The 124,444-nt window shown below is 35.1% G+C and overlaps 4 protein-coding genes across 5 annotated transcripts; 2 read left to right on the forward strand and 2 right to left on the reverse strand.

Moving 5' to 3' along the window:
* The first annotated feature begins 5,953 nt into the window (after positions 1-5,953).
* On the forward strand, positions 5,954-71,659 carry LOC137397542 (WD repeat and HMG-box DNA-binding protein 1-like). The gene is made up of 26 exons (XM_068083834.1): positions 5,954-6,039; positions 7,584-7,701; positions 10,283-10,358; positions 16,094-17,499; positions 18,904-19,007; positions 27,069-27,189; positions 27,828-27,976; positions 31,268-31,471; positions 32,465-32,603; positions 33,690-33,875; positions 35,756-35,824; positions 37,136-37,313; positions 42,511-42,668; positions 44,702-44,886; positions 45,582-45,829; positions 46,969-47,086; positions 47,762-47,864; positions 50,538-50,714; positions 53,535-53,654; positions 53,897-54,114; positions 55,780-55,961; positions 56,565-56,656; positions 60,039-60,161; positions 64,665-64,759; positions 69,312-69,408; positions 70,994-71,659. Exons 1-26 carry the CDS (start codon positions 5,954-5,956, stop codon positions 71,195-71,197), a joined length of 4,956 nt encoding a protein of 1,651 aa, XP_067939935.1. The 3' UTR covers positions 71,198-71,659.
* A 782-nt stretch (positions 71,660-72,441) lies between these two features.
* LOC137396584 (uncharacterized) lies at positions 72,442-76,242 on the reverse strand. Its single transcript, XM_068082895.1, has 3 exons — positions 76,107-76,242; positions 74,499-74,612; positions 72,442-72,539 (listed from the first exon to the last, which is right to left on the reverse strand). The coding sequence occupies exons 1-3, from the start codon at positions 76,216-76,218 to the stop codon at positions 72,457-72,459; spliced, it is 309 nt and encodes a 102-aa protein (XP_067938996.1). The 5' UTR covers positions 76,219-76,242; the 3' UTR covers positions 72,442-72,456.
* A 4,253-nt stretch (positions 76,243-80,495) lies between these two features.
* On the forward strand, positions 80,496-101,140 carry LOC137396411 (uncharacterized). 2 transcript variants are annotated; one of them, XM_068082674.1, is made up of 8 exons: positions 80,496-80,623; positions 83,870-84,037; positions 93,251-93,441; positions 95,447-95,591; positions 96,489-96,589; positions 97,213-97,446; positions 98,018-98,143; positions 100,711-101,140. In XM_068082674.1, the coding sequence occupies exons 2-8, from the start codon at positions 83,884-83,886 to the stop codon at positions 100,825-100,827; spliced, it is 1,068 nt and encodes a 355-aa protein (XP_067938775.1). In that variant the 5' UTR covers positions 80,496-80,623; positions 83,870-83,883; the 3' UTR covers positions 100,828-101,140. The 2 variants fall into 2 exon arrangements, with proteins under 2 accessions (XP_067938775.1, XP_067938776.1); XM_068082675.1 differs by having other exon boundaries at positions 93,254-93,441.
* Positions 101,141-101,264: 124 nt separating this feature from the next.
* LOC137396409 (uncharacterized) lies at positions 101,265-121,107 on the reverse strand. The gene is made up of 14 exons (XM_068082673.1): positions 120,990-121,107; positions 119,995-120,105; positions 119,622-119,747; positions 118,030-118,169; positions 115,859-115,961; positions 115,376-115,536; positions 112,521-112,679; positions 110,791-110,911; positions 110,494-110,672; positions 109,450-109,632; positions 108,221-108,457; positions 106,754-106,945; positions 105,100-105,196; positions 101,265-101,460 (listed from the first exon to the last, which is right to left on the reverse strand). Exons 1-14 carry the CDS (start codon positions 121,075-121,077, stop codon positions 101,315-101,317), a joined length of 2,043 nt encoding a protein of 680 aa, XP_067938774.1. The 5' UTR covers positions 121,078-121,107; the 3' UTR covers positions 101,265-101,314.
* Positions 121,108-124,444: the final 3,337 nt, after the last annotated feature.

Here is a 124,444-nt window from a genome sequence, read left to right on the forward strand (position 1 = left end):
GTACGTTTTAAAAGTTTTCTATTTGACAACCAGGATGGTTTCAATACCAATTACTTGATGTCAATACCATCCTAGTTTTTATTGCAACTTATTACAACTTTTTTAAAATGGACAAAATGCTTGTTTTTGCCAAGCGTGCCCACTAACAAGCTATTAAGGGAAAGCATAAGTTTTCAATTTTATGAATAATACATATGATAAACTTTAGATCAAAGCACACACAGATGTGCCTGCAAATCGGTTTTCTTAGGATCTGTTGGCAAAATCCCTGAAACCCAAACTAGTTTGCCTTTTTAACCAATTGATAGCAAATTAAATGATGCAATAAAGGTTCATTACAACTAAAAAGAACCAAACTAAATATCATAATTAGCTAAATTTATATAAAAAGAAAATAAGTAGAGCTTGGAACTAGGACTATTTAATTCAAGATATAAAAACATAATAGGAGGCCCTGAAATTAATGAGAAGATAACTTCTCTTGAAAAAGAGAAGACAACTCAGAATTTTGTATAAAAAATTTCAAATTTTACGCTAATGGGAGGTCCTGCATTTCAAACTACAGAGCCTCCTAACCTGCAAAAATTTCCAAAATGTTGAACTCTCCGCCAAAATTTATGCAAAATGCAAAATAGATACGTATGCGATCAGCGCGACGAGTAGAGTTGTTTAAGCATGTTTTTAGCGAAGCCTCCTATCAGAAGCCTCCTATTATCCGAAAGCCCTATATCGTGGATATATTTTCCAAAGTGGCCTCCTATTCAATCTAATTTGACTATATATATATATATATATATATATATATATATATATATATATATATATATATATATATATATATATATATATATATATATATTGCTATGCAACACGTTACAATATAAAAAAGTTCTATATAATTTAATGTAACATTATTATCTATTAATAATATTACCAAAATTTATTAATAAATATATATTATTTATATTGTATATTAATAATACTAATACTATATTGCACTGCAATGCAATTTAATGCTATGTTATAATATAACTTGATATAATTAAATGCATTAAAATAAAATATATCGAAAGGCAATGTAATATATTATGAAGTAATATATTATTGTTTAATGTAATATAATACAATACAACATACCATTTTTTGCTATTGTTGTATGGCATAACTTGAGAAACATTTCTATTTAAAAAAAAATTATTGCCAATAAAGGAATATATTTATACCATAATATAATGCATTGCATTATAAGATTATATATTAGATTGGGTTATAATATCATATAACCTAATATTATATGATATACATGTAATATGATACATGTATATCATAATGTACATGTAATATGGTACATGTATATCATATTGTACATGCAATATGGTGCATTATACCATATTGTACATGTAATATGGTACATGTATATCATATTGTACATGTAATATTGTACATGTATATCATAATATGGTAATGTAATATGGTACATGTATATCATATTGTACATGTATATCATATTGTACATGTAATATTGTACATGTATGTCATAATATTGTAATGTAATATGGTACATGTATAATATGATATGCACAGAGATGTTTAGTCACTTATTAATCAGCTAAATAATTACATAATATTTTATTGTTATGTACATGTATATCGAGCTGCTGGCAGTGCTCACTACTTTTCACTTCCTTTATTGGACTCCCATTATTTTTACTGTATCTACTAGGGTTTGAGTGTCAAAACATGTTTCAAATATGTAATTTTTATACTATGTATTGAATTTTAATACTCTGTATTAAATTCTAATACTTTGTTTTAAAATAGTTAAAAAAAGAGGTGACCAAACTGGATAAGTTGGACTAGAGTTACATGTAGTGTACATATACACTAACTTAATACATGTATTTTAAATCATTATTACATTATTATATACACTAACTGATTTTTATTAAGACGGAGTGGGAAATTTTCCCTTTTATTTTTATTCTATACTATCAACTATTAGAACATATTTAACAATTTCTCAGCAAGATTGTCATTAAATCCTTTTATGTGCTAAAAGCTAAATGGTCTCAGCATTATATAAAAAGTGATGGTTTTTATTCAATCTAAGACAATAAACAATTTTATTCTAGAAGAACATATACAAATGGGACATTCTCCAATTTCATCTTACAGAACAGTTTCCTGACGATTGTTGTGTGCGCTGTCAGATATGAAATACCGCATCTCATGCAAAGCCTTTAATTGATTGGGATTTATATTATATAATAAAACAAAAGTTTTGTGAAGTATTTAAACAGAAGGATAAACTATAGCAAATCGTCTACTATAAATTTTAAAACCTTGTAAAGTTTCCTTCAATTTTTTGATTTCTCTGCTGCGCTGTCGATTATTGTTTCTATAAGTAAACTGGATCCCTCTGTAGAGTTACTCTTTGTGATCAGGAACAGGAAGACTTACCAAACCAATTGACTTTAACACAACCTTTTAAACTTTCAATGCCTAAATTAAATTTGGAGAAGTTCCAATTTGAAAGAATTCCTAGAAGCATTCTTATCAGCTGCTTCAAATTTAACCAAAAACCTTTTGTGTTTACTAAAAAGATACACGTTATTTGAATTCCAGATGTCATAGATAATGAAAGCGTTCCACAAACAAAAAAAATCGAATACATCATTGATGATGGACACCTAAAATTGTGAGAAAGAGATAAGTAGAATACAATGCTCTAGATAGCACAGGAAGGGGAGTGGTGTAATAGTTCTTTTGTCCTACTTTCCAGGGCTTTGCTTATCTACCTTTTTACCCTTTTGTGTACATAATCTGTTGGAGTTGGCCTTGAGCATTGGAAGCAGTTATGGCTAGAGGTGTAGGTCTGCAGAAACCAAATGATTGCTTACATATCAAAACACTCACTGACTAAAGCCAATAATAGAGACCCAGCTTCAATGCATTGCAACGCTATCCAACATTTGGATTTGCTTCCTTTGGTATATTACTTACCTGATTATTTCCTGTAAATTAGGTGTAGGAGACTGTACAATATGTTTAGGCAAATGGACTATGTACATATACTGTGATATAATATTTTATGCATTTTGCTGAGTATATTATATGTTACCTTATTATATTATGGGGCCCTTACAATTCTGGCATTCCAACAAATACAGAATACTTTCAGGATGTTTTCTTACTATGGCAAACATCTTTCCCTTTGGTAAGTCGTTGTTAACATGTTGCAGCAGGTATTTAAAAATGTGATCGTATCAAATTGAACATCACATCGATTATCATAACATCTGGTATGGTCAGCTATACAGATATTTTTGCTATAGATAAAAACCCATGAAAATTGCAGTCACATCTATTTCATGTGAGCTGATCCTGGCTTTTTAGTATTCACCAAAAGTGTAAGCATATGTAATTTATGTGAGCTGGCCTTGACTTCATTATGCCTGCCAATAACCTAGGCCCGTGTATTACGTATGAACTGTTTACTGAAACTCTCTACAGCTCTTGTCCTAAAGGTTTACATATGCAACCAATAATAATAATTGGCATTACTGAAGTTGTTTGGAATCAAAGATTATCTGTCCCTAGAAACGATTGTATTTTGTTACTAGTAATTATGGTTAAGTTCCTATTATAATATTTTTGATGATTTGATTGCCATGACTGGCGGCTATCATTCTTCCAACACTTTACAACTGTGACAGTTTCAGAATTAGAAATTTCGAAACCAATAATCGAATTCTGTACACTGATTGGTTGTTAAAAAGATGTATTTACATGAAAGTTCTGTACCAAAGCATTATCTGCACTTATATTTTATTATTTTCAAATCCGACTGGTCAGAGTGAGTCATAGAAAGCTAAATAATAAATAGTGAGAAGAAAATCAATCGACTGCCATCTTTTCTAAACTAATGACACTTTTATCACTAGCATGGATAATGTAATTTAATACACTACAATATTGTATAGAGCAATGTAATACATTACAATATTGTAATGTAATATAGTGTAAACTATTGTACTACAATATACTAATATTATATATATAATAATATAACAATAATATATAATTAAATAATAATATGCTACATGTAATGTGGTACATGTATAATATGCAGACAGATCTTCAGTCACTTATTAATGACAAAGTATTTTTGATAATAGATAATTATATAGAATGTTATTGTAATATTATGTATGACGAGATACTTGCAGTTTTTACTACTTTTCCTTTACAGGCTACCTGTTTTGTACTGTCATTATTTATACTGTGTCTATCAGGGCTTGAGTGTCAAAATACGTATTTAGGTATGAAATGTATTAAAATTGCTAAAAAGAGGAGTGATTAACCTGGATCAGACTAGAGTTGATGTATATATACACAACCATAGCAGCGTTGATTTTTATTAAGACGGAGTCTGAAAGTTTCCCTTCCTCTGATTGCATCTCATTCAACTGTTACCTGGCAAATAAGGTGTGTGCAATGTCAGATTAAATATACCAAATCTATCTTATGCGAAGTTTTAATCAACGAGGATTTTTCTTACCTTATCAAATAGGGATTTGGTAAAGTATATAAAACTAAGGACAAATTGTATTAAAAAGCTATAATGAATTGAATTAGTAAAAGCTATAGTAATGAATTGTAAAAGCTTGTAAAAGTTTTCCTGAATTTTTTTACTTCACCGCTGTTCTGTCGATTTCATTGCTGTGCTGTCAATTTTGCTGCTGTGGTGTTGATTTCATTGCTGCGCTATAAATTTGATCACGTTAAAACGCTCAAAAGAAAAATATGCGTAAAATGACTTCACTAGTTGCTATTGTTGCCATAATTGATATCGGCTATTGCATTCAAGTTGTAGCGTTACATGTCTCTATTCTGTCAGTCTCTTTGCAGCTATAAACATCATAATCACACTTTTACTTGAGCTGAGCATTTTAACAACGATCAAGTATTGTCAATTTTAATGTTGAAACATCCTTGCAATCAGATCTCTTCAAGCATCAAAAACAATCACAAATGATAAAAAACTGCCGATACTTTCTGATTAAATCTACTAAAATTTTTTGCAAGTTTATCTTTAAATTGAATTTAGAGTTGTTTTAATTAGGGCTCTTATCAAGTACTCAAAGCGCTACTCAAAATTATTTGAAGGAGTTTGCAAAAAAGATATGCACAATTCGCATTCTAAATGTCATGGATGCAAAGGATACTATGCAAACAAGAACCTGACACTAACACACTAGGATAAAAGTCATCCTTGATGAAGTACGCCTGATCCAGGCACTTTAAAATATACCACAAAGGTATAAGTAGAGTATTATGATTCTAAGATATCAGAACAACAAATCTGCTCAGTATATACCTTTATGCTAAATTCTCCTTGTGTATGTAAACTGTTGGAGTTGACCTTGAACTCCTGAAGTGTGCGTAGTTAAGAGTGTAGGCCTGCTGCAGCCATCCAACCATACTAACTATATAAAATTATTGAGAAACAGCTTCAAAGCATTGCAACCATTCAAAGTATTTAGATTCATTTCCCCTGTTATATTACTTTCCTTATTAATTTCTGCAGTTCAGATGTACAAGACTGTGCAATACCCTTTGTCAAATAAACTGTGTATATATATAATATGCTATATTATTTGATTTTTTAAGTAAATTAGATAATTTGTTATTATATTATGTACCTGGTGAACTATTATTAATAGGACATTTTGTATTACTTGCTCGACTCAAATGTTAGTTGTTATTAATTTGTCAAAGGCCAAATGGTTGATAGAGCACATGGTCTATTAGAGAACCCATGGAAACTGAGTAAGACCCTTGCCTGAAACCAGATAGCCTCGCCAGGGCATCTGATGGCTACACTGTCGAGAAGTAAGAATAATCAGGTCGTGGTACCGGTGGCCTTTCACACCAGCAGAACATGGTTATCATGGCACAAACAATGCAGCTTTACAAAAAGGAACAAGGAACGCTTCCCACATCTGTACCCGAGAGTTACCCCATGAGCAAAGCTAGGTATTGTACAATGATATCAAGCAAATGTGGAAAAACAAGCAGCCTAAGATCTTGACCAGTGTTCTAGAAAATTCTAGAAAGCTGCTCTAGATAGCGCAATGCTAAAAACTCACAACTGCTATTCTTCATTACTGTAATTATTACTATAATTTTACAAAAGCAAAACCTCAGTTCTATTCTTTAGTTAGTACTTCTATAGACAGCTTGTTTTGTGCGTAGCGCAAACTCCTTAGGCATGCTTTAACACAATGCTTATTCTCTCACTTAATTTTGTGTGTTTTCACAATGTTGTGGAAGTCTAATCTTTATATAATGTTATATATGAATATCGAAACTTCTTTTTCTTTATGCTACCTGCTCATAGAAATCTACTTATTATGCATGCTCTAATTTTTCTATAAAACTTATTTACCTGCAGGCAGCACGCAACACTATACTACCTTCACACTATACTATACTACCTGCAGTCTACACTATACTACCTGCACACTACACTATACTACTTGCACACTACACTATACTACCTGCATACTATACTATACTATACTATACTACCTGCACACTACGCTATACAACCTACACTCTACACTATACTACCTGCACTATACACTATACTACTTGCACACTACACAATGCTACTTGCACACTACACTATGCTACCTGCACTCTACACTATACTACCTACAAACTACACTATACTACCTGCATTCTACACTATACTACCTACACACTACACTATACTACCTGCACTCAACACTATACTACTTGCACTCTACACTATACTACCTACAGATTACACTATACTACCTGCACTCTACACTATACTACCTACACACTACACTATACTACTTGCACACTACACTATACTACCTGCACACTACACTATACTACCTGCATACTACACTATACTACACACACTACACTATATTACCTGCATTCTACACTATACTACCTGCACACTACACTATACTACCTACACACTACACTATACTACTTGCACACTACACTATGCTACCTGCACACTACACTATACTACCTGCATACTACACTATACTACACACACTACACTATAATACCTGCATTCTACACTATACTACCTGCACACTGCACTATACTACCTCCACACTACATTATACTACCTGCATACTACACTATACTACCTGTACACTACACTTTACTACCTGCACACTCCACTATATTACCTGCACTCTACATTATACTACCTGCATACTACACTATCCTACCTGCACACTACACTATACTACCTACACACTACACTATACTACTTGCACACTACACTATACTACCTGCACACTACACTATACTACCTGCACTCTACACTATACTACCTGCACACTACACTATAATACTTGCACTCTACACTATACTACCTGCACTCTACAGCAGCTAAGGGCTTCTTCTTGACATATTATGGTCTTTTTGTAATATTATATAAGGTTATCAGTACTCTTGTCCTTATAATATTTTCCTTCTTTTTTATTTTACTTCATGTTTCATAACCATACCATTCCTTATACATGTAGATGTGACCACAGCTATATTGTTACTATTATTACGAAGTTTTTTTGGACGTTAGAAACAAGAAAGGCACTTCTTACCGAAGACTGTCTTGATATATTTGAGGATCTCAACGACATGAGTGTTCGCACTCGTAGGTTATTTCTGTACTTGCAGCAGCAAAGATCTTGACAAACATATTTAGTCTTGGCAGAAAGGCAGCTTGCAGATCATGATTAAACGCTCAAAAGAAAATTACGTGTAAAATGATTTCACTAGTTGCTATTGTTGCCATAATTGATATTGACTGCTACATTCAAGTTGTAGCGTTTACTCGTCTCTATTCTGTCGGTCTTTTTGCAACTAAAGATGTCATAATCACATTTTCATTTCATCTGAGCATTTTGACGGCAATAAAATTTTGTCAATTCTAATTTTGAAACATATTTGCAATCAGATCTCTTTAAAAATCAAAAACAATTGCAAATGATAAAAAACTGCCGATACTTTCTGATTAAATCTACTAAAATTTTTTGCAAGTTTATCTTTAAATTGAATTTAGAGATGTTTTAATTAGGGCTCTTATCAAGTACTCAAAGCGCTACTCAAAATTATTTGAAGGAGTTTGCAAAAAAGATATGCACAATTCGCATTCTAAATGTCATGGATGCAAAGGATACTATGCAAACAAGAACCTGACACTAACACAACTAGGATAAAAGTCATCCTTGATGAAGTACGTCTGATCCAGGCACTTTAAAATATACCACAAAGGTATAAGTAGAGTATTATGATTTTAAGATATGAGAGCATTTAACACTACAACAAATTGGCTCTGTATATTTACCTTTATGCTAAGTTCTCCTTCTTGTGTGTGTAATCTGTTGGAGTTGACCTTGAACTTCTGAAGTGTGTACAGTAAAGAGTGTAGGCCTGCTGCAGCCATCCAATCATACTAACTATACACACTGAGAAGCAGCTTCAAAGCAACCAATAAGTAAACTTAGATTTATCTCCCCTGTCATATTACTTTCTTTATTATTTTCTGTAGTTCAGCTGAACGAAACTGTGCAATACATTTTGCCAAGCAGGCTATGTATGTTTACGTTATGCTATATTATTTTATTTATTAAGTAAATTAGATTATTTGTTATTATATCATGTACCTGGTGGAATATTATTAATAGTACATTTTGTATTACTTGCTCGACTCAAATGTTAGATATGTTACTAATTTGGCAAACACCAAATGGTTGATAGAGCACATGGTCTACTAGAGAACCTATGGAAACTGAGTAAACCCCTCGCCTGAAACCAGATAGCCTCGCCAGAGCATCTGATGGCTACATTCTCCAGAAATAAGAATAATCAGGTCATGGTACCGGTGGTCTTTCACACCAGCAGAACTTGGTCATCATGGCACAAACAATGCAGCTTTACAAAAAGGAACAAGGAACACTTCCCACATCTGTACCTGAAAGTTACCCCACGAACAATGCTAAGTAATGCACAATGCTATCATGTAGATGTGAAAAACAAGCAGCCTAAGATCTTGACCAGTGTTCTAGAAAATTCTAGAACACTGTGCAAGATAGCGCAATGCAAAAAACTCACAACTGCTAATCTTCATTACTGTAATTATTACTATAATGTTACAAAAGCGAAGCCTCAGTTCTATTCTTTAGTTAGTATTTCTATAGACAGCTTGTTTAGACGTAGTGCAAACTCCTTAGGCATGCTTTAACACAATGCTTATTTTCTCACTCAATTTTGTGTGATTTCACAATGTTGTAGAAGTCTAATATTTATATAATGTTATATAAGAATATCGAAACTTCCTTTTCTTTATGCTACCTGCTCATAGAAATCTACTTATTATGCATGCTATTATTTTTCTATAAAACTTCTTTACCTGCACTCTACACTATACTACCTGCACTCTACACTATACTACCTGCACACTACACTATACTACCTGCACACTACCCCATACTACCTGCAGTCTACACTATACTACCTGCACTCTACACTATAGTACCTGCACACTACCCCATACTACCTGCAGTCTACACTATACCATACTACCTGCACACTACACTATACTACCTGCACACTACCCCATACTACCTGCAGTCTACACTATACTATACTACCTGCACACTACACTATACTACCTGCACACTACACTATACTATACTACCTGCACACTACACTATACTACCTACACACTACACTATACTACCTGCACTCTACACTATACTACCTGCACTCTACCCCATACTACCTGCAATCTACACTATACTACCTGCACTTTACACTATACTACCTGCACACTACACTATACTACCTGCACTCTACCCCATACTACCTGCAGTCTACACTATACTACCTGCACTCTACACTATACTACCTGCACACTACACTATACTACCTGCACTCTACACTATGCTACCTGCACACTATACTACCTGTACTCTACACTATACTACCTGCACTCTACACTATTCAACCTGTACTCTACAGCAGCTAAGGGCTTCTTCTTGACATATTTTGTTCTTTTTGTAATTTTATATAAGGTTATCAATGCTCTTGTCCTTATAATCTCTTCCTACTTTATAGAGTTCACTTCATATTTCATAACCATACCACTCCTTGTGCACATAGATGTGACCACAGCTATATATTGTTATTATTATTATTATTACCAAGTTCTTTTGGACTTTAGAAGACGAGAAAAGCACTTCCTACAGAAGACTTTCTAAATATAGTTGAGGACCTCAAAGATATGAGAGTTCTCACTGGTAAGTTATTTCTCTACTTGCAGCAATAACGATTTTGACAAACCTATTTAGTCTTGGCAGAAATACAGCTTGCAGATAACAAGCACCAGATGGTACTGAGGAAAATAACATATTTTAATTCGACTGAATTAAACATACTCTATGTTTTCATGAGATGATTAATCCACAAGTTTGCATCACCCGCAAGATAAAAAAGGTCGAGTGAGTTTTGTTACTCGCAACTTTTTATTGAGTATTTCGTGCTTACAAGAAATGCAAGAAAATGCCGTGCAGGCTAATCCATTTTAAATATTTCCACACTTTAGGCATTCCTATTTTGAACGCATGCTGTTAAGCAAGACAGGAATGCACCGCTATGTCTTCTGTGGTAGAATTCCTTATGTTAATCCACAACATACAAATGCCCATTGAAACGCATATTGCATGGTAACTCCAGGTGCACATAATTCCAAATCGGCAGCATCCGCACAATGAAAACATAGTGATTGAGAGTTAATGTAGGTATGTCAGAATTGGCATGGTCAACCAGAAATTTGATAAGAATCTATATTTGTTAGTAGAGCTCATGCGCACTGATACATATGTGGACATAACCTTACCTGCACAGGTATAATTGAGAGAATTCAACCTTCGAGTACATTCGTAAGTGTATTTAGTTAAAACTGCTGGAGCATACTTTTTGAGGGCTGGGAAACCCAATGCAGGTAAATTTATATATTTAGTGAAGATACAATGACAACTTAGGCATAGCTTTTTGAGCATATCTTTCTAGGTCTTGGAAGCCATAGAAACAACATGCTGCGAGTGAAACCACCAATGTGCATCAGTAAAGCAGATCTATGGTGAGCTATGGTGAATATGCTGTCGCCTTCAAGAAAGCCTTTCAAAATCACTTTGACAGAAAAGCTTCAAAGAAATAATAGGAAGAAACGGCCGAATTGCATGAACATAAAAAATAAGAATAATGTAACCAAACAAATAACCTTTTAATTTTTGAAAAAGGATAACTATTGTTTTAAAGATGAACTTTGTTATTAAGTTGATTTCAAGGTTGTGATATGGTTTACCTAATTAAACAGTCTATCTGTATGTTAGTCTTTGTCATGTTAGGTAAGTATGTATTGCTTTACTATGCATTGGTGTTATACCATTTAAAGTATATACATCAATTAAAAATATATTATCATTACACACACTTTTACTTACTTTTCGTCACATATCCAGTTATAAAACATTCTGTAAAGTATGTTATAATTTAGTATTATAAACCATAATTTTAACATCTTCAGCACCGTTATATATTATAACCTGCTGTTTTGTATGACACTGCTGCCGTGGCTGTAGTTTGACATTGCTGCTTTGGCTGTAGTTTGACATTGCTGTCTCGGCTGTAGTTTGACATTGCTGCCTCGGTTGTAGTTTGACACCGCTGCCTTGGCTGTAGTTTGACATTGCTGTCTCAGCAGTAGTTTGACACTGCTGCCTTAGCTGTAGTATGACACTGCTGTTTTAGCTGTAGTAGGACACTGCTGCCTTGGCCATAGTAGGATCGTGAAATCATTTTTAGGTGTTACAAACACATGAAATGAGCAACAATGGCCTACTAGTTTAGAGTACCTGTCAGTGTCTGTCTGGGCAGTCCTGTGGACAACACGCTGTAGTTTAATTCTTAGAAAATGCCACTGATCGTAACAGGGAGGTATGCAACCTTAAATTGTTTTCCACCACTGGACAAGTCTTTGGTTTTCTATGTTTTCTACCATTGGACCCGAGATGTCCAGCTAATATCACAATTTTTTGTGCAATAATGCTCTTAAACAAACACACAGCCTTTGCTTGAAGCAAGCAAATCAAATGTACTCGATCTTTAAAAGATTGATCACATAAGTAAGATGCACACACATAAGTACATACACACTCACACCAACGCACGCACGTATGCCCGCACGTATGCACGGAGCCCTCACAGACATGTAGTTGTAGACCTATTCAGGAGCGCACCACGAATTGTGGAGTGCCTTCTTTGTTCAAAGTTACATCAAACTGTCATTGCAATTAGATGTTGAGGCTGTGAGATAAATACTGCACCTCTGATGAGATATTTTACAGTAACCAGAGTAATTATTTATGCAATTTATTCTTAACATCCTAGCAATCATGAATAATGCAGTCACGTCTATTTCATGTTAGCCGATTCTAACTATTCTAACAAGTGAGCTGGCCCTGACTTTCTAATGACTGCCAATAATTTAGGCATGCCTATTTCACGTCAATTGTTTATAGAAACTCTCTAGAGCTCTTGTGATAAAGGTTTATGTATGCAACTAATAATAATTGGCATTACTTTAATCGAATATTTTGCCTCTGATGAGCTATATGGCAGTTACTAGAGATGATTCATGCAATCTATTCCTAACATCGTAGCACTCATGAATAATGCAGTCACATCTATTTCATGTGAGCCAATTCTGACTTTTTAGTATTCACCAAAAGTGTAAGCATATGGAATTCATGTGAGCTGGGCTTGACTTCCTTATGCCCGCCAATAACCTAAGCACGGGTATTACATGTGAACTGTCTACAGAAACTCTCTAGAACTCATGACCTCTAGGTTTACATATGCAACCAATAATAATAATAGGCATTACTGAAGTTGCTTGGAGTAGAAAATTATCTGTCCCTAAAAACGACTATTTTGTTACTAGTAATTATGGTTAAGTCCCTATTATAATATTTTCTGTTTTTTGGTTGCCACGAGTGGCGGCTATCATCCTTCTAACACTTTCCAACTGCGACAGTTTCAGAATTAGAAATTCTCCAACCAATAATCGAATTCTGCACACTGATTGGTTGTTAAAAAGAAGTATTTACATGAATTTTCTGTACCAAAGCATTATCTACATTTATATTTAATTATTTTAAAATCCGACTGGTCAGAGTGAGTCATAAGCGGCTAATATTAAAACATGAGAAAACAATCAATCAACTGTCATATTTATTAACTAATGACACTCTATCACTAGCATGGATAGTATAATTTAATACTCTACAATATAGTATAGAGCAATGTAACACATTACAATATAGTGTAAAATATTATACTACAATATAATAATATTATATATATGCAATGATATAATAATATATAATTAAATTAACTAATGACAATTCATCACTAGCATGGATAATATAACTTAATATTCTACAATATATTACAATATATTGTTATGGGACACATTACGATATAAAATAGTTTCATTTCATATAATGTAATACTATATTTTATTGATAATATTAATAAAATATATTAGTAATATATATTAATTACATTATATATTAATAATACTAACATTATATTGTCCTGCAATGCAATTTAATATGTTATATTATAAAATAATATGACTTGATATAATTTAATGCATTACAATATAATATATCAAAACTCAATGTACTATATTATACCATAATATATTATTATTTAATGTAGTATAATACAATAGAACATACCATGTTTTTGCTATTGTTGTATGGCATAATTTAAAAAACATTTCTATTTAAAATGAAATTATTGCCAATGAAGTAATATATATATACCATAATATAATGCACTGCATTGTAAAATTATGTATTAGAATAAGCTATAATATAATATAGCATAGTCTAATATTATATTATACACATGTAATATACATGTATTATGATGCATGTATATCATATTGTACATGTAATATGGTACATGTATATCATATTGTACATGTAATATGGCACATGTATATCACATTGTACAGGAAATATGGTACATGTATATCATATTGTACATGTAATTTGGTGCATGTATATCACATTGTACATGGAATATGGTACATGTATATCATATTATACATGTATAATATGACATGCACAGAGACGTTTAGTCACTTATTAATTAGCTAAATAATTACATAATATTTTAATGTTATATTATGTATATTGAGCTGCTGGCAGTGTTCACTACTGTTCACTTCCTGGTTTGGGCTCCCATTATTTTTATTATATCTACCAGGGTTTGAGTGTCAAAACATGTTTTAAGTATGTATTTTTTATACTTTGTATTAAATTTTAATACTTTGTATTAAAAATATTAAAAAAGAGGTGACCAAACTAAATAAGTTGGACTAGAGTTAGTGTGCATATACACTAACTTAATACATGTATTTTAAATCATTATTTTATTATTATATACACTGACTGATTTTTATTAAGACGGAGTATGAAAGTTTACCTTTTATTTTTATTCTATACTATTGACTATTAGAACATATTTAACACTTTCTCAGCAAGATTGTCATTAGATCTCTTGATGTGCTAAATGGTCTCAGCATTATATAAAAAAGTGATGGTTTTTAATCAATTCAATTTAATGTAGTTAATTTTAGTGATTAGGAACATGAAGACTCACCAAACCAACTGACTTCAACACAACCTTTTAAACTGTCAATTCCTAAATTAAATTTGGAAGAATATGGAATTTGGATTGAATATGGAGGACTTCCAATTTGAAAGAGTTTAGCTAGTTAGTTATTAGCTTTCTTATCAACTGCGGGAAAGTTTAACCAAAAACATGTGGTGTTTACCAAAATGATACACATTATTTGAATTCCAGATGTCATAGATAATAATAGCATTATACAAGCACGGTCTAGATAACGACTAAACAAGAAAGATGGAATACATCATTGATGAAGGACAACTGAAATTATGAGAAAGAGATGAGTAGAGTACAACGCTCTAGATAGTGCAGAAAGGGGGCGAATGGGAGTGGCGTAATAGTTCTTTAGCCTACTCACCAGGGCTTTGCTTATCTACCTTTTTACCCTTGTGTGTACATAATCTGTGGAAGCTGGCTTTGAGCTTCTGAAGTAGTTATGGCTAAAAGTGTGGGGTTGCAGAAACCAAATGATTGCTTACATATCAAACTGTAGGAAACTGTACAATATCTTTAGGCAAATGGACTATGTACATATATTGTGGTATTTCATTTATTTTGTTGAGTATTATATATGTTATTTTATTACATTATGTTTACACTTAAAATTTTGGCATTTCGGCAAATACAGAATATTTTCAGGATGTTTAATTAAAATTACCAACATAAGTCTCTTTGATAAGTTGTTGTTAACGTAGTGCATGAGGAGTCTAAAGTTGTGACCAAATCAAATTGAACATCATATCAGTGATCACATCTGGTATAGTCAGCTATAAGGATATTATTGCTATAAATATCATCTGAGATCCGGTTTGTAATTTAAGCTGATCGGATTGCCAGGATGTTTCAAAATTAAAATCAACATAGCTTGATCACAGTTAACATATCTAGAAGTAAAATATGTGCCAAGACTTCTCTCAATACGGCATCAATAGGCCTAGTCACATTTCGTGTTTATAATTATGCTCTATGGAGCATTTATAAATACGTTTCATGTTCATGAATGCTAAATGCACTTATTAACAAAGTGCTGAATGCACAGCATAAGTGCTTCATAGAGCACTTATGCTGTGCATTTAGACACTTTTTTAAACCTTTTTAAGGTTGCATTAAGTGCACCAATCAAGTTGCACTTAGTGAAACCTGATTGGTGATCAAGGTATGTTGTTAGCCATTCACCTTCCCTTTTGTAACAATTCGGATATTATAAACACATGAGGTTTACAAAATTTAGAACGTTCTTAGTTTAGTATCAATACGTTCGCTTTAGGTTATCTGGCGAGGATGATGGCATCACTCACATTTCTGTGTCTCGTTGCTGTACTATCTTCTCAGCTCGTAAACGCTGGCACCTGCGCTTCTAAAAAGAGTTGTTCAAGCTGTGTGAAAACGAAAACGTTTAATCCTTTTGCCAAGTGTCGTTGGTGTGCTTTGGACAATAAATGTCACACATTTGGGTCACTTGTAAACTCTTGTACCATAAGTATGAATTTGAAACGCCAATCTGACTGTGACAGACTTGAAGAAATCAGCACCGACTACAAGAAAGAACTGGCATTTGAGCAGGTGTTTCTCGCAGCTGCCGCCTATAGCGACGAGCCAAAAGTTTGCATTGAAAAACTCAAAGCTGGTCATAGCACTTTACCAAATGACATCGACATAGTCGAAGTTATAGCAAGACAATGTGATGACACTATTTTCAAATATAAGGAATGTGCAGCAATTATTGGACTGTCAGTGAGTCAGAAGTCGATATACGTGTCTTTCAGAGGAACCACTTCATTTATTCCTCAGTTTATCGTTCAGACGTTTAGCATCCTGTTTGAATCCAAGCTGGCATATGGAAAAGGACATGTGCAGAAATATTTTCTCATAGCCTATCAGAAGTTAAGCTGTCTTGAACCACGAGTTATGAAGTTGTTGGAGCAGTATCCTGACTTTACAGTACATTTCAGTGGCCACTCTCTGGGTGGTGCTTTGGCTTCGATTGCAGCATTTACGTTTTCTCAAAAAGGGCTGTTAGACAGAAAAGGCATGAAGTTATATACCTATGGCATGCCTCGAGTTGGTGACAAACTCTATGCTACAGATTTTCGTAAAAAGGTATTCGAAAGCTTCAGGGTCGTCAACTACAAAGATTGTGTAACCCATTTTCCCACGTGCCTTATATCCTGTATAGCTGAGGGAGCCACTGGTCCTTACCATCATCACACCGAAGTGTTCTATGACACCTCTAACATGCATCCATACTCTTTCTCCAGGGTCTGTAATGGCAATGAAGATGCCGCATGCAGCCACAAATATCAAGGACCTATCGCGACAGTTGCAAATTCACTTGTCTGTACAGATTATCACACAAAGTATTTTGGGATTACTGTAGGCAAACAATGTGATGAAATTATGAACAAAAGACGCAAACACTCGGATGTTTCTGATATGTCACATCTTTTAAGCAACGAATATTGTTTAGTTCTACAGAAAGGAAATGACGGTTGGTTTGTCGTTTCTAATGTACTAACTAATATTACCCAGAATAGTAACACAAGTACAAGTAACATATTAACTAAGATTACCAAAGCTAGTAACATAAGTACAAATGATACTAGCAGCGTTACTGACTCTCTGACAACTGTTATCAGAGATCACTCTAGGCGTACGACCAGCCTGGCCTACCGGGTAGCGCCGCATATGCTCCTAATGTTCACAACAATCACGTGTATCCACATGTAAGGTAATGTTGTTCAACCTCTGATATATTCATATGTAATGTAATGTTGTTCAACCTCTGATATATCCACATGTAAGGTAATGCTGTTCAACATCTGATATAGCAAAAATTTTGTGAGAATGATTAGAAACATAACTTTTGTGTCACCAGATATTTTGGTGAGTTTGGTTACATCATAGACTTATTACCTATACAAGTATAGTCAATAGGTCTATGGGTTATATCATAGACCTATTACCTATATAAGTATAGTCAATAGGTCTATGGGTTACATCATGGACCTATTAACTATATAAGTATAGTCAATAGGTCTATGGGTTACATCATAGACCTATTACCTATATAAGTATAGTCAATAGGTCTATGGGTTACATCATAGACCTATTACCTATATAAGTATAGTCAATAGGTCTATGGGTTACATCATAGACCTATTACCTATATAAGTATAGTCAATAGGTCTATGGGTTACATCATAGACCTATTACCTATATAAGTATAGTCAATAGGTCTATGGGGTACATGCACAACTCTATGTGATATTATGATATAACTCATATATAAGTCTATAGCATATAACTCCACTCTATGATAGTATTTTTATATGATTATCTACCGTAGTTTCATCAAAGCTTCCTCTCAGCTTGCGGAGCCATTTAACTGATTTTACCATTTTCTTTCAATTTTTATAATATTGTTCTTTTAGAAAGTTTGAGTAACAACGCTAATACACCATAAATGGGTTACTGTTTTGTTCTCATCTTAAAAGAGTCATTTCACTGATTTTATCTTTTTTTTTTAATTTTCACAATATTGTTTTTTCAGAAAGTTTGAGTAACAATGCTGATGCACCATTAATTTATCCTTTGCTTTTTTCATCTTGCAAGATCCATTTCACTGATTAAATTATTTTAAAAAATCTTTTAAATTTCAATATATATTGAACCATCTTCTACCCCTTGTTGTTCATCTTACTTAAGTTGGTCAACCGTTGCATTATTTTCAAGCTATATAAATTCAGAAGATGCCGCTATATGCACCCAACTTGTTATGATTGCTCATAGAAAGCTTGTTAATCGATTTCTCTATTTAGAACAAAAAGATTTTCCATCAATTTTTGCACTATTGGTCAAATCTTTTATAGATGTAGCCCACTCAGTATGGCTATAAATAGCTTATTAACACTGACTTTCTATGAATTTTGCCAATTATTTACAGTTCTATGGTGCCGCAATAACACTTTTCTGACAAAAATTTCAGCACCAAAGTAATTGCTAAGGTACCAAACAGTGATACTGCAGCGACACATCCTCATGCACATAGGCCTTGCTTTTCCTTTGCTTTATATGCAGACATGCCTTGACATAATGTGTCACACAACCATCCCTCCACGATATTGCCCTATGAAGCATAGTGCTTCAGCATTGGCGCAACTGGGTGCCGCTACACTATTTCTGTATGGAAACTTAGTATTTGATCATAAAAATAGGCCGACATGTCTAAAACTTTAAACTAGTTTACTAACAGTACATTATCATAAACTCACTACAAGCAACGCCAACTCATATCTAGCTTGATTTCAGATTCACAGATAAGGCATGGCAGCAGTTTTCATCTATGAAAATGAAACAATCATATCTATAGGTGCAAGACTTATTTAGCAGATTGCTGTTTTCCTAGTAAGCCATAACGACTTGTGGTCATCGAGGTGAGCTGATTTTGATAACAGCGGTAACTTTCAATATAGAGCAACTGCACTTCCACTTGCACTTTTGCTTCTGTCTTTGGACGCTGTTAAGAAGAGCTCATAGCTGCTGTAGTGTGCATGCAGACTTTAAGTTCACTAGAAGTACAAGGGCATACGTACTAGCTAGACATTTAAGAGCAAGGTGGTATAAGGAAAACAGGCACAATAGTCTTATATAATCCCATGAACAAACGAGCAGAGCGAATGTTTGAGAGTTTTTATGATAAATGCATGTGCACACAACTTACGAAAATTATTCATCAATAACGTCGAAACCCTTGCATCGAAATCTCATCAACAAATTTAACCATTTTTTTGTAGACTCGTTAAAGTATAATAATGATACAAAACACATGCAACCCTATTTGAACATGTTACCAAGTCTTTGAAAGGTTACCGCAATATCTTAAAACTAACCTATCTGATCGGATTATACATAAATAGACAGATTAATTTGGCCGAAAATCGTTATTAAAACTGGCCAAGCCTTACTTTTATCAACATTAAGACCGGCAAACGAATCGCCGAGTGACAGAAAAGAGAACAATCAATTCATGCGCATTTCACGAAAAAATAACGTGCACATTTCACCAGTCTCTAGCATTGTCGAATTGCCAAAGGTTTCTGTAATTAACGTAGAAGTACAGAAATCATTTCTTTTTTGCCAATTTCAAAGTAACTGACATTTTGAAAACTTTTGAGTACTTTGGTATACTAACTGATGTCCAAAGCAGTGAAAGTAAAGGAAATGACGATGATACTTTTTTCTAATGATTCTAATGAGATTATTATGATATTTAATTATAAGTTTGGATATTCTTCTTGATACTTCTTGATATTGTTAGCTATGACGTTTTGAAATGTAAACAAAATTGTTCATCGGTTTTTTATTATTACTGTATTAATAATATTGGTTATTCTAATATCAGTGCATTTTACTTCTAATATTGCATTTTTCCTATTGCAGGGGGAGAGATATAAACATATAATCTTTGCATTTCATTATTGCTGTTTGTCATGACCAAACACTTTTTTAAATAGATTTTCTAAAAATCTATATAAATCTCACAACTGCTTGATATTGTTAGCTATGACGTTTTGAAATGTAAACAAAATTGTGCATTGGTTTTATATTATTACTATATTAATAATATTGGTTATTCTAATAATATCAGTGCATTTTACTTCTAATATTGGCCAATATTACGTTTCTCCTATTGCAGAGGGAGAGATATAAACATATAATCTTTTCCTTTCATTATTGCTGTTTGTTGTATATAATAACGCCCACACCCAGTACATTACAGCTACCATTGCAGTTATCCTATTGCACTGCAGTGCCATTTGACTGCTGATATTGCATTTCTCAACCATCAGAACCCTTTCTTTTTTTCAATATCACTTTGGTCGTGGGCTGTATGACAGTGGAATTTCTAGTATTATATAAATATTAGACTCTCATAGCATTGTGAAAGCACACAATATTGAGGGAAAGAATAAACATTTTTCTAAACTCCTTAAAGGTTGACTTGCAAAAAAATTCACATTACAGTTATTTGGTATCAAAAGATTCACCATGTCTTACTCTGTTGTGTTGTAAGTGCCAATTATGTGGAAATGTGATTACAAGCTCTCGAAAGTTCAAAAACGAAAAGCCTCCGTAAATTGGAATCTGTTTATTTTTCTGACGTAGTCATGACAGTTTGGTTATTGTCTTGTCACGTGAAGTTCTCACGTGAACTGAAAGGCCAATAAAAAGCTCAATATAAAACTTATCGTAGCACTAGTTTATGACAAACACTTTGGGTTTTACCGAAGACCCCGTATCAAATATAAATGCACGCTACTTTACAGTTTTGTTTCGGCTTGATCAAATCGTCAAGTCATAATCTGGTCCTGTGACCCAATACTTTGCAAATAATTTTTGCAGCACTTTCGATTATCACAGGTGACCAACAGGCTTGTCTTGATTATCATACAATGATATGTACTCCTTCGAGGTAAGGTTAAAAAATTAAATGAATTTGTACAGTAAGTTATAAGATATCAGTGGTAAAAGTGACAGCATTACAATGACAATAAATCTTTAAGCATGTTTAAAAGTGTTTTAAGCAAAATTCACATTACATTTATTTAGTAGCAAAAGATTCAAATAATGTAATGTAATGTGAATTTTGTTGCAAGTCAACATTTAAAAACGAACAGTTGATCGCAGCCATCACAAAAACGTCATGGATCGGAATTTCTTTCCAAAACAACTCAAATGGGACGTAGTTGAACGAGATGGCTTCTGTTTACACTTTCATGCAACCTCATTCGTCAAAATATTTTCACCAATATACTTCACGCATTCAATAAAACCATGTCTATTGTCCTTACACGTCTATTTCATTATCATTGTAATCTTGTCCCTTTGAGTACTGATATCTCAAAACCTAAAGTAAAAATTCGTTTAATTTTTTAACCTTAGCTCGAAGGAGTGCATATCATTCTCTGATAAACATGACAAGCATGTTGGTCTCCTGTGACAGTCAAAGAATGCTGCAGTAAGTGAAGTATGGGTCACATGATCAGATTACGGCTAGAGGATTAGACCAAGCCGAAACACAACTGTAAAGTAGCGAGCATTTATATTTGATACAAGCTTTCCGGTAGAACCCGCAGTGTTCGTCATAAACTAAAGCTACGAGACATTTTATATCGAGCCTTTTATTGGCCTTTAACTTTACGTGATAGCATCACGTGCCAAAACAATAACCAAACTGTTGGAGTACGGCAGCCAAATAAAGAGTTTTGAGTTTATATTATGACAAGGGGAAACAATTAACATTTAAAGCGATTTCCACATCTTTTAGTTTTGTCAAATGCAATGAGTAACCAAAAAGGAAAATACTTTTTTCTGAAATAAAATTATTTCTGCGACAGCATGAAATCCAAAGAATTTAATTCTGATTATTAGACACTCTCGAGTAGACTAAAATATACCAAGTTGAGAACTGTATCTGGTACTGAAGCAGATGCCTCAAGAGAAAATAACTCCTAAGCATTACTGTTGCTTTTTGCCTTGCTGTTATAATTTGCTAGCTTTCTGTTCAAAGTTTAAACAATATTAGTATGTAACCAATAATATATATAATATCTTATATCTAGTGTCTGTTAACATTGACTTGAGTGATAGTCACTCAAGAGCCAAATTGAGAATTGCTTTTTATTGTATCTACCAAAGCAAGGAATTGATTGAGCTTGGTCTTTGGAGCTATGTATATAGCCATAGAGAAAAAGAGGAAAAGGGTAAACAACTCCTAGGTAATATTGGTGGCAAAAGAATACTCCGAGAGTATGAAGAGTAGGTTCACTTTGTTATTCATGTATACAAGCAGATTGAACTCTCAAATAGCTTGGCAGAGACTGGATAAATAAGTGGCAGCAAATATACAATGGCACGTTGTGTGCGGTTAGTGGCATGTTGATCTGCAAATCTGAATATAAGGTATGCGTGTGTAGGGTTAGCCTAGATTTTTTTTACCACACTGTCCTTCTTCGCATAAAGTTCTGAACATGGTTGGGGCATGGTTACTGGCAAAAATGATGCACCACATGGTGGAAGTTGCATCATCTTGCAAATTTTTTTATGACATCACTGCTTATAAATACGAGAGGGTTTTTGGAGCTATGTTAACCCTAGCCTTAAAATATCGCCAAAGTTTAAATCCTTTTTGGACGGATGGCGCAACCTCCTCCTGACAAATTCTAAAATGAAGGGCCAGTAGTCTTCAGTGTCGTTTAAGAAGAGTTACGCCACCAACCGAGTATATACAAACACATAAGACAGCTCAAGTTTTGCTCTAACTCACACTGCAGTTATAAAAGTGGCAACTCTATATTTACAAGTTTTCTGCTACTTCATAGTATATAACTCCTATTATATGTGCTAGAATGTCTTAGCTGTGTTTGTGTTTACTTTCAATTTCTCAACTTTAGGCCCCCAAACAATTTGATGTATTCACAATGATAATTATATTTATAAAACCATCACTTGCCAATTTTTTTTGTTCTTAGCAGTTATAAAAAATATAAGCAGGCTTGTTTTATGCAAATTAATGGACAACCGCAAATTTATTACGAACAATGATTGTAACTGAAAGTGCAAGAAGTATGTAGTGCAGCATAAAATTTGAATAACTTTTCATAATAAAAATTGAATACTAAAAGAGCATATTATACTACATAGAAACTCCTTCATAGTAATATTATAATACAAATTATTAACATTGAATAAACAAGTCAAAGAAGCTAAGCTGTGCTAGTACTATAGAAAGCTAGGCCAGCATAGTATTTTGTGTGCAATGGATGACCTACACATGTTTATAACATATATACATATTATACTAGCCAACAAGCCTGAGTGCAGTAAGAATACAAAAAGCATCGAATTTCAACAACACTTAGTGAATATTCATAGCTAATGTTCGCATGGCCATGCTTTTGCTACCTAGCTGCACTAACTGTGAGGTGGAGGTATGTTTTTTACATAAAATATAGTGTAACATTCATCAACTTTCTCACTAGTTTCTGTAATATAGGATGACAAGTGGGCAGTTCATGTGGCATATCAATATTCTCCATGCATTTAGAAGCTATCAAAGTACTTATATGGGTATGAGGCTCAAAGCTTTTCTCAACTGACTCCCACTGTTTGAACAGAGCAAATATTTCACCAGAAACTTCACACAAAGCACCTTCTTTAAAGTTTTTTAATTGTAGAAGACCTGACCTACAGTGTGGAATACCAGATGTGTTGGATAGGCTGGTGCAACAACCTTCACATACTTGCTTCAATTTTAACAAACTCTGTAGACAATAGCCAGCTGGGTAATATAGTGACTCTTCTTCAGCTGCGTTGATTTTCTCATGTGAAGCCAGTGGTATATCTATAAGCTGAGGCTCTGCAGTTGGTACTTCTATGGTAGATAGCAATAATACTCTCTTTCATCTTTTACTTAGTTAGAAGTTTTGGTCAGTTTGAGATACTGCGGCAGAGTGATCAGTTTTAGACCACTTTTAAATTATTTAGCTGTTGGCACAGGGCTTTTAGCCTAGTGTAAACTTAACTAACCACAGATAAGATGCTAGTGCTATAGGCTACATAAAAAAAATCAGAAAAATCTATATAAAGAGGCTAGAAAAATGATGATTTCGTCCGTGTATAAGTTGTATTTCTGACTCAATACCTCAATTTACTGCAGAACTTTATACGGCCTCGTACGTTTGCTTGGAACTCTTGAAAGTGTGTGAACTTCCGGTGGCATAACTTTTCCTAAACGACACTGGTAGTCTTGAGCATAGAGTTATCTCCCCCTAGAGTGATAACTACACGAGCGTTTCCGGTGCCAACAAGGAGCGTTTAGGCCACGCCTCTTTTTTGTGCTAGTCAGTCGTAGTGATTGACTAGATCAATAACATCAGCCATGAGAAGGGTTAAACAAGGATCATGAATTCCAGTTGAGATAGTAATTAATGCTCATATTAAAGAAATGATGATTATAGTTTATTACTCTAATATATGCTTATTATTTAAAGCAATTCAATACCTACCAGGGATCGCTAAACATATTATGAAAATGTTTACTTTTTCATTTCCATAAACATAAATATTTCCATAATTTTAGGGAAATGGATATGGACATTTTATTTTACAAGTATGGAAATGGTATGAAAATGGAAATAATATGGAAATGAATTATGGAAATGCTATGGAAATGGAAATAATATGGAAATGAATTATGGAAATGGAATTAATATGGAAATGAATTATGGAAATGGAAATAATATGGAAATGGAAATACTATGGAAATGAAGTAGGGAAATGGAATTAATATGGAAATGAATTATGGAAATGGAAATAATATGGAAATGGAAATAATATGGAAATGAATTATGGAAATGGAATTAATATGGAAACGAATTATGGAAATGGAAATAATATGGAAATGGAAATAATATGGAAATGAGTTATGGAAATGGAATTAATATGGAAATGAATTATGGAAATGGAAATAATATGGAAATGGAAATAATATGGAAATGAATTATGAAAATGGAAATTGTGACATACACGTAATCCCTGATACCTGCATGACTTGCCAAGGCACTGAATAGATAGTGAGTGAAAGTGAAGGTAATGCAAGCAGTTACTCATAGATAACATACATAGTCATACTGGGGTTGTATTACATTGGTGTGATGGGAAGCTAATCAACTGCCATCAACTATGAGCTGTACTACCCGGTGTTGCCCGAGTAATAAAAAAGTATTTGGACAGAAAATTTAATTTTATATAACATTTACTATTCTAACTTTTAAACTTCATATCATAAGAAAATATTTTTAAGCAATTTAAATGAATTAGGAGGAAAAAGAAAACAACTCTAAAGGTTTGCAAGCTTTTTCAAACAACTACCACTTTTAAATTTAATATCATGAAAGAAGTTTTTTGTTGAAATGAATTAGGAAGAAAAATGAAACTGCAAATGTGTTTAAATGTAAATTAATTAGCAAGTAATGCTAATTATAATCTGTTTAGCTATGATTACAATAAAAAATTATTGTAATCATAGCTAATTTTTATTACTTTATTTAATAAATAAAGTAATAAAAAGTCTATTTTATTTTTAAATAATTATAATTTAGTATAATTAAGTATAATTTATTTTTATCCAACATATAACAACATTTGCCACTCTAACTTTCAAACTTTTTGCTTGCTTACATCAAGCAAAGATGTCCACTAACTAGTGGACATCTTTGCTTCAAACTAGTCTATGTATTTGATTGATATGTATTGAAATCTAAGATTACATGCAAGGGCTGTTTGTGAACTGAGGTGACAATGAATCACTCTATCACCATACAATGTCAATACTTTCAGTTGATGGCAGTCGATTAGCTTCCCATCACACCAATGTAATACAACCCCAGTATGACTATCTATCTTATCTATGAATAACCAATGATATACAGCCCCTCATGTTTGGGGGCTGTATATCATTGGAGTAACTGATTGCATTAACTCACTTACTTAACACCATCTATTCAGTGCCTTTTCAATGCGTGTAGGTATTGAATTGCTTTAAATAATAAGCATATATTAGAGTAATAAACTATAGTCATCATTTCTTTAATATGAGCAATAATTACTCTCTTAACTGGAAATTCATGATCATTCTCATGGCTCACGTTATTGTTCTGTCGATCACTACGATTGACTAGCACAAAAAAGGGGCGTGGCCTAAACGCTCTTTGTTGGCACCGAAAACGCTCGTGTTGTTGAATGCACAGTTATCACTCTAGGGGAGATAACTTTATGGTCCTGAGCGCAAGAGTTTTGCCAGTAAAAGAGGCGTGTCCTGTTTGAATACAAAGGCGCAGGCGGCAATGTAATTACGTATTTTTGAACGGGCGCTGGCGTAAACAAATCCATGCTGTTTCCGAATATTGCGCGGGAAGTACCAAAAGCTTCCACTAGCTACTGAGCAAAGTTGGTAATTAATTTGGAGTCACCAGCCGATTTAAAATGGAGAAGCAGTCACATTCACGAGGCAACACCACAGTTTGTGTTGATCCCAAGTACGTCGACACAATCTCTGTCATTCTAAATTTGGTCTTATTTTACATTTTCGGTTTTCATTCACGTGTTGAATGGTATATCTGATCTAGCACTCCATATTGAGCAGTAATTTGATTAAATATTGGTATTTTGTTCATATTTAGAGGGCATCAAATAATTACACAAGGAGTTGATGGTAGAATCAGGATATGGGACAGTCTCGATGACGAGGAGCCGCTTAAGACTTTTAACGTCGGAGGCAATCTTCATTCATTTGCTGTCAAGGTTTGGCTAATCATTTCCCATTAGTACATTGGCCGTGTGTACCAAAACTATTATTCTTCGACTTTAGTTTAAGTTATTTTTTACTAATGGATAGAGCAAGTTAATTTCAAATGATAATAATTCTGTAAAAATTGTCACCTCTCTTTCGAACCTGGGATCATACCTGCCAACTCTCACGCATTGGGCGTGAGACTCACGCAATCACCCCAAAGAAAAAACGAAAATGCATGAGATTTTTGCCACAATTTTATATATACTATCATTGATACATCAATTGACCTAAAACCAAATCTCATGCATTGCCCCACTCTTGAGTTGCCAGGTCTGCCTGAGATGCTTGTTTGATTTTTTGTGTGTCAACTTGTACTAGCTTTTTTGTATAAATACAAGCTTTTACAGCCTAGATAGAACTCCTTAATTTTTTATGAAGTATTATTAGGTAGTAAATGTTAAAAGCTAACGTATGTAAATTTGTTCTGTGGCACAAGTTTTTGTATGAGAAGTAACCATGCAATTTTTCTGATTTGTTTTATATAGTTATGGTCTCCAATGTTTTTTCTCTACATAATATGAGTTGTTTAGTTACTTATACGATTTTCGTTCGGAAAGATTTTCATCTGTTTATAATTGTGTACTAGGATGATGTTATTTATACGGCGAATGAGAAAGGGAATGCTCTAGTCTCCTTCTCCCTAGATGATGGACAAAGCCAAGGACTGGTTACTCGATTCACCGCCCCTATTACAGACATCGTTGGCAATAAGACACATGTGGCTGCAGGTGCTAGGTTAGACCTATCTCTTATGTGCATTTTTATTGATTTGTGCAAATCTCTCAACACCCATGGAGATGGTTTGAAAAAAGTATTTCATTGATGATTTCATAAATTGAAACTTTGAACCAGCAGTCTAAAAGTTGATATATGAGCTGAACCAATCAGAAAGTCTGCGGTATAATCAATCACCAATCAGTATCAATCACCAATCAGTCGTGTCTAAAACCAATAAAAATGTGTGCAAGTTTTGCACAATTTCTTGATTGTTCAATACAATTGTACCCATGACTGTTATTATTATAGACTGCGTGATATTGGAGCACCACGGCCTTTTTTAAGTCATGACGAACATGGAAGGTGCACGCTGGTAGAATGCTCAAATGTTATTAGATATGGCTTAATCTTTAAGATCTATAAGATGTAAATATTATAGTTCTATAATCTATAGGCTCAATCTATAAGATTTTTTGTATTTTAATCTTTTGACAAGATTGGTATTTTAGAGTTTTTAACGAACCAGGATTGCGGGGTAATGTCAACTTGCTACTATGGTTATTTTCATTAAAGGTTGACTTGCAACAAAATTCACATTACAGTTATTTGGTATTAAAAGATTCACCATGTTTTACTCTGCTGTGTTGTAGGTTCAAAATATGTGGAAATGTGATTACAAGCTCTTAAAAGCTCAAAAATGAACAGTTAAAAAATGGCCGTAGGTGGGAATCCCTTTATTTTGATGACACAATCAACTCGACATGGTTATTGTTGTGACACGTGATGCTATCAGAAAGGCCAATAAAAGGCTCAATATAAAATGTCTCGTAGCACTAGTTTATGACAACCACTTCGGGTTCTACTGGAAAGCCCATATCAAATATAGATGCTCACTACTTTACAGTTTTGTTTCAGCTTGGTTTAGTCGTAATCTAATCACGTGTCCCATATTTCTGGCCAAATGGCGTGAACAATTTCTGCAGCGTTTTTCGACCATCACAGGTGACCAACAGGCTCCTCATGGTTATCAGAGGATGTAACAAGACTTTAGCTGGTGTATTGTAGCGAATAAAGCAGAGAGGAGGCAAATGAGTATCAATGCTAATTATGCTGCTGTACTCTTGAAGATTAATTTAATACGTAATAAAATGGAATTTTTTTGCAGGCTAAGGAAGCTTGTCTAGTCCTGTCCAATTTTTCTTCTGGTTTAAAAGAAAAAAAATGCTGGTGCAACGCAGAAAACTGCTGGCTAGCTAAAGCTTGTAGAAGGATCCAGAGAAGGTGCTACAGTAGTTTTTTTTTGTATGGAATGTGCACAAGAACCAATGTAACCATACGTAAAAAGCTTGTACGTATTTATACCCTAGAGGAAAGGGCTTTAACAAGTTTCAGAAAGTGATGTAAATGCGTCAACTATCTTGAGTAGTTCGTTATATGGGTTACATACATACGATGAATTGTATTCACGTAGGAGATAACAAGCCCACCTGCAAAGACATGGTTAAACAAGAAAATAAAACAAAATCAAAAGGAAAAAATAAAATATGAAAAAAATGCCACACAAGAGATAAATAATATATATTATACATGCATTGTTTTAATGTACCAGTCCACATCAGTAAATTAAACACCTGAAATATTTCCGCCAATGTGGGGTTTTCTGTATCTTCTACTTCCTCGCCTTTGCTAAATGGTTGCTCCTTTTGAATGCTGATCGCGTGCATGACCTTCTAACTCCTTCAAATCTTCAGTCGGAAGCTCTTTCTTGTTCTTGCTTTAATGGAGTTCTTGTTTTAATACTAATTGCAAATGCTGATTGGTTGCGATCATATTCCTTGACAATGTTAATAATACGGGTGCTTTCTTATTTACGACATCCAACTTTGTTGACATAGAAATCATTTTTCCTTCGTTTTGTAGCGTTTGTATCGGTCTCAGATTCCATTGCTAACGAATTAAATGTAGAAACTTGTAGTTATATACATATGCTGACTTAAAAGTTTATAGTAAAAGATATAATAACGCTGCAAATGAATATTTGCTCTTGCTTGTATTTTACACGAAATCTTCCACGCGGAATGATGACATGAGAGAAGTCGATCATCGTGTCTCTTCTAAACATTCTGAAAATGTTTTCGGCAAACTATATTTCGGTGTTTTTTTTTATTTCAACGTGCGTTATGAGCACACCGACTGCCAAATTTTAACTCGGGCGAGACTTTTCTCAAAATCGTATGGTGAAATAAAATTTGTATAGCGAGGTGAAGATATCACAATGTTTGACTTTGTAAGGTGAAAAAATCGTATATCAGGGTAATCGTATCTCGAGGGTGCACTGTAGGCAGAAAAGGTTATAAAAAGTCATTTTCCACAAATCTTAGTAAACTTTCATGTTCAGTCCTATCTGTTTTTCAGTGTTGTACGGAGGCCTCAGCATTTTTCCTCTATTATAACCCATCTTTCACCTCTTTCAAGTTGTTGTCTTCCAAAACCGGCTGGTTTTATCTCTTCATGTTTTCTTTAGCTGAACCTTCCTCTGGTTCTCTTTCCGTATCACAGTGTTCAATCTGTAATCTAGTTGGTCCGTCTGTTGTCAGTCATTCTGCTGACATGTCCCGCCCATAGTTGTTTACTTTACAGTTTAATGTATGTCCGTCACATTAAGTTGTAGTTGCACTCGTCTATTGGCTGTTCTATCCTTGTATGTTATGCCTACTTTGGTTTTGGCATGACAATTTATGTTAGGTATATATTGTCATACTGAAACCAGGTTGGATTTACCGATAAACTGTTGAGAGTGTGTTACAATGTGGTCAATCTGTCTGGTTGTTTATCTCTAGATCTTCAACTGGATTGCTTATATTTAAACAAATGGTAGTTTTAGTTTTAAATTGTTTTTGAGTAAACTAATTTTCTGTAAGAGCAACTGATATGAAATAATATGGTCGAAATCAGCTTACCGTTTTGAATACAAACTGGATTTCCTTTGTGACAATTCAAGGTCTTTGGTCTTTTGGAAATTCAAGGTCTTTGGTTATATCTATTTTTGAAGTTTTTTTAAGTTTGAATATAAGTTTAAGGAAAAACTTTCAGTTTTGAATTTTTCCATCAAAGTTCGCTATAAAAAAGGAATATTAAGTATTCATTCACTCTATATAAATACACTTCAAATTTTAAACTATGGAAAAGCATTAGCCATTTAACTCACAAATGGGCCAATCAGATTGCAGCTAGTAAGTTTGGAATCGTTTGCTAGCCAATCATATTTTAAGTAAATGCCCTCTAACTCAAGTTGTAATGTGTTCCTAGTGACTTCTTGGTACGCTGTGTGAACTCTCAAGGAGATGTTTCCGTGTTAGATGCACACGCAGCTCCTATAATCAGCCTTTGTCTTGCCCCAAGCACTGGGCACCTTCTGTCAGCAAGCGGGGATGGCACGGTCAAACTTTGGATCATCAAGACTAAGTGCTGTCTGCAGACGTATAACATCTTGCCCAAAGTTAATGATGCCAGGTAGACATCTACTATAAACCTATTCAACAGCCTCCCTGTTGCTTGTTATTAGTATTATTTTTCTCGGGATGCCGCTGTAATTCGCAATTGCCTCCTTTCATTTCATAGCGATTTATATACCTGCCACAAATAATGGATGTCTTCTGTGTCAACATTTAAACAATAAATGCATTTTCATTGTTTTGCTTTGCTATCCTGTAGGTTTATCATATTTTCTTTTAAACTGTAGTCACCAGAAGCTTGGTGTTAAAGGTTATCCTCTCATTCATGCAGTGAAACCTGTTTAATTCCTGATTTTTTTGTAATCTTGCGCATAATTTTGATTCTGAAGCTCACTGATTTTTGTTTGAAATTTTTTGATCACTTGAACATTTGGCTGCGATAGCAACTGAAATCAACCAGTTTTTTGTTAATTTGCCTCTTGGTACATGAGAAATCTGTGTAGAGGTGCTACTGAGTGCCAGCGAGGATACTAGTTGCGCAACTTCACTTAGGCTACACCTACTTGTCATTTTCTGCCTACTTCTTAGTCTTCACTTACTTATCCATCTCCACCTACTTTTCAGTTTCCCCTACTTCTTAGTTTCCTCCCACTTTTTATTCTCCACCTACTTCACACTGCCGGTTTCTCAGTTTCCGCCTACTTCTCGTTATTCATCCACTTTTCATTTTCTACCTACTTGTCATTCTCTGCTTACTTCTCAATCTCTGTCTATTCAATCTCTGCCTACTTTTCATTTTCCATATACTCATTCTTCATCTACTCATTCTCCGCCTGTTTCATCTCCGCCTACTTTTCATTCTCTGTCTACTTCCCAGTCTCCACCCTCTTCTTAATGTTACTTTCAGATAGGCCATTGCATCATGTTAGCCTTAGTTTCTTCAACTCAACAGGGTCTGATGTATGAGGAGGTTCATCATATGATGTTTAATACTACAAAGGGAGTATGGTATGGAGAGCGTATGAATATTAGCCTTAGTTTATGTTTGCAGCTCGAGTTTGAGTGCCTGTCGCATGAGCTGGAGACATGACAGTACTCAGTTCGCTGTTCCTGTCGGCAAGGAAATACACATTTTCAATAAAAACGATGACGAGCCTTGTCACATCTTTAAACACGAGTCTATCCTTCAGGTACCAAGCGCATTCATTATATTCTTCCTGCGTGTTCATCACAATACATTCAAGCATCTAAGATAACCTTTTTTTGGCATATATGTCCCTCTTTCTTGCTCAGTTTTTCTATTGAAGCCTTTTCACTCATTGGAAGCCTTTCATGCTGGACTAGTCCGGCGAGACCTTTTAATGCATTGTTATGTGTATATTTATAAATAATTAGAAGAGGCATGATTTTATGTCTGAGTCTAAGAAGTTAATTAGTTGAAGCACTTGTTATAATTGCCATGACCGTCAAAGAACTCTGTTTCAGTTGTCATGATAGTCAAAGAACTCTGGTTCAGTTGCCATGACAGTCAAAGAACTCTGTTTCAGTCATTATGATAGTCGAAGCACTCTGTTTCAGTCGTCATGATAGTTGAAGAACTCTGTTTCAGTTGCCATGACGGTCAAAGAACTCTGTTTCAGTTGTCATGATAGTCGAAGAACTCTGTTTCAGTTGCCATGACGGTCAAAGAACTCTGTTTCAGTTGTCATGATAGTCGAAGCACTCTGTTTCAGTTGTCATGATAGTCGAAGCACTCTGTTTCAGTTGTCATGATAGTCGAAGCACTCTGTTATAGTTGCCACGACAGTCCAAGCACTTAGTTATAGTTGTCAAGATGAAAAAAATTTAGCAACGTTGATTTAAGGCTAATTAGTTAAGTCTTCTGTCATCAGATGCCAGTACCTTGGCAGTCTAGCGTGTCTTCAGGGATCACCAGGTGGGCTGATACAGCACAAACAATCAGCAGCCCCTCAATTATTCGAAACTCTGGAAGGTCAATTAGCGCAAGTGTTAGAGTGTTGGGTTACTAAGCTGAATGTCATGAGTTCGAATCCGGCAGGATGCAATTTTTTATCACCGTCTCTAACCCCGCCTTCAGAAGGACAGACAGACATATCAGCAAATATTGTTGATTTTTCGCCTTTTTAATCCATGTTAAATGCTGGTCATGTTTCCGCTATGATTTGTGTCTGCATCATTGCTACTTTATTGCAATGGAGTTGTCTGCTCATTAACCTTGGCATTGTTTGGTAATCTTGCCCTTTTCTTGTCTTCAGCCCATAAACGTGTGCAGCTACAGTGAGGACAGCAGTTTGTTGGCCTCAGCTACAACTGATGGTCACCTACTTGTATGGAGGTGCCAAGACAACATCCTCATTCACTCTAAAAGCATTTCATCACAGGCTAGTATCAGCTCCCTCACATGGCTCGATAGCCAGACACTGCTATACGCTACTAACCAGGTAGGTGGACAGAGGAGCCGCGAGATGCATAAACCATCACTTTCCTACCTATTTGGTTTCATTGCTGAACTACCTATGAGCAGCAAGGGCAATCTCGCACCTTGTTTTGAATGAAACGAAAAAGACTCAAAACATGAAAAACAGGCATATTCAGAACAATAAAAAACAATATAAACAATCTTTTAATAGATGGTCATTCTACGAAAAGTATGAAAAAAACAACTCGCTTTATAATCTCTGACTTTGTTCCTGCTTCTCTGCTATTATCTGATCAAAACGCGGGTTTTTTGTGGGTGAGTGAAAGGTGTAGATCGTTTTTAGAATTGATGGAGTTACGTTATTTATTTTTGATGTAGAAAAGGGATCAAAGTCTAGATTTAGCAAATAAAACAAGAATTTTCAATGTAATTTTTAAGAGAATTGAATAACCAGTCGTCATGCTTGATTCGAGCACCCTGTGAACAACAGCAAGCATCCCTAATTGGGAAGCCCTGGCATTACCAACTCTCTCTAGTGCCAAATTCTGTGCTTATGTGTAAGTGTGCAGTTGAGAAGTTGTCAGCTGAATGAAATATGGTTTTACATGTATAATGGTTAGCATATTATCTCACAAGAGTACAGCGGACGCCTATAAAGTACAGTGGATGCCTATAAAGTACAGTGGACGCCTATAAAGTACAGTAGATGCTTATAAAGTACAGTGGCTGCCTATAAAGTACAGTAGATGCTTATAAAGTACAGTGGACACCTATAAAGTACAGTGGACGCCTATAAAGTACAGTAGATACTTAGAAAGTACAGTGGACGCCTATAAAGTACAGTAGACGCTTTTAAAGTACACTAGACACTTTTAAAGTACAGTAAACGCTTTTAAAGTACAGTAGACGCTTCTACAATGTCAATAATCCGTTCCGGGAACATCTACATTATATTAATTTTATGTTATACGAACAGTAAAATACATGTAAATTGTCTAATCCGTTCAAAGATCTTTCCAAACCAAACTAAACCTTTCGGCCTTCCAAATAGGAAAAAACTGAACGTAACTTTTTAATTTAGTGGTTGTACAGCGGCTGTGGTAGTAATGGTTTGTATCGACAACTTTTCTCTTATTCTTATCATTTTCACATGGATTAGGGTTCATGATTACGGTAATTTTATGTTAAGTTAGAGGAGCGCACAATTTCAATGGCAATTTAAATCGATTTTTTTCAGACAGCAAGGTCTATGTTCCCTTTATCGAGTTATTGTGTGTTTTTGTGTTCAAGAAACACACTGAATACAAACAGCTACTGTACGGTCATTAAATTAAAAAGTTATGTGTAGTTATTTTCCTTTGCGAATGGCCAAAGAGGGTGAGCTTTGAAAGATCTCAGAATGGATTAGGCAATTTACATGTATTTTACTGTTCGTATCACGTAAACATAAACCGTTCCTATAACATGAACGGTCTCGGAACGGATTATTTACGTTGTAGGAGCTTCTACTGTACTTGGAAAGCGTCAGATATCAAAGAACAAGTTTGCATACACTGCATTAAAATTATATATTTTATTTACCGAGTTATGTTGGTTAGCATAAGAGTGCAAGTGTAAGACCTTTGGTCTGGAAATAGAACCCGCCATTTCCCAACTAAACCAGCCGTAGCTACTATTGTGGTTGACAGAGTTGCGCTGTTCTTGTCATATCTGCTCCGCTTGTCGCATGTCTCTTGGTTATTCGCTGACATTGGTTTGATAGACTGTTTTTTTTTTAAACTACCAGAGTCATCTGTTTCAAATTTAATTGTTGAGTTTCATTGTAGCAGCTGTGGTGCTGCTGTAATTTCAGTGCTAAGGCAATGATTATATTGGTTAGATGCAGCCTTCTCTCTTTTGAAGGGATCATTTGGGAGTGTTGGATTGGAGCTGGATGAGAAAGGGGAGTCTAAAGAGGGTGACTCAAGCAAGGTATGATTCATCAGTTTCTTACTGAATTAGTGATGGCTTGATATTACAGATGTTTTGATACATGGAATTCTTGTTACAGTTCATCTACAATTTAAACTTTTTATGGCATCTTGCTGGCTTTAAGTGCCGGTAATTAATTGAGTAAGGTTTTAGACTTATGCTCCCTGATAAAAGGAAAAAATGGAGAAGTCATCGAATGAAAATGAGCTGGTACAACACCACAAGTTAATAAATCGAACTTCGATCATTTCATAGAATAATTTCGACATATTTTGGTCGCAAATTAGATATTTAACTAATTTAGTTTGCAATTGTCAGTCCTTGTTAATCCGCATAGTTCGTTGTCATTGAAAAAAATTATTTATCAAATCATTTTCTAAAACCACATCATACACATTTTTCACTCGCAATAGTCTCCATGTTTGATTTTTATTTGCTGACAGAAGTATATTTCACCAATGACAGACTTATGAAAGTGTAGTTTACAATAGATACCTCAATGTTTTATATCATTACTGCTAGTTGGTGGCACTCCTAAAATGAGTTTCTCTCTTACCTATCTCTTCTCTTAATTAGAAAAAATATTTTAGCCGTTAGATGTGAAGTGTAGTGGTGACGTAAGTAATCGAAGTATTTGGCGTAATTTACTCTTACTTCCACTAGTTTGACTTGACTAAAATTACAATTTTTTACATTTTATTTTTAATTTAGAAATTTTTTTATTTACATTACTGTAATGTTTCAAAAAATGTCAGAGGTTGTACGATAAAAATTACTTCCTATGTCAAAACATATATAAACCCATATTTCAAAACATTCACATTAGTAAACTAGATTGTATATAAAGGCCTGACTGTGTAACTCAGTGTTGTATCAATATGACTGGTAGCCACGATGTTGATTTGTAATTTGGAGAGACCCTGTGTCAGACCTCTGTTCTTCCTAGCATATCCTCCACCTTGTTTTTATTGGCTTGTTGGAAGTTATCTTCTTAATCAATACAAGCTCATCCTTTAAAGGAGGTTGCGCACTTGTAATTCTCTGTTGTCTCATGCAGCAGTTGGTATGCTTGGCTTGTAGACTAACTCACTAGCTTTCAAATTCCTGCGGGCATTTAAGAACCCTTCCATCTCGCTTAGACTAGGTCTATGAACACTAAAGGCTAATCGCGTAATATCTTGACTCGATTTACCCTGAAAGCAATAGCTCTGTTTTAACTGGCACTTACTTCAGAGTGACCTTCTCCTACATTTGCAACTGCATCTGCATGCCAGATTTCTTCTCAAAATTAACACACTGCTACGTTTACAGATGTCTAATAAAGAGATAGCGGATATGTTTGATGGCAGTGATGATGGCGACTTCATCGATGGTGAAGCAGACGAGGATTACAAGGACCTCATTGAAGAGCATGAGGAGGAGGTTAAAAGCAACAGGAAGTTGCCGAAAACCAATGTCCTTGAAGACGATGATGAATCAGGGGATTCAGGTACAATCATACAGTCATGGATTTTTCATATAGGCAGAGAAGATTATAAAAAGCCATTTTCCACAAATCCCAGTAAATTGTCATGTTCAGTCCTATCTTTTTTTCACTGTTGGACGAAGGCCTCAGCATTTTACCTCTATTATAACCCGTCTCTCACCTCTCTTGCAAGTTGTTCTCTTCCAAAACCAATTGATTTCATCTCTATCTTTTGTTTGCCTGAACCTTCTTCTGGTTCTCTTTCCATATCACAGTGTTCAAACTGTAATTCAGCTGGTCTGTTTGTTATCAGTCATTCTGCTGACATGTCCCGCCCATACTTGTTTCCTTTACTTCGCAGTTTAAAGTATGTCCGTTACTTTAGTTTGTGGTTGCACTCATCTATTAGTTTTTCTATCCTTGTATTTATAAAGAATGAAAATTAAATATTCATTACTCCATATAAATATACATCAAATTTTAAATATGGAAAAGCTTTAGCCATTAAACTCACAAATGGGCCAATCAGATTACAGCTAGTAAGTTTGAAGTTGTTTGCAATAAGTTCTAGATTGACATATGAATGCTCCCACATACGAGAAAATCAGATGCAAACAAAATTTCGAGGAAATTTCCTCCTTGAGATACGAGTAATTTTTGAGATACACACATACTAGTCAGTTCTTGATGGCCACTATATTGTCAAGTACGCGCGAGGCCGCTTTCAGGAACGGCATCATTCCGGTCTTTCTCCTTGAATCAGTTTGAAAAAGTTGGCTAAAAGTTATAGTGAATGTGAGACAATAAGCGTCAAACCGGAAACGTAATAAAACATTAAGACGACAAAATTTAAGTAGGTTTTGTAAAAGATTAAACCATGGCTTCAAGTGTGTGTTTGTTACGCTAAATTTATATAAGTTCAATTTAAAATTTCTGTTACGTAGCGTCAAAAAAGTCTAGTGTACCTAACGCGTCGCTGTCAAGTCTCTCAGACCGTTAGCCACTACTTTTGTCTCGAAGGTAAAAACTTGCAGTAGTATGCATAGAATGTTACATTTTATTGCAGATTTTACCAACTAAATAGGTATTTCTTAATTTGTTTGCGTAGGTACTGAATTACAATAATTAAAAATGTGTTTTTCCTCCGTAATATATTGTTTTATATGTATTTCGTAATATAGGATTAATTTGTATTTAGTTGTTTTATATAGGAAATAGTGCCTTGAGACACGAATAAATTGACATACGAGCTCAGTCCTAGAATGCATGAAGCTCGCATGTCGAGCTATGACTGTACTTTTTTTAACATTTTAACTTTTTTACTTTTTTAGTTGCTGAAATTTGAACTTTCATCAAGACCTGGATTGCATTTTAGGACATTAAGCGTTTCACATCTGTACATGTTGTTCATATTATTGCTGCCACATGTACTACAGGCCTTCTTGCAGCATCTTATACAATGTGCATGAGTAAATACAATACTATTCTTAGAGGTCTAATAGTTAGGCCATTTTATGATGAAAGTATCTCATCCAGGTTAATGATTTTAGAAACAAATCTAGAGTTTTCTCCACTTGTATACCAACAAGACAATAGCCTATGTAAGTCTATGAAATGAAGAGTTGACTAATTATTTATACAGATGTATATATGTATAAATCTATATAGATTTATATTTATATATATATATATAAATATATATATATATATATATAAATATATATATATAAATATAAATCTATATAGATTTATATATATATATATAAATATAAATCTATATAGATTTATATTTATATATCGATATATATACAGTGAAACATGGATAACTCGCCCTCGGATATAGCGAACACATGGTTAACTCGACTGGATTTGCTTGGTCCGTTCCCACGCAATGATAAATGGCTCTATATAACTCGAATTCAACACTGTTATAACGAACTGTTTTTTGCCCAACGGCTACCGAAACGGTTGCTATCGCTTTAGAAAATCACTTTATTCCAAGCCATAGAGGTAAACCTCAACTTTTCGTAATTCATAAGCGTCGTTATTACCTCCATCGGCAAAATATTTTTGTCAACGACTGTTCTAAAGGTTTAGTGAAATTTGATTTATACTGCTATACGATGAATAGCGCGGACTGGCCCGGCCACGGGCGCAAGGATTTTCGCCACGCACATACAAAACAAAAATCGCATGTTGTTTTGTATGTGCGTGGCGAAAATCCTTGAGTGCGTGACCCGGCTAGCCCGTGACGAATATTTTTTCGAAGTTGATTCCGTGTTGAATCAACGTCGGAATGTTGAATGTTTAAAACGTCTTAAAATTTGTTTTTATTAAACGTATACGTTTTCTTAGCTAAAAAAACTATTCATCGTTTGACCTAAACACAGAATACGTGTGTACATTCAATAAGTATCCATTCAAAAAGCGTGAGTGATATACAATGTACTGTTAAACCTCGTAAAACTTTTAATTGAACTGCCTCGGAGTGTTGCTCTTAACGAATCCCAGGTAAAGTAAGGTAATCTTTCCATAAACTTCAAGAAATATCGGCAAAATTGATCGTGGGTAAAACGCTCAAAAGAAAAAGATGTCTTTTCTTTGAGCATTTCAGCAACGATCAAGTTTTGCCAATGTCAATCTAAAAAACGTCCTGGCAATAACATCACCTCAAACAACAAACCAATCTCAAGTGATAGAAAAATCTCTATACTTTTTGATAAAAACGTTTTAAACTTTACATTAGAAGCATTTAATTTGAAACAAGCCATTTGTGCTTTTGATTTATATTATAGTTTGTATATGTTCATGTATCTACTAATAAATAAGTAAATACATGGACTTGTGACAGTGCTCTGATAACTTGAACACTCTGATAATTCGAACACTTTTGCTCGGTCCCTTGAAGGTTGAGTTATCCGAGTTTCACTGTATATAGATTTAGTATAATGTATAATATAAATAATACTTAGCTGTTAGTTAATCACTACAGACATACTTGCCAAGTAGTTGAAAAAAAAACTGTGAGATTGACGGTAAATGTAGTAGTTGAATCTGAAGCCTAGATTTCTTTGTGAAGTTTTTTTCTTCATTGCTACCTATATAGGAGAACCTTCTACGATTTTATTCAATGTTCAGGTACTCTACCATCAATGTGAGGTCATGGTTGTTTGCCAATGATATGTCACAGCTCCATATATAATCTTTGTTTTTTGATGAAAAACTGTAGAACAAGTCGGTAGACATCAATGTTGCTAAATCTAAATAGCACAGGTTTTATGGCAAGCATACAGTTTAATAGCGGTCTGTTTCATTGTTGCTAACTTTATATGATGATGCAAGCTCACAACTAGTAAACAAAGGGGAAATGACAAGTAAAAAAATTAAACCACTAATTTTATTGAAAAGCTGGAGGAAAATGGGAGATTTTGTGAAAAAGAGAGACTGACTTAAAAAACTGGAGGGTCCCGGCCAAACCGGGAGACTTGGCAAGTATGACTACAGATCTGTTTCAAACAAACATAGGTCTGCTCTCATCAGATGATTATTACAGAAAGACGGAATACAAGATGGCTACTAGTGAGTGTGAGAATGAGTTATCAATCACATCTCATTGGTCAATGGGTAATTGCCATCAACCAATGAGAACCGCCTAGGGCACAGGTGTCAAACACATGGCCCGCGGGCCACATGTGGCCCGCCACCTCATTTTATGTGGCCCGCGAGGGCTTAATTACTCATTCGCACGAGACTCATTGTCCCGTATTTATAACGTTGCTAGGCACACACCAACGCGAGTTATCTTGCTTCTGAAATTTATCTATTCCTTGTGTGGTTATTTTTACATTACATAAGAATAATTTTTATTAGTCAGAAAAAAAGTTTCTGGCCAATCAAACAAACGTACATATATACCTCGATGATCTCTCTGGCAAAAGTTATAACTAAATTACTACGCCCATTGCGGCATCTAACTGAACCGAAAGTCATCGCTGTCACTTTAAAATTTATCGTTCGCGATCAATTTTTTTCAACTCCAGAAGTAAATATGCAGATTCAGAAGGGGTAAGACAGTGAAAGACTGCATAAATCAAATTTGAACATTATTTTTAATGTTTCAAAGTTTCTACTAACTTTTAATTTTGTCAATTTGAATCGTTACACTCGAATAAAAATGCACTTTTTAGGCTGTCAACCGTAGTCAGACAAAAGTTATCATTCAATCTCGATAGGATCATATTCATTCTTAGAGCTGCCCTGAAGTCTGAAAAGTCAAGAACAGAGTTACTGAACATATTGTTATTGTTTGAAACATGTTTATGACAGTTTATTTGAGTTATATTGGGATGTAGATTTGCTATGCTTTGAATATAATACTCGCGAGGAAAAATTCGAAATTATAGTTTCGTGATTTTCATGTTCATGACTAACTGTACATGTATAAATAATATTCATAACTTTGTATTGTATGTAATAAATTACTAATTTTAGTCAAACATTGTATATTTTGTAATTTCTTTGGTGCAAGTCTAACTTTGTTTCAGCAAATAATTTTTTGATTTTTTTGCTGCTTACATATTGATTTTGTGTTGCTGCTGTTGCAATTATTTAGTGTTTGCAGATTTAATGTGTGTATGCCAACAAATTCATGTTCTTAGCAGCTCACAATTTTTGATTTCACTGAAAGTATGCCCATGTTGATGGGTATTGTGTAACTTTTCTGATTTTTTTCGAAAACAAGTGTTCTGCATGTTTTGCTGTGCAACTGTTCTGTTTGCAACTTTAAGCAATAAAGTCAGGAGTTATTTAATATCAAAGACTAGTTTAAGTTATTTTACATGATTCGATTACATTTCATTACAATTATAAGTTACATCTGGCCCTTTGAGGACAGCCATTACGCTGATGTGGCCCTCGGTGAAAATGAGTTTGACACCCCTGGCCTAGGGGGTTCCATCTTTGAAATGGCTGAGCAGATAACTCCCAGCATGCTTGCATGATGAGGCAACTTTATTTCTTTTATTCAATGTGCATTGGTCTGGCTTTTCGAAAATGGAAAGATTGCATCTTTTGATTGTGTTTGAGTAGGCTTTACATTGCTTAACTTTTTTTCATTTAACAGTGTATGCTACCAGTTGGTCTTTTAGTCTAGGTTCCAGGTTTTGGTCTAAACTAGGTTCAACACGCTTCTAGCGTCTTTCAATGTCTGTTTATCTAATAGATTCAGAAGTCGCTGGCTTGGTTCATGAAAGGAAAAATAAGACTGAGGAACCTGCTCCGAATGTAAAAACGGAGACTCCGCTTGCAGAGCCAATCACTGGGGAGCAAGAGCCATTTCAGCCTGGCTCAACTCCAGCCAATCAGAAGTCTCACTACATGGTCAGTGCAATGTTCAATGCTCAGTGCAGTGCGATGGTCAGCGCTTGGTCAGGAATGTTTACGTTATAGAGGTTTTACATTATACATGTACAAAGAATAAAAGACATGGTAGTTGCCTAATCCGTTCCAAGATTTCCCTTCTTACTCCTTTTTGACCCCTCAATATGAGACACTAAACCTACCTTCTTAATTTAATGACTGTACAGTAACTGTGGTATTACTAGTTGGTCTTGACGACTTTTCCCTTTTTTCTTATCATTTACACTTGCTTTAGGGTCCATGATTATGGCAAGTTTACACTAAGTTATTGGAAACGCACACTGCCATGTCAATTTCAATCAAAATTTTTCACTTTTTTTATTAGAGCAAGGGCTAGTTTGCAAAGAAATGAAAAGAGCAAATATTGCATCAGCCTAATAAAGTTGAAAAATATATTATGCAGCCTATAATGTATAAAATAATAAATGATATAATTATTATATATTATTTTATATATTATGTAAAATAATATATCATGATTATATTTTATATAATGTTATATATAATATATGTATAGTAAAAATGTATATTAGATACTGCTATGGAAATTACATATAACATAAAGCATCATATAACATAAAGCATCATATAACATAAAGCATCATATAACATAAAGCATCATATAGCATAAAGCATCATATAACATAAAGCATCATATAACATAAAGCATCATATAACATAAAGCATCATATAACATAAAGCATCATATAACATAAAGCATCATATAACATAAAGCATCATATAACATAAAGCATCATATAACATAAAGCATCATATAACATAAAGCATCATATAACATAAAGCATCATATAACATAAAGCATCAAGGCAGTGCAAGTTCTCAAATTCAATTTGAATAACGAGAACACCGTAGATAGCCTTAAAATATAATTTTCTTTTTTGCAGCATTTGGGAGAGAAAATGATACTTTTTAGGCTGTCTATGGTATTCTCTTTATTCTAATAGAATTTGAAAACTTCCACTAACCTGAAGCCTTACGTTCTAGGAAATTTCTTATGTATTACGATGCAAAAGTTGACTTAAATTCTTTGTTGAGTGAAATTTATGCATGAGGCTTATGTTATACGAGTGTCTACTGTGTATGTAAGACATTAAATATAGTAAGAATCGATAAAAAGAGTAGAGACAGGAGAGTTAACAGCTCTCGAGTGTAGGTAGAGGTTGCAATAGAGATACAGAGGTAGTCTAACTTAACTGTGTGACCTTTAAATTGATAAAATTTATAGAACTATTTTGTTTTTTTAATTGATATATTTTTAAATTTTCATATTTAATTGTCACGACCAGCTTCACTCATTTCTGGCTTTCGCTTTCTTCACATCACTTTCGCTTTCTTCACATCACTTTCGCTTTCTTCACATCACTTTCGCTTTCTTCACATCACTTTCGCTTTCTTCACATCACTTTCGCTTTCTTCACATCACTTTCGCTTTTTTCACATCACTTTCGCTTTTTTCACATCACTTTCGCTTTCTTCACATCACTTTCGCTTTCTTCACATCACTTTCGCTTTCTTCACATCACTTTCGCTTTCTTCACATCTCTTTCGCTTTCTTCACATCACTTTCGCTTTCTTCACATCACTTTCGCTTCCTTTCTTCTATACAATGAGCACTAAATGTCTTTAGAAGATTTGATCTTAAGATATGTGCTCTCATGTCATTTTATCATTTGTTTAAAAAAATCATCGCTTTCTTCCTTTTTTCACCACGACTACAACTCTTCCTGAATCCATGATACCAAACGATAACTATAAAAGGTGTGAAGCGATAATTAATACTAATGGAGCAACGCAGCAGTGAACTATATAATGGAGAACTTCATACGTATGGAATGATGTGCCAAACTGCTATGTTTGAAAAAATTCAGATCGCATGTAAAAATTGCTTTTTATGTTGTATGTCAAAAGTTTACTAAAAGAAATGGCTGTACCATTTTTGTCAGCAAAGAGAGCCAATGTATCTGGTTTTGCAGGTGTGGAACGCTGTAGGAATGATTTTTTCGCATACGAGTGAAGGAGACAGCACCATAGACATAGAGTTTCATGACACAACCAGGCACCACACAATACACATCAATAATACGGATGATTATTCCATGGCTGATCTGAGTGAGACCTGCGCAGTTCTGGCTACAGAGGACAACGGCCGTGGAAGAAGGTAGAGCAGTCATTTTTCTCTTTGACTCATTTTTGTCAGCATCTGAAGTCTGGCTCTAGTTTATCTTATGAAAGTTCAAGTTTTTTAAAATTTGCTGTTTTCGAGTCTATTATATTAATTTGCGAATAAATTAAAATTTTCTAGAATTGCCACTTGTTTGGGATACTCACGTACTCCGATTTGTTTTTAGGGTATTTTCTTGTATAGCCTCGTAGTTGTGCTCTCTATCATTTGTATCGTTAAGCTGCTATAATGGGTAGTTACGTTATATCGTTACAAGTTTTTTTGTTATCATTACTGGTATTACTGTGTTATTGTTACTGTTATTACCATTGTTGTTGAGGAATTGTCTAAGCCTGATGTTTTGAAAACAATAATATGAATAAATCATTGAGTCGCCAATCGTAGATCATTTGCTTAAGCGATTAAATTCAATTTTCACTGAATAGCATTCTCAAAAGCGTTTCAAGCCGGCGTATTTTAACTGATGTAAAGAATTTGACCACAATTATTCCATTGTATAGCAATGTAGCTGGAAATAGAACGTTGGCCTGGAGGATCTGAGTTCAAATTAATTGTGGAGTGGATTTTTCATTCCTAAAACATTTTTGTGAAGAAAGTGACTTTCCTTTCTTAATAGAATCCATTAATATTTATCACGCCGTGCATCTATTTGCTGCCCCATATACTTCTAGCTTAATCTTGTGCATAAACTATGGAGGGGGAGATGACAAGCAGCAGTGGAGTGTCACTCTTGACAAGCATGAAACCGTTGAGTGTGTCACTGCGGCTCGAGATTTTGTTGCCATGGCTACAAGCAGTCACATGATTCGGGGGTACACAACGGGAGGCTTCCAGCTGGCTCCATTCCTCATTCCTGGTGCTCCAGTGGCTATGGCCGGATATAGAAATGTGATCATGGTAGCCTATCATACAGCTCCAGGTATGATTTTACTATTTTCTGTCACCGTTAAAAGGTTTTTGTTTTCAGCAGTGTCAACTCTGTGAACTAGGAATTATCAGTACTTGTACCGAGGCAGTCTCAAGTGCCGTAAGAGATTGTCAGTAAATTGCAGAACCAAAATATGTGCACAACTATTCTAAAATCGAAAACAGTACAGGCTATTTCTATTTTATATACTGCCTACCTGGTAGTTTAGAGAGTTTAGGTGTGAGAGACAGTTAGATATGCCGATAACGCACAGATATTAAATAGCCTCACAATTATTCAGAAATAGCTGAAAGCAGTGGATTGGTGCAAGTGTTACAGTGGTGGTCTAATAATCTGAATGTCATGCGTTAGAGTTTGGTTGAACACAGTCTTTCATCTTAACCTCTTACTCTAGCTTCAGAAAGACGAACAGACAGACACCGATCTTATTACAGTAAAGATATATTTTTATTTTAGACAGACACAATTTTTTCTTTGCAATGTAGATCTTGTCGTGTAGAAAAAAGGGAAAAAGAATCGATTTAAATTGACATGGAAGTGAATTTCCTTAAATTCACGTAAAATTACTGCAATAATGAACCCAAAATCAATTCTAGGTAATAAGAAGAAAGAGAAAGGTTGTCGAAACACCAATAATAGCATCATTACTCTACAGTTTTGTTTCTTTTAAATGGCCAAAGAGGTGTGTTTGAGGAGATCTTGGAATGGGTTAGGAGATTTACTACATGTATTTTACTGTTTGTGTAAGGTAAAATCCTTATAATATAAGTGTTTTCGGAACAGATTATTTACCCTGTCAGTGTGTCTACTGTATGCTTATGGATGCTAATAAAAGCTGCTTTTGTTTTAGTCTAACTATGATTGGTCATCTAATAATAATTGTTTTGCAGTTTTGTTCCTGCGAGTTACCTTCATACTATTTTTACCGCGTTCTAAAGGGTTTATTATAGTGTTTCTTCTAAAGGATACAATAAGAGAAGGATTGATCAAGTTTGCATAGAAATATGGGCTCATCCTCAGTCTCACCGGTATCTAGAAGCATAACACTCCCTTCTTTCAAAGTTTGGTATACAAACTTTTTCATCAATGCTGTTCTTACATTTTCTTAAACTGATGCATGTAAATTGTAGCCATGAACAGTTATCAGCACCTCTCCCTGTCCATTCTCACCATGACTGGACCGCGTGAAATCCTCACCCACTGTTCCAGGCTTCCTCTCTCCGGTACGAGCACACTCAGCTGGATGGGGTAAGACTGAACCTTTCCATTCTGAGCTTGTTACTTACCATGTATATACTTACCTATGTTAGATTGTCACTGGGTTGGCAGGAGCTGACTCATAGATGAGATGAATAGAGAGAATATGTAAACCAGCAACCTGTGTTGGTGTGTCAGCGTACTAGCCTCACGCTGTCTCAACCCTACAAAAACTCATGTAAAAATATAAGCTGCTTGTTCATCACGTGCAGTTGTTTGAAAGAACTACTTGTAGGAGTCACGACCCTTCTGTATTGCGGGCAATGATAATATTACATTTGGTTTTGCTTGCCTTTGCGAGGTTCGCTGTACCTACACTTCAACTACACCTTTTCATCCTTTATCTGACCCTATCGCAACATCCCGTTGTTACACCTACAGCTCCATCCTTTCCCCTGACCCTGTAGCAATATTCCTCCTTGTTTCTAGCCTGACAGCAAAACCTTCACCTTATCATAAGGAATTTGCTAGTCGGACCTCTAGTGCTTTTGCAGTTTGAATAATGTAAATTTCATTTCATGAGTAAGTCACTCTATAGTAAAAATGTTGTTTTTTCTACACTATCTGGCAATGTACAGCCCTTGTCCCATACACTGGTACTGGTCTCAAAGCATCCACTCAATAGCCAATCAAGAAGATTGAGGCACCTATTTCTTGTTTGTACAGATTCAGCTGTGAAGGAACCCCCATAATCTACGACTCAAACGGTTTCCTTTCCATGTATCGCCTACAGGGTCATGATATTTGGAGTCCAATCATTAACACCAAGGTTAGTGGGCATGTTTATATCGCTCCAAGGATTTAATCATATCCACATCGCTGAGGCGACCCGGATATGTCCCGAAATATTGCAGCTGTTAAACTTTCACGATATTTCATCAAGCATTTACAACAGCTTGGGCAGTGTGTGCCACTTCGGTGGTGATTGGCTGCCGAGATTGCCATCTATCTCTCTTCATGATAGTTGATGCAGGACTAGTATTCCATCGTTTCACCCACCGCAGGCGCATTGTATAATGAGATAACTACGTCACGAAATATTCGCCGATGTAAAGGCGGATGGATTCGTGATAGTGTGAAAAATAATATTACAGACCTTCACCGATATAATGTGTGGTTAACGCTGACATACTGTGATACAGCGTGCATCGGCCTTTGGTAAGGGTGAGTTATCATCTGAGAGATCATGTAGGGTCGCCCTGAACTAGTGGTTTCTCTTTGGTAGGTTTGCCTACATTGTATCTGTAGGTCTAGTAGTGGTACCGTAAATTCTGGCTTATAAGTCGAGGTCTAAATTTTGGGTTAAAAATCCTGGTTTTAACATATACCTTCTCCAGTTCAAATCCTTTGATCCAAATCCCTTGTACGTGCCGTACAAGTCGACCCACTTCTCTGGTTCAAATTGTTTGATCGCTAATAGTTCAGTCTGCATCAGAGGCGGACGATACGTAGCTGAAAAAATGGAGTGCAAACACGCCCATGTTTTTTTTGTGCCGTCGGCAAACAATAATTAACAAAAGATTGAGATAAGACCGTTCTAGTGAAGACCGCAAGGCAATGAAAAACAACACTTCACCATTGTATTGGCTCGTCTCGCCAATAGAACGAAACTGCCACCTCTGATAATATTGTACGTGTTTAACAGAAAAACAATACCACGAGACAGTGTTCTGTTAGAAACCGTAATTCATGTACCAGTAAAAATATGGATTGGCGATAGTAGATGTGTCGAATGGATTAGTGAACTGTGGGCTTGCAACAAATAGTACGGGAAAAAGCATTAAATTTAAAAAAGCATGTTATTTTAGAAGAGAATGACAATTTGAATGGTGAGGATTGAGACTTTTGTGTTTGATCTATCTCCTGTGACGTAGGATTAGTAGCATTTTACTATTTTATAAATAAATCCCAATATGTCATATTATGTAATTTTGATTGACGATGGTTTTTTAAGTTGAATTTCACCGCAATTCGTGTCATGGAAAACGTGACCGCCGTCAAGTCGAGGATGGATTTCTAAGCTTGAAAATCTTTGCGTCAACATTCTAAGCTTGAAATATCTTTGAGACAAGGATGCTAGAGTCTCTGCTGAGTCTTGAGACATGGCCACGACTGCTAGAGTGTTATTCTCTCTTGTGTCATGTGTGAACAGCATCACATCAGCATAATGTAATCATTTTGTAGCAATTTCAGATGGCACATTTTTTTAACCAAAAATTTAGATTTTGTATGGAGCACACTTCAACAATTTACTAGAACCCAAACTATATGGCTGCGTCTACATGTATATGCATCCATTTGCCTTTTATTGAGGAGCATTCACAAGTTGTTAATTAACTTGCTATGATGATCAGAGCAGTAACCAGCTGTTTTCATTGGCTGCTACTCAATATTCTGCATGAGGTAAGACGTGAGTTGACAGCATCCAATAAATTCGGTTTTAATCCTATTAAATGCTAATTTAATCCGAAAATTGTTGCCTCATATTTTAGGTCTTGGTAAATGTAAAAATGTCATAGCTATCATTATAAGGTCAGAAATAGCTGGCATTCATAGACTAATGTAATCATTTAGTAGAGAGAAGACAACTCCTATCATGAATAGTTTACTAAGTAAAATAATGTGGCCATTATCGACAGTCTAAAGCTTTTATTGATATTCTCTGAGCTTTTAATAGTGTTTTATTAGCAAGACTGCCATGTTATTGGAAAAAACTATTTGCACAGACACGAGTGTTAAGGCGTTGTCATTGGAAACTGCACAAACAAATTCATCTCAAATGAAAGTCACTTACAAATTCCTCTCTGCTGTGTATTCTGGGTCTCCACCACTTGAGCATTCCTTCATTTCATTTTACAGCATCCTTATATTGGCCAGTGATATGAGATAGTTTACTTCTGCCTTGACTGTCTACAGTTAAATATGAACTTACACAAAATTTACACTGAAAGTATCGATATTTTTCTATCATTTGCGATTGTATTTGATGTTTGAGGTGATCTGACAGTCAGGATGTTTCAGCATTAAAATCGACAAAACTTCATCACGGTTAAAATGCTTAGAAGAAAAAAACGTGCAAAATGATGTCACTAGTTATCATTGCTATATTTGACTTCAGCTATTGCGTTCAAGTTGGAGTGTTACACGTCCCCATTCTGTCAGCCTCTTTGCAACTAAAGACATCATAATCACATTTTTGCTCGATCTGAGCATTTTAACAATGATCAAGTTTTGTTGTTTTTTGTGAAAAATCCAGGCAGTCATACTACTTCAAACAACAAAACAATCACAAATGATCGAGAAATGTCAATACTTTCTGATAAAATCTACTAGTTTTGTACAAGTTCATCTCTATGAACATATCAGAATGATGTATCCCTTGTTAGCAAATGACAGCCCGACACGCTTATCATTCTCCAAAGGTGTATATATTGTATTGTAGTCTAAAGACAGGCACAAGAACACATTCATAGTGAGTGTAGCAGAGGATCCTCCCCAGATACGGTGTGTTTCCTGTAAGGGCGCATCTTACCCCTCCACATCTCTGAGGCCTGTCATTGAGATCCTAGACTACTGCATACCGCTGTTAGGATTAAACACTGATATTGGAGTTCAAGAGGTACACCTTTAAATATAATACTTAAGTAGTTTGAGATGTGAGGGAGGCAGCGGAAGGAATAGGAGGCAGCGGAAGGAATAGGAGGCAGCGGAAGGAATAGTTGTAGTACAGTGCACCCTCGAGATACGATGTTAATTCGTTCCAGAGTTGGCATCGTATGGTGAAAAATTTGTATATCGGGGTATAAAGACCATTGTAATTATACAATGCAAACACCCCCTGGTAAAAATCGTCAATTTTGTTTATAAAAATGTGTACATATTGACAATTAGCAACAAAATAGTATGTTAACTTTAGTAATTATAGTTACCTACAGTAACTGTATTGTATTTAGTGTATTTTAATGGTTATGATCTGCAATAAAACGCAAAATTATGTGTGTACCAAATGTAGTACGTACGGTAAGTTCTTGCCTTCAAAAGGTACGCATAACATAAACTTTGAATTCACTTCAAGTAAGTTTAGCTTGCTAAGCCTACACATAAAACTAAGTTTTAGTATGTATTTTGAACTATTTTACTTAATTTCAACTTTTTATTACGAAATTTTATCCTTCAGCAGTTCCTATCTTCACTTTCACTATCAACTTTAGCCTACCTGGTTGAAATCTTTTTCAACCTAAATCAATAAGGCCGAGCGATGCAGTTATAGAAAGCGGCTTCTCGCACACTTGACCATTTAATGACTATCGAAAAGAAAAATAAAATTATATTTTCTATACTGGACGTACATACCTTTGGAGTAACGTAGCCGGTACATGTAGCGGGTAAAGCAGAGAGGAGGCAAAAACGTATCAATGTTAATTATGGTGCTGTACACTTGAAAATAAATTTAAAACGTAATGAATTGGAATTTTTTAGCACACTAAAAGAAGTTGTCCATTCCTGTCCAATTTTTCTACGAAAAAATTGATGGTGCAATGCAGAAAATTGCTAGCTAGCGCTTGTAAAAGGATCCAGAGAATGTGGTACAGTAGTTTGTCTTGTATGAAATGTGCACAAGAATCAATGTAACCATACATACAAAGTTTGTACGTATTTATACCCTATGGGGGGACAGGGCTTTAGCAAGTTTCAGAAGGTCATGTGGATGCGTCAACTATCTTGAGTAGCTAGTTATATGAGTTACATACATACATACGATGAATTGTATTCACGTAGAAGATAACAAGCCCATATGCAAAGACATGGTTAAACAAGAAAATATAACATAAAATCAAAAGGAAACAAATAAAATGAATAAAATATGAAAAACATGCCACACAAGAGATAAATAATATATATTATACATGCATTGTTTTAATGTACTAGTCCACATCAGTAAATTAAACACTTGAAACATTTCTGCGAATGTGGGATTTTCTGTATTTTCTAAATCCTCGCCTTTACAAAATGGTTGCTCCTTTTGAATGCTGATCGCGTGCATGACCTAGCTCATTCAAATCTTCAGTTGGAAGCTCTTTCTTGTGCTTGCTTTAATGGAGTTCTTGTTTTAATAATAATTGCAAATGCTGATTGGTTGCGATCATATTCCTTGACAATGTTAATAATACGGGTCCCTTCTTCTTATTTACGACATCCAACTTTGTTGACATAGAAATCATTTTTCCTTCGTTTTGTAACGTTTGTATCGGTCTCAGATTCCATAGATAACGAATTAAATGTAGATAGTTGTAGTTATATACGTATGCTGACTTGAATATTTATAGTAAAAGCTATAATAACGCTACAAATGAATATTTGCTCTCGCTTGTATTTTACACGAAATTTTCCACGCGGACATGAGAGAAGTCGGTCATCGTGTCTCTTCTAAACGTTCTAAGAATGTTTTCGGCAAACTATATTTCGGTGTCTTTTTTATTTCGACGTGTGTTATGAGCACACCGACGACCAAATTTTAACTCGGGCGAAACTTTTTTCAAATTCGTATGGTGAAATAAAATTCGTATAGCGAGGTGAAGATATCACAATATTTGACTTCGTAAGGTGAAAAAATCGTATATCAGGGTAATCGTATCTCGAGGGTGCACTGTATTACAGTAGGATCTAGGGTAACATGGTTTGAACGGGTATTGCTTACCTTCATTCTTGTAAGCTTCACTCCTGGTCTACGGACGTCTCTATTCCAACATCTAGTTTTTCTATTTTATACACAAAAAACATATGAGGTGAGACTCTGCTATAGGTACAGATAGGGATGCCTTTGATGGTGGTAGTAGTTTTAGTTGTTCAAGCAGCACTTACAAGTACTGTTTAAACTACTACCACTGGAGAGTTAGTAGTTTAGTTGTTGTTGTTGTTAGTGTTGTTGTTGTTAGTGTTGTTGTTGTTGTTGTTAGTGTTGCGATGACTTGCGTCACTTGAAGTGATACAAATTGTTAGATTCTTTGAGAATCAGATACTATTCTATTTGCTGACACCAATATTCTCTGTAGATTCTACACACCTGCCAGCCTCACTGTGTAGTTTGTTTGTGCTGTGTTTTTTACCACATCAGAAAACATTCTGGTGTGTATAAGGGCAAGTTTTCAACAGCATTAATGCCGTAAAACCTCTAATTGAGCGCCAGCCTCTATTTGACCGCCACTATAGTAGAAGAGTTGAAAAATAGAGGGCCATGGCATTCAAATAAAGGTTTCACGGTATGTTCACATTTCTTAGTGGCTCTGTGGTTAGTTATTCACAGTGTTATCCCGACTGGCTGGTGTGATTTGAATCCACAAGGGCAGTGTGTCTGATGTGCCATTTTCCTTATGTAATCTCTCATTAATTTCCTAAATTATCTTGCTCACTATACGATCCTACGCTGATGCTTTCCCAGGAAACAGTCTGGCGAAGTCGACTGCTAATAGAGGCAGCGAACAACTGGCTGTCCGACAAAATCGCTGACACAAACCGCTATGACAAACAAGAACAGACAGGACTTCTAAAGTTGTTTTCCGTGAGTATTTGATTGTTTTTTTGAATGCTATTGCCCCATTGATAATACTACCAGTCACATATAATCAGTACTAATAGTACACAGTCAGTAGTACTAGTATCAGTATATACATGCAGTCATCAGTGTCAGTACAGTCATACCTCAACATACTCGCCATTGTTAGTATTTTTATGTCATTAATTGAAAAACTCAGTTTGATTCCTGACTAGCAACTAGAGTGTAATTTTATGTCTCTGCTGCAGTCTGCTTGTCGAGAGGAAAGACTCGAGCGGGCGTACCAGATAGCTAGCATCATGTCTGAGGCATATGTAAAGTTGGCTGCTCAATACGCTAACAGAACCCACGAGGTTGAACTCGCCCAGAGGCTTAACCAACTGGCTCAGCAGAAGTCTCTCTCTGAGGGGGAGCCAGTAGAGAGCGTCTTTGGTGTAGCGCAATATTCTTTCTCGGGCTATGCTCGGTAGGTTGCCATCATGTCTTCATGTTGCCATAGTAACACTTTGCTAGCAGTTGTAAGTATATCAAAAAAGGTAATATGTGCAGCCAAATCCATTTTGTTTTGCATATACGCATTTATGTATTTGAACTTTACTCTGTGTAGAGATGGGCTTATCCATATACAGTTAATCCTCCATTTATCCTCACAGCAGGATAGGACCCGCTCAACATACCATGTAACGTTTAGCATGCTTTCCGATTTTATAGGCTTGCTCCATAATAATATTTAAAAAAAAATTATTCATGGCACCATTCGGAAACTACATGGTTTATGCAATTAACCCTTTGGCTGGGTAAAAGCCCGGCAAAAACACCCGAAAGTCGTGTATTTTATTTTTCAAAATTCAATAAAATCGATATTTTATGAACATGCATAGCGCAAATAGTAAATTTATTTCTCTGACCAAAAATTTCTATGACCAAAATCTTTTGTACATAAACATTCATTTACATATCTACTACTACAATAAAAATACAACCATGTGCAATTGTCCCTGTATGAAATGCTTGGAAGCATTTCTTTCGGTAGAGTCAAACGCTATAACGTAGCAATGCGAGCTACCATAACGATTGTTTTTCTTTGTATATTCCAAGTATATTAAAAGTCCAAAAAGTTTACATCACTTCTATCATCTGAATTATTTTTATTCTGATCAGACAAAAAATCACTAACGATCGCAGGATCAAATAATCCTTTATTTTACCGTTTTGAAAGTCGAGCCGATGTTGACTGGTTTTTCCAACTTTTATTCTTTTCCAAGGAGGCGCGATTTCTTTAGCTTTTAGCACAAAGCAACGCCTCTCAAATAATCGTTTCATATTGTAAATCATCGACTAATATCTTGTTGATGATATTGAAAACTTACTAGTGTTCATATCCTTTGTTTAACGTTACTAGGCGACAGTTTTATAAACGTCTACCGAAAACGACATAAATGTCGTCTCCCCACACAACCATTAAACGACATTTTGGTCGTTTCACCAGCCAGAGGGTTAAAATTATTTATTCACAAATATTTCAGTAGCTTTAAAAAGAATACGCAAGCAACCTTCAAGGTGAGTCGTTGCTTGAATATTACCAGCTGAGAGGAAATCCCAGATGGGCATGGATTTGTTACCACTGCCATAGTTACTAGCATTTTAGTTTCTAATCAACTAACTATAATCAGATTTCCCCTCTTCCTGTCATAGGTGTGTATTTATATTGTCAATTATGTTTATGTAATGTCAGTTTACCTGCAAGCATTCATAAATTTTGCCTCATTTTATTACCACCGCAAACGATTTTTACAACAGATTTTTCATGATAGGAAAGGAGTTCAATATAGCCTCAGCACTGCTTGCATATGCGTGCAAAGCGCAAATATTAGCTTTATGATAAAACAGGATATGTCGTGTTAACCCAAGCTGAAAATCAGCGGCTATAATAAAACTTTGTAAAATATTCAAAAGATTTTAATAATGCCTATGAAATCTTGATTTTTTTCGAATTTGTTTTGAGGGCATGATTTGTCTTGTTGTTTCTCTTCTTTAGCCCTTAATTACTATACGATTCAGGGTGATCAACATTGCCTCTCAGGGTGGTCAACATTGCCTATTTCTGATCTTCTCTTATCTTGCTACCTAGTGCCCCGCCGGCAGCAGAGGAAGAGGATCCTAACGATGAGCTCACCAAGTTCACAGCAGCAAGATTTTCAGCAGCTCCCAACAAGGAGTTAGCTTCCTCTCTCATCGCTTCTCGTCAGTCACCTCTGACAGCCGCTAGCGAAGAGGCCCAAGATATACCTGCCCCCGAGAGTGGCAAACCAGGTACTCAGTCTTAAGTTGTGAATACACGGGCTAAAACGTGTAGGGCACAAATGCGGGACCAGGGTTGCCTCCTCAATAGTTGGCTGTAGTGTTTGTGGGATCTGCTCATGTTTATATCGTTTTACTGTGTATACTTGTTGACTATTAACTGCCAACACTTGTTGACTATTGACTACCCACACTTGATGACGATAAACTACCAACACCTGTTGACTATTAACTGCCAACACTTGTTGACTATTGACTACCCACACTTGTTGAATATTAACTACCAACACCTGTCGACTATTAACTACCAACACCTGTTGACTATTAACTACTAACACTTGTTGACTATTAACTACCAATACTTGTTGACTATTAACTACCAACACCTGTTGACTATTAACTACCAACACCTGTTGACTATTAACTACCAACACTTGTTGACTATTAACTACCAACACTTGTTGACTATTAACTACCAATACTTGTTGACTATTAACTACCAACACCTGTTGACTATTAACTACCAACACCTGTTGACTATTAACTACCAATACCTGTTGACTAGTAGTTGAAAGTTTTGGTTGAATAACTCAATATTACTGTCTGTTTTTGTAGCCCGAATTTCATTCAGTAACATATTATCTCAACCCCAAGAGGACTCCCAACTTAGTCAAGATAGTCAGAGTTCCCGCTCCAATCCATTCAAAGTAAGGGTGCCATGAGGCCCAACCAGTCTTCTTCGCTAAAACCATTCTGGTTTTCAATTATTCAGCTAGGTATTTTGTTATTGAGACATTTCTATCTGCTTGTCTTTGACCAGAAGTATATTGTATACCTTTGCATGAAGTATATTTGCGAAAATATTTCGACGAATGAGGTTGCATGAAAGTGTAAACAGAAACCATCTACCACAACTACATCACATTTGAGCCGTTTTGGAAAGAGACTCCAAACTATGGCGGTTTCGTGATGGCTGTGATTAACTTTTCGTTTTTTAGCTTTCAAGAGCTTGTAATCACATTTCCACATATTTTGCACCTACAACACAACAGAGTAAGACATGTTGAATCTTTTGATATCAAATAACTGTAATGTGAATTTTGTTGCAAGTCAACCTTTAAGAAGTCTGTGATACATACTTTGTGATACATACAACATACTTTGTGATCAGTATATGCAGTATTTAATATCGAATAGCTGCAAGGTTATGACAGTATTTTAGGGGCGTATGTCAAGCGTTCCTTTAAGAAGTCTGTGATAGTGCATGAGTCTACCTTAGTATCAACATTTAAACTGCAGATTTGTTGTTTCAGATCTGTTAGGAGTTATCCCGATATCTTGACAGAAAAGTAAAGTAAACTGAGGTCACTCCTTATTCCTATACAATAGACGCTTCTACGACAAAAATAATCCATTCTGAGAATTTGTATGTTGTAGGGATTTTACATTATACTAACAGTAAAGTCCATGTAAATTGTCTTATCCATTCCAAGATCTAATTGTTTACTCCGATCTAACACTATTGATTTTTCAGCTGGGTGTATTTTTGTCCCTTTTCATACATCTTATCGCTGTGTCAACAGCACTGGCCGCAGGTTAACAGTTTAACTATCCGTCTAAAGGAGTCACTCCGTTTCTTTTACATTGCCCACAGTTTAACAGAACACTTAATTGATGTTGCTACTTATTCCTATTCGTGACTTTAGTTGGTTGATCTGAATAGGATCTACTTAAAGATGTAGTTGCATCAAAAATGAAATTAGGACCCATAAAAGGCTAAAACAGCTACAATTTGATGCCATTTTAGTCTTTGTAGACCAACCCTGTCCAGAGATATATGCGTTTGAATGAGGCCCTCTTTTAAAAAGCTCACGTTCCAGCGGGTGCCTATTTCGTGACGTCACAAGCAAGGTATCTGAAACGAAACCACGAGCAATAAATATGAGGTCGATTCGTTAGCCAATCATGCGTGCGAAATTTTTATATAGGCCGTAATAAATGTTATCACTCGTAAAACGCGTTGTCTGTGATCTCGAAGATTCTCATCGCTAGAGAATTCATTCTCATCGTTACTGATTCAACGCGTTTCAACAATTACTAAGTTATACATAGTTTTAAAATGGCTTCAAGTTCGAGCGACCGCTACTCAGAGTTATCTGAGCAACTTTTAGTAAAAGATTAGAGTAGACAGCCTATGGCCAAAGCTGACAGGCGTCAGCAGCGTTTTGCTGCAGAAGAAGACAGAATGGAGGTAAATTAACTTAAAGTCTTCTATACTTTAGTAAATGTAATATTTTTTATAGTCATAAATACATATACTAATTAATAAAATGATAATTCTTTGCTATCTCCAATCATCGTTTCATAGCTTATCTGCCGTTTTACCTAGCTATGATATTTTTTTCGAATTATCTTTGGTAAATTAGAGTCATGATTACAAATTATTTTCACTCGTAGGAAGTGGGTAAAATCGATTGATCATTGCAAATCTTTAATTTCCAGAACCAAAGCTTCGAATCGGTGGCTTGGCGTACTTGTGCCTTTATTAAATGTTTATTCGTTTTTAAAATTACACTCGCAATCTATTTAACTCCCAATTTGGAAGCTGTCAATAGATACGCTTTAGAATGACATATCTATGAATGACATATTTATTGCATCTACTTTGTTTACATTTACTTGTTTTACTGATTACAGAATGTTTATGTCGTCCCACCAGCCGAAGAAGCTTTGTCAGTGTGGAAACTGCCATAAAGGAGAAAGCGAGACTTGAATGCGTGCTGGATGATGTTTTGTTTGAGTTTGTTGCAGTAGATGAATTTGTCTTATTGTATCAGCTAATACTATGTGAGTGGCCACGACTTGATGAATATTTTTAATAAAAGCTTTATGCCGAGATGAAAATATTTTTGCTTGTAAAAATTATGTAATAAAATAATATTGTTGAAGATAATGCAAAACATGATTTGCAGAATATTGTAGTGAATCGGATATGGTATATGGGTGTCCGCAGAACTGGAGAATGTGAGTTCAAATCCAGTTTGCAGCAGACTTCTCATCCTTAAAACTCTATCCCTGTCTATATTCTTTTCAAAGAGGTGGCTTGTTTATTTCAATTATTTAGCATTCGGTAAGAATACTAGTAAGAAACTAGTACGCAGGCAATAGGTAATAGGCGACATAATGTGGGCGGAGCTTATGGGAGGCTGTATATCGTTTATATGGGTAGCTGCAGAACTGTGCTGATACAAAGACCACGTTCTACATAAAGTGACTTGACAGAATTACCGTAGACCGGTAGAATTGGTAGTCGGTACCCAAATGTTTACACAACATTTGGAGAAAGTGAGTAGAACAAACTTTCAATTTTCGTTATTTGAGGCCTTTTAAACATTCATAATAATGCATCTGTAGCAGGATTTAAAATTTTATTCTAGCCAACACAAGCAAATACAAAATAAGATATATGCCAATAGAGCCGCGTAAGACTAGACTTTTATCGCAAATAGCCGATATGAATACGAGAGATAGAGACAGGTTGCCAAACGCGTGACATCATTTTTGGCGAGGCTGGGCACGTTTTTGTGGCCTGAGCGTTTTTACGGCGATCAGATTTTTTCGGTTTTAATCTTCAAATATCTTGGCAATGCGATCGCGTAACACAACAAACAACATATCAACTGATAGAGAAAAAAAATGCTTTCTTTTAAGATCAACTTAAATTTTGACGCAACTACATCTTTAAATCATTATTTTTATTCTACAGCTTGTGCTTAAGTCTTTGATCTCATAGAGCGATAGAGTGACTCTCAACAGAAATCATTGATCAGTTCTTATCTTAAAATGGGGTTGGTAGTTCCAATGACTCCTACATATAAGTGTTCTGTGTATCGCAGTTATTGGTTTCTTAGAATGCCAGGAGCTATCATTACTCTGGTTCGCTGTTATATTTGATACACCTCTTAGATGCTGTCATTAAAGGATGGTGAGATTGCCTTTTCTGATTAGTGGTTCATTAATAAGTGTAGCTCACTCCGGTTTGCTAATAATCTGAGTTGTGAATTCTGATTGGTCGTTTGTTGTTGATAGAGAAAGTCGTCAGAAGCCGTCAAGCATACATCTATATCAGACCTTCATAAAATGCTGGATGATCAGGAACAAAAGAAGATAGAGCAGAAGAAGGCTCTAGCTGTCTCCCTGCAGCCACCCAAGGTCAGTCGAGTTTTGTTATTCAAGGTTTAGAGTGGATACGTCTGGTTAAACTGTTAAAAACGTTAGGTTGAATTCAGCTCATACTCTAGACCATATAGTACAATATATGGTCTATAATCTGTAGCCTGTGGTTTATAATTTAGAATGTATATGTGACTTAGCTGGCAGTTTATGTTATTAAGTCTACAATATCAAGCTCATAGCAATACAGTTTTAATTATTATTAATTAATTTAATTATTGATTAGTTATTTTATTTTATGGCACAATGAAAAAAATTTATTTATAAAAATGATTGTAGGCTGCCCAATAAAAGTGTCTATATCAATAAGAGTGCTTCTGCACTCTTCAGGTGACCGGTATATCCACCGGTCACCTTATGAGTGCAGAAACATGAAACAGACTTGTGACCCCAAAGAAAATCATCAACCCGCAAAAAAATAAGTAACTTCAACCTATTCCAACAATCTAGTTATTTATAACACTCCAAACTTTTCAGAGCGTAGAGTGCAGTTAGCAGTAGGCCTGACTACTGGTGCAGTTAGCAGTAGGCCTGACTACTGGTGCAGTTAGCAGTAGGCCTGACTACTGGTGCAGTTAGCAGTAGGCCTAACTACTGTATCCGTAGAGTGCAGTTAGCAGTAGGCCTGACTACTGGTGCAGTTAGCAGTAGGCCTGACTACTGGTGCAGTTAGCAGTAGGCCTGACTACTGTATCCGTAGAGTGCAGTTAGCAGTAGGCCTGACTACTGGTGCAGTTAGCAGTAGGCCTGACTACTGGTGCAGTTAGCAGTAGGCCTGACTACTGTATCCGTAGAGTGCAGTTAGCAGTAGGCCTGACTACTGGTGCAGTTAGCAGTAGGCCTGACTACTGTATCTGTAATAGTTACAGTAGTTAATATAAAAGTTTAAATGTGAAATAATTAGCAAGTAATGTAATTAGCTAGGTAATGTATGATTGGTTTCAATGAAAAAATGAATTGACACCGATACAATTATACGAACTGAGAACAAAATCAAACTCACGAGTATGTTGAATTCGTAATAACAAAGAGTACATAGAAGCGTGTCCATAAAAAAGGTTACTGTTGCTGCAAAAGATATCCATTAAAAATTTTAAATACGACTATATTGGTACTTCTTGATAGTCGATACTGGCACAGATGTAAAAATGAGATATCGAAATTAAATCCATCAGTGAAGCGCACTACAGTATGTTGTCTGACCGAACTGAGAGAATGTAGAGGCGATTTCTACTCGAGAATGTCTGGGAAAATTTTTTAGTTTAACGATGTCTAGCGATTGCTCTTTGCGATAACCGAAAATTAAAGATTGAAATTGTTCCGTTCTAGTTGCACTGTAACGAAACAATTGAAATTGAAACGACACTTAAATATTAAATATACATGTAAAGAAAAATGAATAATGGATTTTGAAAAAGTTTTTAAAACAATTCAAAAGAAGAACAAACCACAAAGTAATATTAATTCTTAGTAAAACGTACATATTTAGCATTAAAAGCGATAAGGATACCGTAGATAAACCAAAGCCGGTAAGGACAGCTTAGTTTTGTGGTTAGGTGCACATGTTTGCAATCGTCGCGAGTTCAATACTAGTAAGGTGGAGAATTTTCATTGCCAGATTTTGATTGCTATAGCTGGACGCAGTGATGACAGAAAGCAAAAGACCAACTAACGACAAACATTGAGAAATATACTCTACATACACATATACGTACATACACATATACGTACATATACATATACGTACATATACATACACATATACGTACATACACATATACGTACATACACATATACATACATACATGTACATACACATATACGTACATACACATATACGTACATACACATATACGTACATACACATATACGTACATACACATATACGTACATACACATATACGTACATACACATATACGTACATGCACATATACGTACATACACATATACGTACATACACATATACATACATACTCATATACAGTGCACCCTCGAGATACAATGTTAATCCGTTCCAAGGCTGGCATCGTATGGCGAAAAAGTCGTATGTCGGGTATAGAAACCATTGTAATTATACAATGGGAAAAGAAATGGCAAAAATCGTCCAAAATATTATTAAAATGCTGTACATATTAAAAATTAGTTACAAAATACTATGTTAACTTTAGTAACTATAGTTACCTGCAGTAGCTGCATTGTATTAAGTGCACCTAGTGATTATAATCTGCAATACTGTAAAATGCAAAATTGTAATCTGTGTACCAAATGCAGATCGTACAGTAAGAAGTTCTTACCTTCAAAAGGTACGCATTACATAAACTTTGAATTCACTTTAAATAAGTTTAGCTTGTCGAACTCACACTTGAAACTAAGTTTTAGTATGTATTTTGAACTATTTTACTGAATTTCAACTTTTTATCATGAAATTTCATCCTTCATAAGTTTCTGTCTTCACTTTCATTATAAAATTTAGTGTGTCTTGTTGAAACCTTTTTCAACCAGACTTCAATAAGAAAGACCGAGTGATGCAGTTATCGAAAGCGGCCTCTCACACACCTGACCATTTAATGGCTACCGAAAATAAAAATGAAATTTTATTTACTATTGTACAGGACGTGCATACTTTTGGAGTGACGTGACTTTAGCTGGTACATGTAGGGAATAAAGCAGAGAGGAGGCAAAAACGTATCAATGCTAATTATGTTGCTGTACACATGAAGATTAATTTAATACGTAATGAAATGGAATTTTTAGCAGGCTAAAGAAAGTCGTCCAGTCCTGTTCAATTTTTCTTCTGGTTTAAAAGAAAAAAAATGCTGGTGCAATCCTGAATACTGCTAGCTAGCTAACTCTTGTAGAAGGATCCAGAGAAGGTATTACAGTAGTTTTCTTGTAAGAAATGTGCACAAGAATCAATGTAACCATACGTACAAAGTTTGTACGTATTTATTCCCTAGAGGACAGGGATTTAACAAGTTTCAGAAAGTAATGCGAATGCATCAACTATCAGTAGCTAGTTATATGAGTTACATGCATATGATGAATTGTATTCACGTAGGAGATAACAACAGGCCTGCCAACCCAAGAGTGGGGCAACGCTTGAGATTTGGTTTTGGGGCAATAGATGTATCAATGATAGTGTATATAAAATTGTGGAAATTAGGGCAAAAATCTCACGCATTTTCATTTTTTCTTTGGGGTGAATGCGTGAGTCTCACACCCAATGCGTGAGAGTTGGCAGGTATGGATAACAAGCCCACCTGCAAAGACATAAAATTAGAAGAAAATAAAACAGAAAATCAAAAGAAAACAAATAAAATATGAAAAACATGCCACACAAGAGATAAATAATATATATTGTATTATACATGCATTGTTTTAATGTACCAGTCCACATCAGTAAATTAAACACTTGAAATATTTTTGCCAATGTGGGGTTTCCTGTATCTTCTACTTCCTCGCCCTTACTAAATGGCTGCTCCTTTTGAATGCTGATCGCGTGCATGGCCTTCTAACTCCTTCAAATCTTCAGTCGTAAGCTCCTTCTTGTGCTTGCTTTAATATAGTTCTTGTTTTAATAATAATTGCAAATGCTGATTGGTTGCGGTCATATTCCTTGACAATGTTAATAATAAGGGTGCCTTCTTCTTATTTACGACATCCAACTTTGTTGATATAGAAATCATTTTTTCTTTGTTTCGTAACGTTTGTATCGGTCTCAGATTCCATAGCTAACGAATTAAATGTAGATATTTGTAGTTATATATGTATGCTGACTAAAAGTTTATAGTAAAAGATATTATAATGCTACAAATAAATATTTGCTCTCACTTGTGTATTTTATACGAAATTTTCCCTTGGCGGAATGATGACATGAGAGAAGTCGATCATCTTGTCTCTTCTAAACGTTCTGAAAATGTTTTCGGCAAACTATATTTCGGTGTCTTTTTTTATTTCAACATGCGTTATGAGCACACCGACCGCCAAATTTTAACTCGGGCGAAACTTTTCTCAAAATCTTATGGTGAAATAAAATTCGTATAGCGAGGTGAAGATCTCACAATGTTTAACTTCGTAAGGTAAAAAAATCGTATATCAGGGTAATCGTATCTCGAGGGTGCACTGTACGTACATACACATAGTCGATAGTTGATAATATGTTTGTATAGTTTATAGATTACAGAGAGGAAAGTGTCTATTAGAGATTCGTATTTGTTTAATAGATTATAGCAGGACTAACAATGAATACTCATAGTTGTTACTAAGCTGATGTTAGCAAAGCATCGTTCTGTCTGTTTCTTGGGTGAAAGAAGCTGCCTGGAATGCTTTAAAACAGACTTCTTTGTTATAGAGAGGTTCATCCTACTTTATTCCTTTGCTAAAATAGTTTAATCCGTCAATGCCAGGAGACATTAAAGTATTGTATCGCCCCACACGGTTTGACTGGATGTTTCATCGATGAAATGTTGGTCCCTTTTTAGACAAAACAGTCCAAGCTCTTTGTAAAATCTGCAAAAGCCAGTGAGACAGATTCAGGTGTTACTGATGAGAATGTGGAGAAACCACGGAAAAAAGCGTGAGTTGAAGGTCTCTTTTCCCTAGACTGCAAGTATTTGACTTCATGGAGTCAAACCTCTATCTATGACCTCTACAACATACGGGTTTTCAAGGAGAAAATGCAAAATTTGACACAACTGCCCAAGTAATTCTTAACATATAATATCCAAAGTTTTTTAAACGAATGTGAAGAGGCAAACAGTGAAAATGTAAAAATTATAAAGTTATATATGGGTCATGATCTCAGAAACCATGGTTAAGTCGGGTGTGTGAGATTGGAGTTATCTAGAGTATCAGAAGGAGAAAATTCTCAAGAGTTATTTTGCAAAAAAATTATGATTCTGGCTTAATTACAGCAGATTTTATGGTCAATCAACTGAATGCACGTTCACCATTAGTCCGAAAATATTGTTCTGAGAAAACTGGTGTTAAAGGTTGACTTGCAACAAAATTCACGTTACAGTTATTTGGTATCAAAAGATTCACCATGTCTTACTCTGTTGTGTTGTAGGTGCCAAATATGTGGAAATGTGATTACAAGCTCTTAAAAGCTCAAAAACGAAAAGCTGCCGTAGATTGGAATCTGTTTATTTATCTGACGTAGTCATTACAGTTTGGTTATTGTCTTGTCACGTGATGTTCTCACGTGGTTTGAAAGGCCAATAAAAAGCTCAATATAAACTTATCATAGCACTAGTTTATGACAAACACTTCGGGTTTTACCAAAGACCCCGTATCAAATATAGATGCTCGCTACTTTACAGTTTTATTTCGGCATTATTCAATCGTCAAGTCGTTCTCTGATCATGTGACCCAATACTTCGCAAATAATTTTTGCAGCATTTTTCGATTATAACAGGTGACCAACAGACTCGTCTTAATTATCAGACAATGATATGTACTCCTTCGAGGTGAGGTTAAAAAATTAAATGAATTTTTACGGTAAGTTATAAGATATCACTTCTAAAAGTGACAACATTACAATGACGATAAAATAGACGCATAAGAACAATAGACATGGTTTTATTGAATGCGTGAAGTATATTTGTGAAAATATTTTGACGAATAAGGTTGCATCAAAGTGTAAACAAACCATCTACCACAACTACGTCACGTTTGAGCCCTTTTGGAAAGAGAATCTAAACTACGGCGGTCTCGTGTGGCTGCGATTAACTGTTCGTTTTTTAGCTTTTAAGAGCTTTTAATCACATTTCCACATATTTGGCACCTACAACACAACAGAGTAAGACATGGTGATTCTTTTGATACCAAATAACTGTAATGTGAATTTTGTTGCAAGTCAACCTTTAAAGTTTGAGAAACGAAAACCAATGCACAATTTTGTTTACATTTCAAAACGTCATAGCAACCAATATCAAGAAGTTGTGATATTTATCTAGATTTCTGTATTTATATACAAAAAACAATGCTGAATTTAAAAATCTGAACAGATTTAGCTGGTTGTCATAGAAATAGTTGTATATCTATCACAAAATGTGTTACTCATTCTTAATTCTGCAGATATTAAAAACTGCTTGGCAGTATCACGATTTTGGACGCAGCCGTAGTATCACCAATAAAATCTTTAGAAAAATAATAACAGTAACATATTGCACACCATCGAAAACTATAAATTTCGCTCTTGTAAAATCGAATAATTATCCTTATAATTAAATCTTATAATAATTTTATAAGAATTTTTAGGGACATATCAATGTCATTCCCTTCATTTTCACTGTTTTCGACATCAGTTGGAATACCAAAGTACTCATTAAGAGTGTCCAAAATGTCAGTTATTTTTAAATCGGCAAAAAAATCGATTACTTTTATCAGATGCCATGATTCAGTACTTCCTGTTTAGAGTAGCAATGGTTTTAAATGGGTTTTTGAGAGTTAGAGACTTCTGTTGGCTAAAATGACTTCAGATTCAGAAGTATCACTCTTTGATTGGTCCGGATGCACGTTCCAAAAATCGTTGCCAATAAATTCAGTAGTGTAGCTTCAAAGTCGGATAGCTCAACGTAACCATGGTTTCTGAGATCGTGACCCATAGTTTTAGTAATTTTATAACACCCCTTGTACTTTTATCCATATGCATTGCCATCCCTACACTTTAGTCGTGTTTCAAGGTTAAATTAACAATAACCAACCTTTTTGATAACATTTGACAGTTTCTTTACGTGTCTCTCAAATGCAATTTTTATATGTAATAAATGATTCACATAATGAATTAAAATAAATATAATGGTTCTTTTATGGGAATACTAGCCCAATGTTTGCAGTTGCAGGTAATGTGGTTGCCTGCCACTTACCATTGGTATGACACCTTGCCAAGGACTAATTTGAGTAAGCTAGTATTGTTAACCTTACTAATAAGAGCCGTGAGAGCAAGCATAAAATGATGTTGCGTCGTAATGCAGAGCGGTATGCAAATGTTCACTGATATATATCGCCCAATGAATCTATCAATATCGTGAAGCTGAATGGTTTAGCATATCATCTACTGGACGGGAGGTTCCGAGATCAAATCTTTTGCGATACTGATCTTTTTTCTCCAAGATTTAATCGCTATAGCTGGACAAACAGAATCACAAACAAACTTTGAGATTTATATATATATAGATTTAATGCAACATTTGAAAATGTTGCATTGAAAATGAAAATTGTTCTTATTGAAAATTCATGGATGCAAAGAGCTACTTACAAGTAACTCTGAGTCAGTTTATGATATGCTACTGCACAGAGGATAGTCATGCTTGTAGCTGTTTTTAGCTCTCGAGCAGTTAAGTTATCAAACCGACCAAACTGTGTTAAAAACATTTTGGCAAGACAAACTAATAATAGAAACACTCCTTATGAAGCCATAGCAACTACTGTAGACACTCCTACAACGTAAATAATCTGATCCAAGAGCGTTTACATTATAAGACCAGCAAAATACATGCAAATTGACTAATCTGTTCCAAGATCTTTCAAGATCAAGGTCCAAACTCAGTCCTTTGGCCATACAATAAAAAAAAAACTAGACTTAATTTTTCAATTTGTTGTCATAACTGTTTTATTATTATATTGTCTTGACAACTTTTCTACTTTTCTGATCAATTTCACTGGTTTTATCGACTCTGTTTGCTGTAATTTTACCATAAATTAATGGGGAGCGCGCATCTTCGACTTTCATTTACAATAGTTTGTTGATTTTTCTAGAAAGCAAAGTTTATTCTGAAAAGTAAAACTAATGGCAAATATTTCATATGTCGTCAATAAAGCAAAACTAAGATTTTTTATTATAGGAGCGGTATCCACCTGTTCGTAGCCTATCTGTATCCAGGGGTTAAGGTTATAATAAAAGATTAATATCAATGATACTCCAACTCATGGCATTCTTTGGTAGAACGTCTCTGTAACACTTGCACCAATCGATCGCCTTTAAGTATTTCTGAACAATTGCGCTGCTACTTATTCTCTGTTCTGTCAAGGTATCATATATGTATCAAGACATCATATCAGACAGGTATATTGCTTAATCCAAGATCTAATCAAACTCACCCCTTTGGCCATACAAAAAGGAGAATATTGACTTAACCTATTTAATTTGTTGGCTGTACCGTAACTACAGTATTATTGCTTCGCATCGACGACTTGTTTCCTTTTTCCGATCAATCTCACTGGTTTTATAGACCATGATTGCAGTAGTTTTGCAACAATTTGATGGGCAGTGCACATCTCCAACATTCTTTTACAAAGATTTGCTCATTTTTTCTAAAGATCAAAGTCTATTTTGCGACGTAAAACTAACAACAAATATATTATAGGTCTACAATAAAGCAAAACAACAAAATACTTTTATTGTAAAAAGCGCCACTACCTGTTCGGCGTCTATCTGTATCCAGAGGTCAAGGTTAGGATAAAAGATAACTTTCGATGATACTCCTATCCATAACATTCAGATTGATGAACTGACGCTGTAACACTCGCACCAGTCGATCGCCTGTAAGTTTTTATGAACAATTGCGCTGCTACCTATTCTCTTTTTTGTTGAAAAATCTGACGATCTATCACGACGAACTAGAATGTCATGGAAGTTGTATATATAATAGATCTACATGTAACGCTATACAGTACGTACATCGTTTTTTCTCACAAATGTGGTGAGATATCTTACCATTCAACTCAAATTTGAAAAGTTGCCCCCACTTGACACTATACGTTGTATGAAATTTGTTACGTACTACGAATCAAATACTTTGCATAAGTTTTTTACATTGTCAGGAATTTTCGTTATAAGAGGTATGTGTTATAGGCGAGTCTACTGTATATATGCACCATGATATTCACTAATAGTAACTTGCAGACTGCTTTGGGGAACTGCGTATCATGGTTTTTTACAACAACTTTGGTTAGAGCAAGTTTGTCATAAAAACTAAATGATCATTGTATGTTTCATGTTGAAATGCCTTTTTATAAGACAAAAGAATAGAAATCACTTCAAATGTCATTGCTCAGTATACTAGCGTGAACAGCTAAAGGTATTGCCAACGTCTGCATGCGCCATAAAGAAATACGTGTTGTAGGACCGCATTCGATGTGTACCACAAGGAAAAGTGTGAAGGAAGGTCGAGATCTGAGGCTATGGATAAATTCAAGGCACTCAGCAAGGAAACCAAGAAGGTAAACTTAGAAATGTATATCATTCGTGTACGTACATCTTTTGGTTGTCAGTGTTACTGCTGGTTTGTCCATTTGTATAGACCGGACAAGTATACTCATTTGTGTATGAACACAAAATCATGGCGTGTACTTTATAGCTCATGAAAGCTGCATAGCTAGTCAAACAGTCTCTATTTTATAGCTCATGAAAGCTGGTTAGCTAGTCAATTAGTCTCTATTTTATAGCTCATGAAAGCTGGCTAGCTAATCTAACAGTCTCTATTTTATAACTCATAAAAGCTGGCTAGCTAATCTAACAGTCTCTATTTTATAGCTCATGAAAGCTGGCTAGCTAGTCTAACAGTTTCTATTTTATAGCTCATGAAAGCTGGCTAGCTAGTCTAACAGTCTCTATTTTATAGCTCATGAAGTTGGTAGAATCCTGCTTCTCCGTCCGTTCAATCTCTTTGAATATCCACTCAAAATTTATGGTTTTCAATGATTTTTTTATTTCGACTCAAGCTATATATATATATATATATATATATATAATTTTTCATTCGCATACTGATTTGTGTATATGAAATTCTCCGATGAGTTGTACCATTCTGTCTGATATGATGGTTTTCTGACGGACCAAATCAAGACGAACAAGTTTACATTATTTGCTATGGATTTTGATACTCGTAATTATAACCAAAGTAACTTGCAGAAAAATTTTGCTAAATATAGATATCCCTCTAAATAAAAACAACACTTTATCAAAAATCATTTCAATAGGATTTGAGAAAACCCTTTGAATTCTTGATGGTGGATTGTTTTATGACATGTCAAATATCAGGAGTCTATTGTAAAAGTTATATTATATGTTAACCTTTTGCATTATACTCACTATTTTGGTCATGACTAATAAACAATTTGTTTGTTCTTCATGAACCCATAATTAAAAGTGATCAGTAGAAAATTCTCCCCAAAATGGTAGTAATAATGATAATATTACACCAATATCCATGAACTATTTCATTGAGGTTGCCGTGGTTTTAGTGACGAGTGTACCTGAGACGATCAATCGTCAGAGTAATCAGACGTAGGTTCTGGTTCAACCTATTGTCTACAGACTCATCCATATACTGACTTGCAACCAGATATGAAGACTTGAAAGGTTTAGATGAACTATTCCAATGCTCTTCAGGAGCAGCCATTGTTATAGCATATCAAAGTCCGTTTTTAATTCCAATTTTTTTTGTTTTTTTTTTAAAACGCCGAAAGCAAAACGATCTGAATAAGTAACAATTCTATAAGTCTAATATTTTTACACAAAATTGCTCCTTGCTCAACTCGGTCAGATACTTCGACGTATGTGAAAAAGTGGTCTTTTAAAAATGCTGACACCGCCGACCTCAAAGCCACTCTATCCGAATCAGTGTGCAAAATTTAGGCAGTATAAATGTCCACTACGACTGTCAAAAAGTTAAATGCCCAAAAATTTAGTATTCAAAGATTGCGGGCATCTAACGATCCCTGTTCATTTGATGGTCTGCTACTTTTTATTGCATCTGAGATTAGGAGAGATCGAGAATGTTACATCATGTATGTCTGTTGCCAGATGTACACTCGGAAAGCAGACCAAATAAACCAACCATCAGAACCTGCTGCTGAGCTCAAGGTAGACGAGTCTGACAGTGAAGCCGTGGAAAAGAAGCGAAAGCTTGAGTCTCCCACCAAAGAGGATGAGGGGATGGGTAAGAGGAAAACACTGGGCGCCAGTGACAACACTAAGTCTAAACTCGCTGCATTTGCTACCAGTTAAGGCTATACCTGTCATTGCCCTGAGGGCATCAGTTTTCTTGCCATCCACATCATTTACAGTAAAGCTAGCTCTGAAATACTTCTGATTGTATTGGTGTCTTCGTAGTAATGAAAAGTGCTTTGACTTCATCGCTGCTCAACTGTAAGTAGTGCATAGCTAGCTAGGATGTTTTCGAAAGTCACTAATTTTATGCTGTCAGCGATGACGTGCACATTGTCATGCGTTGGGTTACCATTAACGTATTCACTACCTCTAAGAGTGTGTCCAAGATTAGTCAACAACTCTGGTTTGAGTTGCATAGTGCTCATCTTTGCAGTTTTGCAGATATTCGAGTGTTTTATTTCTAAAATTTGAACTGTAAATAAATGCCTCACACCTGCTCATAACCATACAAATGATTTTGCTTTTCTCTTTTTTATATTGTATGTTTTACACTAATTTATTACAAACTAATATTTTTATCTTCTCAGTTAGTCCAATAAAGTATTTATAAAAGGTGAATATTCTTGTGTTTCTGGTCTTCTATGTAATGCGGTCTTTTTGTTGAGCATCTCACAGGGCTGTTCATATGTCTATGAATGCTCAATATGACTATGGTTCTGTACTCGTGCGTCTGTTACAGTGTAACTTGTAAATCTTCAAGGAATTATTACTTTGTGTGAAGCAATAGTGCCACTTGGATGAAATTCTACTTATATGTATGTTGTAGAGTCACTTATATGTCTATAGTAATGCCATTTATATGTCTATGGTAATGCCACTTATATGTCTATGGTAATGCCATTTATCTGTGCATGGTAATGCCACTTATATGTCTATGTAATGACACTTATACATGTATGTCTATGGCAATGTCATTTATATGTCTATGGTAATGTCACCTATATGTCTACGGTAATTTCACCTATATGTCTATGGTAATTCACTTATATGTCTAAAGTAATGTTACTTATGTCTATGGTAATGTCACTTATATGTTTATGGTAGTTTCACTTATATGTCTATGGAAATGTCACTTATGTCCATGGCAATTTCACCTATATGTCTACTGCAGGCTCACGTGTATGCTTATGTGTCATATATCTATGATGTTGCCATGTATTAATGAGGCCTTATCTATGTTTTGTAGGAGTGTATTATATTTCATGTAGTCATTTCCACATCCCTCATTAAAATTGAGCTTGAATGATCTTAATAACTGTTGGATACCAGATTCCTTGCATCTATTTCAAAGGAACAGAGGCTATCCCACAACAGGTTCATGACTCGTAACTTCCTTCCGTTTCATCACCACTCTGTGGTGTCTGTGAGAGGTTTGTCTGACCACTTCCTGTAGTGGATGCTGCAAGCGAATAGGACAGTTATGCTTAAGAATATTTATTGGTTATTTTAGTCATCGCTGGTCAGAATCTACCTGGTCCTAATATATAAATTATTAAAACTAGCATGCTAGGCTGTGGAGCCTAGTCCCGAAATAATTTGGGGAGTTGTTTTCCCACCCGGTCCTATGCCTGCGTAAACTTGGCTGCATATATTTGCTTTGTCTTTTCTGTACTCTCAGTTTACGCAGGATTATGAAATTGTTGTCACTTTGTGCATGATATAGTTTCAGTAAAGTTTGAAGTTTTAAATCGAATTGACTATTAGTTTTTGAAATAGCGCCAAAATTACAAGGGCACTTCTAACTGATCGAGAAATGAAAAATGGCTGCTGTCAGAACATTATTTTCTTATAACACACTAATTGAAATTCTTGGTTATGAAGGATGAACAATAGACAAGCTGCAAAGCTTCTCAGCAATAAGTGGTTTACACTAGAACTATTTGTATTTCTATTCATAACAAATATACCCACTCTATCAGACGCTGGTATACTGTAATCATTACATTTCTTCAGTTACCTCTAAAACATAAGTTCTTTGAAAGAGTGTGAATAAAAACTACAAGGTTTTATTCACACTCTTTCAAATATACAGTATGCAATTCATGTATATATTCTACAAATGGAGTATATACATGAATTGTATGTACTCTATTTGTTTTCTATTTTTTCATTGAGTTCTGAAATTTTAGAGCTTCAATATGATACTCAGTTCAAAAGGAAATTGTGTTATTCTAAGTACTTTCAGAGTGTATGTAGTTGTTAACACGGTCTATGATCAGGACACCTGCTTTTATATACAAGGTTAGGCCTCAAAATGTTAAGTTTGCTGTCAAGAGACCTTATTAAGTGCGCGTGAAGACTGTAGAATTAAATCTACTTTTTAGAGTCATAACCTGCAATCCCTCCAATTGATAGCAGTCTCCGCAATCTAAAGAAGCTAATTGGAGAAGCTGATTCTTCTATTAGTGTATTATAATGAAATATAGCAATGAGAGAACAACTCTAACTGCAACTGTTGAGTTAACTACGATTTGACTAACGATACACTGGAGCCTTGAATTACCATCACTTAAACATGAATCTTTTAAAATATGGTGTCAAATTTGAGCAAATACAAAGTAATCTCTTATTTCTAAATGTTCTTGAAATTTGAAAGTTCTGTAAGTAAAATAGAAAATAAAACATTAAAATGATATACTGTATGTGTAAATTAAGTTGATTTGAACTGTATCTAGTGTAAGTTAGAGTATACCCAAACTTACCCTTTCATTCAAGTGTCTAAGGCAGTAATAAAAACCTCCATTGATTAATACCATATTGATTTAATTTTATTATATCTAATTTAGTTTTTTCAATTTGTTTTTTCTAAATAGTGTTATGTAATGCACTGGTTTTAATGCCTTATTTGATTACTTGAGGTATTTATCATGGGTATTTGGACTCTTAAAGGAATTAAACAAATTATTTTATATTATTATACAAATTTGTTTCAACATGTAATGGTTTTAACACATGAAGAAGTTATGTGGAGATTTGACTATATTTTTTTGTATTGAGTATTGTAAAGTGTTAGTTGGTGAGTTACCTGCTGTACTAAGATGGTTTTACTATATAGTCAGTCATAACAGTAGTGAACATGCTTGCTATGATAACATTACAGTTGTATGCATTTCTATCCTCACCGATTTATGTCCCAATATTTAGTCTGAAAATTGAGCAATTACAAAAATAATGACGACCAGCAAAAATTATTTTTCATCTTTACTTTAGTGTTTGAACACATAATAGATGGCTTTCATGATTTCATCAAAGTCAGTAGAGTAGAGCAAATACACAGAAAAGTGAAAAATGGAACAGCTACTTTTAGAGTTGGTAACAATAAAAAAGTTAATGTTTGTTTTAGCCACATGAAACCTACCAGCTGTGGTGGTGAAACCGCTTGGAGTTCGACTGGTACTTGAAGCTTGTAAGCTGTCCGTGTAATAGCTTGACCTTCGCCGGGATCTCTTGCTGTCCTCTCTCTCCAGTTGTTCTATAAGAAACAATTGCGTTAACAATTAGTCTCTTTGAACGACTCGCATTTGCTTTATAACTGGTCATAGCATGCAGAGATGCTTAACCAAGGTATCACAACCCCTAAATGGTGGACATTATTTAACCGTTAACAGACAGGTGTCTGAAAAGTTTGGTAAAAGATACGGTAACATGTAAAAACTCAGATCTTTGTAAAATAATATTCGTCTTTTACATATTGGTTCATACCAATCGAGAGCTCTACAACTTCTATCTCTAACAATACCCTGGCAGTCTAGTGTGTGGTGAGAGATTGTCAGGTGGGCCGAATAAAGCACAGATAATAACTATGCGCACAGTTATTCTAAATGCCTTAATGTGGTTGATATGTGCAGGTGGTAGCATATTGGGTTAGTAAAACAGCTGTCATGAGTTCGAATCCCATACTAAGCAATCCGTCACTCCAACAATGGCCACAGATGGATGGACAGACATGGCTCGCATTATAGCAAAGTTGTGTAATGGCTTTGGATCCTTGGGTGTAGAAAAATTAGTCAATAAGCTCTCTATAAAACAAAAAATTACAAAACAAAAAATTACCCTAGAATATAACTATGATATCCACTACAATTAATGTTGAAGCAAATTCAGAGTGAAGGTTGACAACCTGGCGACAGGTAACTAGAGCAGCAGTTTGGTCGACCAATCACAATCAAGAATTTTAAAAACGGAAGGTTTTCAGAGTTGATCAGAAGGAGAAACAAGTAAGGAACTAGGTGTTCCACTGTTTACCATTTTAACCATTTTTAATTTAGTTAATAGCTATGGCATTGCTATGATGATGCTTATGCGCAGCTACAGCTGAAGTATTGTCGGAAGGAGCCGACTAAGATGACCCCCCAGACGTGACCTGCACGATAACCTCTGACTAGAGAGCCCCTCTACCATTCATCAAATGGCAGTTTGCCAAACTGGAATTTGTCATAGACATCCACGCCTCGCGTGTTTCTGTATAAAGGTTAACGTCGTATTCCTTATCCTGTGGCTGTTGGAGGGTATAGTGACAAAAACATCCTGATAATTCGCCACTACCATTCACTTGCAACTTGATGGAGCTTGTTTCAATGTTTTAGAATGAAAAATGGATTACCCTCAACTGTGGTTTAGGCTAAAGGTTGGACCAAAGGCTAAGTACATACTAAGGATTAGCACTGGTCCTCTCTCTCAACAGCTCATTTATTAAGGTCGGTGTTCCAGGTACTAGACAGCGATGCCTTAAAATACATAGATTTAGTTCTGGATGTAGAAATGTCGTAGTTCCATTATGATTGTTAAAGCCTTAGAATTTAATTGCTGTTCATCAACCTTGATAAAAATAAATAGCCCAAAGTATTGCTACTTGGGTTATTTCCTGCTATGAGTAGCACATCCTACTGCTATGAGTAGGATGTGCTACTCATAGCAGAAAGTTAGACAGGGTTGGAAGTTGTTTTTACATAAAATCGATACTCACCATACTGAAGGAGATCATTGTATTGAGCCTTATTTTGTTTTAACCAAACTTCTCTGGTCAACCACAGGCAGCAGCAAGCCGGCAGCATTGTCAACGGTATTGCTAAGAGCATTACTAAGATTCGTCTACCCTCACTCTCTTTCATCTCGTCCTCCAGCAATGATGATTCATCGAGATGAATTTCCTGGTTGAAGCAAATATCTTTGTATTTTAGTAAAATGTTGAATGGTTGTACGTAGCGGTGCAAGAACTAAGGGTGTGGTAGGTCTGTTGATGTTGAGATGGCCAGTACACTTGTATTACTATGACAACAGGTTTTCTACCTTTTTTAAACAAAAATACTTTGCTTGCAGTTTTTATTTTTCTCGACTGACTCCAGTCAGGCTATTGCTAGCTAGTTTGCTGAACAAGCTACATGGGCTGGTTTGGCTGTAGAGATCAATGTAAGGTTGTCTGCTCTTTCTGTCAGCACAAGTGACCTTTTTTAGGAGATTAAACCAAACCCATAGTTCACGGGTCGGTCACTCTCTACCACCACATAATAACTATTCGTAAAGTTAAAAATTAACTTAGACAAAAGATTCGTAGATTTATCAAAATGTATCGACATTTTTTATCATTTGTGATTGCTTTTGATGTTTGAGGTGATCTGATCGCCTCTTGGATAAAACTTGATCACGATTAAAATTATCAGATCAATCGACAGTGCGATTATAACATTTAAAGTTGTGAAGAGACTGACAGAATAGAGATGGTTCATGCTTCAACTTGAACACAATAGCCGATATGAACCATTGCAAAGATAACAACTAGTGATGTCACCTTACATGGATTTTTCTTCTGAGCATTTTAATCGCCAACAAGTTTTATTGACTTTGATCTAAAAACATCCTGGCGATCAGATCATCTCAAACATCAAAAACAATTACAACCGATAGAAAATATCGATACTTTCTAATAAAACTTTAAAATATTTTGTAAGTTTGTCTTTAAGCCAGTTGCCTTATTTTATTTGACTATATCTAAAGCACATGCAAATGACACTTTCACTATTACTCAGGCTTTATTTTGTTTGAGGTAGAGCTTCGCACCACCACATAGCCTAATAGCTTCAAAGGTGAAACTTCAAGTCAATGTGTCATGTAACCATAGCCTGCTTTGCCTATCATCAATCTATATTTTATTCTCAATGTATAAGTAAACCAAGAAAAGTCGTTCTAAAAGTTTTTTTATTAATAATCATCATCTATGTATCAAAATATTATTAAAGGTTGACTCACAACAAAATTCACATTACAGTTATTTGGCATCAAAAGATTCACCATGTCTTACTCTGTTGTGTTGTAAGTGCCAAATATGTGGAAATGTGATTATATGCTCTTGAAAGCTCAAAAACGAAAAGCCGCCGTATATTGGAATCTCTTTATTTCGATGACGTAGCCACGAAATTTGGTTATCGTCTTGTCACGTATGTTCTCATGTGAATTGAAAGGCCAATACAAAGCTCAATATAAAACTTATCGTAGTACTAGTTTATGACAAACACTTCGGGTTTCACCGAAGACCCCGTATCAAATATAGATGCTCGCTACTTTACAGTTTTGTTTCGGCATTATTCAATCGTCAAGTCGTAATCTGATCATGTGACCCACTACTTCGCAAATAATTTTTGCAGCACTTTTCGATTATCACAGGTGACCAACAGGCTCGTCATGATTATCAGACAATGATATGTACTCCTTCGAGCAAAGGTTAAAAAGTTTAACAAATTTTTACGGTACGTTATATGATATCAGTGATAAAAGTGACAGCATTACAATGACGATAAAACAGACGCTTAAGAACAATAGACATGGTTTTATTGAATGTGTGAAGTATATTTGTGAAAATATTTTGACGAATAAGGTTGCATGAAAGTGTAAACAGAAACCATCTACCACAACTACATCACATTTGAGCCGTTTTGGAAAGTAATCCAAACTACGGCGGTCTCGTGTGGCTGCGATTTTCTGTTCGTTTTTTAGCTTTTAAGAGCTTGTAATCACCTTTCCACATATTTTGCACCTACAACACAACAGAGTAAGACATGGTGAATCTTTTCATATCAAATAACGGTAATGTGAATTTTGTTGCAAGTCAACGTTTAAAAACATCTAATGTCTTTAGTTCTATTCTACTTTAAGTTTGCTTTGTGAGTAGATTCCTATCCATTTTTGTTACACGTATTTTACCTGCTGGGCACTTACTCGGGTTAGAAGACCCCTTAAGAACGATATTAAGCCTCCCTCAGGCTAGCAGGGTAAGTTTACGCGCTGTCTTTATCACAGATCTTATAAACATCTTATAAACTAAAGCTTATAAAAGCGTTAACACTTATTTCAAATTAGAAAATAAAAATTTGTGTTTTAGGCGCTATACAATCAATAAAAATCATGCATCATATTTCATGTATAAATTTGACATGATTATGGAATGAAAGGTACATGTATATGTTAGAACATCTTACAGGAAAGACCCGTGAGTTTTGGATTAAAGGGAACATGCTCTATGGTCGTCATATCTCTCCTGGCGCAAGGCTCATAGACAGCTTGACAAGCTTCCGCTTGTAGTATGCATGGGGAGAAAATACTCAAATGTAGAGGTGTCACAAACAGACAAGTAAGCAGCAAACTTCTTGCATTGTGTGCAAAAATAAGGCAAATGTGTAACAAGCACAAAAACAAACTTTTATAGTTAGAGACTGGAGAGCACTTGAAAGTTGTAACATGTAATTCTTCAGCGAGTCGGTTCCCTGTTACCTTATGATGTTCATCTTCAATATCCAGATCTACCTGGTTTCTGCTTTGCTCCTCATTAGCAATGTCAACATCTATGGCAGCAGTTGTAGCAATAACAAGCAATAAAAAGGTTGCAGTTAGTTTGACTATCATGGTTGTCCCCTTCATGGCTAATGCAGTGCTCCTTCGCTCTTTCTATTGTTGTGATTGAGTGTAGCAAAGCTGTTACCTTCTGTCCGCACACACAGAATACGCAAATAAATTTGAATGTAAAATATGGCTCAATTTTTTGCCGTAGAGAGACAACTCCAAATCTAATAGTTTGCATAATTAACATGCATGCATTAGCGAGGCAACTCCACATCTTATATTTGACCAGAGTTGGAGACAGTTGCGTGAATTCCCATTTTAGTTAAAAATGATTATTCGGAGGCATTTGATTTTTGTGGATTAAATGGTCAGTTGCACGTCTTAACAGCTTATACAGGAGTTGTGCTCTATTTTCGTTAAGTGTAAATTATATTTGTTTGTCTACCATATTGTTTTTCTCCTTTTTATATAAGATCATTGGTTTGGAGTTTTTTTTTATAAAAAACAAGTTATAAAATTTTAAACAATTATACACTAGTTTTCATAAGCCTTTTTCTTAAGCTGTACAATCAGAAGTTCAAGAGACACCCTTGCGCTGCCCCTCAAACTGCGTGATCTGGAACGATTGGTGGCATTAATAGGGGGCTAATCAGCACTATGATGCCATCAAACCTCTGGCCATAGTTGAGTTAGTTAAAGAGCGCATTAATTTTTCTCTTTATGGTATTGTTTAGCTATAGAAACTTTTGTGGCCACTAGCCTATAGTGCATAGTTTGATAACAGTTGCTGTCAATATCGGGTTTCTAGGGAATCAATTATAGTAATAATAATGATAAAACATTGTTAACTATAAAGATTTCACAATAAAAATTAAAAAGATGAGTAGTAACAGTCTCCTATCAGTTGGAGCATTAAGTGTAGCCATTAAGGCATTTTCAAGTGTCTGTCCTATTATTTTGTTGGGCTTGATAATGGTTGTTACACCAAAACAATCACAGGTTGAAATGTGCCACACTGTCCACACTGTATTGCTAGTCTAAGATCCTTGATGAAGGGTGCATTGTGACCTGATACAATAAAGTTGAGCTCATAAGCTAATAATACGTATACATGGGGACAAGTTTATTCCCTCATTATCCGTGCCCAGACATCTGCAGTCATGCAGTTAACTCTTTTTTATCAACAATATTTTTCAGGCTTCCCAATAAGTAAATAGTTGTCTCATTTCAAGGCTGACTGACTTCAAGTAAGGTTTACCTGGTTGATAAAAAACCCTTAATAATCTGAAGAAATCCTTGCAGAATTTTCTTTTAGCAACAGCATTCATGAGTGTAAGATCTCTCACTGAGCTCTTCATTTTTGAATATAAACTCACTAAGGCAGCATCCATTTCCTTGAATAGATTTATAACCTGGGTATATCTATGACACCTGGCTAACTGGCTGTATAACAAATGGGAATAAAATGGTCTACCTCCTGTTGGTGCGTTGCGCCTGAGTAATTATGCATGAAGCTGGAGATGCAAATTGTCACGAATCATTTCAATTCAGCTCCATCTCCGGCTTTAGTCCCTCAGGAATTTATCAACAAGCGCAAGAACACGGTCTTCAACATCAATATACAGTCCATCAACATACATCTGTCATAAGGTAGGCATATTTGCTTCTCGCTTTCCACCATGTCTGGTTAGGTTGTCGGTATCTTGGTTTGCTTATTGCTTACAACTGAACAAAGTCTCATGCAGACTTTTATTGATAGAGGCTTGTTTGAGGCTACTTGGTGTACGAGTTCCTCTCGGATCTTAGCGAAAGAAACTAGACTTCAAAAGCCGATGATCGACAGTAAAAGTCTAGTAAAACAAGTCGGTATTTTGACTTAAAATTAATAATAGAAAACATTTATCAAAAGTGTTTCTTTTTGCTAAAAATCTTTGATTTAGGTCAACCCTTACAAGCCTGTAGATCTAGTTTTTAATATTTTTCCCATATGAAGTGGCACAAGTGGCAATAAGATATCATAGGAAGTAGGATGTTTTATTTGCCCTCAAGATTTAGCAAAAGCTGGCTTGGACTCTAAAGCAAACCTTGCTTTGTGTCTAGAATTATGTAGCACCACATCCATAGAGTATCAAATTCATGAAGTTATACCGACCTGATAATGAGGACACCGGCGCTCATTTACATAGCTACTAATCCTTAAACAAAGGATTCTGACTCCCGTTTTTATAGCAGCTCTTGCATCGCCGATTGTTCCTAGATTGTTGGAATAGCTATTTGCTACATGTATCTTATGACAACTCTTTTCAGAGCACAATTTCTATTCAAACTTTGCATTTTTTGTGAGCATTTGAGAAAGCTGTATCTGTTAGATCTGTACCACTTGAAGACATGCCCAAAACGATCATTAATTTCTTTAGGATTTGAATTTCTTGAGATAAGCTATCAATCAGCATTAGTGATGTGAATGACGCCACAGAAATGACTCGAAGCGCTTATCGTCTCCACATGCATTGGTCAGAGTTGTTTACTCAAATCTTGTAAGTTGAAGCAGTTCATTGTCTACTGCCAAAAAGCGGTCATAGAGTTACCCAACTATCATAATATTGATCATTATGTTATGAAACCTATGACACAGCTGAGTATCACAGAATTTACATAGAGTTATATAAATATCACTACACTAGCCTTTGATATATAGGCGTGTGTCAAATATCACAATGCATCTGACAAAGGCCTTGACGTAAGGTGTCTTGCAGCTATTCAAATAAGCAAAAAATAAAAATATTATAGTTTTGGTCACCGAGTTACCAGATAACCACACTGCCCTTAGCGCTATTTAACTATTAGAAATGACTATTGAGTTATGTAGGCTTAAAACACATGCTACGGAGTGTCAAATATCATAGTAATGGTCACAGAGTTACTTAACTACAAAACTAGCCTTGGCACTATCTGAATACTGGAATGTTGGCTATAGAGTTATCCAAGTATAACAGCCCTAGCAAGCTATGAGGTTACCTAAGTTCCTCAACAGTGGCTTTCAAACTATCTATGTATATCAACAATAAAGTTGTGTAAAAATGACATAATTTAGCGTGAAATTATCTTCATATTTTATTACTGTTCATAGAGTTATCTCAATACAAAATCACCATGTATAGAAGATGACAACTCTGTGACAGACAATAGAGTTACCACCATAGTGGCCATAGATGCCTTAAGTATGTCTCATTTCTTACATCTAGTCTAGCCATTGCGTGTTTGTTATCAGTCTTCTGATCAGATGGCACCAACTGCAGGTTCTCTTGTACAGGTGAGAGCAGGTGCTATAACATTGACAACTTGTACAGGTGAGAGCAGGTGTTAGTACATTGACAGCTAAAACGTTGTTGCTGATAGAATGGTGGTTTATTTGAATTCTACCTTCATCTGTTGGCTTACCATAACATATGTGCGGTTTAAACAATGCTAGCATTTTGCCATAAAGTTAAGACCGCCCAAGATAGTCGGCAGTAAATTCCTGAATGTATGTATGGTTGTTAGTTAAGAGATTAGTTACACACATGCCCTGCTCCAGCTGGATTTCATGCTGGGTTAGACAATTATTAAGTTTCCAAAGAGTGATAGCGTAGCAACGCACCCCTTGATAGCACTGCAATGCCATCATGGAAACACTCTCATTTTGTTGTGACTCATGGCTGCTGCTTGAAAGTGAAAAACCCTGTGAAGTGCCATCTTTGGTATCACACCTTAGCATCACACCTTTGGTTGCGCATAGGTCTTGCTTTCCCTTGCTTCGTATGCTGACATATGCCTTGGCATATGTCAGCATATGCCTTGGCATAAGGCTACGGACAGCCATCACTCACTCTACCATAGCGCCCTATAGAAACATGATCTGCCTGTCAGCACAGCTTAGTGCTTTGGTGCTGACGTACCCATAGCGTACCAAAACATGGTGAATAGTTTGCACTAGACAGACTGATATTACTGGTCCAAGTTATAGCTTTTAAAGAGAAAGTCATAATCACCTATAACTGATTAGAGTCATGACCAATAGACAACAATAAAAATGACTTCTTGACTTTGAGCTTAAGGAAAGGGTGTTGTTTTTTTAGCATAGTCAATAGTTTCATAGATTGTCTTCAGCACTGATTTCACATTGTACAAGTACATTGTACAATTTACTTTTACAATGTACTTGTACAATGTATTTTGTACAAGTAGTCATATAGTACAAATAGTCATAACTCAGCCATATCTTAGTGGTCTAGCATGTCTGACCAGCTAATAACAGATCGGGGTTAAAGTCCCAAAAAGGTCACTGAGAGCGACAGAAATGACAGGTAAAGCCAACCTTAGATTGCTCTCTGTAACTGGTCATGTCTCCAGTCGTGGAGGTCTCCTTACCCCTTGACACAGAGATGTCTAGCCAAGATTACCAAGCGACCGTTTGTGTAACATTACCCTTATAAAACACACACAATCTCCACCTGCATTAAGCTAAGCAGACACCATGCTCAATCTTTGAGGGATTGCTTCGTAATGTAGGCATACTGTTATTCTCTCCGAACCTAGCGAGAATATATTTCGGTCATCAATTGCTTGCTTCTGCATCAGAGGAAGATAAAGATTTTGTATCTAGTACAACATATATTCGAAGGATGTTGTCATAGTTAAGACTCTTTCTCTGTAGAGTTGTAAATAAAACAAGCTATAAATACTCCTTGACCTGAGTTAGCCATTGAACTAAGGCTAAGGCAAGTTAATCTCGCAGTCAACTGACGACGCTATTACATTTTTCTGTTATCAATTCATTCATGCAGACAACAATCTTAAAGGAAATTCTTTACCCCAGCATTTCCTATGGTACTCATTTACATATTTCTCTTGTAGTCTTGACACTCAAGATGTCCGATACTCCAGTCTCTGAATGCAGTGCAGACCTGGTGGCAGCGATCGTAGGATCGATATGCGGAACCCTAGCTGTAAGCGCATTAGTCTGTGGGATCATCGTATGTGTTATGTACAGAAAAACACAAAGATTTAAACTACTATACGCAGGTAAGTGTACATGTTTCCCAGAGCCTCAAAGGTGAATATGTATTCAATTGATGAGGTGTTGTTCGTATGACCCCAATGCGAACAGGAAATGAATTTACAATTTTATTGTATTGTATTAGCTGAGTCACCTACGCCAGAGCTTGAGTCTGCAGTCTATCGCTCCCAACATTTTTCTATTACAATGAGAAAAAACTCCATTTTTTGCAAAGATAGGAAGCAAGAAAAACAGTTTAATTCATATTTGTTATACAGTCAAATTTGTTCTGAGATTTGCTTCAGATGTTGAAAATATCATAAGTTGAACAAGCCGATTAGGTCATTCCATGCCCGAAGTTGAGAGTATATACTGATCATATTCTCCTTACACCGGAGTGTTTCTTACTCCAGATTAAAATATGCGCGAGCGCTTTATTGTAAAGGCTATACAAAATTTGTAATTATAAATTAATTCGTTATGATAGACAATCAATATAAATTAGCTATGTACGGCAGACTCAACCCACACCATTACCATATACAAGTTTGGTTCATCAAGTGAACCACTCCCTCCCCAAATATTACAATCTGACAAATTCCTCTTTATATTAATGATGAACCAAGCTGATGTCCTTCCGTACAATAAGACATGACATCCTTTGCCAAATATGGAAGAACTCATCATATAGGCTTCTTGGTGCTGACAGCACCTGGGTTCTCTGTTCTAGCTGAGTTACTAGTACTTAAGAAGATTGATGAATACATATGTCTGAAATATAATGGAAGGCAACAGTGGCAGCATCATGTAACCAGAACTATGGTACATAATATGTTGGCCTACATTATCTTCCTACACTATATTACTAGGTGAATGCCCGGTTGAATTTGAGTGACATACCTGGTAAGCTAGTAGTTTAAATCTTTACTATAATAAGAGCCGTGTCAGAAGCCAGCTTATTAAACGTTACGTTACACGTAAGGATCAAGCGTGCTAGAACATGCTAGTTTAACTGATGTAATGTATATGTGCTAATCACTGCCATATTAATTATTAATTGCTGCAGCCAGTTGGACACATAGTTTAATTGGTTGGTTCGCCTATCTATAGACTCAGAAGTTTCAAGCTCCAACTCTCTGCAAAGCAGATATTTTGTTCCCAAACTTTATGGCTATAACTGGACAGACAAATGACAAATAAATGCTGAGATTTATATGTATAGATATTATTGTTTGCTGAGATAATAAATGCTGAGGTTTATATATAGATGTTATAGCAATATAAAAATGTTATTATTGCTGCCCATAATAGGTGAATGAAACAAAGCATGGGCTGCCATTATTGAATACTAGTTTTTAAGTTAATTTATTACTTTTTACAAATAATGATAATAATTACATCAACAATAATAATAATTGTCCTTCGAAACAATACAGTAACCACAATTCCAAGTATAGCACAAATCTTAAGAAAGGCTCTACAGTAGTGGAAGACAGGAACAAACCTCTGGCCCTTTGATAAAGCTTGTGCTCACTTACAACCAACTTTGAAGGTTGTGATGAAAGCCTACAATAATATTAATAACACTTATAATACTAATAATTATTATAATAATAATACTAGCTAAAGACAGATTTTAAGAAAGGCTCTGCTGTAGAAGAAGACAGTGTCAACTCTTTAGCCCTGAGATAAAGCCCAGGCTCACCTACAACCAATCTTATCGCTTGTGATAAAACATCTACCATAATAATAAGAATAGTAATAATAATAATAATAATTAAGCATCAGTAACAGTAAGAAGTGTGGATGAGGAGGCAATAGTATATAGGAAGGCATATAATCTAGTCCTAACCAATTAAAGGAAGTTGTTTATATAGTTACTGTGGTTACCAAGACCTAGTGCAACTGCAAGACATGGAGTGTAAGTGAGTGGGCTCATTTGTATGACACCTAATAAAGGATATGGCAGCTTAGCAAATAAAGCATGCTAATCAGCGGTTTAGATAAACTCCTACTTGTCAGTAGTTGAGTGGTGCATAAATGACAGTTACAACAGACAGTTTAATGTGATGGCTAAATTCTATGCACTCACCTTGTTATCTCTCAGGGTGTTAAAATAACTACAGATAAATGATAAAATGGGAATATGGTTAGAATGCTGAACAGCTCCAGCAATGGGTCTGGGAATTGAACTTAGGCTAAAAGGATGACTTACAATCTTTCCCTGATAAGTCAAGGTCTTCAGTGTTGCTGATTTTTATGCACAGGAAAAAATGAGTTAATAGGTTTTATCAATTCATCAGTTTATGTTCATTTTGTATTATTTTATAGAAGCTTTCTGTTCCCTCCATTAACGCTTTTGTTGAAATCACAAAATTATTTTTTATGTTTTAAATTTATGCAAATATTATTATAGTTATTAAATTGTATAATAGTATATATTATTATATATTATTATTATTTTATACGATGCCATTATTCTCACTGGTATCCAAACAAACTTATTAGAAGTGTTTTCTGTCTGACAGGTAAATTATGCAAAGTCTCGATATCGTCTCTAAGAATATTAAGCGCATCATAGATTATGAGCTCAAGGCTATTGTTATGGTGAGCTAGCTTTGTTGCGAGGTGTTACCAAGGATGCTCCTATTGGCTCTCTAAGCTTGCAAAACTTAGAAACTCTAGTAATCTCAGGAAACCGTTGACTTGCAACACAGAGACTACAGACTAAATTTGAATATTTGGGTGTGCTACCAACCCTTAGTACATTAAGGCACCTGTTGGTTCATTCTCATTGAAAAACAACATTTTCAGCTTCTGTAATTTTGCAACAGTACTCAAACACACCTCAGACATAGACCTAGGTCATAGACATAGACCTAGGTTTTTAATACTCAACAGAAAGTAGCAATTGTCATACCAGCTATGGTAACATTTGATTCCGTGCTCAAACACACCTCAACTATTGTGACAACAATCTTTTCATAACCCTGTTGCTTTTTGCTTCAATAAGTCATTCTGATTAAAATACTCTCTGAATCCAGCTATATACCAGATCTAGCAGCGCGTGATTGGGAATGAGCAGACAACTCCGATCTAAATGTATTTTGTGTGTGAAAAGCCCACTCTTCAGTTACTAAGACAGCAACTGTTGCTAGGCAAATGTATTATATGGCTCAAATATCTGCTGCCGTAGCTTTTGTTTCCACTCTAGCTGTGTTTCTATGCCAAGGGATTCCTTGACATATGAGGAATATGCTAAGCGGATAAATGGGCAGTATGCCAGAGTCACTAGCCTGTCTCCTGTTAGCTGCATGCTGTCCCGGAAAGCATACGCATGATGAATATATTTAATTCTCAGTTTCTACATAATAGTTCCCAAACCGCGTAGCTTATGTGTTCAACGTGGCAGCTACAAATAGTTTTTTCAAATGATCAAAAGACAATGATTGCAAGATGGTGGCTTTCATATCACCAGTAGTGTGGATGGCAATGATGCAATTTAAGTAGTGAGTTTTACTAATTCCTTCGCAAATTGTTGAGAGATAATATTTTTATGCATCCATAGAGATGGCCTGACAGGCTGTTCTAATTTTCCAGGTAAAGTTATTAATTTTCAATTTTTATGGAAAGAAATCTTGAATTTGTTTGTCACAGCACTTTCATAAATAATTGCAATAATTTCAGCTCTATCTCTTCCTAATGGAGTTCTCTATCACTTATACTAGTACTAGTACTACAGCTAGTAGTTGATAAATTTATTAATTGTTTTAAATTTTTCATTATTGTTAGAACCTCAGTAGAAATGGCCATTCATAAGGCTCTAAAATGCTCTTCATCTAGTAGCTAGTAGTCATCCAAACTACTTTGGCGAGTTGCCAAGCCTTGCAAAACAAACCTACAACACATGTATTCTATTTCTTCGTACCAATCTAGAATGGCATGGTGCCACAGATTTCTTTGATGAGACCATTTATCAAGGACGCCGTCGGTCATACCACTTATGACTTTCCTCTCCGTTGTCAAACGTTGCCAATGGTGTCCAGTTAGCGCAGCTGTATCATCAAGATATTCAAATAATTATCTTATAATACCTGCTTGAGAGCAAGTAATCACACCTTACCAGTTGTTGAAGCTTGCATAACCACAATCCAAAGATAAGAGTTAATCAGTGATACGTATCCGTTTCCTGCAACGAAAAGTTAAATTTTTACCTCCTTTTGTGGTTGGAGGATAGTTGGTAATTCGACAGTGGTAATGTGCTCAGTGAGGAAACTAAATTCAAAATAACAGTTGTAACTTCATTGGTCTTGATTCAAAAACAGTTCATGATGTACACTTGTTTCATCAGCTTCTTTCTACATCAGAAGGCAGCGAAGGTACAAAAAAGAGATATAAATATGCGTTACATTTAACCTGTTTAACCATATAGTCAGACACTTTACTTTATGAAAGCTCACAAAAACTGGACAAGTCACACCCCTTAACTAATTGGAGTAGATTGATTGTATATTCTACTAGTTTCAAATCAAAATCTAGCCTAAAATCATGTTTTACATTCGACATGGCCTGGTTCAGGGCTCATCGATTAGCGGTACTTTCCGCCCAATCGATAAAAGATGTCTTATTTAACTGTAGCTAAATTTAACCTTGCTCACAGAATAAATACCTACAAATATAACTTATTTTACGCTACTAATCCTTATCCAATTTTCTGATTTTAATTGACTTCCATAAAGAGCTGCCTCAATCTTAATAAGTATGTATATTTCTGACAGATTCGATAATTTTTCAATTTATGAATCATGTACTTCTTGCTAAACTATTTCCTGATAGAGCCAATTCCTGGAAGCTCAAAGTGTTTGGATATTTTTGCTCAGATCAGAATCCCTCTCAAAAGGGTTCAAAGTGTCAATATTTTTGTTGAATGCGGTGTTCCCATAGACTGTTATTCATCAGATAGCATTGTCCTGTTTCATTTAGCGTTCTTTTATCAAGGCAACATCAAATATTGTTAGCTCAACTGAAAAATAGGCTTTGCCTGAAATTATATTGATGTTGTCTGAAAGCTGAGCCAATATGCATTTTTTCCACACAGTTGACTTTTGTCAACATTGACCAATGAAATAAAGTTGAGATCAAATTAAACATCGATATAAATCTTTGTGATTGACTTTATTAGTCTAATGTTGCCGCCAAATTACCTGCAAATAATTCATTATTCTGGTTGCATTTCCAGAAAATTAATTAAACTGGAAACACTATTATCTGGATAGCAGGTAATTTTTTACTTTTGTATTAAAATCCAATTGATTTATTTATTATTTAGATAATAGTAGTAATTGAAACATGGAGATTGTGAATTGACCAATCTTCAAGAATTTAACAGTGTTAACATATTAACAATGTTAACATATTAGCAATGCTAACATATTAACAATGCTAACATATTAACAATGTTAACATATTAACAATGCTAACATATTAACAATGCTAACATATTAACAGTGTTAACATATTAACAATGCTAACATATTAACAATGCTAACATATTAACAGTGTTAACATATTAACAATGCTAACATATTAACAATGCTAACATATTAACAATGTTAACATATTAACAATGCTAACATATTAACAATGCTAACATGTTCAAATGTTAAAATGTCCCTAGTTTTCTTCTCTATTATTATCACTGTATTGTCAATAACTTCATTTCAAACAGAAATTTTTTTTCAATTATGCCACACAAAAATCATAAACATGACATTAGCTAGTCAATCAAATCAAATAAATGGTTTAACATCTTGTGTTTGAAATACCTTTCTCTGTTAAGAGAATGAATTGTAAGTAGAACATAGTTGAAGGAGCAAGCAATAATATTGATATTTTGATTGAAATGAATGATATTTTGTATGCAATTAGAGGTTGTATGCAATTTGTTACAGTGCAAGCAGATGGTAGGCCTAGTGATTACTATAGGCCTACAGCTGCTGGAAACTGTACACTTTGGCTACAGGAGCTCTAATGTATTTTTCACATACTCAGTAGATAACCTGCTTACTACTTACAAACACTCTTGTCGTAGCACTTAGCAAGGAATCAAACATTTAAATGGTGATTAACATAAAGTGGTTGCATGAGCTACTATTAAGCCATACATGTGGTGAGTCATAAAAACACACCCTAGCCTTAGATTCCAGAAATGGTGAGTTTATATCTAAAGTCATTAAGATACAGCTGGGATTGTAATGCCAAATCCTTTGCAATAGCATTAGATTACCAAGTTTTAAAACGCTTTAGTTCAAATTACTGAATAATTCCTGAGATATGTATTTACGCTTTTTGTTTTGGTTTGTAAAGAAAAACATCATTTTGTTGATGATTGTCATTGCCAATAAAATTACTAATAAAAATAAACAAATAATAAAAATAAACAAATAATAATAAATAAAGATTACTAATAAAAAGTATTACGTGCATTCTAGCAACATTATAAAATAGTATAAATATTTGCTTCTGTATGCACTTTTACAAAGTGCTGCCTGCATTTTTTAGGTATTTAGCTGTTATCAATTTTTATGGTAAGTTTTCATGTATTTATTGTTTTAAAAAGTTCTTGATAACATTTAAAAATCTTAAGAGTACAAAAAATTTGCCTTTTTAGAGAAAAATATTAAATTTACAAAATACTATCAGTTGAAGTTTTTATTCTATGAACAACTAACCAGCTTGAATAAATATAAAATACTGTATTCCTTACAATGTAAAATTCAATGTGAGGCAGTAGTGTTAGAGGAACCTTTAATTACGGTCTAATGACCTATAATCTGCAGCCATTTCGTACGATTGTAAAGAAATTCCTTTCAGTGGCCTCAAATCATTATAATGATCATTACGATGGTGAACTGAACGCTGAGGAAGATTAAGAACACCATATTCAAGCTGCAAATTCAGTTGAGAAGGAACACGCAACGCTTTAGTACTAGCGAATTCATGACTGTCTACTTTGCACTATGCAAACCATAGACATATTAACTATACTTAATAGTTAATATGTTAATATAGTTAACAGGTCTATGATGCAAATTTAAACATATTCTCTAGTGAGTTGCTCATAATTTCACATCGGTGTCTACTTCACTCATATAGCTTGAATCACAAGAAGCCTAAAGGAGAGTTTGCGTTTTTATCCCAAAAGAGAGTTCAGCAATGAACTCAGGTTGCAGTGACCTACTTACAAATAGCCTATTTGCTTCTTAAATACGCAGATGGGGTATGTCTAGTCGCTACCATTCAAGGACCAAACTTTAGTGTTTGGCAGAGAGGCCAAGTGACAGAGTAAATAGCATCTACGCCAGAACGTTCCTATTTGTCTTCAACGATGAACCCCCGAGGTCAACGAGGAACGTTTCCCTTTTGCACCCTCTTGTTTTGAAAGAAACAAAAAAGCTCAAAGCATAATAAAAAACAGAGACATATTCAAAATATATGAAACAATATGTTACTGGAAGGTCAAAAAAGTCTAATGTTTTCACACAGCAGCAACATAAAAAACAACTCACTTTATTATCTTTGACTTTTTTACTTTTTCCTTACTGCTATTATTTAGTTGAGATGTGATTTCTTGAGGGTGAGTGAAATGCCCAGGCCGTTTTCAGAATCGATAGCTCATTATGATATTTATTTGCATTATTATTATTATTATATTTATGATGCATAAGAGAGATATAAATATGGATTTACATAAGCAAGTTGTTGCGACGACAAATATACTTTCTTCGTTTTCATAATTGATTCTCTCAGATTGGGAAGTCTTGAACTAACCCATATCACATCTAAAACATAATTTTAAGCTAGTTTTTTTAACTAAACCTAGTAAAAAACACAATCATTTTACTCCAATTAGTTGTGTTGTGAGTTGTCCAGTTTTTCCAGTTTGGTCCACGGATAATTCCACGTTTTTAAATGCTGATGAGACTAGTTATGAACACCTCTTTATCTCAGTCCACTAGCTATAATATTGTTTTAGTAAAGAATGAAGTAGTTATCTCCCCTAACACAAAAACCAAGTGTTTAGGAGTAGATGTTAATAATAATTTAAGTGTGAACAGCTATGTTGACCAGTCAATCTCTAAATATAATAGCCTACTCTTTTTAATGAGATAGCTGAAGGTTTTTTGGTTTCAATGCTGATGATTTGAAACTTTTTTTATACATCTAGTATCAGGCTTTACTGTTGTATGATATACCTGCTTGACACACAATTATATCATCTACATGTAAAAAGACTAGAGCAGATTCAATGTAGTGTATCAAGAATCATTTACCATAACAAGTGCCATGGGTATATAGATAGACTATCTCTGCTTTCACCACCACTGTTAAGCAATTTTATTTTTGATGTTTGTGCAAATCATTTTGGACTTATTAGTAGTATCTTGACCATCTACTGAATCAGAGAATCATTTGTAATGATTTTAGGAAGTTTTCCTGTGTAACCGGCACATGCTCTGTTTACTGCGGTGAGATAACACACACTCAGAAAAGATCAAAGAGTTGTTTCCAGTTTTTTTTATGAAATCTTTTAACAATAACAATATCTTTACATAATTAAGTGAGTGGGCACAATCATTTCAATACTATCAACCATATAAATGTTCTATTATATGTGTAGATATGGAAATAAAGTTCTCTTCTACCTTTTTTTCTAGAGCTTTCATTAACTAAAATGTATGACTTTATGGGTTCAACAGGTTTAGTATAAAGCATATTTACACCTCTTCTTCGTACTGCTTCCTTCTGACATTCATAGAAGCTGATGAAACATGTGTAATAATGAACCGTCTTTGAATAAAACCCGATGAACAAAAAACTATTATTTGAAAGGATGAATCAGCAGTTGTCCTACCTTGCATAATCAGATTTTCAGACAGCTAGAAATAATAGACCGATCTGAGTTGAGGAAGGCTACTCACAGTGGATATATTTAAAGTGTTCATTTTAGTGTGATAGTTGTGCCAACTGACAATTTCTTTTAATTTTGAAGATAATTAGCTTTAGAGTTAAAACCTGCTTGTTGGTAGCATAGTTTCATAAAGCGCAATTGCAGATTACTTTCTAACTCAGTGTAGCCCTGTCACTTCTCTGAACAACTCAATATCTCAATCGATTTGAACTTGACCCGATATACGACAACAAGTTCATCTGTGGTTTTTGTTGTTTCCCCTGAGTAGCAGGTATGAGAAATAGTACAGACCAGCAGCACTCAGTGACTGGAAGCTTGGAAGCTGGCATGCATAATTCAGCTTATATAGTGGACAACTCGGACAGCAAGGACCTCATTATGATGATGGCTACCAGGAAAAATGGAGATGAGAAAAAACCGAGCAGTGGGAGAAAACGTGTTGTACCTTCACATTATAAAGTGAGTCGATAAGTTTCAATAATTCTATTAATAAACTACACTTTGTCACTGTGTGTGCCTGAGTGTTGCGTTTCCACATTTTTGGTCGATTTCTTTTAAATTTTACACGCTTGTGCTCCCTGCCTTTTTTGCTAGTTGATAAAATATTTTGTGTCAAAAACTCCATCTGGTTCCTGAGAACCAGCTTCTTAAACACCCACCTGCTGTCTATCTGATTAAAAGTAAAAGAAACCCGGTCATTGCCAGGCACTCCTAGTGTCTATTAAACATGTTTTTTCAACAGGTATTTGAATACACTGCTGACCATGAGCTGTTGAGCACCTTTTAGTAGATTTTTAAAACCAAGTTTAAACGATTTCAAGTCATTTTGTAGACTTGATAACAATTGTAAAATGAAACCTCCAGGGGATATAAAGTAGATTGATAGTCAGTTGTGTGGGCAGCACAAATGAAACATCTACTAAAGCTCATTATGGTACCACAGCAAGGTCAATGTATTCCGTTAAAATTTTCCTCAGGATGAATTTACTCATGGCCTGAGAAGAGGAACTACTTGTAATAGAATTATTGTATATAAAGAAACTTTGTAAATATTGTTTCATGTAACTATTGCAAACAATTTAAATTAAATATTACAAACAAAATCTTATTGCTCCCAATTTAAACATGTTTAGGTTACGAACTTGACAGTTCACATTGAACATATCATGTCATACACTTTAGTAGAAGCACAAGTACATGAAAAAAACGTGAAAACATGAGGAAATGTAAACACAAGAAAAAGTAAATCTGCGAACAAGAAAACATGGCGGTGAAGTAAACAAAGTGGAAAATTAATTCTGCGGTACTCAGACTAGAAATTAAATAGAATATTCAACTTAATTTATATCAATTTGCACATATATTTTATAATATAAGAAACATAAATTGCATTATTACACTAGTTTATACGACTATATTATTACACTTTTTGTTATGATGTTACCAGCTTGATAATTTTGGTGTGCTTACGAGTTACTTCAAAGTTAGAGGTAACGAAAAAAAGTAGCCCCAGATTATACCACTTATTGTATACCAATCAAGCTACTCTTTCTGGCCTAGGTAAGAGTTTTTGACTCATATGCATATTAATGGCGGACAAATCTACAAAACTGTTAACAAGTTAGGAGAAACAAGATAAAGAGAGGCCAGTTCACATAACTTGCTTTAAACTAGCCAAATCTTTTATCATTGTGTAGCTGAAAGAAGTTTTCCAGTTAAATGTATATACATGGTAGGGCAACTCTACAGACTGTTGTTACATATACTTCAAATGAGTTTCTGCGGGGTTAAAAATGGAAAAAAGTCAATACGGGTTTTTCTTGGCTTTGTTAAGGGTCAACCAAAGACTAAAATGAGTATTCGATTGCCTGTTTTAAAGGTGACTAAACAAAGAATACAGAAAACCGTGAAAGCTGCACCGATTCCGCTAGTCTGTATTGCACGTCTAGCCTCTAGTCTGCTGCACACTATCGATCACTTTGGTGACTACTTGAAATTCTCTCTCTTCTTAGAAAATCCTCAGAAAAAGTACTTCTAACTTTGTTTTTCTCTATCAGCACTTGAAACAGATGTGACACATTGAAAAAATTGCTATTTTCAACAGCTGTTCTGACCAAGTATTAATGTTTTTAGATGCGTATAAAGGCACATAAACTTCTCTTTTTGATTTATCAAGGTGTGTGATAGGTGAAGTTACCTTGAAATGATGAGTGCTATTTCATGCTAGCTGTCATGCTTTCATCAGCCACAAAGGGTGTGACCTGAGGTTGCAGCACATTTAGTTATCTGTTTATGCCAAGTTACTTCTCTCACCTGTTGCAGATGTCATCAAAACTCCTCAAAGAAGAGATTATTCTTGAACTAAATTTAAGCAATTCTTAAATTCATTTTTATGTTCCGTAAAGTTTCCTGATTTGGTGCATATGGTCTGATGGTACTGGCAAATAAGTATATTTTCTGTTAGCACTTAGAAAGCGTGGAAGTGAGCTTAATTGGTAAAGAGGTCTCTGGTCTGGGCTTTGATGTGCAAGGAAACCCAAGAGATGGAATATCTATCAGTAACATTGCTGATAGGGGAGCAGCGAAAGAGACAAACTTGATGAAAGTCGGTGAGTGGATATAAGAGTATTTTCATTATTATATTGTTATTACTTATTATTATATTAGTAATATTATATGCAGATACACAGCTTTCAAAACTGGCTCATGGAGTTCTTTATCATCTTTATCATCCAATCATAAAATTATATTCGCTGTTTTTCTAAAGTAAAAGTCTCCATATTCAGTAGTGTTACTTCAAGAATTAGTTTTATTGAAAGTTATTTAAATTTGATCTTAATATAAACTTATTTAAGGTTTAAACTTTTAGCTTTTTCTTGTATAAACGGTTGTTTGGTTCTGTGACCATGCTAGTGTACAAATTGTGAGAAAAATTGTACACTTATTTGCTGCATGGGAGGTTAACATTAAAAGTACTTTTGCTTGAGTAGCTACATTTAATAAACTTCTGATGTTGACTAAACCGTAAGGTATTTAAATGTATGGCCATAATTGGAGGGCTGAAATGACACGGGCTAAATTATGTTCTTGTATATGGCTATTACATACACATCACAGAGACTGGTCTCACAGTTATTGCAGATGGAATGAGTCAGTTCCTCGAAAAGATAAAATCAGCAAAACTACTTGCAGGGTTGGTTCAATCAAGTGGCAGTGATCAAGTAATGGCTATGGCTCAAATAGTTTAGTAGTTTACTAGCTCACTATCATCAATAAGTTAAACAACCATGGTAGCAGGTCGCAGAGAGACAAATTGTTACCTCTCATCTTCACTTCACTGAATTTGCATAACGATCTTTTAAAGTTCATTAGCAGCTTTCTTTAAAAAGATAAAAAACAAAATGAAATGGTTGAATATACCTTGCAGTAATCTCTTTTCCATGGTGTGTAGATAACTCCAATTCTTCTGTAATGAACGACGATTACAGAATTGCTTCAAATTTTAGGTGATAAAGTTATCAGCTTGACAATTTCCTTTGACAATATGGTTTATGAAGATGCTTTGACACTGCTCAGCTATGCATCTCCTTATCCAATCACAATTCAGGTATGCATCTCCTTATTCAATCACAATTCAGTTATGCATCTCCTTATCCAATCACAATTCAGGTATGCATCATCTTCTTCAGGTATGCATACATATAAATACATACAAATACATAAATATGTATACATTCATATATATAAATATATATATACACACACATTGTTAGGTATATATATACATGTATATATGTAGCTGCACTCGTCAGGTGACTTGCGTTGAATTGCAAATCACCTGACGAGTGCAGAAGCGGAGAAAAACACTGCGACCCCAGAGAAAAACACCAATATGGAAAAAAATAGGTAACTTTAACCTATTCCAACATTCTAGTTAATTATAACACTTCGTACTCTTTAGAGTTTAGAGTGCTGTTAGCAGATATATACATGTACATATATGTGTATACATGTATATATACATGTACATATATGTGCATGTAGATATATTAGAACACATGGTTTTCTGATGACTACACTGAGTAGATTAATAAGTTTTAGATATTTGTCAGCCATCATTCTTTTCAGACTGCAATAGAAGCTTATGATCAGCTGATTATGTTTCTTGTTGGAGTTACAACGTTATAATAATAACAATATAATAACATACATATTATACATATGTTTAAGTTGGGAAGAAAAAGAAAAGAAAGGAAGGGAGAAAATGGAACACTAAAGAAGTGCCCTACATCAGGATCCCATAGAAAGCAGAGTAGTTATGACAGTGACAGCGGGACGGTATCAGACGCCCGCTCACCTGGCCTATCAGAGAGACAATCCGTGAACTCTGATGAACAAGAAGTAAGCAGTCCTGTGCCAAGTGTAGAAGACATTGGCTTTGAGGAGAGAACTTCTGGTGAGGAGGTCGGTGTTAGTGATTGGTTCATTCAGATTCATGCATTGATTAATGGATCTATGGTTTAAGATATAAATGCCCATTCTAAGCATTTCGCTTCTTCCCTGATATTCAAATTAATTTAGAAGTAAAAACCATATATACTGCAAAGAGCTAAAAAATAGATCGGTTTTCTGTTGAAATGAAGGCAAAATCTATTACCATAAGTATAAAAATAAATTTTTTATACCTAATTGACATTGTTGAGTTGGAGACCTGAGGTAAAAATGGTTAAAAATGCTGTAAAATTTTTGGGAAGTCAATCACAACCCAAGGAAATATCCTACAGAAGTAATAAAATAGCTTGCTCATAGAATACTCGAATAACTTTTCCCATTCTTTATAAATGGTTGTTGGGCAGTGAACAAAAGCAAGGTGCTTGAACAATAACCTGTTATATGGTGTCATTCAAGCACACCAACCATCACTACTAGTTGAATAGCGAAGTTCTATCAAATTGTTTCGTGTGTTTGGAAGCCCATTGACATCTCAGAAGTAGCATCTGTCTTTAAAACTTACATAAACTAAAGCTATTGTTAGGACACGGATGATGACACAAAGAGGAGGGCGCCCTCACACCTCCCTCAGACTATCAAGTCTTTGGTAGAGTCAAAGAACGCTGGCCGACAGGCCCTCGAGGTGTTGGAAGGACAGACTAAGAAGCAGGTGATGTAATTGAGTTATTTTAAATCCACTCTAAAGCTGCATTCAGTTGAGTCATCATAATGTGACATTTTAATTTTAACATTTGAAGCCCAACCTTGCATATACAACCAAGTCCTCTGCTCCTGGACTGTGTTAACAACTTTGAATTGCCTGTGATAACAGCATTTAGAATAGCACAATTATTTTTGAGCTGAATACCAAACAGAACAGTGCTGAATAAAAAAAGTGAATTGTACACGAATTTCTTGTTCTGAATTGTACAAGAAAAATGCTGAACTGAATAAACAACCCAAATAGAGTAAATAGTCACACATTTTCAAAAAGTGGTGTGTTAGAAATAACTGAAGAAACATAATGGCTGCAGTGTGATGAGTCTCATAGAGTCTATATTTGTTATTAATAAGTTTCATTGTAAACCTTTTGTTGCTGATGATTTGCTACGGGATAGACAAAGCTAAAAAAGCTTTCTAGTTTTTTTTATTTCTAAGCCTTCATTACTAAAAATTTCAATCAGTGTGTCATTAGAAACTAATGTTCTGTCAGTAACCATTGTTCATTTCTTTGCCGGCTTGAAATGTCGTCAGCATTCTGGCGAGATCTCAAGAAATAGTAGTTCAATCAACTTGAAACATTGAAATTATACTGATAATATGTTACCACGGCAACCAAAGTTTCCTAATCCTACGTAAATTGTATGTACAGAAAAACAAAAGCGAAACTATTATGTTTCCTTTGGCGCATGTTCAGGTGGGAAAACAACTCCCCGAAATATCTCAGGTCCAGATTACACAGACTTCAGATTTGAACAGATTAGCCTTAGAGACTTAAAGAAGTCAGTTAACAAAACAAGTGCGTTGCTCATCTAAGTCCACCCTTTAGCGCCAGTACGAATTTTACATGAAGTTTCTTGCATGAATAAGACACACACTGGGCATCATTTGCTCTCAAATCAACATGAGCATTTTCAGCTCAAGTAAAAGCATTTAGCTAGAATTAAATTTGGTGCATTTCTGTTTAGATTAGGGGCATTCCTGGGTAGCATTGCCTAATGCATTACCTAATGCACTCCTGCATTAGGTAAGAATTCCTGTTTAGATGCTTGTATCACGTCCGAAGCTGTATCCTACTAGTGTATGCACACTAGTACGATTTTCAGCTTCATATATTAGCTGGGGTTCATAAGGTTAAGGATGGTTTACACTGTAGCGTATTATGTCAGCGTTAATCTCTCGATACATCAGTGATAGTTTTTGATAATGTTGTTAACACTATCATGAACCTATCTAGGTTTACATCAGCTACGAAAAATACCTGACATAGAGTTCCCATTATCTAATGTAGACACTGCAACAGCGTAATACTAGTCCCGCAGCAATTAGCATGAAGGGAAATATAGATTAATCAATTTGCAATAGCCCATCACCATTGCCGAAGTGGTACACATTGTACAGGTTGTCACAGAAGCTCAGTTAAATATCGCGAAAGTTTGGCAGCTGCAATGTTTTTTGACATATTCGTATTGCCTTGGCGATGTCATCAGCGCACATAGTCAACAAATAATTGCTGAGAGGACAACTCCTACATACGGCAACACAGTGTGAAATAGCCTTAAGGGACTTTGTGATTACAATATGCATTCACTGTTGGTACCAGGTGTTATGGCAGTTTATTGTTCTCTAGAGTGAATGTTTAATATTTATATTTATTACAGTTGAACCTCAGTTCTCGAACACAATCCGTTCCAGAAGGTTGGTCGAAAACCGAGTTGTTCGAGATCCGAAACAAGTTTTTCCTTCAGAATTAATGTATGTAAGTCTTAATCCGTTCCAAGTCGATTTAACAACTTTGGTAAAGTATTTTTTAGCATTTTACACCATAAACTGTACTGTATACTTTAAATAAAAACGGGTATATATAGATCGTGTTTAACTTTAATAAAAGATTTTTTATCAATGATGATAAAAAAAAAAATTAAGCATTTCGCATGTGTTGCTCTTAAAACATCGAAAATGTTAAAGGTTACGATACAATACCAAAAATCTCAGAAATTGATAATGAAACAGCAAAAAAATTCAACGGATCAGTTACATCAAAAATTGTGTGAAAAAGAAAATAGAAACAGCAATGGCATGTTTACTTCACATTTATGAAGAAGAATCCTTCTCCAAAACAATTTAGGGTAACTCAACTAGAGGAGTTGTGTCTCTAGAAAATCTTTTTTGGTAGAGGCGACGTCCTCCCAGATGGCTCCTTTTTGTAAAGACTTAATGACGCGAAACTTCTCCCTTTTTGGAGAACCTTCTAAAAGTGGCTCATAACAACGCTGTTAAACGTATAAACATGCTGTTTCTGGAGCTGTTTCGAATGTTTAATTCAAATGCGCATGTTCCAGTTTGGTCAAGAACCGAATTTATGGTCGAGATCCGAGACGAACAAATCTCAAAATTTTTGGTCGAAAACTGAGTTGGTCGAAAACCGAAGCGTTCGAGAACCGAAGTTCCACTGTATTATCCGTTTTTTAGGTTTCTATACTAATCTCAAATAAAAAACTGCTTGATTTTTTGTAGATTCTGTCCCCTACTAGCTTGGAGTCTGACCAAGGCATAGAGCTATCCTTCGGTGCCCAAAGTGCTCTTGACCTCATTCTCAACTCCGAAACAGTCAAACCAAGTAAAGACACTTAGCCCCTGTGGCTCATTAACCAGACAACAAGAGATATGACAAATTTGCAAAAGCACAACACTTTATAGGTATCCAGAGAAAATGGTCACTCTATATATTTAAACGCATTTTAACGCGAATAAATAATAAACAGAAACATCAAGTACTATCTATTATTCCAAGAATATAATCGCAGAACAACTGAAGGTGAATTTTTATGACAGAAAATGAAAAAAGGAACAGTCGGTATTGTGCAATATATTGTGCCTGTTATGATGTGCTGTTATACAACTGTAAACTCTAACGTACATGTAAATATATTTTTCTGTAACATGATTATCTAGCAATTTAAAAGGAGTATAACAACAAAAACTAGTTTAAAAAATGAGAACTAGGGCAGGTGTGTGTAGAATCGGAACAATGGTGAGAGGGTCCTGCAGGTGTTTGTGCACTCCTCTTGCTTTAAGTAAACTCTCATCAGGTAGATTGTATACGCGACTTAACGTCAACTTAGCTATCAAAGTTCTTGTTGGCAAAACTCAAGGTAAGGACTGGACCAGCGCCACCCGACCTGCACTTGTTGATGAGGAATATGATGAAAATACCGAGTCCCATTCCAACAATGAAGAAACCAATGGCATAGCCAGCAGCAGCCCCTATAACAGCGCTGGATATGTTAGTACTAAAGACACAATAAAGATGAAAAAGTTGGTTGACATACGAATTCCCATTGAGCGACAGAATAGCGACAGGTGGGTGCGCCCGTGCCAAAGCGCTAAGCTGATAAGCGGATCATGTTACTATAGGATGCTACAGTAGAGCGATGGTTGTGTGATACCTTTTAAAGGTTGTATTTTAAGAGGCCAAGGTCAAAATAAACCATGGATGATCAGATTAAAAAGTACTACTTGTTATGGTGTGATTCATTAGTTCTGCGTATGAAACAACAGGAGAGCAAGAGCTATGTGCACACACAAGTGTGATCCCAGTTGGTTGCTAAGGCCGTTTCTATTGTACAAAAATGGCGCATGTCACAGATGTTCTCTTCCTAACAGAGATACGGAATCATGACAGAATGAGCATGATGGCATGGCAGTGCCTTATGAGGGTATGTTGCTGCGCTATCCGCTGCATGGAAGTTCAGTAATAATCATTGCTTCACTGGGTGAAAGAGTTGTTCACTCAAAATTTTATTCCTCAAAGCTTGAGAAAGTTTTAACATATTTCAATTTTTTTATAATTTTAAGGTATAAATGACCTAATAGAACGTCAATAAACACGTTCATCATTTTTAGAGTAGAGAGTTATTATTTTTCATCAGCCTTTCAAACCAATTACAGAAAGATTATTTGTAGGTAATGCTTGCACCATAAAGCTTCTTCATTTGTCAGCAAACATTCTTTCTCTAAATACCAGAAAATATAATTTGAACATTTGTGATGGGCTCTTTAGGTATTAGAACTTTATTGAAACGCAACAACAGAGCAATGCAACAATAAATAAGATACAAAGCTGTATTTGTACAGCTAGAAGGGCGTGTCATGTGCAGCTAGGAGAGCACGTTATGTACAGCTAGAAGGGCATATCATGTACAGCTAGGAGAGCATGTCATGTACAGCTAGGAAAACATGTCATGTACAGCTAGAAGGGCATGTCATGTACAGCTAGGAGAGCACGTCATGTACAGCTAGAAGGGCACGTCATGTGCAGCTAGAAGGGTATGTCATGTACAGCTAGAAGGGCACGTTATGTACAGCTAGGAGAGCATGTCACGTACAGCTAGGAAAACACGTCATGTACAGCTAGAAGGGCATGTCATGTACAGCTAGGAGAGCACGTCATGTACAGCTAGAAGGGCATGTCATGTACAGCTAGGAAAACAGGTCATGTACAGCTAGAAGGGCATGTCATGTGCAGCTAGGAGGGCACGTCATGTACAGTTAGGAAGACACGTCATGTACAGATAGGAGGACACATCATATACAGCTAGGAGAGCACGCCATGTTCAGCTAGGAGGGCACATCATGTACAGCTAGGAGAGCATGTCATGTACAGCTAGGAAAACATGTCATGTACAGCTAGAAGGGCATGTCATGTACAGCTAGGAGAGCACGTCATGTACAGCTAGAAGGGCACGTCATGTGCAGCTAGAAGGGTATGTCATGTACAGCTAGAAGGGCACGTTATGTACAGCTAGGAGAGCATGTCACGTACAGCTAGGAAAACACGTCATGTACAGCTAGAAGGGCATGTCATGTACAGCTAGGAGAGCACGTCATGTACAGCTAGAAGGGCATGTCATGTACAGCTAGGAAAACAGGTCATGTACAGCTAGAAGGGCATGTCATGTGCAGCTAGGAGGGCACGTCATGTACAGTTAGGAAGACACGTCATGTACAGATAGGAGGACACATCATATACAGCTAGGAGAGCACGCCATGTTCAGCTAGGAGGGCACATCATGTACAGCTAGGAGAGCACGCCATGTTCAGCTAGGGGGTACGTCATGTACAGCCAGGAGGGAATGTCATGTACAGCTAGGAGGACATATCATATACAGCTAGGAGAGCACGCCATGTTCAGATAGGAGGGCACGTTATGTACAGCTAGGAGGGTATGCCATGTACAGCTAGGAGAGAATGTCATGTACAGCTAGGAGGGCATGCCATGTACAGCTAGAAGGGCACATCATGTACAGCTAGGAGGGCACGTCATGTACAGCTAGGAGGGCATGTCATGTACAGCTAGGAGGGCACGTCATGTACAGCTAGGAGGGCACACCATGTACAGCTAGAAGGGCATGTCATGTACAGCTAGGAGAGCACGTCATGTACAGCTAGGAGGGCACGTCATGTACAGCTAAGAGAGCAGGCCATGTTCAGCTAGGAGGGCACGTCATGTACAGCTAGGAGGGCACGTCATGTACAGCTAGAAAGGCATGTCATGTACAGCTAGGAGAGCACGTCATGTACAGCTAGGAGGGCACGTCATGTACAGCTAAGAGAGCAAGCCATGTTCAGCTAGGAGGGCACGTCATGTACAGCTAGAAGGGCACGCTATGTTCAGCTAGGAGAGCACGTCATGTTCATCTAGGAGGGCACATCATGTACAGCTAGGAGGGTACGTCATGTACAGCTAGGAGAACACATCATATACAGCTAGGAGAGCATGCCATGTTCAGCTAGGAGGGCACGTCATGTACAGCTAGAAGGGCACGCCATGTTCAGCTAGGAGAGCACGTCATGTTCATCTAGGAGGGCACGTCATGTACAGCTAGAAGAGCACGCCATGTTCAACTAGGAGGGCACGTCATATGCAGCTAGGAGGGCAGTTTATTGCAAACAGCTGTTTAAATGTTTATATTGACGACTGTACCTACAGTATCCGCGCTATTTTGTAGCCAGTTCTTAACTTATGAAAAACAAAATGGGGCTTTGTGGAGAAGAACTGCAACATTTCATCACTTTCTATTTATCAAGTGCAGAGCTAAACAAGTCAATCACTGGCTGACTCTTAAACTAGCTGTCAGAAGACTTCAAACCATAATAATATTATAATAATAACATAAATCACATTACAATGATTCCTCATTTAGCTCAGTTAGGAAGGACCAGCGTTGACCGCTAAAAGTGAAAAACCTTGACATAGCATCAATCCTTCATTTCGTACACACATTAAAGCAAACATAGTGCTTATGCTGTGAGCCAGTTTGGGTAAAAACAAATGTAGTCTGTAACTAATATGTTTGGTTCATAGAGTTACTCTATCTGAAATCAATGGTTTAGAACTGCTTGCTTATCTATTTCTCTCAACGATAAGGAAAATACTCTCAGGAAATCTTACAGCTGAATATACAAATTTTATTTCACGAATAAAATTCATTTATGTAGCCTAACAGTTTTCATTTATGTAGCCTTTGATCAATGACAAGTTAGTCTAGCGATGATCAATTCATGTATGTTAGAACAGAAGCTACTAAATAATCTTAATTGCACTGAAAACACGAAAGGTGAAGCGCACAGTAAGAGACCGCGCCATTTTTGATAAAATTAAGAAAAAGTTACTTACCAAACGACCAATAGTCAATAGTCAATGAAACAATAATTGTTGTTGAATAAAGAACAAAGCAACGAATAACAAGATTTTCATGATTGGAGAACTGAATTCATTTTTAGAGGTCCAGAGAACGGCTGGCAACTGAACTAGTAATTTTAATGATATGATCAGGTAGTCCCCACCATTATGCTCTGCTTTTTACCCCTAATAATGCAATAATAATAATAATAATAACTTACCAGCAGACAACTGAATAAATTCCTCCAGCAATACAGTGTTGTTGACGACAACAGGCCCATGATGGAAAGAGTCAGGTAGGGCTATCATGGCAACCAGCTACAATTAACAGACTCATATACTCATATACTAATATACTCATATACTAATATACTCATATACTAATATACTCATATACTCGTATACTAATATACTCATATACTAATATACTCATATACTAATATACTCATATCCTCGTATACTCCATCTCTGATTGCTTTCAATCTACTAGCATTTGAAAGAAGTTGAGATTGAAGATTTATAAAAACTAAAATGAGTTATGAAACTTGAATTTTACACTTGCTTCTCATTTATGCAATGAATGCGCTCTAGCTAGTGATTTCCTTAATTTGAATTCGCTGTCACAAAACGTCAAAGTCACCCAAATATTTGATTATGCATTCATAGATATTTCATATAATGTCTAAATTTTCTTGAAGCATCTTAGATTTGAAATTAAAAATAAAAAAGATGAATGCAAAAATGAATACAAAGACGTAAACATTAAAGAGTCAGAGACGGTGATGGTAATTCGCAGCGTTAGTAACAGATGTTTAGACAATTAGCTCAGATAGATCATTAGAGAAAAGACTGATGGTTGCAGTCTAACAAAACTTAACCGTTATTTAAAATGGCACAACATTTCTAGTAGAGGTGTTCAGATCCAGCCGCCTCAAGTCATTTGATTCACTAAGTGTGCCAAATTACTGAGACCTGAAAACATTCTACTGCTGTGTATTAATTCTCTTTCTTGGTACACAAGCTATCACTAAAAACATTTCTCAGTGGTACAAAGATAGGAGTGGTTTCTCACGCGAGTCAAAAATAGGTATGGATAGTTTAATTAAATTACTCATTAAATTATTAATTATCAATTTAATTTATTGCAAAATCCATAGTCATGTTCATACCAAATTAAAAAATAGTACAGCCTTTCCTGCAAATGATTCACAAATTAAATTATTAATGCCCTCATTTTAAAACTGATTTAGTAATTTAATACATAATTCAATTTAATCTCCATTTAAATAATGAATTTAATTATTAATGCAACTATTTCACAAATTTCTTTGTTAATTTAATGTATACTTTAACTTGAATGTAAATCAATTTGTTAATTTATTTATTAATGCAACTATTTCACAAATTTCTTTGTTAATTTAATGTATACTTTAACTTGAATGTAAATCAATTTGTTAATTTATTTATTAATGCAACTATTTCACAAACTAATTTGTTAATTTAATGTATACTTTAACTTGAATGTAAATCAATTTGTTAATTTATTTATTAATGCAACTATTTCACAAACTAATTTGTTAATTTAATGTATACTTTAACTTGAATGTAAATCAATTTGTTAATTTATTTATTAATGCAACTATTTCACAAACTAATTTGTTAATTTAATGTATACTTTAATTTGAACGTAAATCAATTTGTTAATTTATTTATTAATGCAACTATTTCACAAACTAATATGTTAAATTACCGCTGCTACCAGCCTACAACATACTCATCATGGTTACAGATCATTATTTTAAATACTGAAAGAGACTTGTGGTACAGCGGTACAGACTATGCAGAACTGGCAGTATGACCTCTAGTATGACTTACAGTATTTCCGCTACCACCAGCCTCCACAACAAATGATCCATTTTCAACAGCAGTTTTCAGTCTCTGTACAATTGTGCTCGTTGGGGCAACAGCATCCGCTGACAGCTTATCTCTAGTGCTGCCTGGCAGCGTAGGAAGGTCTATCAACTGGAACTGAACTGTGATGTCTTCGTCGGAATCGTCGTCTGTCCACTAAAACAGTTTTTTAAAACATGTCATCAAACATTGGCCATTGCTGTCAGATTGGTCACATTTTCCCCTCACCTGTCCATATAGCCTAAAATGATGTGGGTAGGTTTGTGAACCTAGAGCAATGAATACATTATTTTTTTATGTATAAAAGTAATGCTTTTAAAACTATCAAAGGTTACTTGATAGAATCGGATCGCTGTACTGTAACTAACTCAAGGCGGTTATGTTGGCAGCAGCCATAGCTTTCAAAGGTTATGCATTGACAAAGTACTCAAGGCGGTTGTGTTGGCAGCAGCCATAGCTTTCAAAGGTTATGCATTGACAAAGTACTCAAGGCAGTTGTGTTGGCAGCAGTCATGGCTTTTAAAGGTTATGCATTGACAAAGTACTCAAGGCGGTTGTGTTGGCAGCAGTCATGGCTTTCAAAGGTTATGCATTGACAAAATAATGACATAATCATCAAATATCTCTTCTCTTTACAGCGATACCCTTTACACAGTTATATCCTATACAGTTACATGTATACCCAGAATACAGTAGATGCCCCTGTCACATGAACCTTTTACACAAATCTCACTGATAGTAAAGAATTTATGTATAGTGTTTGCTTCGTGGTTACATTAGAAACTCTATACAGTGTAAAGCAAAAACTCAGTGCAAGTTCTCAAATTCTATTCGAATAATGAGTGTTTTATCGTTAGCCTCTAGATATTTCCTTTCTCTTGATGCACTTGGGAGAGAAAATTACGTACTGAAGCATCTATTATATATCTTTTCTTTGCTTTATTTTATAACAAATAAAGCGAAGAAATATTTATAATAGTTTCATTATAATAATTTTATAATAAATAAATGTTTTGTTCTTTTTTCTTTGCAGCAGAGACCTTGCTGAAAAAAAGGTAAAAAATCGATTAAAATTGACAGTGAAGATGTGTGCTCCTCTTAGCTTAACGTAAAATTACTTTACGAATGGCAACTGAACCGTGTATAAGTAATAAAAAGAGGAAAAGTTGTAGATACAAACCAATAATACATCAGTTACTGTACAGTCATTAAATTTAAATTTAGGCTTAATTTTTTTTACTTGAAAGGCCAAAGGGGTGAGTTTGAGAAGATCTTGGAGCAGATTATGCTATTTAAATGTATTTTACGTTCGAATAACATAAAATCTTTGGGTAGTAAATGCTCTCGGAAAGGATTATTTACATTTTAGGATGTCGATTGTATTTAAGTCACACCCTGGTAGATCTGTAACAATTGGAAATGAAAACTTACTCGAACATTAGCTACTCGAGACGAGAGTGTCTTGGCCTGCTTAATTATATTAAGATAGAGGAAGTAGTTGAACATCTCATAGTTGTACTTAATCTTCTTCTTCTGGTCACCTGGAAGTTTGAACTGAACGTTCCACTTTTGATCATCAGTGAAGCACTTGGATATGTCATAGACCCATATATTGGGCTCTTCCTCGTTGAAGTCAAATATATTATAAGACATTTCATAGCCAAGTTTCTGAAATAAAAAGTAATTCGCCGTGGGTGTCACTTAACTAACAGCTAGACACATGTAATTGGCTAATACAAACCCTCAGAAACAAACCCAGCATAGTATCGTTCACATAGGACTTCATATTGCTAACAATAAACCTGAGCTGAGCACACTACTGCAAGTACATAGATCATAACAATTACATTATTACCAATGATCCTCCATGCATTCTACCTATGATGGCGCTAGAGCTCACGGGCTACATATATTACAGATACATACGTAAATATATCCAAGTTAATAGCGTGATACTAACTCTACCTGCGATTACTGGTATGTATATCATCTAAGCTATAACATGATACTTTACCTATGATTACTAGTATGTATATCATCTAAGTTATAGCATGATACTCTACCTATGATTACTAGTATGTATATCATCTAAGGTATAACATGATACTCTACCTATGATTACTAGTATGTATATCATCTAAGGTATAACATGATACTCTACCTATAATTATTAGTGTGTATATCATCTAAGGTATAACATGATACTCTCTACCTATGATTACTAGTATGTACATATATCATCTAAGTTATAACATGATACTCCACCTATGATTACTAGTATGTATACTATCTAAGGTATAGCATGATACTCTACCTATGATTACTAGTGTGTATATCATCTAAGGTATAACATGATACTCTACCTATGATTACTAGTGTGTATATCGTCTAAGGTATAACATGATACTCTACCTATGATTACTAGTATGTATACCATCTAAGGTATAGCATGATACTCTACCTATGATTACTAGTGTGTATATCATCTAAGGTATAACATGATACTCTACCTATGATTACTAGGATGTATATCATCTAAGCTAAACATGATACTCTACCTAAAATTACTAGTACATACATCACCTAAGTTATAACATGAGGTATTATAGCTGCGCTTAATATCATAAAATGATATAACGTGACATAAACTACACGCTTACCGGAATTTTAACATATATTTGCATTGGTTCAGAGTATTCAATAGCAGCTCCTTCATTCACATCAAAATAACTCTTAGTCATGAAGGCAATCTCCCAGACGGACTTTGTGTCAGCACCAGCATGAGGTGGGTATCCGAACTTCTCTGCCGCAAATACATTCGCCAATACATCTCGCACCATCCTCTAAACAAACAACACCAGACATATACTCAGCTAACTTTCCATTTACAGTGGTAATCGTAATTATGGTATGGGACCAATTAAAATAAACGTTTTATATGTTATTAATTCATAGTTTATTAAGTGTTTGTTTGATAAATTATGGCAGTATACCAACTAATGGAAAGTTACAGATGTTCTACATATGAATATTATCAAATATCAACTGATATTTGCCTTTTTAGTCTGGGTTTAGTGTACCATAGCGACATCTGCACATTATGACAACAAATCCAATAAAAGCTAAGTTTGTAGTCTTCAACAAAATTGACCACATTTCACACGGTTTGTTAACATATGTAGGTACGCATATAACTATATGCAAGAAAATTAGTGGCCTTTCGAATATTAATGTTACACAGCTCTATGTTGGATAGCAAATGTGTTACACAGCTTCTCATTGGATAGTCAATATGTTACACAGATCATTATTGGATAACCAATATGCTAAACAGCTTCTTATTACATAGCCAATATGTTACACAGCTACGGACTGGATAGCCAATGTGTTACAAAGCTTCCATTGGTTAGTCAATATGTAACACTGCATCCTATTGGATAGCCAATATGCTACAGAGCTTCTTATTAAATAGCCAATATATTACACAGCTTCCGATTGGATAGCTGATGTGTTACACAGCTTCCATTGGTTAGTCAATATGTAACACTGCATCCTATTGGATAGCCAGTATGCTAAACAACTTTATATTGAACAGATGATTCGTTATATAGCTTCTTATTGAAGAGCAAATTCAAACACCGCTCAACATTAAATATACGCTACATTGAGAAACTTTAGAGATGCTGTATTTGCGCTAGCCATACCGGTCCAGTGTAGGTCCAGGTCATATTGGATCCCTTTGAGTTGAACAGTCCAAAAAACTCTGCTATTGTCTTCATCCTGGCATGATTCATGTCAGTACTAAGCACATCGAAGGAAGGTGAATCAGTAAGAGTCATAACTGAACAGTTGCCGTGGACTTTGTCGGTAATGTATGCTAGCCCTGGAGGAAATATAATAAAGTGCACTTGCGTGAACTGACATTAAAATTATATAAGTGCATGTTTATTAAGGATATATCTTTTGGTATACATTGTAGCAAGACTAGTATATGAACACACCTGTAATGAAGTCGTGAATCTCGGAGATAGGGTTGTCTGAGTTGGCTGTGAAAAAAGATGCAAGCATACCCTCTGGTATGTAGTCGTATCGAGACATGTGCAGCGTGTTGTCATAGTATTCCTAAAATTAAAGGATGGTAGGCTAAATCTTTACTATAATAAGAGCTGAGTCTGTCTGTTAAAAGCCTCTCTATTAGCGATGAGAAAAAAGATTGTATCACACGAGGGTCGAACCTGGATATTTGGCTTACCAGCCAAGCACACTTCCACATACACCACTCAATCACCTTTCGATATTTAAAGACTAACTTAGATTAAATTTTTGTGGATTTTATCAGAAGTATGGGTATTTTTCTATCATTTGTAATTGTTTTTGATGTTTGAGGTGATCTGATTGCCAGGATGTTTCAAGATTAAAATTAATAAAACTTGATCGTGATTGAAACGCTTAGGAAAAAGATATGTGGGAAATGAGGTCACTAGTTGTTAGCCTAATGTCACTAGCTAACTAATGCCAATATTGTCACTAGCTGCTATGCTGATATAGCAGGGTGCACTGTACTTTCTGATAAAATCTACAAAAATGTGTGTAAGGTCATCGTTGAGAATAGTTGTGAGGATACTTATTACACATGACGATCTCTCACAGCGCATGGGGCTACCAGGGTACCAGTGCCAAGTAACATACATTATAACGATATATATAGTACAATAATAGGACATTTTTTGAGAGGAAGATCTGTATCAGATCCTGCGCCAAGTACACAACCCTTAGAAAAAATGCTTCCAGATCTACGATATTATTTGTTCAACCCAACAGGATGGTGCAAATTTGGTATTGGTAGAAACTTGACCGTCATAGCCATCTAATGTCATGACTAAAAATTGAAAGTAACTAGGGAGTAATCCCCTCTGATGCCAACTTATAGCCCTATCACAGCCCTTGCATTCTGTAAATCTACACACTCAAATCATGAGAAGCTTATTGCTGTCTTTATTTACAACTGTTTCAACAATTGTCTTTTATTTGCAGATGCGAAGGGACCAAAGTTTGTCTGAAACATGAATGTATAAAATTGAGCCAGTGATGGTAGGTTTCTGCTGATGGAGTGTATGATTTGAATATTGTACAGTACCGTACAAAATATAGAAAAACAAAACGTTTTATGATTTAAAATACTAAATGATTATCTCCTTATCACAATATCAATTTATCCATACAATTTTTGTTTATTATGCTACTAAAATCTGTCCATACAATATATTTGTTATGGATTTTTATGAATTGGAGGGCTGGAGTACACTTTATAGGAACACTCCTACAATGGAATGTGATCAAACCATCATAGACTGTACAAGAGAGCGAATACTCACCACTGATAGAGTTAACAAACTGCACAAGTCATGGAATGTGACCAAAACCTTAGAGTCGGTACTAGTAAACAAGCGCCCACCACTGATGAACTCACAGAGTTATCAAATCAACAAACTGCTATTCAACAAGTGCTTTAGAATCCATAAAAGCTTGACTAACACACCCTGACAAAATGAAGACCTTACAAGGACAGGAAGCTTTGCTTGGTTAACAAACCAATCACAACTGTTCCAAGAGAGGACAACTCTCTTGGAGAGTCTGCTAATAAACCAGTCTGAAGACAGAGCTGCATGGTCAACATCAACAAAAGTTAAAAAAGGCAGATATGATTTAATTGAAGTAAGAGTTATCATACCTTGATATTAGTGACAAGCCCGGCACCATCTCCAGCCTGCTGTACATATTCTGCTTGAAAAGAGAAATAGCCCTGGGAGGCAACATTTGGAACATATACAGGGCCTGGAGGGCCTACGGCAAAGTCCTTGAGGAAGGGGCAGACCGTGCGTGGAGGAACCTGACAAATGCATATGAAAAACCAGAATAAGCTGACAAACTCTAGATACACATTTTAACCCCTTGAACCCTGGCACACATTTTAACCCCTTGAACCCTGGCCATCCTCATCAACGTCAGTATCGCTGGGAAATTTGCTAAAATGTAGGACATTTTGAAACTTACTAAATGTCTAAATCTGCTCATAATCAATTGATATTTGGTAGAACACTGGAAAACGAGTCCAACAACACACTGCAAATTTCATCAAATAAAAGATCTTTTTGATATTTTTTGTGCTAAAACAGTAAAAATCCATGCGATTTTAACAAATTCTGGAAATATTTGCAGTATCGAGCATACATCCATCATCTTTTTCTGACTAACATCATTAGCCAAATTATAGTTAGTGTCACATAATCTTTCATCTGTATCACTATCATGTAACACATGAGTCGTATTAAATTTTTTTCGCGGTATTGTCCCACTAAAATTGTTATATTAACGAAGGAAGTTGGTGAAAACGTTCGAAAATGTTAAAAAATGAAAGTAACATTTCGGATTTAACGGGTTTATGAATGAATTTGATTGGTTTGCACCATCACTTGGAAACGGCATTTGTAAACAGAGCGATGTAAATGCCGTAATACTGACAGTCAGGGTTCAAAGGGCTAATGTTGTAAAAGCACTTCAGAAACAGCAAGGAAGCATATGCTAGTACATGTAATCTAAATAAATGCTTGAAAAATTATATTAACCAAAAATCTTATAGAAACGTTTTTCCTGTCAACAATCATTGTAGACATGTTTACTGCCTTAAACAGTGACTAGTCAAAGATGGCAGCAGAATTTGTCATGGATGCTGTCGCTGTATTTCCATTATTATAATTGATATATGATATTAACATATGATATCAACATATGATATTAACATATGATATTAACATATATGATATTAACATATGGTATTAAAATCATCCTGTTAACATTTGATATTAACATCATCCTGTTATCATATGATATTAACATATGATATCAACATATATGATATTAACATCATCCTATTAACTAAGCCCAGATTAGACAATCATATTTTTAAAACCACCCAAAAACTATGAGCTAAATAGGTGCTCAAAAGCATTTTTAACACAAAAAATTAGCAAAGCCTGCAACTTTATAAGTACCTATTGAGCAGTATCTTAACTGAATTTTGACCAACACAACTAATTAACACAAATAGACACAAATGACTTTTACAGTCACAGAAGAATATTAAGCTGTTGAATCTATTTTCTGCACACTTTCAGCACTTTTATGACTCTTCTTTCTATAAATCCAAAACAAAAAAACACTCAAAAAGTTCTGGACCAGCGTTGAAAAAAACAACGATAAAGCTGCAGCTTTTTGATTTTCAAATGCATTCTTCATGTTTTAAATGACCCAAAATGTATGACGAGACATATGAGAAATCTTTACTATTATACGATGAGCTGGGATTAAGATAAGATTAAGTACTTTGATGAGACACTTTACACGGTCCCAATGAGACCTTACATAGAATTAAATCCTTTTTCACACTTAACTTTACTTAGATATGAAACAAAATATGTTGCTCTGCATGGCATGAAGAAGTTATCTTCACATATCCACCTACAACGAATATGTGAAGATAACTTCCCCATATCATGTAGAGCAACATAATTTGAATAAAGAAAAGTAGCATAGGGAGGTTTTTATAACTATATGCATATTCATTGCCAGATGCCCTATATATGGAACTCTAAGTTTAAGCAGTGTGTCTAAACAGTTGGGTTCCAGCAAAAATGAGTTCAACACACGCAATAAATTTTCGTGCAAAACATTGCAATTTTCACCACAACAATCAGCTTTTCCCTCAATCAATGTTCTTATTTTAGTATCATCAATTTAAGCGACATCCAATGTGACACGAGGCTGAAAATGGCTAGAAAGTAAAAAACATTATACATGTAATTTTGGCTCTACAATTTTAACATTCGAGATAAACGTGCGCCATGAAGGTACACCAAATTCCTTGAGCTGAAAAAATGCTGCAAACATAAATTTGGTAATAACAAAGGCGAGGAAGGTTTGATACAACCAATTCCAGAAATTGAGAAAAATAAACGTCGCCCCTTAGTACTATGTTGGAGATAATTTCGAAACGATTAAAAGTGTTCACTTCATACATCTTGTGGAGCCAGTAGAACTACTTATTTGAGCAGAAAAACACCTGACTATAAAGTAAAGACGCAGAACTATCTATTGAATGATAATGGTGTTCTTGCTTCCTTATTACATTCTTGGGAGAGAGTGAAATAAGGAAGCTTAAACAAAAAGTGGTACAAAAAAGGAAAACTATAAGGATAGAGGTAAAAACAAAAACAGAAGACAACCGGGCAACAAAGATGAGGTGATAAAAAATTGCATAATAGAAAGAAAAACTAAAGTGAAAAAGGGAGTGAGAAGAGATAGAGATGAGGACAAAAGAAGGAGGAAGGCGAGAGAGAGAGAGAGAGAGGTGAGAAGAAAAAAAGGAGAGAGGAAAGAAGAGAAAGAGGGGATATAGAGAGAGTGATATGAATAAGAAAAACCGGAAAGCAAGAAGAAATAAGAAAAAAGACATGACAAAAATTAAACAAAATGAATAAGAAAGCCAAATGACCGAAGGATAAAAAATAATAATTGTATAGTAAATACCATGAAGTATTTTAGGCTGGTATCAGGTAGGAAGTCAGAGAATCCTGTGAAGGTATACGTGTGCTTTATAGGCCTGCCCTGAGTTTCAGGGTCATAAGCCATTCCTTCAACCGTCAGCATGACTGGTACTTGGTCGCCGATAGACGAGTTCCAATTAGAAGCTGCGTGAGAAAAGGATGCCGGCTTTATTAATCGGTGTGAAATATCAATTGTACTTGTATTTCTTAACTCAACAGTCAACTTACTAAACTGAGCTCAAGTTACAGGCAGGCAGAAGTCAAACTTGATACAGCGAAACCAGTAAACATACCATTTTAAAGTAAATGTAACCCATTACGCAACACCGTGATTATTATCAAAGACAAAAAACTCAAGCACAAAGTATGTACATCACAGCGAATGGTGGATTGATCGTCCAACCGTTAGAAACTTGAACGTGGCAGGAAATGTAGACAGAAGGCGATAGTTGTGTCATGCACTAACCTGTGAAGTACCACATAACTTTCAATGTTGCATCCATAGCAATAATATAGACGCAATCAGACCATTTCTCAGCTAGCACACCATCCTGCAAGGTTTCTGTTCCCTGTAAAAAAATAACTTGAAAAAGCAACATAAAAACAAAGTTAGTAATTAAAAATATGTACTCAGACCAGAGCAGTACTTTTGTTAGCATCACTCCAAACACACCTCTCCAATAATAAACACACCTACATGTTGTTCACTGTTGTGTCAGCTCACCTGAATATTAACATTGATTGATGCAGATAGCTACAGTCTCAAAGTGCCATGCCATTATTTCTTTAAAAAACCACTCCAAATATTGACTATCAATGGGGAATATCTTACAGAGGTTATCAGTTACCGAAATGTGTGATAACATAAAACGTCGGTGCCGAAAAATAATAATTTGTTAGCATTTCTTATTCTCGTTAATGAAAGTTATTCACAAAACATCTTATTAACGCATGATTCTGTGAGCGTAGAAGCATCCTCTATAGGTTTGCTGCGCAAATACAAGTACAAACCAATAAATATGCTGTATATTAATACGAGCCTCAAGACATGGACTTACTTTATTTTCGTGATCGAGCTTGTACATGTATACCTATCTACTTGTATGTCAACCCAACTAATCCTATCAAACTGTATATATATACTATATATATATGTATATATATACATATATATATACACATATATACATATAAATATATATAACATATATATATACACATATACATGCCAGTATATATATATATATATATATATATATATATATAGCACTAGAAATTCCACAGTCATACATCCCACGATCAAAGTAATAATGGAGTAAAAAAAGGGGACTGTTGATTGTTGAAAAAGTAGTTCTCAGCAGGAATTGACAGAGTATAATGTAAATGAGACTTGTTTGAGATGATATAAAATAAATTTGAGGAAGCACGATTCTAAAAAGACGCAACAGAAATAAAAAAAATGTAACAGAAATAAATATTAATAAAATAAATATTCAACTATCTCAAACTTATGTTTTACAATAATAAAATAAATATTAATTCAAGCTGTAGACCTAAACTACTGTAAGTAATTAAACTAACAACAACAATAAAAAAATATGTTTATTATATCTCTGAAATGCAATATTAAAAGTTAAACGGCAAACTGATGTGTAATATACAGTTTGAAAGTTGGTTGTGTTGTGATGAAGGTAGAATGGTTTTGACAGCGATATGTAACAGAGAGCAAGCGTTGGCATTTACACGTCTGGAAGTTTTATGCAAACTGGAGTGAAATAAAGAAATATTCTTGTCATAGAAGGGCGTTGTAGTAACGCCCTACCTTGTAGATAAGATGTAAAGAAATCTGGCAGATGTTCTAGATAATTTGAATAACCTTCAGTAATTGGACAAAAACGTAGGCTGATAAACTGTGTGCCACATTTTCGTACCTGTAAATCGGTCTACGCCTCAACAGTACACAGTAAACAGTTCTACTATCTGTCGCACGGCTTTATTGGCGTTTCGTAGGTCGGTCGAAACTATTAGGTAATAAACCACGCTGTTCAAGCGTTTTGTGGCAATTTGTGGCAAGACTTTATCGTTCTATTCTCTGTCGCTCGGCGTTTCAATTTCCGGTCTTAACTTTAATTAAACGAATCTTTTCAAGCGTTTTGTGACGATTTTCATCCTAATAAATCTGTCTATTTATGTATAATCCGATCAGATGGGTTAGTTTTAAGAATTTGCGTCAACCTTTCAAAGGCTTGGTAACATATTTAAACCGGTTTATATGCGTTTTGTATCATTATTATACTTAAACGACTTTACTGAAAAATAGTTAAATTTGTTGACAGGATTTCGTTGCAAGAGTTGTGTGCACATGTGCATTCATCATAATTCTCCCAATCAATCGTTTCACTCTTGTTTGGTCGTGGGAAAACCTGCTATAAATACATACATAGCAAAACCTGCTATCTTGAGGTGAATGCGCAAACCCGCATGTCTCTGGTAAGAGACTCGGGCGTAAGTCAACATTCTCATCCACTTGGGTTAACAAAGATGAGTAAACAATTTTATGTATATTTATATACGTAAATAGTCAACAGCTCAATCATTTGCAGATATATATATATAACCTAAAAATTGAATTTTTACCTGATAAATTGGTGGATAGTCAGGGTCAATTTGAAAAGCTGTTTTTGCTGTGAATCCATTCTTAGATGAAGCTTTCGAGCCAAACATGAACGTATCTTTTGGTCTACCATCCAATGGTGAGGCTGTGCAGCTAAAACTAGCTGTTCAAGACACAAAGATGACCTTAGTCAAACAGTTTATTCAAGGAATGCTGAAAAATCTTGTAAAAACTATGTAATTTTGATAAAATTTATGCGATTGCATCCCTTAGATCTGCTTTTGTAAACGAAACACTTTAAACATTATGCTTTTATGATTAGCAAAGGTAGCGAGAAACAAAGCCTAATTCTAGTAGCGTCTATGATTGAGATCACTCTATTGAAATCACTCTATTGTAATTGTTTGAAATAATAATCTGTGATCACTTTATTGCAACTGGCCGAATATTCTCTAAGTTCAAGAGAATCGCTCAAACTGCTTTATACTATTTTTAATTTTAAATATTTATAGCATTAGCACTTATTTAATGTAATAACATTTATTATAAATAGCTAAAGGCCTTATGCTTGCTTTTGATGCAACCACTCACCATCTCTATCATCCACATGTAAATAGTAACATCAGTCACGGATGTATGCTAGAAACTGTAGCTGTCTTTTATGTACAGGGCTAAAATACTACGCTTTCTGAAAGAATACAAAATTACACAAAAAAGATTGTACTCCGGGAAATTATCTCTTGATCATACACCCAGCTTTGTCGCTAGGTATAGAAATACCTAGTGGATAACTATACCATAACCAAAGTATATACTGAAAATCTTTTTGTGATGTTCTATCCATATATGTTGGCTCACCCAAGACAAAAAGCAACAAAAATTACCTCAGAATAGAGTTATTCGCCATCTTCAATAAATGCATTATATTCTAGAATTCACATATATAATTATTTATATAGCTTACACTATAATTGGTTGTAATAGGTTAGTATGACTTAACTTCTTAGACAAATCACTAGCCCTAGGTTTGTAAAGCATTAGGTTAGATGCTAGGTTTCAAGACTATATGGTTAAGATTTGAGAAATTTCAAGGTTATACCGCAAATAGTTGCTAGGTTGGAAAGCTACTCAGCACAGAGTTGAGACACAGTAACATATGTTAACATATTAACATACATTAACACAATACTACAGTAACACAAAGTTGGGGCGGTATTGCTGCTGTCTCTCTGCTATTGCAGTGTCATAGCAAAGCAGCAGTCCATCTAAAACAGGTTATTCCAAAATGGTGAGCTACACCAAAAATTTGATGTAGCAGCATTGCCTTAGTACAAATATAATACAAGTTGTACGTACCTACCATCTATAGTTGTACGTACCTACCATCTATAGTCGTACGTACCTACCATCTCTAGTCGTACGTACCTACCATCTCTAGTCGTACGTACCTACCATCTCTAGTCGTACGTACCTACCATCTCTAGTCGTACGTACCTACCATCTATAGTTGTACGTACCTACCATCTATAGTTGTACGTACCTACCATCTATAGCAACACACCATTACAACTTTTATGGTACTACAAGTTATGGTACTACTTATAGATTTACTTACTGTCGGGCAGCTCTACAACTTCCACGATCTGATTAGTGTTGAAATTGTAAATATCATAGCCTGTTTCACTGATGTTGTTAAAGGGACCAGAGGATAGCGTCTCTCCAATTATAGCTCGAGAGTTGGCTACAAACAGCAGTGGACACCGACCATACTACAATTCTGTAAACTTTGCCGCTTCCAAAAATTAAAATTTTTTGAATATGTTATAAGTTTTTTTTAATAAGCCAGAGCCCTTCATTAAAACTATGTATTCCTTTTTTAAACTATAAAAATATAGTTAATCCGAAGCAGGCTGTACAGTTTCACAGAGAAATCTAAAATCTAGGCAACTGTACTTAATGACAACCAATATTGAAAGGGTCTAACATACGAGCATCAAACAGTTCAAAGAGATGCCGAGTGGATTTCTTCAATTGCATATTCATCTGTATATCGACACTGTAAACATCTGGGATAGGGGGAAAAGGCTTGGATCCAGGAGCTATAATGAAAATAACAAATCTCCATACATTAATATATAATTGTATATATATAATGAAACATAGTTATATATATAATTAAATAGATAATTATATATATAATTAAATATATAATTATATATAATTGTATATTTAACTGTATATATAATTGTATATATATAATTATATATTTAATTATATATACATGTATAACTATATTAAAATATATATATGATTATATATAATTAAATATATAATTATATATGCATATATATATAATTATAATATTATAATATTCAGTGTATAATATATATAAATATATAGCGTGAACTTAAAAACTACTTTAATTATCAACAGAGCTTTTAATGGATCAGTGGTGGTTTTGTGGCTATGACAATGACTTGTAATCAAAACGTCAGTGATTTGGGTCATGCAAGGCTATTATTGGTGGTGTTAGGAACGACATCCAATCACAGTTGTTTGTGTACCGAACCTCACAAGCAAATTGTGACAATAAATCCTATACACGGAGAAAGACCATTCACAGTGGTGACCCCTAAAGGGCAAGGCAGCAATTTCAATGAATACTTTACAAAAACAAGGATAAAAACTACTGCAAAGCTGAAGATTCTGTTGAAAATGTTCTCATAAAACCATTTAATACTGACATTCTATACTGTAAAACTCAGTGTATTGTTTCAAAATTATTGAAAAAATTAATTTGTAGATCTCATAATATAACTGTTCATACTTCATATCTTAATTAAAAATCAACACTCGGAATGTCAGAGGTCTAAATCTTTTCCAAAAATCTGCATAATTCTCTATCAGATATCCTGAGAACTTAAAACACTAGATCCTGTAGGGTATTACAACTCCAAATAGAATATGTGTGTTCAATACTAACTCGGCTTCGTTTTTATGCAGATACCATCATGTCGAGCGGCTGCTGCCTGTGAGATTACTAGCAGAAGAACGCACAGCTGACTTTGCATCTTGGAGAAACTCAAGTCGCCAGAATACAGCTGGCAGTAAACTGCAAATAAATGTCTAGATTGTTTCATGGTCATCGAATACACATTTACTATACTAACTGTAAAAATGTTTCAAATTTAGTTGGAAACTTGGTAGAGCTATTCATAATGAGGTCAAAGCAATGATGTCAGCAAGAGAAGTTTACTGACATTTACAGCTTACTAAATGTATAGTGCTAGAAGGCTAAAACACTCAGAGAGCGAACCTCTAAACCGATTATTTTTCCATATTGACAAAAAATAGCCTCCTTAGGTTATAACAGCTTAGGCATCGTTCTAAACATGTTCTGATGCAAAACTTCTAAATAAAACTGAACATTTTACTAAACAAGTCCGAGAATTGAAAGCGGGGTGCAAGGAAACTGACTTTTCGTAAAACTGACCATATTATCAGAAATATTATCAGCACACTCGTGATATCTGTATTATATATATACGTTTATTTTGCAGTCCGTAATCATTTTTAGAGAAAAAGTGCTTTACGTATGGTGCCACAAAAAAAATAAAAAGTCACTAAATAATCCGAAATTTCAAAATTATTTTGGTCAATAACTTCTAAAAAACAACAATGAAACAAGTGAGTCATTATGATTGCAGCATTTTATCTCTGTTTTATCAACAGCTGTTACTGATGTCAGCATCCGCTGCAGAACTATTATTATAACGAGATGAGCATAGACCAGTTAAAAATGTGTAATTTAATAGAAAAGATACGAAACACTGCATTAGCTAAATAATAAACAACGAAAATTAAGAATATTATATCGAGTGCGAGTTAGCAGTAACTAAAAAGTAACTGTAAAAGCACTAATAAAATCATCATGCAATGGTTATTATATAAGAAACATGTAGGCACCTACCGGCGAGGAAAGAAAGTGGTGATGGACACTTCAAGTGATGGCAGGTGACTGATACGTAGTGAAACGCCCACTAGTGATAAGAAGGTTCAAAGGAGACAATCTTTTTCATTTTATCTTTCCTCACGCCATTAAGGGTGTCTGGTGTCTCCAGCCCGTATCATGCTATTCTAATACATCTTATAAAAATGCAACTAGGCTATGAGGAGATATTTAGACCTAGGACAGTGAACCTCTTGTTAACAAGTATAACGGAACTTGAAATATTTGTATCGGTTGAAGTTTGTTTAGTAAGGGCTTACCAACAAGCAGGCTTGTAGAATAGATATATGATATATAGAGACAGTTATGTGATGTGTTCAGAAACCAGGTGATGAACAATATAGACCATATCATATATGACATTCACCAAAATTAAAACAAACTACATGCCTAATACCCACTGTAGCTTAAGTCAGCTTTGCAAATAAATATCACAGACATCTATATACATACATCGATACATATACCTAAAAAGATAAATTTACCTATATAGATACATATACATAAATACGCCTACATACATAGATACATATACACATATACATAGACACATATACACATACATGAAGTAAATAATTATGTAAAAGATAAATACTTGGGTAAAGCTAATAAAGAGTGCTAAACATGAAGTACGGAGCTAAATCTATAAATATTTTGAAGAATAATTAGTACTCAGCTTTCAGCTACTGTCAGTTTCAAGGACACGGCTTTCGTATTACAGGCTGTACTCCAAAAGCCTGATGAAAGAGAATAGACCACATATATATAAATATGTAAACATATACATGTATGTATATATATGTATATATGTAGTGTATATACCGGTATATATATAAGTATATATATATATATATATATATATAAGTATATATAGAAGTATATATATATATAAAATTTTTTTACTCACCCAGATACCCCGTATGGGTGGTAATTTCTGCTCTAACTCGAGTCTCCTACCAGAGACCTGAGAGTTTGAGCACTCGCCTCAAGATCTTAGCTGTTCCCAATAGCGCACTTTTCTGCAACTCACCTGAGTTGATTGCTGTTGATATTTGGGCAAGCCACATTTTATGCGCTGGTGTTATTGCGCCCAGTGCCCCAATGACTACTGGGATTACAGTTGTTCTTACATACTTACATACTTATATATATATAAGTATATATATACTATATACTATATAGTATATATATATGTAAGCACATACATGCATGTGAATATATATATGCATACTTGTTGAATGTCTAGCGTTGCTCGAGTATTAAAACATTTACCCGATGAATTTGAGTAATTTAAGCTAGTAAATTAAGCTAGTTTAAATCTTTACTATAATAAGAGCCATGACGTTATGCTAATGACGTTATGCATAACGTGAAGATGGACAATAGTATGTCTAGAAATTTTTTACTGTTTTCGCAAATAGTAAAATATTCGCCAATATTTTTAGTATTGGGTTTGTATGTGCACAATTATTCTATAGTATGGCAAGGACAACGTAACGTAGTGTTAGCTCGCACGTTTGCAGAAATGGTAATTCCGAGCAGAATACCAATGTGAAGAGGATTTTTCATTCATAAATTTTAATCGATATAACTTGACAAACGAATGACAGACAACAAACAAACGCTTATATTCATATATATATATATATATATATATATATATATGTATATATATATATAAATAAGTGTATATAAGTGTATACATGTTATATATACATAAGTGTATATATATAACGTAGTGAGCATATAGCATAGCTTACAGGCTTACCAGCTAGCTGACCACAATTGAATGTAAAAGACCAACTTTTTACACTCATCTGTTCAGCTAGAGTTGAAAAAGAACAAAGGTGTAAATAACAAGGCCGATTCAAGAGATGCAAATGTATGAACATCAGGGTAGCAGCAATGCCAACTATTACTGACTGGGTATAACGCACGATATCTCCCAGCTGTTATCTAGATGCAAAGAAGGGCATACCAGAATACGCTAAGACATGCGATGAATAGTGAGCGACTATTTTGATAGTGATAAGATATGAGCAAGCGTTAGCTGTATACACAACTAGAGTGATGAGGGGTGTTACTCAGCCTCACAGGCTGATAAGGGATAGGAGCTTGTGGATTACTGGCACAACTTTGTGATATGAATGAACCTACATTCATCTCACGCAAAACATGTTTATTTGGAGCAGAATTCATAAGAAAAAGAATTAAAAAAATCTAAAAACTACATCCGGTAGAAAATTACTAACCCTATAAACTTTATGATGCCGACTGCTAACACTCCATGTAAAAACTAATAATTATTAGTTAACTCCAGCAATGTTGAGACCATTACAAAATTTTAGCTAAATTATATCCTTGGCCACAAAATAAAATTTTATTTTCATGTTTTCAATTGATTTGGATCACAAAAGAATCACACTAAT

This window comes from Watersipora subatra, chromosome 5 (assembly GCF_963576615.1).
Source record: "Watersipora subatra chromosome 5, tzWatSuba1.1, whole genome shotgun sequence".
Classification (NCBI taxonomy): Eukaryota; Metazoa; Bryozoa; class Gymnolaemata; order Cheilostomatida; family Watersiporidae; genus Watersipora; species Watersipora subatra.

Excerpts from the sequence above, each read along its gene's own strand:
- LOC137397542 (XM_068083834.1), top strand. The coding sequence starts at position 5,954 with ATGGCACAAACAATGCAGCTTTACAAAAAGGAACAAGGAACGCTTCCC. Across the intron at positions 32,604-33,689 it reads AACACGAGTCTATCCTTCAG|CCCATAAACGTGTGCAGCTA; the intron begins GTACCAAGCGCA and ends TCTTGTCTTCAG. Across the intron at positions 55,962-56,564 it reads CCCCGAGAGTGGCAAACCAG|CCCGAATTTCATTCAGTAAC; the intron begins GTACTCAGTCTT and ends CTGTTTTTGTAG.
- LOC137396584 (XM_068082895.1), bottom strand. The coding sequence starts at position 76,218 with ATGCTCTTAGCAATACCGTTGACAATGCTGCCGGCTTGCTGCTGCCTG. Across the intron at positions 74,613-76,106 it reads CAATGATCTCCTTCAGTATG|AACAACTGGAGAGAGAGGAC; the intron begins GTGAGTATCGAT and ends TGTTTCTTATAG. Across the intron at positions 72,540-74,498 it reads CGGTTTCACCACCACAGCTG|CATCCACTACAGGAAGTGGT; the intron begins GTAGGTTTCATG and ends ATTCGCTTGCAG.
- LOC137396411 (XM_068082674.1), top strand. The coding sequence starts at position 83,884 with ATGTCCGATACTCCAGTCTCTGAATGCAGTGCAGACCTGGTGGCAGCG. Across the intron at positions 84,038-93,250 it reads ATTTAAACTACTATACGCAG|CAGGTATGAGAAATAGTACA; the intron begins GTAAGTGTACAT and ends TCCCCTGAGTAG. Across the intron at positions 98,144-100,710 it reads AAGGACAGACTAAGAAGCAG|ATTCTGTCCCCTACTAGCTT; the intron begins GTGATGTAATTG and ends GATTTTTTGTAG.
- LOC137396409 (XM_068082673.1), bottom strand. The coding sequence starts at position 121,077 with ATGCAAAGTCAGCTGTGCGTTCTTCTGCTAGTAATCTCACAGGCAGCA. Across the intron at positions 119,748-119,994 it reads CTTTGAACTGTTTGATGCTC|CCAACTCTCGAGCTATAATT; the intron begins GTATGTTAGACC and ends TGCTGTTTGTAG. Across the intron at positions 110,673-110,790 it reads GATTCACGACTTCATTACAG|GGCTAGCATACATTACCGAC; the intron begins GTGTGTTCATAT and ends TATTTCCTCCAG.